Here is a 137,352-nt window from a genome sequence, read left to right on the forward strand (position 1 = left end):
GAAGCCCTCTTACTGTTTCATATTTCTGGAACATTTGGTATTTGGTTAGTAAAGGACTTGAACAGTCTCCTGCATCAGGACACAGCCATCCTCTAACACACTCCATGTGTTGGCGTGATGACAGAGGCCAGGTGGCGCACACTCCAGTCAGCGAGCCAATCCACTTGGCTGTGAATTGGAAAGGTCTGAGGTGGAATCACAGCACAGAGATAAAAATAAGGTTTTTGGATGTGAAGCTGTGTGATTACCCAGTATGGCGTGCCATGCCACATCATTCTGAGGGTTTCATTTGGGCTCATTGTGCCGTCGCTATTTTTTTTCCCTCTCTCCACTTCGTCTGTCTCTCCGTTGCCCAGTTTGTGTCTAATATTTCCACTCTGGAATGTGGAATCCATCTCCTCCTGATGACTTCTGCAGCTCACCTCATCTTCTCTTTTATTCCACACCGCCTCCCTTCCTTTAAATACTCCAAATACCAGACAGAGCGAGCCTGAGTAAAAACACATCAATGGTCTGGTGAAGTCAGACACCTCTTTATTTGTTATTTCGACTTCGGGACATAAAATATGTTTCAGATTGTTGCTAATGCCTCAGGCTGACATTGTATAGCTTGTATGTACATGCAGAAAAGGCAGTTAAAAACAAACATGTAAAATGTATGCCTCCATTTTATATAATCAAGTCAGCTTGCAATACAAAAACTGCACTTTTAATACATTTTACAGTTTGACATGGAGACACATATTGTACCATTAAGGTTTTAAAAGAGATTAGAAAAAACAAAAACAGAGATAACCTGTATCTTGTAGATTAAAGTAGAGAAAAATAAGGCGATAACTTTAGCACTTGCTCTCACTGTGTCAGGAATCTACATTGGTACGGGGGTAAAGGTGATACTCCAATGAGAGGTGCTGTAGCCCGGCCCTCCACGCAACACAGTACGCTCAGTGGAACCAGTGGTAGCGAGGATAGAGGCCATCGTAGTGATACTCCCGTAACTGCTCATTCGTCTCCCTTGATCTCTCATCTTGCTCTGTGGATAAAGAAAATCAAAAAAATAAACAAGGTGGCTATAATCAAGGTCGGAATTATCACCTTACCGCAGTTTCTCTCTGCACTGCGGTGCTTTAGCGTCTTTTAGCTAATTGTTTTGGTTATCCAGCTTAAAAATGTGCTTCTTTGGTTCACTGGCGTTGAAGGTAACCATCGCAGAATATTGCACGTGCTTTTACGATAGAATAAGAGGGGGTGTTTTTGTTCTTCTCCTCGTAATGACATTGGGTATATGTAGGATGAAGAGCCAACAATCTTGAGACTTATGAACAATAAGAGTTATGACATGTGGGACTTTCTACAAAACCATGGTGTGTTCTGTGATCTAATGGTGGAGATCTTTTTACCACCTTGTTGATCCAAACCATCCAAAACACTGTCACGTATAAAACCGAGTCGCATTTTTATGGTTAGCAGTTCTTAGTTTAGAAACTGTCATGACAACTATCACACTGGACAGACACCCGCAGGGATGATTGTCAGCTTGGGGTCGACCACAAATGGACACTGTGATTTGGTATGGAGTCCCAGGCACTCTGTCGCGGTCCAGAGGCTCGTGGGTGACGTGAAGTTCATTCAAGACCCAAACTGGAACTCCAACTCCAAGTAAACGTCAGGTTTTTCCACAAGGATCAATTACGGTTAGCCATCACAACATGACACAAAGTTAATTTAGCTGGATTTGTTGCATCCAGGTCTTACCATCACGCACTTCCTCGGCGTAGTTCTCATGCTCATTCCTTTGCTCCTCATTGTATTCCCTCCAATGCTCGTTCGCAGCAATCTTTATCCTCTGCTCAGCTGGGAGAGAAGAAGGGAAAGTTGAGAAGTCATCCAAACATTTGCTCTTCACGTGCTGGCATGATACTGATAGATGAAGCAGGTACAGACTGTTCCCTCCATAGACAACCTGATGTTTTTTACTTTTAGCTATGCAAGTGGCATGGCGTTTGAAGTTAACTTTGTAGACATTCATGGTCCCAGAGGATAAATCTTAATGATTAATGACTCCCTGACTTGCCCTCCAGCCTCAGCAGCTTTAAAAAGTTTTCACCTGTCTTGTATTTCAACATCTATTGGCACCAAATCTTGTAAAGACATTCCTGGTCCCCAGAGGATGAAACCTACTGACTATGATCATCCCCTAATTCCTTTAGTGCCACCATGAGGTTGACATTTTTGGTTTTTAGTTACATATTTCAGCAACTATTGAATAGCTTGGTGTAAAATTTAGTACACAGATTCATGGTCCCCTCATGATGAATTGTAAAAACTACGGTGATCTCTTGGTGATCTCTTGGCTTTACATCGCGCACTATCACCAGGTCCAAGATGATGAATCCTAATGACTTTGGTGATTCCCTTACCTGCCCTGTACCCTCACCAGCAGGTCAAAGTTTTCACATGTCCTGTATTTCAACATCTTTGGGCACCAAATCTTGTTCAGACATTCCTGTTCCCCAGAGGATGAACCCTACTGACCCTTGATAATTCCCTGTCTCCTCTAGTGCCCCCATGAGGTTGACATTTTTGGTTCTTAGTGAAATAGCAGGAACTATTATACAGATTGGTGTGAAATTCAGTGCACCGATTCATAGTCCCTGCATGATGAATTCAAAAACTTTGGTGATCTCCTGGCTTTACATCCAGCACCATCAACAGCTCTGATTTTCATTTTGCCCAATGTTTTTTTTTTTTTTTTTTACAAATTAGCAAACGTTAGCATGCTTACAAATTAAAATTACAATGGTTAACATGGTAAGCATAATATTTGATTAACATCACCATGTTAGTATTGTCATTGTGAGCATGTTAGGACGCTGACAATAGCATTTAGCTCAAAGCAATGCTACTGTACGCCTAAGTACAGCCTCACAAACTTATTTTCCTTACAAATAGGCCAATGATTTAGGGCTTAGTTGTACTGTAGGAAATACGGCTCACACCCACCTTCACACCTGTAAAACTACTTGCCTGTCAACAGGTGTTTGTGCTGCCTCTCTTTTTGCCATTCTGTCTTATTTGTTACCCTGCAAATTGATTCTATTTTCCTCTTCAGCATACTGTTGTTGAATATGGAGTATGCTAAAGTGATGGCATGTCCTAACCACTTCTTCTACCCCTTTTCCACCAATGTGGAAAGGGTTCCGTTCAGGTTCCGGTACTTTATTTTGACCTGTTTGGAGCATTTCGACCCAAACTAAACTGGTCCCGAATCTGAAAATTTGGTTCCAAGTAGGAGCCAAAGAATAGCAGGTTTTCCTTGATCTAAAGTGCAAGACATGATGAAATGTCACACTCTTTGTCAAACTATCTTCTTTAATAGTTGGCTCATTCTTGTTTTTGGATTAAAACCCTCCCTGTTGATAAAGCATCCTTGATTACAATGATTCTGCTCAAAACTGGTGGAACTGGGCTGGTTTGCTGGATAGCACCGAGGTTCCAAAAACCCTGAATGGAACCGATCAAAAGACAGAGCTAATTTGGTGGAAAATTGCTGTCCTTGACCTCAGAATAACAGATCATAAGGTAAAGGGGAAAATCATGAGACATTTGGAAACACAACCATACAGGGATGCACTGAAGTGACAGTTGGTTATTCAATCATCAAACATCTGTTGGAAATATTGGATATTACAGATCTGTGCGTCGTGTTTTGAATAACTCTTTTCTGTAAGTACATGTTGATCTTTTGTATCTTACAGTCAGGTAATAAAGACTATATGAAAAAAAATGATATTGGCTGACAAACCACAACAAGCTACTGAAGCAGAACCTCAAAAACAACTCAAATTCAGCCATGTTGTGATCATTTGTTGGCATGCAAGTGCAGAGATGCTTAAGGCCTGGCCAAAAGAAAAGTCCTTACAAACAGTCACACAACTGCCCCCTCATGAACCGAGCTGGCATGAACATAATCAGCCTTTTTCTACACTAAGTGTTTTATTTTTTTCCAAGAATGCAAGCCTGTTTGTCCAGCGACGAGGTCCCGTTTGGTGCTCTGATGGGCGGGCAAGGTGAAATGACCTGTCTCTGGAGGCCTGCTCAGGGGCACACTGCTCTGATGGGTTTTTCACCAGTAAAAGAGACGAATTGACAAGAAAATAATTCACCGAAAGGAGGAAAATCACTGTTGGCAACAATTTTGGTAAGTCTGGCCATTTATCTCAGTTAAAGGAATAAAGGAATCCTGTTTCTAGTTTTTGAAAAGTTATTTTGGTCATATAGTATGACGAAGTTCCAGCGTGATTGCAGGAATGTCCTGGAACACCTTTAATTTGTGTGTTAGTTGATTTGGGTTGATGTGTGTCGGTGTTGTGCATCGTACAGGATGCTGGCAGTGAAAGAATGAGCTTATTGTACCAAGAGACTGACAGAGTAAGAGCCTGCTCCATGCTACCCTGTGACTCCTTCTGCAGCCTCCAGCTGCTGTGTGTGTGAGAGAGAGTGTGTGTGTGTGTATGTTGGATTTAAGAGCTGCTACTGTATAGAACAACACCTGCCTGAGTTTCCATTACTCTCTTTCTATTTCTCTCTTGAGCTTGAGTCCCCTTGAGTCCAGCTACAAAACAATAAACCGACACTCACACTTACACACATTTCTCTGTGGGAGGCCAAACTTAAAATGTGGCCACATAAACCACTCAGGCAGTGCTGTGACAAGTCAACCACACATAACACCAAATATGAATAAATATAACACTAACTTAAAACCACAGACCAAACACTTTACTCATGAACCTGCTGGTTTCCTGACAGTGAGATGTAATCAACTCAAAACTATTTCCTCCTGGCAGATGACAGCAGTCCAGCTATTGTTATCTAAAGAGAAACCGATTTTAAAGCAGTTACCTTGGAGCTCAGCATAGTTTCGGGGTGAGCGGCGACTGCGACGTTTAAAGAAGTTGGATGCTTCCGACTCGGGCACGAACACCGGCCGTGCTGGCCCTAAAAGTCAGAGGTCAGAAGGTGAAGGTGACATGAGTAGGATGTGTGGAGCACAGTTATTTGAATTAGTGAAAAAGGGTTGATCAGGGTTATAACCTTTAGGATGGCCTTTAGCATGGCCTGCTTTTGAGTCGTCCCGGACTGCTGCACTATCCACCACACTGGAAACTTCAGTTCGAGGGAAAAGAAAAATTATGATTTCCTGTCTTTAATTCTAAAAAACATGTGAATTGTGCCAGTATTGTGACAATATTATTAACAAATAGTAGTCAGTGTTGTAAAAAGTACCCAAAAGTCATACTTGAGTATTATTATAGATATCATGTCAAAACTTTGGTAAAAGTGAAAGTCAACCATATACCTAAGTATTCAAATGGATTTTCTGGAGTAGTGTCAAAAGTAAAGTAAAAGTAAAGGTAAATTATAAAGATGTAATCAGATCAGCACCTGATTATTTAAGGAAACACCTGTTGGCAGTTAAGCACAGAGCGAATCTGACAGATCTGCATGCAAAATGAGATATAGATATATGTACATGTATGTCTATACTGTATTCTATGGGCCAACCTATCATCAGCCTGGCCAATTATCAGATGTAGTATTCAGCATTTCTCTGATTATCTGAATCAGTGTCATTTTTTTTATTCAATTGTCGATAAACAAAATCAATTTAACAATGCACTACTTTGGCTCTGATGCAGTATGCGATCTTCAAAGTAACTAGATACAAATGTTATCAAATAAATGTAGTGGAGTACAGTACAGAACTTAAAAAAATATACTTAATTACATTACATTGCTTCCCATCGTATACAGTAAATACATACAGTACATCTAAATATATGTATAATTTACTTTAAAGTACATTTAATGTCAGATACTTTTACCAAAGTAATATTTTGATAAGATATTTTTAACTCAGTTTTTGGGTACTTTTTACATTACTGATTACTGGACATCTCCAGGTGAAATTACAGCTTTTGCTTCTCTATTTAAATGAAAGAAAAGATATTTCCTCGGCTCCTATAGCCAAACATGTAATGCTTGCTGCCTGTACTCATTACTGAAAACATAACTCAAAACTAATTTAATGCAAATATGAGTCTATTTAATCTTATACAAAATGTACAAAATGATCACTACATTTTGGAATAAATATTGAATTTACATATTAACTCAGGCACATTTCAGTGCATTACACCCTCAAAACTATTCTTTTAATCTCCTCTGAGGATGTATAATCAAAAACACCCCTCTCCACGCCCACCCAGACAAGGTACTTACAGGTGAGGAAGAGGAGGGTGGTGAGCAAAGAGAGCACAACAACTTGAGTCCAGGACATCTTGATAGAGAGAGACGCAAGAACCTTACTGGACCTGACAGCACACCTAACTGAACTGAACTGAGAGAGGAGAGGAAGATGAAGGAGGAATGGGAGGAAGGTGGGGGAGGCAGGGAGAGTGGGAGGAGAAAGAGGAAGAGAAAGGCTCAGGGAGGGGAGGGAAGCTGCTGGAATTTTGATTGCCCAAGGGAGAAGAAGAAGAAGAAGAAGAAGAAAACATGGAGGGAAAGGATGAGTGATGGGTGAGGTGAATTAAAGAAGGAAAAGAGTAAATGTGTGTTTATATATAGGTAAGAGGTACAATATGTTGAGATGTATGAGATGTAGTGGAGTACGTGAGTAGATGTACTAGTTACATTCCACCACTGTGTACTACATAGTAGTGACATAGATGTGCTGTATCACAGAGACTTTTTTGCAATTACTGCTAGCTTATGGTATCTGCATATGCTGCATTGTTTCAAATGTTGAAAGGTTGAATACTAGAACTACTTAAACCTGCATTAAAAGATTTTTGGCCACTTGGGGGCAGCACAGCATTGACCTTTTATCACCTGATCAAGTTGATTAACTAACAATTGCCTTAACACATCCAACAGACATGGAGCAACATTAGCATTGGTCTGAAATGAAAACTAATGTACACAAACATAACATCCACCTGATGAATATAAATCTAAGAGTTGCTCCAATTTTAGCTCTGTTTTGGTCTCCACCAACTCCTGAACTGTTCCTTTAATTAAAACTTCTATATTTACAATGACACGGGTCATTTCACTATGCAGCTTTAAACATGTAGAAACTGAGGTGAATTATATCCTAATATGGTTTTCTGTGTCTCTGAACGATTTTTCTGAGTTATGGAGAGATCTGCAACAGGAAAGTATTGTCAGCTGTGAGACTTTCTGCCTCTGTTTTGAATTCTGAGAGAGAAAAGTGGATCAGCAAACAGAGGCAGGTCTGCTGCTTTGGCGACTCCTGCAAGAAATCAAAGACAGAGACAAAGAAATTTCCCCATTTGCGGGACAAATAAAGGCTTTCTGATTCTGAAACTGGACACAGAGGACAAGGACGAATAATGTAAAATTTCATTAGAACGTTAGCTTTGAGATTTATTTCTTTTTGCCAAGTATATTTATTTCCTGGCTCATATGCTGTTTTGTGTGGCTGGGTGAGCTGACACAAACGAGGACACGTCTCTCACCACCAGCCTATCAGTTATCAAAGACTCATCCAGTAGTTCAAGGGCCCCTTTGTGTCTGTACGTAGATGATGTTCATACAGACTTCCATGTGATGTTTTTGTGTATTTTCTTTGCACCATGGGTTAAACTTGAGTTTGCTGACCAAAGATCATTGAGCTTGAGCTCTGAATAAATAGGTAAATGGGTCAGTTTGCAGTTTGAAGACTGTTTGACAAAGTTTAAAGCTGAAATAAACCCTCCATCCCCAAAAGAAGATACAATATTCGATGTATAGGCATGATATTACACCTATAGATAATGTGTAGCTATTGCAAAATAATAAGACTTTATAACATGGAATTTAACAGACCTGCTGTGCTCACAGATTATTATGGCGTGCTCTATTGTGCATTGTTACCTACTATATGAATGGGGTATATTTCCCCTCAGGCAAAGTGTATGCAAGTGGTAACATCTCAATGCTGTAGTGGACCCTGTCATTATCTTTCCAGGTATGACTGATCTCAGGGTTGAGCATACCTTATTGTACTAACCTGTGGTTAATGCTTCATCGTGCTTTGGGCTATTGAAATGCATGTGTGGAGATTCGAGGTGCAGAATTTATACATTGCTATGGATTTTTCCTTTGACTGTGTGTGAAATCTGAAATGTGGGTCAGTTTCCTCCAAGGGAAACTGGGCAGAGACGACGGGCCACTTTGCCCAGAAAAATGACAACAGATCTGCAGTCAGGGGAACTTTTAGCAGTACATGAGCCTGCAGTTAGACCTGTGTGTGTGAGAAACTATTTGCTGTGTGTGCATTTATCTGTATTCGCTTGTACAAATGTGTTTTTATACCTATGTATTTATTGGTGTATATATGTAAATGTGCCTGATTGTCCCTCTGCAATGTCTCTGGTGTTTGTTCATATCAGACTGTAGAGTTCATTTGGTTGTTTACCTCCTTCTCTAATGCCCACCTCGACAAAGCCTCCACATTACAGCTCTCCTGTGTGTGAATGAATTTCCTGCATTTCTGAATAAAACACAGAACTGAGAGCTTCCCTTTGGATTTGGACAAAGGCGCTGTTTGAGTACACACAGGCACACACTCTCTAACCTGTGCAGGATCAGATGTTTTTCGGGGGGCTCCAAGGTGGGGAGCCAGGAAATAAGCAGGCCCCCATCTGAAAACAGTGAAACCTTCCGAGACCATCATGTGACTGTCGGAAAGTCATTCAGTGTTGAGCAACTTTCTCTGATGCACCGACAACAGTATGTGTGATTGTAATCTGTCCATAATCCCACAACAGTTTTCTCGTTAAAAGGTGCAATGTGTAGGGATTCGCCACCTGTTAAATTTATACTCTTAACATTATCTGTTATTCATACTTTTAGTGGCAGGTTCTCAGTGTGTAGTTACTGGCTATGATATATAGCAATACTTAGGATCTGATACAGTGTGCCTATCTAATATTGCAACACATCCTCATACACAACAACTGAATAGGTCCATTGCAGCGACTCTCAAAACATGATTTAACATAATCGATGTTACTTATGTTATGGATTAGATTATTGTATGTGTAAATATCATGTCTTTAGGATTTACATATTTGGCACTTAATTATGCTCTAGACTTTAACATTTATCAACTTCAAGTCTTTTCATGGTTGCACTCATTTATTATTATTAATGTTATCAAAACATTTCATTTATCACAGCATGAAAAACAAATGTACATTCACTCATCATCAAAAAAAATCACATCAACAGACACAAGAGCATTAACACACAGTGTTACATTAGTATAAGGTAAAGGCCTCTGTTAGTGTTAAGAGCTACAGTCAACACTGATCATTCGCACATTTTTGCTTGAGAAGAGCTTTCAATATTCTCTCACTTACACAGCTTAGTCTCATTCTCAACCTTGCTCCACCTCTCTCTCTCTCTCACACACATTACGATCCTTACTTTCTTAATCAACACGGGAACTAATCTTTTCCAAGCATGTGAAACTAACGTCCCTTTGCTCGTCCAATTATTAATAAACAGTTTGATAGACATTTGAGACTGTGTTCACACGATCCACTGCTTTTAAGTGCCATTTTAACTGTATTAGCGCTGTAAAATGTTGTAAAGCAAGTAGCAGTTCTACTGACTGTCAGGTGCTTTAGTCTACAACTGATATTATCTATTTAAATAGTACTTCATGTCTTTATGTTTTCAGTTAGAACAACATGCTCTCAAGTACATTTCCAAATTTTTCAAATCAGCCAAAACTCTAAAGTATCAAGTAACAAAAAGTCAGAACTGAGTTACCTAAAAAATTTATTCCTCCATTAAAATTTCATAATATGATAAGAAAAATGAATAATTTCACTAAATAAAACACTTTCTGTGCCAGTGTGAACATGCCCTGTTACTTCTTATCCAATCACCACAGCAATCTTTTCTACTTTGAGCTCAGCCATTAACCAGCCTGCAGTGATTTCTTTCATCGCAGGCCTGTGGTGTCTTTATAGGGAAATCCTCTCTCCCTGAACCAGGCGGCCTCGGAAAGCCCAGGTGTCCTGTAGGAGAAACAGAGTTAAAGGTTACTTCAACAAAAACAAACCACAAGTATCTACATTTCTTTCAACATGTTATCTATTGAAGTACTTAATGTCCCTTTGCCTAATGATACATACACATGTTTTGAGTAAGATGCAATGCACTGAGCATCTTTAAACCCAATAAATGGGAGCTTTACCCCTAGCCTCTGATCTGACTTGGTTTTCTTGTTTGCAGTAACAGCCTGTCTCCCTGTATGTTTACTGTTAACATTTGCTCTTAGCCAAATTACATTTAACTTTGACATGCTTTCTGAGTTAAATTTCAGTTATATGTCTGATAATGACAAGTAACAACACTGACAAGCAACTGTGTTCAGAATGCAGATACTTGACTTTACTAAGCTGACTGTAAATTAAATGTAGCTCATGACAGAGACATACAGTGTAATTTATTGGGCTCCTCATATCTTGTTGATATCAGCTACTTATGTTGTTATTGCTACCAAACTTGAGTTATAACATGCTGTGTTAGTGTCCAATGCAGCTTTAAGGTTGAAGTTTGTTATTACTGCACTAAGCTTCAAAGGTTATACTCACACAATCCTACCAAATATCAACATTTAACATCAATATTTTTTTCAATTCGTGTGAACTGTATGAAAAACAGATAAAACTCCAAAGTTCAGGACTTTTTGATCAATCACTGCCCGATCCCACTGAACGAAGTCTTCCGTTTTATCAGCCCCATTTTTAAAGTGTGTGCTTGCGAGGACAGTCAAATTTAGAAATTACAAGCCAAATATGAACAATGCCCTTCATTCTCGCATATCTGTTCACATTTTTGTCTGACTGAAATTGCGTTGGTCACGTTGGATTGTGTGTATAATATATAAAAGTTGAGTATAAAGTCTCAAGAAATTCAGAGGTAATGGAACTGTATCAAACACCCTAAAGTGATTTGTATCTCATACTATGTTGCTGCGACAGGCAGTGTTTTATTATTATAAATGTAATGTGAATGCAAATGTCTGACCGTGAAGGTAATTTCGTTGCCCAGAGCGTACTTCCTGGCTGCGATCTCCTGCACCTCTTTCTCTATGTTCTCCTGTGTGGTTCCCTTCACGTCAATGTAATAGCAGTCAGCACCAGCATAGTGGCAGGAGATGGCCTGGAAACAAAAGTAAGAACACAAAAGATCCTGTGAGCTGATGAGGTGTGGCGCCTGTTTGTTGAAAGACATACTGGGACAACAGGTGGATTATGGGTACCTTGCGGAAGCCCTGCGTCTGGTTCATGCCGGAGCCATGGATCAGCAGTGGATGGAAAAAGACGGTATCACCCTTCTCCATCTCCAGGTGCACCCTGGGGTGCTGTGGGTCATAGCCACGCACTCCATGGTACATCTTGTTTACACCACCCTGAGGACCCACAAACAGTGTATATGTGTTTGTACTTCCTATCAAGTGTAATTCCTGTCGAATTTAGTGTGTGTGTGTGTGTGTGCGTGTTGGTGTGTACCTCCCACTCAGGGTAGTCGTGCTCCTGCAGGGTGCCGGTGTGTGTTCCCGGCAGGACGACCAGGCATCCGTTCTGCCTGTTTACTTTCTCCATTGCAGTCCAAGCACAGACGATCTTGTCTGCGGGGCGGAACGGGAAGTAATGCAGATCCTGATGCATCGGGTGACGAGACGTCTTCTTACCTGAAACAACAGGACAGACAGGTCATAACACCTGAACCTGGTGTTAGAAAACTAAAGAGAATAGAGTGACCCTTCTTATACAGCAGTTAAAATGAGTTCAAGGGATCCCTGAAGTGGTTCCAGTAGTTCTCCAGACAAACAAAAAACAGTAAATTGCAAGTATTACTTAATTGCTCCATACCTGTATCAGGAGGTTTGTTGATCAGCATTGTGTGCATGGCCATGATGTTGGGTCCAGTGAAACACTCCACATACTTCAGAATCTGATATATAAAAGCATACGTTTTTGTCCAAAACAGTTCACCTTTGCATTATTTCAAGCTAATTTTGCTTAAAAAGAATAAAATAAAGAAAAAAAGGATAGGATTGTTTATTCAGTTGGCATACATTTTAACAAAAATAGGTGAATCCAAGTAATGTTTTCTGCCGAACATCTCAGTGTCATATAGTCACATCAGTGTGGTTTTTGATCCTAGTCTGTCCAGGCTGTGACAAAATGCATCTTCAAGTATTCACTGAAACAGGTTGAAAGCCAACAGATACAAACAAGGACCTGTTGTGACCTTGTTGTGTGTGTGTTGTACCTCTGGTAAGGTGCAGTACCGGAACAGTTCAGGATCTTCCTGGTAGTCCTGCAGTTTGGAGACCGCTTTTTGATCCGGAACGAACTCTGACTTAAGGATTGCCAAGTCCCTCATCACCACCAGACCGGGAACCTTCACTTCCTGTCGACAGATCCGTTCAAACTCCTTCCTGGAGTCCACACAGATAAAATTCAGCATCTCACAATATAAATGTTGTGTAAATATAAATGTATAAGTGATATGTTAATGATCATACTCCGGGTCACCTGAACTTGTCGATGTCCTCTTCAGACACCAGATTCTTAATGAGAATAAAGCCATTTTCCTCGTAGAAGAGGCGCTGTTCTGGGGTCAGCAGGTCGTTATCAAAAGAATATCTACAAACAAAAAATGAAAACAGACAACAACATGTTGATTACTTTTATATTTAGTTGGAATCAAATCAATGATTAGTCCACTTGTTATTGTTGCATTCAGGTTATATTGGATACACAGTACATTTTAGTTTCTAAAAGGGAAAAAAGCACTACAAATAAAGCTGCAGTGACACTAAACCAGCTTAAAATAGGGCTTGTTTTCTTATTAAATTCTGAATGCATGACAATGATTGCACCACCAGCTGTTACTGCTTTCACACAGGAGTAGAGAAGTGGGGCATTAAACGTGGTCAAAGGGAGCGCTTGAGAAACTGTGTCAAAGGTGAGTGATAAATATAGATTGTATAATAGTGGACATGTAAACCTTTAGACAGAGACAACTGTTCTGGCTGCCAAATGCTGTGTTGGAACTGAGGCAAACTTAAACTCAAAGTGTCCTTACCTCAGTCTGTGTGGGTGGGTGGAGGTGGAGGTGGAGGTTGGAGCAGAGGTTGGAGCAGCTGTCTGAAGAAGTAAGTGAAGGAGAACAACAAGAAGCAGTGACACCTGGAAATAGACACAAAGCCTTCTGAGTTAGGCTGTGTTAAGCTCACTGTTTAGAGCCTCCATGTAACTGTTAGAAATTAATTTTCCTTTGGTAAAACTCTTTAAGTGCTCGACTTTTGACCAAAACAAGTTACCTACAACCGCTACAAAAACAATGGCGGCAGCCTCAATGCAAAGTAAGGGTGTTACTGTGAACACGAGTGAAAGAACCCAATTAAATAACGATAATAATGCATTCAAAAATAATAATATCGATAAAGTACACCTGTGTCTCCTCATTTCTCCAGAGGCCTGTGGTCCACAGCGGAACCCCGGTCTAACCCACCAGAGTTGCCCGCCGCTAGATGCGCAGCTGTCGGCTGACGGATCAGCCTCTTCCGCTCTGTGCAGCCTGGGTGATACGACAGCAGCAAAGCAGAATATAAGGATACGATCGCAGAAGAGGGTCGATCAAGATGATTGATCAGTAGTCTGAGTCTTTCCGCAGCCCGAGACATTTTGTCAGTCAGGTTGTAAGCCGGTGTGATCCCGGTATGGACGGATAACAACTTATGAGTAGTGTGTGACTGGGGCAAAGTGCAGTGATGATGACAACACACACCCACAGGCACTGTCAGTACAGTGCAGGCTGTTTTTACATGCAGGTCTGTACCACCTGGTTATTCTGAGGAAAAGATAAAATCATGTTTCACATAAGCATGTCATTTTGTTATGAGAAATACCTGGGGTAATGCATGATTAAATATATATGATCCTTACAAAGAATTATTGGACAGATGTGTACGAGACAGCAATATTTCTGTTTTTAAAATAACTTTTAAATATTAATCTATATTTCAACGTACTTATAATACTATTTTATATTTATAATCTGTATGAACAATTTTCAGCAATATGATAAAACTATAGTCGCTGCAGCTTTCATCCAACAGGTGGCGCCACACACCAGATATTAAACTTAATGGCAGTTTTTAGTTGTCTGCCCAGTTTATGGCCAATGTCCCATTTTTCTGTTTCTGCACAGATTATGGCTATTGATATCCATGGGCATAGTTTTAAAATCAATCAAATTGTTATCGAAGAACAAATCAAATATTCATAACTGTCTGATGACAAACAATCCCCTCAACTTGAGATTAATTTGAAAAATGATTTAATTGATAATATTTATTTTATACAGAATGTATGGTTATACTTAGAACGTTATTACAGTGAAAAAAATAACAAGTAAACCATCATCTTCTAATTTCAAGGAATATTTTTAAATGAATTATTTGAAAATATATGTGATACAACTTCACTATAAGATATAACATGACATTTTTTAACCTTTAACATATCACATGGACTGTTATTTTTGTTATTTGTGATACATTCAGTATCGGCTTTTTTTGTTGTTGTTGCATTTTTATTTATTTATTTATTTATTTATTTATTTTAGATGAACGTCTTTTTATTGTTTACTTGTCTTATTTAAACGTCGTATGTTCAATATTTCATTAAAGATTGACTTGGACAAATTAAAAAATGCATTTCAATACATTAATACAATTGTTTCACTGTTAGATCGCTTTAAAGGCACATTTTTGCAATGCTATGAGCGAATGACTTACAAGAAATAGCGGAAAGGAAAGCTATTGAATTAAAGATGCAAATGTTTCCCAGCCCTCCTCTCAGCTTCGTCAAGCTAACAGCACTTTGCTAGCACTAAGGCGGAACCAAGCTGACTTTCCTGTTAAATATGTTTTATTAACATGCTAAAACACAACATTGAGAAGTTATGTATGTATGTGCGTATATAGGATAACTACCTATATGCATGATCTATATGTATAATAATGAAATTAAATATTTTTGGCAATGAACACTGTGAAATACATCTTTGGCACTTTTATTTTGAAAGTTGTATAAGAAAACGTCCGACAGTTGCTGAGAATGGTTTTATTTTGAAATCACACAGGAAGTCCTCTTATGGTTCACTGTGTGGTACTTGACGGCAGCTAGCTCGCACCCCTCCCGTCCGTCTCCTGTGTCGACAGCAGATCCTCCTCCAGCCTCTTCAAACTGCTTTCACCGCCACACAAACGACATTTTGGGGGTTCGGTCTGTAGCCCTCCGTCCTCACACCCCTCGTATCTCTGTGTGTGTTTCGGAGGATATTTCTTCTCTGTCGGAGCGTTTGGAACCGAAGCCGAGCACAGACGGAGCTGTGTTTTAGGCTACTTCAGTGGGCGGATAAAGCGGAGGAGGGCATCCGGGCCTGGCTGCTCCGGAGAGTCGGCTCCAAACGACGGAATTCACCATTTTCAGGTAAATTTGGCCATATGTCATTTTTAGATAACGCACAGTCTTGTCCGATAATGGACTCCGTGACGTTACATTTCGTCCGGCTGCTTAGGACGAGGACTGAACAGTGTTGTGTGGAAATGACAACAGAGGAAACGGCAGCTGAAGAATTATTTTGCCAGACTCCAGCTATATTTCATATTTACCAGCTAGCTTCTGTTTTACCCTTTACAACCATGCCTGTTATGTTACAGCCTCGCACATATTTGAAACAAAAAACTCTTATTTCGCTATTTTGGGTGTAAATATTTTGGTTAACATAACTTAGGTTTTGGCAGCCAGGCTGCCCCCCCAACGACAGGAACCCTATTGTAAATTTCAGAAGGATATTACAGAAAAATAACAGGAAATTACAGGAATATAGTTTTACGGCCTACGTATAATGTCATATTGATATATTGAAATTAAGCAGAAGAGCATTCCTGCATTCTGATGTGATTTCTGGGCAACCAATTAACATCAATAATGCAGGAATGTGTTTGACAGATCTTCAAGAAATACCATAAACCTACTGTAAAATCAATATGTAACACCACTGTGGCCTACAACCACAGATTCTTGATGCCCAAACCAGACTGCACTTATTCATGTACTGTATAAATACAGTGACAGATTCCTTTCACTTTGAAAAATAGCACAGTCGGATTTTCAACTGTAAAAATGTGGATATTTGACTTCCTCACACATTTGCTTATTTATTCGAAAACATGGTTTTTGCAGCCACCTAAATCTGACACAACAGGAATGCACCATCCTGTTATCACCCTGGAAACGGCGAGGCATAAAGTTTTGCCACACGAACTGGCGTCTAATCTCCTAAAAAATACTAGTTGTCAATCATGATGTCAAACAGTAAAAGCATCAAATCATTATTGTCTGAATCAACCGCAGACGATCACTGTTTATATTGATCACTTATGATCCACTTCTGCAGTGAAGCATCCATGATGCATTTAGGCTCTTTCCCACTTCCTGTTTGACCTGGATTTACTTCCATCGTCCTACATCCGAACAACTTGCCTCTCATTTGTGTGTGTGTATGAGTGTGTGTATTGACCCACATTAAGATCTAGGCTGTTGGCTGTGAGAGTGATACACCCCCAGAGGACAAACTAATTACCCTGATAGCCCCCCCTGCCAGTGTCTGAGGGCCATATAGCAGCGCCTGTATTGATCTGTCTCTGCATTATGTCGCATACAGCAGGAACATGAGACAGTGCACTGTGGATATGTGTACACATTCACACACACCACTCTTTCTCACTTTTTCTCCTGACAGTACATACAGTAATATTAGTTGTCAGATGTGTGACTGGTTTCAGTTTGAGAAATTAAAGTGCCATGTGACCGGACTGGTGTGAGTGTCAGTGATTGGTTCGAAAGTGGTTCCAAACTTCCTGTTGGAACAAAAGAGTGCGAGCAGAAGTCAGAGTGAAACAGAGCAAGCAGTCCTGATAGCAAAACTAGAAAATTAAAAGCAATCTGAGTTGTTGATTAAGTACCATTCCACCAATATTACACATCAAGTTTACTAGTCATGTATTACAAAGCGCCTAAGAATAGTCGGATGGCTTTGGAAGAAGTTTCCATAGTCACATAAAGTAACCCTGAATATGTCACTGGGGTTTTACAGAATTATGGCAGAAAGCCTCAGCCTCTGCTGCTTCGATTTTGACCCTGTAGCGTCCCCTAATTGTATGGAAGTCCAGTGCTAAATCACTGCAGTGCCACCTTGACTTGTGCAAAATCCAAAATGACACGAGCTGAGATCATTCTCGTTAGAAAAATCAGTGAAATGTGGTCGATAACATTACAGTATTGTGAGGCAATCAGCTGCTGCAAGTTTCAATGTAGCATGCTGCAGCTGTAAGCCAGACTGCCTGACAGAATCAAGTGGGAATGTGGGAGAATCAGAACATTTAAAGTGCTGATCGCCACATCACAACAATGATATGTATCGAACTAACTATTATGAAATGTATCTGTACATAGGCTGAGAGAAAAATCATTATCTGTGGTGCAAAGCATGGTGATATCCCATCATGCTTTGCAGAAGAGCTAACTGCACTTGCTGATGATCAGCCTCCAAAACACTGTTGCTATTGGCAACCAGGCCAGCAGCTTGCTAGCTCTGTCTTTCTCTCTCCCGTTTATATAACTTCAACTTGTGCAATGTATTATTGATCAGAGGTGTGTGTGTGTGTGTGTGTGTGTGTGTGTGTGTGTGTGAGAGAGAGAGAATATGTATTTCTACATGTGCGCATCTCTTGGCGTTTGTCTTTTTTTGCTTTTTTCTGTTTGTGTGTGTGTGTGCTCTCATCTTTTTCAGTGTTGTCATCATTTTGTATGTTTCTGTCTGTGTGTGTCATTTTTGTGTCTCTGTGTGCATGTATGTTTCTTCGTGTGTGAGCTAATGTGTGCACGAGTGTGTGTTGGAATGTGTTTCAGTGAATGCAGCACAGTATGTATGAATGTCTTGCCTGTGTAACTCAGGTTGTGTTTGTCTCTGTGTTTATGTTCCTTTTTGTAGGACCTTTCTTGGCACAATAAGCTCTTTCTCACTGTCTCTTCTTTGTTTTGAATCATTTATCGTTTACCTGAAGTACAAAATATATAAAAGGCAGTAGAATGAACTGAATTGGAGAGGCGGACTTGCTAACAGCCCCTTGAGCTGATGGGAAATGTCTCCCTGCCACTGTGCTGCCACAGGGTGGGCATCATGTAGGTGAAGTAGTAATTATTGGGTTTTTTTGGGGTCTGGCTAATTGTAAGGCTTCAGAATGAATACAATTAGAGTGGGCTGGGTGCAGCAAGAACACACACTTGCAGACACTTTGCAGCCTTATGAACAGACACACACACACGCACACAGACACACACACACATTGATGAAGAAAGTTATGTGAGCCATGCGAAGAATGTGGAGTGTGTTTTAGTGTTAGTTCATTGTCTCACTCTCTCTCTCTCTCTCTCTCTCTCTCTCTCTCTCTCTCTCTCTCTCTCTCTCTCTCACACACACACTCACTCACTCACTCACTCACTCACTCACACACACAGATTTTTTCTAGCTCTTAAAAGAGAAAAATTAGGTCATGCTGCATCAAACACCTCTGTCAGCCAGCTATGTTGTGTGTGTTTCTTTTTACAGTGAAACAAAACCATCTTAAAATATTTGTGTGTGTTGAGTCATCTTTTATGAATGTGTTTGGGTGTCAGAGGGGATGTTTCATCCTGTAGGAAAGTTATGTGTTTTTGTTTGTGTGTGTGTGTGTGTGTGTGTGTGTGTGTGTGTGTGTTAGACTTTTCTCAGCTCTTTCTCACTCACTCACACACACAAACACACACACTCTGCTATAATATTCAGTTTTGTCTGTCTGTACACTGTGCATACACACACAGACACACTATCATTATTCCTGTATGTTTTGGCATCATGCCCTGTCCAATTGCCCCGAGGATAAAAAATCCCATCATGCTTTGTTACATGTGTGTGTGTGCGTGTGTGTTTGGAGGGTTGAATTGGGTGACTGGGATTGGCTCATAATCCGGAGATTAACCGGTGGCATTGTTAGAGCAGCAGCAGACAAGGATTACACACACACTCACACAGACACATACACACAGAGGTCACACATAAAAATAAACAGACCTGCAGCTCATTCATGAAGTCACTTTCCCTTATGTGGTGAGCACTCACAAGTGGTGTCGCTTGACAGTGAAGATGCTGAAATATTCATCACTCACACAGACACACAAACACACACAGACACACACTGGTGAGGATATGAACACAGTGATGATGTTTCACTCTGTTTTCTCTATTTTCTGTTAACAGAATGCATATTTGTTAGTTTTTTTGATATGTGACTGATCCCCTATTAATCCTGTTGACACCTGTGCACTTAAGCCTTTTCAGATAGCACTTGCTTCACAAGTCTTCAGTGCTCTCAAGGTGACTTAACAGTGATAAGAGGTGCTTAGTGGTTTTAAGTGGGAGATTCCAACCACTTTTCACTATCTGGCATCTGTCTGTCCAGTCGTAGGCTTGATTAAAATCACAAGTGTCTAAAAATGAAGTAGCTTTACAGAAACGCACAAATAAGTGGTACAGTGTGCCAAGTACTGTCAGCTGTAGTTCAGTACATTCCCTCCTACACAACTCTCACCACCTGCTTGCTCCTCTTAAACATTTTTTCTACCATCTCACATAATCACAACAATCACATTACTCTACCTGCAGTTGAATTTGATTTATTTCACTCAATTCACAGTCAGGTTTTGAATTCAGAGGATGTTGTCTGGCTCTTCTTGGATTTGAACCTGTGAGTTCTGGGACAGACCTCGTTCTGATCACCCTCTCTTACCCTTCTGCCTCCTCTTACTTTAAATTCCAGCGAGTTTCCTTTTTAATCTCGAGTAGGAATCTCTAATTATCCCGCTTTCTTCCCGACGGGTTAATCATTGCCTCAGAGACAGGCGTTATCTGCAATTGGTGCCAAAAAAGTGCATCGAAAGTTCACAAGAAACAGTCACGAAAAGGGGACCTCTCATGAAGCAAAGACAAGAAATAGTAGGCAATAGAAGGCCTTGATGCTTCTTAACTGAGCCATTTTTAATTAATTAAGTGTTGCTGTGATGGATGTAGCTTCCCAACAGTCCTCTGGGGTTTTATGTTTCTCAAGCTCCTCTGTATATTAGCACCAGTAAGCATCTCATTTATCATTATCTGAAAGGTCAGATCAATTCGAGGTCAGTATTGCTTGGTACGTTTGCACACACACCAATACGCTGGTCTAATCAGATTAAAGCAGCACTCCTACATGAGCAGTGATAGCGGCCATGACTGAACAGGCTAAGAAACTACGGAAACTTTGATGTTATCAACAGAAAACCCAAGGATGGCCAGAGTACAAGGAAGGTTGTAGTGAGGCAAGAAAAATAAAAGCTGCTTTATCCTGTTTTTTTGATTGTCAGCTTTAGGCAAAGAGAAAATGACTATTCTGAATCTGATAAATGGCATCCAAAGAGCTAGATACAGATCCTTGAACTCCTTGAAATCCTACAGGAGACATTTGGGAAAAACACTTATACATCTGTCTGTACAGTAAATATGAAGGTACCACTACCACTAGCAGGTGGTTAACTTTGCTTAACTTGAAAACTAGAATCGGAGAGAAACAGCTCTGGGGGGTAATGTGCCAGGCTATTTCTTGGCCGGGCACAGTAACTTCCTGGCGTCTTGTCGTCACCATGAGGTTAGCAGCAGAGACTCCAGGAAGTCTTTGTACCCTGCCAAGAAATAGTCTGACCGCGCTGTAAAACCACAATGTGTCATTTAACTCTTAAGTTTTTCTTACAGATTAAACAGAAAGGATATGATGTGTTTATGTATTATCTATTGTCTTTGAGATGTTTGCAGATAAATTTCTGTGCCTCGTGTCTTTTTTGCTAAGCTAAGCTAACTGGCTGCTGAATGTAGCTGTATATCTAGCGTACCATCACGTTAATGGTTTTAATTTTTTCATCGAACTCCTGGCAAGAAAGTGAATAAGCATGTTTCCCAACATGTCAAGGTTTCCCTTGAATGTGAAGGCAGTGCATAAAGTCCATTTCTTCCTTTGTTTTGTGTAGATGTATAGAACTTCAGTACCTTTCTGTAATGACTGAAATGTGTCTGTAGCGTTACATAAACACACAAATGTCAGAAAATGGTGAAAAATGGCTGTGTTACCCAAAATACAAGATGACGTCCTCAAATATCTTGTTTTGCCCACAACCCAAAGATATTCAGTTTACTGTCATTGAAGAAGAAACCAGAAAATATTCATATTTAAGAAGCTGGAATCAGAACATTTTTTTCAACAATTGGACTACTTAAACTGAGCAATCAATTATAAAAATAGTTGGTGATTAATTCAACAGTCAACAACTGATTGATTAATTGATTAGCTGTTGCAGCTCTGCCTAGAATGTCTGGTCAAGTCTGTAATCTTGTTAAATCTTTAATCAGTTAGTTTCTAATTTCTAATAAAAACAATTTTAGACTGTTTTATTCAGGTCAAGGTCTTGCATGGCAGCTTTGGCTTAGAAAATATGTAACATCTGAGAACATTAGCTTCAATGAAATTGAAGAAATTCAGAAGATTCAGAAATTCAATGATCATATTGGTTAGCATAGAAAAATACTCAATATACCCAGCTGTAGACATTTGATATTGTGTGCAATAGACTCCGGCAATCAGAATCGCCAGATTTAATCAAGCTTTGTACATTGCGACACCTCACCTAGGCCAGTATAAGACTGATATAATGAATTTATGGGAAATGTTGCATCTTTGTCTCTGGCTAGGATGTACCACCTGGCTTGGCACAAAGAAAGGAAAGAGCCAATGCCAGTGTGATGGTGTGAGCGGCACACACATACAAAACACACACACATACAGTACACACACAAACACACACTAAATAGGGCACCTTGGGGAGTGAACACCTGTTCCCAAAGGCCTCGGGGTGAATGGAGATGGATTTGGACACTGTGTTCAGGGGAGTGGTGGGGCGTGAGAAAGAGGGTGCACGATGGAAAGCCATAAAACAGACAGAAGAGGAGGAGAAGGAGGAGGAGAGGTGATAATAGAGGGAGGGAGGTTAACGTCCTGTCTCGTTGTGTAACACGATCTGCAATCCTTTGAAATCTCTGTGTTTGAGTGTGGCTTTTGTTTTTGTGTTGTTGGGTGTGGACAACTGTAGCTGTTGTTGCTTTGATCAGACTGAGTACGTTTTTAAGGCTGCAGTCGGCAACTTGTGGATGACCGCAACTGGCAGTGTGAGGTAACTGATTCAGACTTTTTTGACGGGAAAAAAAAACCTTGATGCTGCCAGTATTTGGATGAAAGTGATCCATTTATAGGCTTTTGTAAATCAGACAAGTCTCTAAAAACTTTGCAGAAAATTCTTTAAACATTTTAATGATCTAAATGAAAAGATGTCTAAGTGTCAGACAGAATATATTTTTTGTGCAAAAAATTCAGAGTTCCTCTTTGAGTGAGCTTAGAGGTTCTTTCAGATTTTCTATTTCAGTCCAATATAATTTGCATAATACACTCTCATTGGTAACACAGCATGAGTGTTTAGCATGTGTCATCTTATGCTCGTACAGTTTCCCATCTCTCTCCACTGGAATGTGGCATCTCCAGCTGTGTGTTTGGATTCACCAGCCAAACATCCAGACAGGAAAACACACATTCTTGTACGTTGTATTCATTTAGCTCTGTGCATTTGTGTGTGTGTGTTTGTGTTTGCGTTGGTCAGACCGGAAGCTTATCGTTAACCCTCGTTAGTCTGTTGTGGATGTAATGAGACAGACGAGTGTTATGTAACAGACAGACCAGGGAGGGTGTTCATTTCACAAACACAATGGGTGGGGGGGGGGTGATCATTGTAACTGGAGGAGCAAAACGAGGGTTAACAGCAGGTGGTTAATTCCCACCACATCCCAGCATTAAATGCATGCACGTGCTTCAGTGAGCTTAAAAAGTAGTTTGTATTCATACTTTAGTATTTAATTTTAAAGCTGTAGATGGTAATTTTATATGCCAACAAGATGCAGCAAACTTGGACTCAGTACCTCAGTATGCAACTAAAGTATGCACACAGTTAGTGAAGGCAAGTCACTTGTTTATACAGTCAGAGCCTACTATGAGGGAAACAGAACCAGATGAAAATCCTTCATGCGCAATTAAACTGTCTCATATGTAGCAGCCAGGGCTAGATGACAACCACTTTTCACTCCACAAACAGCACAGTGACTGTATTTAAATACAAGGGGGACCAGCAGTGCTGACAGAACAAAACACTGAACTGTGCTAGATGTCTAAAATAGCACTATCTGCCTTCTTAGCTTATTTTTACCCCTGATCAACATGGAAACTGATCACACATTACACAGAAATAAAGTTAAATATCATGATATTATTGACCAAATACCTCAATATCAATATTTCAACAATATTGTAGAGTGGTTACTTTTACTTTCACAAATGATTAAAACAGTTAGATTTTTGAATATTAATCATCAGTAATGTGGATATAATGACTGTGACATCAAAGTTGCACTATCTGATCACAGTTGGATGTGATTGTTCCACTGTGACATTAAAAGTTGTTTGATAATGATATGATATTAATATATTGCCCAGCCTTAGTATTGGCTAATGCTAAGTTCCTGCTCCAGTCATGTTATGTCCTCAATAATTGTCGCTTTGTCTGTCTGTTGTTTGGTGTTGGGCTGGTTTTTTGGAAAAAACAGTGACAATGACGTTAATGAGAGCGGAGAGACTGAACCAAACTTGTACCTGTACCTGTACCAAAACAGTGAGCTAAAAGACACTCCATTCCACACTATTTTACTCATTGTTTTTCACTATGGTGGACCCATTTCACATACAACAATTTCATTCATTTGTCAAAATGAAAATATTGCTAGTGCAGCTTAAAAAACAAAAATGGGCCTAATCTGGAGAGCTGTTACTGTTGGCCTCGATTGCATTAGAGCAGTTCACCTGCTGCTGAAAGGTCCCCCTCCTACGAAGTGTGTGTGTGGGTGTGTGTTTATGGATTGATTACAATGCCAGCGTGAACTGATAAGAGGATCATCTATCCTGCACATGATCTCTGTTTTGTAATTGGAAGACGGATGAAGTGTATTGACTTTGGTGTGACCTCAAGTTAACCCCCTCACGCAAACACCAATGCACACACACACACACACTCATACACACACATACATACATACATAAACAGTTTATACAGTATATACATGGTGTGTTTGTTTCTTTCGAACCTCTCCCTCCTCCCGCTGCAAACAGATGACACTGGAGTGTCTGGGCATGCAGTCAGACCTTGGTGTGTGTGTGTATGTGTGTGTGTCAGCTGAGTTCCCTGTATGTTTTGTGGTCTGTGGGCTCAGTGTTTGTGTTTGTCATGAGGCAAGAGAGCGACAGGCTAATGGTGCACCACGTGTTGTGTTTACATTTGTTTGTATGTGTGTCTATTCAGCTGGGAGATACTGCAGCCTTCATACCTAAAAATAACATCTTCCCTCGAGCTCGCCCTTCCTCTCTTCAATCTTTATCTTCATTTTTTCCATCTCTCCCATTAAACCCCAAGATTTGTTTTCTTCTTCGTCCTCTTCTCTGTGATGTTTTTGCCTGTCTTCTCTGCGTCATGTTTTTGTTGTCTGTTCTTGGTTGATGGTAGTGCTCCATGGCCAATTTAGCATGGACTGTTATGATACGTTGAGTGATATAAAGGTAGGAGCCACCAGCATAAACAAATGTCTGACAATTTGTCAGAAATATGATTAATTCTATGTAACTAATATAGTCAGATTTAACATTTTTATGTGAGAATGCATGTATTCATTACTCCGGTGAAAAAAGGAAATTGTTTCTGCTACTTAAAATGTTTGTTTCTAGCACTGCACTGGATGTAATTTCTTTTACATGTGAAGCTGTGAATATCTGTTGTCATTTTTTATGATGTCATCAGCCCCAAAAAATCTTCAAACAAAATTCTCAATTTGAATAAAGTGATTTATCATCAGCAATTTTAGAATGCTCCCAAACTGGTGATTTCTGCCATGTCTTTCTACAGTAGTTGTATGAAAGTGATAATGTGTAGGTGAAGCGACAAGTGAATGCAGATAAATAATTTGTAGAGCCAGACCTATACTTGATTTTTCTTGGGCTGATTCTGATTTTAGTAAAAAACAAACAAACAAACAAAAAACGCAATTGATAGATATATGTATTTCATGATTATCAAACACTTTTGACAAAATATAGAATTATAAATTACCCCTATTCAGAACAGCCATTTTTGTTTGTAAACCATTCATTTTCTGAGGCTCATCTAAATGTGGGTCTGGGTTGCGGTGGCAGCAGGCCCTTCCAACTCTTAATGGAGGATCTAAGGCATCCCAGATAGGATGTCTAATCCCTTCTCCTGTTCTGGGTCAACCCTGACACCTTCTCACAGTTGGACATGCTTAGAAAACCTCCAGAGGGAGGCGACTTTGGGGGCATCCAAATCAGATTATCAAACCATCTCAACTGGATTCTTTGAATGCGATGGAGCAGTGGTTCTGCCCCAAGTGCCAGAGGTGTCATGATATTCCAAATCCACAATTCGATTCAGTTTTCGATTTTAAAAATGTTTTCAGCACTGATGGCTATGCTATTGTTAGACCAAGGTGCCCTTGAACGCACCATAATGCCCCTGTCGGCGAGTTTAGGACGTGCACCTGAATGCACCATGAAGTCCCTCTGAGTGTGGCAAACTCCGGCACAAACGGACAGCACAGGAGAGGAGTTTAAATAAATCTACAGAGATAAAAGACACCATAATGCGGCAGAGACACTCAGCATAGTTTTTATTAGTTAAATGACTTTCAGTACAAATTGCTAGTGTGGCGGAGAGTCTTATGAGATTTACCCGCCAAACAGAAACTATGCTCACATTTGTGTATCTGTGACATAGCAACTGACGGCAAATTTTTCGATGTAATGTACATGAACTCAGCAGTACCAACACACAACACTCTCTCCACTCTCACCAGCAGTTAACGTCGCCACAATGTCACATTAAAGCCACATTCATCTGTGGACAGGATGTAAATGATCTTGAGCTATACTGTGTATTCAATGTCTCTAACAATTAATTGATCAATAGAAATGACTTGCAGTTCGGTTAATACTACATTTGATTTCAGTTGTCAAGACTCGTTTCCATCAGTTTTTGATTTAAAATTGAAATCGTGACACCACTACGAAGCGCCTTAAAATGTTCAGGCTTGTCACTCTTTCCCTAAGGCTGAGCATAGCTTGTACCTGTGATCTAATTTGTTAAGTCATTACCCAAGCCCAGATCAAGTTGTAAATTGAGAGCTTTCCCTTGAGGCTCAGATCACCTGCATTACTGCTGATCAACCTGCCTGTCACGCTCTATCTTACACCGCCTCCCACACAAGACTTTAGTATACCTAACCTCTTTCATTTGGGGCTTCACAAATCAATCCCCTTTTTTACAGAAAAGTACCATGGCCTGAGTTTTTTGAGCCATGCATGTGACGTGGCTGTAGTAAAGGCTGTGTTGGACCCTTGAATGGTCAGTTGGTCAAGTACCTTGATCTGAACCGAAATATCTCAACAAAAATTGGATGGATTGCCATGAAATGTAGTGGAAACATTCATGGTGCCCAGAGGATGAATCCTAATAATTGTGATGATCTCTTCACTTTCCATTTTGGCTCCATCATCATGTCAGACTTTTAATTTGACCAAATACCTGCAAAACTAATGACATTCCAATCAGTCGCAACTGTATTTTGGGTTTGCTGCTAATCAGCATATACTGGCATGCCAAACAGACGGTAAACAGTATGTATTATACACTACCTGTAGACATCAACATGTTAGGATTTTCACAGACTTTTCAAACCAAATGTTCAAGGAGTTATGCAACCAGAGGAACAAATCTCAGGAACTAAAAGTCTCTTTTGGCAGTCCTGTTTGTGTTTCCACCAGATCTGAAGAAGCGTGACGATTGGACAAATAAGACTCATGATGGCTTCAAAATAATGGCAGCATTTTGGAAAGCAGCTTTCACACATGAGAAAACAACAACACAGAGTCATCCTGTTCCTCCTTGTATTTACTGTTGCGTAACTGATGTTTATTGATGTAGATTAGTTGCATGGCAGACCATTTAGATTTGCAGCTACTACAGTGGAGGTTTTTTTTTTTCACCTCTGATTTGCTAGCAGCTTACAGTCACTCAACATACTGAAGTGTTAGATGGAGAATCAAAGTAAACAAAGCTCTGGACACGTGGATGAATCTGGTGTCTATTGTTGACTTGAACTTTCTCATTTCACTCTCACTTCCCTTAAAATCTCTCCTGTAAAACCTTGTGAAACTGTTCTTACTTGTTCCTCTTCTCTTCATGCATCTCTTTATCACCCAAAGGCATGTTTCCATTCATGACCATTGGTAATTTCCTAGTAATATTAACATTGTAGCCTTTTGTGCGCTTGCAGAAAAACGCAGGGTTATTTCTGCTTGCCCCTCTGGATCAGTCATGCTGAAGCTTCTTTTTAGCTTCTCTGAAACAAAACAAAGGGTCTTTCAGTAGAAAGCGCCCACTGCACCGGGCAGCAGCACTGATGCTCTGTTTGTGTGTGTCCTCATAGCTGCACAAACACATGCTTGTGACTGTACTCGGCAGGGTTCAGCTGAAATGGGCGCTTGGAGGCTGATGGCGGTGCTAGCTGTTTGACATGAGGCTAAAGATATTCTGGGGTGATACTCAAAACTATTGGGCTTTAACTTTTGACTTAAAAAACACAGTCTAGACAGTTATACAACACAAGCTGATCCAAACATCCGTTGGGTTCGGTGCTGGAAAACACTCAGCAGAAAGTACAGTCATTGTGAAATTGTCCAGAATCGTTTATTTAAGCAGGCTTCACACTTGTGGTAGTCAAAGATATCAGATGGAGGGATTCATCCACCCTACAGGCTTCAGAGAGGTGACACCCTTTGGTGCTCCTGGTCTTTGAAGTCTTTGTAGTGGTGTACATCATGTAGGACAGACAGTGGTGCTTTCATTGTAATGTACACTGACAATTTGAGGGAAACTCCCTGGTGACTGTGTGTGTGTGTGTGTGTGTGTGTGTGTGTGTGTGTGTGTGTGTGTGTGTGTGTGTGTGTGTGTGTGTGTGTGTGTGTGTGTGTGTGTGTGTGTGTGTGTGTGTGTGTGTGTCTATATGATCGCAGTGATGTAAGTGGGCCTGAGGCAGTGCAGACATTATATTCACCTGTGATCCTAAAACCAGACATTTGTTAATGAGCAAAAATTAAAAGTGAGTACCTGTGCGAGTTCAGATTTCGCCTTCTGGCTTTTTCTGCCGAGCTGTAGTTTTTCATCTAATCTGCTTTGATTTGCATGTTTGTCACTGTTTTAAATAAAACTGTGATTTCCAGTCTGTGGTGTGTGTGTGTGTGTGGGAGATGAGCAGGCTGTGAATGTGGGCGAAATCGGTCAGCGAGAGACATTTACAGATAATGGACACGTGACAATTGAATTATTACACAATTTTCAAAGGAAACAAATGCTGTGAAACAAATTTGTTATTAGATAATAGAGAAGATGGGTAAACAAGGTTTAAAACAGGTATAAAGCTAACGTTAGCTGCTGCCCAAGGTTGAAGGGTGATTCTAGATATTTTTGTTACTATCGCGAAATTAAAACAAAAGGCTGTTACTCTTTTTGTTCTTTTTGTCAACGTATCCCATAGAATATCAAAACTAACCATGCATGGGTTCACTTTTCGGCCACGGATGAATACACATTTGCTGCCCTGGTCAGTATTTCAAGCAGCAGGATGTTGTGGGATTGACTCAAAATAACTTATGGTGCCCATGTTAGTTGTAATGAAGAAACTTGTCAGTGTAATGGTATGGCTCATTTATTGATTGTTTTTAATATTTTGTAGACAACAATGGAGCTCTGTAGCAAACCAAAACTTACTAATCAGGCTTTGGGAGAGATAGTCTTTATTGTCTCACGGATTACTGTTTCTCTACATAAGCTACTTGTTTGTAGGATCAGCTGGTTATTGGTTTTGTTTTTTTCATGGGATTTGTTAAGATAACTGCAGGATATCACCAGAGAATTCAGTCATTTACGCTGCTATACCATAGAGGATTATATTTCAACTTTGCTGGGAGTGTTAATCTCCAACATACAGTATACATACAGAGCCAACTCCAACAATGTGATTGAAACAAATAAACATAGCAACATAGTCAGGCCTGTCTATAAATAGCCGTTTTGGCATTGTTCACATTCACTCTTGATTACATGCTGCCTATATCGTATTGAACAAAACAGAAGCAGAAGAGTGACACAGCATTTTCATATGGTTTGTGTTTGTGTCTACATGTGCAAAGTCATTTTTATGAACAACTTCTAACTTTCATTGGGTATAAATGACAGCTTATATACAATATGTGTATAAAACTGATTGACTGTTGCTGATGCCTCAGACTGCAGACATTAGTGGGTGTGTTCATGAATGCGTTCATGTGTTCATGAATTTGTGACTTACAGGATGTTGTCAAAAGTTCTCGCATATCCTACTTAATAATGACTTCAAGGAGGTTGATGTCGATGATATTTGTTTTCAAGCAAACACACAGTACATTTCATACGATACATACAATATTAATTTCAGCCTTCAAGTAGATAAGAAGTAAATTCTACAGTATTACCAAGTTTTCAGGAAGTAGCAAAGTTCAACAAACAATCACCAACTTGTAATCATCTTCCGACGAGGAGAACTCACACCAGGGCTAAAAAAAGAAATGCACCTGATCAGACATAAAACCTATAAGGCAATATGATCCAATAAGCACGAAGAAATAACCCACAAATAAAAACAAACAAGCATTGATCAATAGATATATTTAACATGTGAGCTCATTTTCCCTTCAGGCCATGTTCTGTCCTGGCGTCCTCATGTCCGCTCCCCAAAAAGGAAAGTGATGATACCATCTATTTTAAAGTGGTTGTGATTCTCATATGAGTGGGTCTATTTTGAGCATCGGTTTTCAACGGCATGATGTGTTTTTAATTTTTAATTTTTTTTTTTTTTTGAGAAGACAGCGACGCTGGCGACGGTTCAGCCTTCCCGTCAACTCTGTCTCTGTTCTTTGTTTTGCTTGTTTCCGTTGTCAGTTTTAGAAACTTTTATAGAACCATTGGAAGTATGAGAAGGAAAGTTAATTGGTCTTTAGATAAAGTGGTATGAGTTACTTTTGATTGTGGTATCAGTGTTTATGCATCAGTTCCATCTTTGAATCTTCTGGTCAGAGATGTATCTTATCTATATATCAAAAATATTGTATTGCCTGTTTATATAGTAGTTATCAAGATCATCACTTTGTGTTTAAAAAATGGTGGGGACATGAGGGCTCAGATGAAAAGACATTTTTCAAACAGTCTTCAACATATGCAATATTAGGCAATGTAATGCAGGGGTTCAGTCTGAGGTTACAGTAGATAAATAAGGTAGGGAAAAAATTGCATGACAGTGCATCAAAAGGGCATGGCGTAGGTTACTACAGAGTCAACAATACGAAAATATGCAACATAAAATGCACAATAATGTTGTCCGACCAAAAAACAATCATCCATATGCACCAAATCCACAATTTCAACACCACGTCAATTGAACAGTCCCAATAATACATCTATGTAGAAAGCACCAGTGCATGTCAGTTAGCTGTTAGGGAAGCAATGTATGACATGCTGTGGACTGCCTTCTTCTTTCTTCGTCATGATGGGGAAAGTTTGACATTTTTGTAAATAATATTTATTTATTTTCCTGGCCAAAATTATATCTGTCTGTTAAATATACAGTTATAGCCAGCAGCCGGTTAGCTTAGTTAGCTTAACTTAGCAATCAAAGTGTAAAGACTCAAAACAGCTGTAAACAGCTAGCCTGCCTCCGTCCAAAAGTATCAAAATCTGCCAACTAGCACATATAAAAGATTTTTCATCACCATAAGGCAGTTACTGTAGGCAGCAATCTGAGGTGTACAAGTTATTATATTTGCTGATGTTTGTAGCATTACAAAACAGCTTCAGGCGCATTACCAACTAAACAGAAATGGCTGGCAAAAGGCCTCTAAATTGTATCGATATTTAATATGAGTGTCAATGGAACCTAAGAATCTGACCAAGTATTTGATACCAGTTTTAGATACTTATCAGTTTATACACGATAGATTTTGGTCAATACTCAGTTAGAATTGAGGTTTGATACCGAGGCCTTCATATGACAACTAGGCTTATTTAGATTTCGGCCCCATAGTTTGATGAGGAGTTTTAGGAAGTTTGGCTTTGGGAGCACTTTCTTGACAACTATTTAAAATTTGATGAGTAAATTAAAAAGGGATCATGCATTTTATGACCTACTGGATTAGGAGAACTCGACTGGTCAAAAAAGTGCTTTTTAATCCCCAAATCGGCCATAAACAGGAGAAACTAGCCACTGAAACAGAACCTGATGTTGAACCAGCGACCTCCCTCTCTCTCTCTCAGCGGTACTGTACATGCCTGCAGTCACTCTGGTGATTTCATGGCTCTTAACCAAACACAAAGACTCCATTATGGCGCCGTTCGCCGAAATAAACTCACTTTCTCTCTCTCCCATTCCTTCTCTCCCTCGTCTTCTTCCTCTTCCTCCTCCTCTTTACATTCACATTCACACTTTCACCCACATCTCGGAGAAAAAAGCCACATTTTCCGTTTCATTACCTCATTCTGATGTTGGAGTTGGAAAAGAAGAGAGGGAAGAAAAATGAAAAGGGGGAATGAGAAAGGAAGGAAGAGGTATGAAGGTGTGTGTGTGTGTGTGTGTGTGTGTGTGTGTGTGCGTAGGCGTGGGTGTGTGTGTGTAATTATTAGCCCAGTAATTAGGCCTTGTCGCCTGTTGTCTCCCCCCTCGTTTGCCCTTTGAAGTCTTCTCCTCTGGACTACCCACAATGCACTTGGGAGGCTTCCAGGAGGGAGCAGAAGAGTGATGTAGTGGGGGATGTCGGGAATGTGGGTCAAAATCTGTGTGTGTAAGAGAATTTCTGGAGATGCTGATGGTGAAAAAGAGAGTTGGGGTTGTCGCCGTTCTCCCTCTGTGTCTCTCTATCGTTGGCAGATTGCTTGTGCTGCTTTTTATGTTGGATTCCCCACACACACCCCCGAACACACATCATTCATATGTGCCAGATGCTGCACTCAACACACACACACACACAGATACATCCACACACTCACACACACGTCACATGAGTCTCTTTGTTTTGGTTTGCTGCAGAGATAAAACCCGGCTCTGTTACACTCCTCTACAAGAGAGACAAAGAGCGCTTATCTCACATACAGTGTGTGTGTGTGTTTGAGGGAGAGAATTTGTGTGTGTGCGTGTGTTTGTGTGAGAGTGTTTCTCCGATGCAGTCATTTTATTTTTTGCATCTTTTACAAGCTGGATTTTCAGCGTCATTAGCTGGAATATTAGTTCCTTTTTTTCCCACAACCAGACTGTCTGATAGCTTTTTATGTGTTTGTGTGTATGAGTGTGTGTGTGTCTAGCAGCATCAGATCTGCGTGCCGATAGGGCCACCAGGGCCAGCATGACACACTACGCTTCAAAAGTGGGCTAATGACACACAGGTTGCTGGACGGCACACTTTGAAGAGTAGTTGGAAAATGATTGGAAAAATGCTCATTTTTTAAAATTAGATTAGTAATTTAAGGTAACGAGCATATCAGAAATCCCTTCTATTGAATGTAGATTTAGTCATATTTTCTGTTTTTTCTTGTGGGTCTCAGAGGTGCTAGTGTTTTTTGTGTGTGTTTGTTCTCATTATTGTAGTGTATCCTTCACCTGCTACATTACCAGCAGTAGAAAGAGTATAAGAATGTTTTCAACTCAAGTAGAAGTACTTTTACCTGACTTAATGTAAAATATCAAATGTCAACACAATCAGACGTTGTGTTGATGCAGTCTTTTTTATTTCAAGCCTGGCAACTATGTTACCCACAATGCAAATAGACCACAGAGAGTTCAGTCAAGAGATTCAGTTATGTTATGCTAGTATAGCCTAGTGCCACTGGCATCATGCGTCATGAGGAACGTGCTTCAGAGGTCTGCTACGCTCACTTCTGTCTAACTTCTCACCTTCAGATCTTTTCAAATTTCTAGCCTCAGTCCCAACCAATCAGATTTTGCGCAGCTTCCTCTGGTGCCACAAAAGCTGTTTTAACCTTTTTAAACCGTCTTGTTAGAAGTGACAGTGTGAATAAAACTAAATAATAGCCCTTTTGAGGACTACATAAAGGTGACAGAACAATCTCAGCTAGAAGTCGACTTACTTTCTTCTTCCTGAGCTTTTGATTTTATTAAACATCAATGTCATTGGCAGATGGAATTCTGTCATTTTTCAGACTTTCCATTATTCAGAGTTCTTCTAGTACTTCTCATGTTGTCACCTCGACAGTTGATTCATGATCTTGGAAACAGCAGCGAGTGACAGTTTGAAATTTACATTTAAATAACATTAAATAACCAAACTTAATTCGACTCACTTCTGTAGTTAAATAGTCCTTAACAGACAATCTAAAGGACCCTTAAATACTATATTCCTGCAGTGCAATAAATATTTATGAAATTAATTATTTTAATTAATAAATTCCTCTTCCGGTAGCCTGCTGGGCTTTTAATTAGACCAACTGCAGCCAGCTGAGAGGAAATTCAGGTCATGTCCCCACACATGCACGCACACAAACCTACAAGCGTTTGTATATTCCTAATATGTTTGTGTGTGTGTGTGTGTTGTGGTACACATAATCGAATGACCAGTTAGTGGTTGCGTGTTGGTGTGAGGTTGCGGTCACATGCCCCGAGTCACTGATTGATGAAGTGATTCTCGCCACGCAGTGTCATCAATGACAAATTGCTGAAGGGGTGTGTGTGTGTGTGTGTGTGTGTGTGTGTGTGTGTGTGTGTGTCTGTGTGTGTGCGCAGACAGGCAGATGGTGTCTCATGAGTATGAGGGGAGCTAACGACCTTGAGAGAAAGAGAGGAAGAGCGAAAGAAAGAGAGAGAGAGAGAAAAATGGTGTCTGCAGGGGTCAGTTTGTTTTGCGCTGAGGGTCGGGCGGGATGGGCGGGGCATTTCTGCTGCTGCTTCCTCCCTGCATTTCCTCCGCTCACCCAGCTTGCCCGTTCGTTACACACACACACACACACACACACACACACACACACACACACACACACACACACACACACACACACACACACACACACACACACGGGGCGTTAACATAGCAAGACAATGAGCAGGGACTGGCTTGAGGCAGACTGAGCAAGGTGTTTCCTGTGACCCGGACGACTGCTGCGTCAACACAAACACACTTGTGTGGAACAACACCAGCATGAGTTTGCAGACCTGATTTGACTCTCCCCTCCTTCAATTAGAGTTAATTAATTTCTCCTTGTTCAAATGTGTGAAGGTGTGTGTAAGTGAAAACAGCTGTATTCAAGTCTGTGATGTTCATCCGTTATTCATGCTTTGTTCATGCTTTATTCATGCGCTGTTCAAGCATTTGCAGACTGGATGAATATTGGATTAAAAGCAGCTTTACGTTATTCATGAGCTGAGATATTTTGGATTGTACGGAGGCCTCATGAAATCCCCAAGCTGTACACAACAACAACAACAACAAAAAACTCTTCTAAATGTTGTGTGCTTGTGTATCAGTCCTCTTCTGCTTAATGGATGTTGACTGTGTGTTTTTTTGTGTGTCCCACAGGCCGTGCACTGCCCTGCTATGGAGAAGATGAAGAGGATTAAGAAGCGTCTGTCGTTAACACTTCGCTCCAGTCAGACCATAGACGAGTCCCTGTCTGAACTGGCCGAGCAGATGACCATTGAGGAGAGCGGCACCAAGGACAATGGTACAGATTTTATATATTGTTTTTTTTTTGTTTGTTTTCAAATCAAACTGGACAATTAAAGGAGCAATATGGACAACTTTTAATGAAAAACATTAAAACTATCAACAGAATGTGAAGAAACAACAATGTTGATGTTATGTCAAAGACGTTTTTGTACTGTGTTGAAGTCAGCATGCTAATCAGCTAGCCCCAGGCCTGAAAACCTCTTTCACAAACACCAACACTCCCCTCATAGTCAAGCTAGCTGCACAGCTAACTGAGCTACAGTAACAGTGGTTACAGTCATGAAAACAGAATATAGTTGGCAGCAGTTAGCAGTTACTCTAGTGATATGTTGCCCTTATTTGTTGGGAGTCTGAATTCAATGGCCAATTCTTCTGAAGCGATATATTATCAAAATCGCAATGTGGCTACAAAGGGACACATGGTGTAAAACCAGCATTTACCTCTCCATTTCTATGTTCATTTTGTGTAACTGGAAGATTTATCTGAGTTGTTTATTATGCAAGAGGACATCATTTAAACTATTGCAACAGTAAACAAAACAACATCTAAGCGTACAGGTAGGGGGACATTAAATGTGATTGACAAATCAGTTTAAACTTTAAGAAATCTGGGTATAATCTGTCAAAAATACCTTAGAAAAGAGCTACAGGTTATAAAAAATAATCGGGTTACAATCTGTCAATAATGCAGTATAATTAATCGACAGTTGGTTAAAAAAAATATTGAGTAAAATCTGTCTGAATAATTAAGCTGCAGTTCTTGCTGGAAAAAAACATTGAAGTGGTTGGAGAGAATCACTGCCCCCATCCAACCAGGGGAGGAAATTCCACTACTCTGATTTTTACAATATCTTCCTGTACATGTTCGTCACCAGGCATGTCACACACACACACACACACACACACACACACACACACACACACACACACACACACAGAGAGAGAAAGAGAGAAAGCTTTCAATAGCTTGGTAGCTCTCAGGGGTATTTAAATTATGAAGCAGTGAAGTTGATGAAGAGAGAGTACAGCATGTGTCAGTAGCAGCTGTAATGGACTTCCAGTGAGTCCTTCTCTATCGAGTTATGTAACGTGAGTAAGAGCAAGGGAGAGCTACTTTAACACACACGCACACACTCAGCTCATGACAAGGTGGTTTGTAAGGAAGAAGCATTCACACACACTTAAACACACTTTTCTTGACATCTCTTTTTGTTACATAACATTCTGCCCATTCTGACATCACAGTACAGTTTGACTTCAATAAGCTGCTCTTGTGAGCCACACATGAAAGTGATTGGCTGTCACTTGTGTTTGACAGCTGCCAGAATAAATCGTTGCACACATCCATCTTTCAGGGAACATTTCCCATTTGAGTCATTTGGCTGTCACTCTCACATTCTGTCACAAGACACAGGAGCAGAAGAAGCTTCAGTTCATGGATCAACAAAAACTAATGATAGTCAGCAGTAATAGAGGTGAAAAGGTCAGACCCAATCTTGTCCCATAAATAATTAAATTTAAAGGAATAGTTCGACATTTTGGGAAATCATTTCTGTCCTAAGATATGAATCTACAGCCCGCAGCTGGTTAGCTAGCTAGCTGTTTCCCCCTGCTTTCAAACTTTTTGCTAAGATAAGCTAATCAGATGCTTGCTGTAGCTACACATTTAGCATACAGACATCAAAGTGGATAGATAGATTTTCTCATCTAAATTTTGACAAGAAAGCAAACAAGCATTTTTCCTATAACATGAAACAATTTTTCTAAATACTAAATCTTATAATCCTTTCTTGGGAAATAGTGCAGACCATAAAAGTGGCTACATGTCTGAGCCTGACTGGCTGAACCTGTTTTATATGACTTGTTAAATTAATGAATGTCTGGTTTTATATATTTCATTTAAATTCAAATTGCTGAAAAAGGTTTCCTATCTCTGCTCATTAAATCCATGAAGATCCCGTGAAGCCCTGACATCTTTACCTCCTTTGTTAATACCATTCATACATGCTCAACTTATAATTCTGATATGTCTGACAAGCACCTAAGGGCAGTATATGTTAATGTTGGAGCTTGACATGTGGGAATGCAGCACAGACTGTCAGCTCAGGGTTTAAAAGGTCAGACGAGCTGAAGAAAGTTGGCAGCGGCAGACAGATAAACCCACAAGATGTGACACACTTACAGCCCGTCTAACACAGATCAGAATGGGATGATATATGACGTTTTTGAACGGGTGTAGCTAAAACTCTGCCCACTGAGCGAACACTGATGGTTGAAATATTTACTTACATGTTTTCCTTGCCGAATAGGATTAGAGATTTGAATGCTAATTGAGGCCCGAGAGTGAGGTTCATGCCTTGCTTATTGGTAGTGGTCAAATTTATTTACACAATATTATCATATATCTATTATTAACATGATATCAATATTTCATTGTTTGAATATCACAGTTATTGTCAATACCTGTTATCGCCGATACCCCTAACACCACTCTCATGCTCTGTCAAAAGGTAGTACAATCCACCTATCAGCAAAGCTTTTTACATGTGTGTTCAGATAGAAAGTGAAGCTCATTTTTCCTTTCCATGATTCACACGAATTTGACCCCGGAAAGTTTGAGATTAGGGTCAAAGTAAGGGACAAGATTTTGGTACTGGAAGCATTCTGGTTTCCATGTGTGTTCTTTTTGTAGTTTTGACCAGTTATGTTTGAGCGGGCTTTGGTTGTTGCTTGTAAAACCATGCAGACCAATGCAATCTCAGAACCCATTGGCGAATGTCTGATAACGACTTGGCTTGTACCTTTTTAATTAAACCTGGCTACTCTTGAAACAATCGGTCATAAATGATCTCTCAACTCCAACCCCATTCTTGTGCCTCAAATTGCTAAATTTAAACAATGACTTGCGCTCAGTTAGGAAGTCTTGTCCCAGATATTCTTAATCCGAATATCCACCGGATACACTGGAAGCCTCAAAACATTGGCCCAGAGGCTAAATCATTGTCAGCTGACAGCCAATAGGTTTCATGATTGAAACGTTAGCTTAGCTAGTTAGCAACGGACATTTGGATCGGATCCGACCTGTATGTTAGTGAAGAAGATCCATAAAGACCCAGAATAGTCACAAATTCTTCAGTCCTGTTGAGACATTTTCAACTTTCAACTTAATTAATACGTCACATCTCATCTCATGGTATAGATCTTCTTATCTAACTCTCAGCAAGAGAGTGGATCGGTGTATTTCCAAAAATCTTTTGAAATTGCTTGTTTGTTTTTTTCAAATAACAGAAAAATCAGAGTAACACGGCATCCGGCTCATATTGAGTTAGTTATTCAAATCTAAGTGACTGCAACATTGCATAACTGGAGTAGATTTGATGTCCTGTTACATTTATTTACACACATTTCAACATAATTTATCCTGATGTTTGGTATTTTTGGAAATGTTGGGACCTTGACTTAAATGTCAAATAAAGTTCTGTTGGTTTGCACAGAGCTTGGCTGCACAGCATGCATTTCAAATAAAGAACGCACTGCATGGGGTTGAAGAAGATGGGAGCTGATTTTTCTTGTCACCATGTCGTGTTTTTGGAGACTTGTGATGCAAGTGCAGAGCCTCTGTTGATTTTCAGAAAACCAGAAATGATGACAGTCATTGTGTTGTTGTGTTTCAGAGCCCTTCATGAGGAATGGCCGCCCCCCCACCTCCCATAGCATGCACTCCTTCCTGCACCAGTACACCGGCTCCTTCAAGAAGCCCCCACTCCGCAGGCCCCACAGCGTCATCGGTGGCACCCTGGGCTCCTTCATGGCAATGCCACGCAACGGCAGTCGCCTGGGTGAGACACACACGCTTGTTTACACACTTACACATACACACACATGGAAGGAAGTGAGTAGTGGGAGAGCAGATGGCATCCAGGAACAAACAGGAAACATGTCACGGTCCTGATACTTCCATCCTGCACTCACAAACCCTTGAGGCAGCTTCTCCCTTCGCCCTCAGCCAGGCTGTTTTTGCCAGAGTGACAGCTGGATGGGGGATTCAGTCAAACATGACGATGTTTCCTGTGTGAACTGATTCATCACACTGGATCTGTAGCAGTGAGTCTGATCCTGAGGCTTGGAAGGGTAGACGATGTTGTGATGATTCAGAGCAGCAGCAGATTTCCAGCTGGCGGTCAGGGAACAGCTAAGAGGGTGATGAGATGATTCAGGGGACAGTATGAAACAGAGGAACAAAGTGTTGTGGGTATCAAAATCTAGCAGCCTCAAGGCTTTTTGAATAGAGTCTAAGTCTGAAGAGATGAGCACACAGTTATATTTAAAGCTTGTAATATGTTATAGTGCGGCAACTGATACTTAGAAAAGAAGCATGTCTGCATTATCTTTCTCAGATGACAACATGTCGTACGCAAAACGTTAGTGACTGTAAATATTAAAAACCTATGGATCCTGTCTCATTACCCGATCTGTGGAGGCATCTGTTAGAGCCCTCTAAGCTTGTTGCAGAGGTTCCCCACGTCGTGATTTGGCATCAGAGCTTCTTTACACACATTGCTAGATCATGGTGGGTTTAAGATAGATAGACTGATGCATGTTTTTTGGGGCAGATGCACATATTTTTTGCAATGATATTTTTAAACACAAAGATATATAATAGAGGCAGTTAACAGTAAAGTTTATTGTCCAAAAAGACATCAATGCACTGAAACAGTAAACTTCACTGGGAATTCAATAATTACAGATCACTCCAAGCATCCTTTTCTTCATTCTCTGCATCTCGGACAACATTGATACCCATACCAATATATCTGTGATAGGAGCCACTGTGGTTTTGAGTGAATATTCTACTAACTATTTGATAAACTGCCATGAAAATTGGTCAGACATTTATGTCCCTCTTTAATATTATTTTGTTATTTAAAAGTGTTTAATCCATTGCTGCAAAGGGCGGAGGAGTAAAGATGTGAATGGTGTATCAACCTGTCAGTCCTTTATTCATTCTAATAATTCTGTAATTATATATTGTAAGATAAAAACTGACCCCCCCCCCCACCCGAACGTGTATCGCTATATTTGGGTGAGATGACATTATGATACAAGATTTTGGATATTGCCCAAGCCTAGGTAACACACTAAACTAAGATGGAGAACATGGTAAATATTGCACCTGCTGAACATCAGCATGTTAGCATTGTCATTGTGAGCATGTTAGCATGAGGCTACAAATGCAAGCACTGCTGCACAGCTTGGCTGTAGATAGTGGCTGTTGACTCTTCCTCAATTATTTTCAAGCCGTAGTATTCAGATCATTAGGTTACTGTATTAATGTAACAGTGCTGACAAGCATTCATTTCAGATTCATCATTGTTCTCATAGCCTGTGTGATCACTTACACATCACTGTACCTAACAGGTGTTGCCTTAAACCTTAAACAAACATTGTTAAACGTTGTTTGACTGATTTTCTTTTCCACATGGCCAGGCAGGAATAATCAGCATCTGTGCAAACAGTCTGTCATACTGAATGTTACCCTTTAGAGTAACTCTGAGTTGTAAGTGATTATACTGTTCATCATTTCAGTAAATATGTGAGACCTCATTGGTGCATCTCTAAGCTAATTTTTAAAGATGGGGGATACACTAAAGGACTTTTGAGCCTCGCACTGGACCCTGGCCTAGATAGAGGGACTTGGATCTAAAAACAGGACAGTTAAGTAGGACATTGATGTGCCACATAGTGCTGCTACACTCTGTGTGCTTATTAGCAAAGCTGCTAAAGGTGGAAAGGAGAGACGGAGAAGTAGGGAGAGAGAAGGATTGTTAAATCTAAAAAACTCAAGGAAGGGAGGAAGGTGCAGGGTTGATGTGTGGAGATGATTAGGAAAGAAAAAGAGAAGATAAGAGACGTGAGACTGAAAGCAAAAGACAAAAAAAATACGAAGTTCAGAAAACAGCTCTAGGGGTTTTTTGAAGAGAAGGAATCAGGTTTGGCTGTTGAGAGGTGAAGAAATTATGGGAAAATAGCGAAAGTGAAAATATTATTGTGAGAGAAGGAATTTGGGGAGTTTTTGGAGCAGGTGAGGATAGATATGAAATAGCAGGAGGTAATTGAGAAGTATGTGAAAGTTAAAGGAGGTTGAAGGCAACAGAAAGTAGGACAGATGAGATCATTTGGAGGCTTTGGTGAAGAGGCAAACAAGTTAGAAAAGCGCAGGTAGTGAAGGAATGTGTTGAAGCAATAGAGCGAGTCAGGTCGGCTGATGCCTGTGAAAACCTCGCAAAAGAAAAAGCAGGATAAGAGAAAAGTATGCAGAGTGAAAGGCATAGAAAGGCAGAAGTGGGAAGTGAAAAAGATTGGTGGGGTTTTTAAAGTGGGGCAAGAAACAGAGAGAAGAGACAGAAAAAGGGAAGAGAGATCATTTGGAAGGAGACAATTTGAAGAAGGAAAGTGGGAAGAGAATGTGTTTGCAAGGAGTTTATAGAGAGAAAGTAACCGGCTTCGGAGGAGGAATGTGCGACAGTTGTAGGGGAAAAAAGGGAGAAGAGGAAGCACTTTCAAGAATCCTGAGTCCTCAGTTACCAAAACATGTGTTGAACAAGTTCTAACTGTGTGCCCAATCAAGAATGTTTTGTCAGCACTTTTACTCAATATATAAAGATAAATCTCACTTGTTTTACATCCCTGTGCTTGTAAACAGCAGAGCAGCTGACTGAACCTGTTTACAGTGCAACCAAATAAACTCATTTAGATTTAATTAAGTAGTCCATCAATAATTGGCCTTTTTCCATCCGGCATTTTGATTTCATGCTGCTCCTGGCACAAGCACTCTTCCACCTAATAGCACAGTACTTTAAAAGCTTGTTGGTTATCTCGCTGAGGAGTTGGAGGTGTGCAGCTGTTCATCGCACAGCACACTGTGGCTGCTCCTTCTTGTTCCATTACTCGCTTGCAAAAACTCAAAATATTGATGAACGATGACAGTTACCGCTGACAAATACATTGCCTTTTCTTGTGATTGGTTCACACAATAAAAGTCAGCCCATATTTGCCACTTGAATGCTTTCAATGTGAAGCGACGGGAGGAAAATGTAGGGTTTGCCTGAGCGGTACCATATTACAGCTCTCGTGTGGCAATAGGAAATGGAACAATATCTTTTCATGTGAATCTCTTGCACGTAGGTAGGCAATTTGAACCCAGTGTGGGAATGGCGGACTCTGCCACTAACAATGGCCAGTACTGTATTGAATAGTAATGACAGAATGAAGGGACATTAAATGGCTATTGATGAAACAAAAATCAAAAACAGGATTTGATTTCATGAAAAAACTGAATGATTGTGATTTTAATGGTATAATCGAAATCTGAAAGAAAAATTGGACACTATCAGTTACGCTCATATGGTTGACAGTAGAGTTGGGGTTTATGAAGTTTATGGTTTACCTGCAATTAAACCTGTGTATGACTATGGATCTGTTGGCATGCAAGGTTAGAAGTGGTTCTGAATGTGCACACATTTTTAAACCCAGGAAGAAATTGATCGAGGTGATTCTATGTGTAGAAGGGGGCAAAACTGTGTATATGCATGGGTGATAAATGATGCCCTTGGGGAAGACAGGGGAGATGAATGAAGGTGAATGGTTGTAGAAGCAGAAGCAAAAAGATGGACAAAAGTCATCCATCTCCTCCTCCAGATGAAAACTTTGCAACAATTTCCTGTTCCTCCCACTTTTCTTCTTCGTCTCTTACAGTATGTCCTTTCTTGTACTTTTGTGAGTAAGTCAGAAGGGCATGTTTTGTTGCCTGCCCTATTATGGTGAATTACACTGAAACACTGAAGTGTTACATTTTCTCTTCCACTTAAAGACCTGCTGTAGTATATCAAGTCCTGCCACTGTAACCAAAACCAAAGTTCAGACGGAGAAGCAGCAGAAAAACCTCACGTTAACCATCTGTGGAAAAACAAAGTGACATGGGTGGAATAGCATGGGTCAGCCCTCGAGGAAAATCCTGAAAACAGTTCAGGTTCTAAAAGTGGAAGAACATTTCCTTTAATCTGAGCAGACTTTGGCTTTGAACCAGATGACCACAGACAGGTTCATATTCTGGGACAAAACTTCATTTAGGTCGTGGTCGCACTGTGGAGTAATGAAGCAGGACTTAATGAAGTTTGGAAATAACGTTCATGCATGAATAGAGCGAAAGAGCTTTGTTAGGGGGCAAATCTACACTCATTGTTTCCTAAAATCTAGAACAACAATTTTAATGAATAATCTTTCGTGCGATATTTAGAGAAACAATCAGGATTATCATGTTTGAAATAATTGCTAACAGTTAATCTCCATCAACAGAACAGAGATTTCTTTCTCCTCTCGTTCCCCTGCACTCTGCTTTCACATCTGATGACAGACTGCGTGGTTGGAGGCGCTGACACACTGATGACAGAGAGCTGTTCAACCATAGCTACTCATTAACTCTGTGTGTGTGTGTGTGTGTGTGTGTGTGTGTGTGTGTGTGTGTGTGTGTGTGTGTGGAGTAGGGGGTGCATGTGGTTTGTATATCAGTGTGTTTGCTCCTGCTGTGCTATGGTAGCAGTGGTAGCTTTACTGCCCTGGAGGAAGTGGTGCAGGTTGGAGTGTTTAATCTTTGGCCTCGGGGGTTACAAGGGTGTGAGAGGAGGTGAGAGAGAGAGGTAGAGAGACATAGAGAGTTAGGAAGAAGGTGGTTTGAGGGCCAATACAAAATATTCAATTTAGATACAACTACTACTTTTAGTACTGCAAATACATATCCTCCACTCTCACCACTACTAGAGCTTCTATAAATACTAAAACCAATAGTTCCCAAAGTTTTTGGCTTTTCGGAAGCTGAAAATATTTCTGAGTTGGACTTTATTGAGGTAACATGAACATCAAGACAATGAACTGCATGTTTCCTTTCACAAATGTTTCTAATTTCTGTTGTGCAGATAAAAAAATGCTGTCAAATGTAGGCAAAACACACACTTCACCTGCGATAGAATATTGACAGTAAACCTAAGAGCAAAACCACCACTTCATACTTAACATTTCTTTTTGAATTCTGAGTAAATTCTGCTTTTAATTCTTTATCGTTTCCAAATGAATCACATTTTTTACAGCAGACATTTTGACTTTGACTTCACAGATGGAGCTAATGACATTAATGATGTCTCTGCTCCAGCAGTTAATGCAGTTCATCAAAAATATCCAGAAACATGTATTTCTGTATCTTGCTGTGTCTTTTAATGTATTTTATAATTCTCATTGTCTCAGATATCGTGCATGAGAACCTGAAGATGGGCTCAGACGGGGAGAGCGACCAGGCATCAGGAACATCTTCAGACGAGGTGCAGTCTCCAACTGGCGTCTGTCTGAGAAACCGCGTCCACCGACGGATCTCCATGGAGGTGAGACAGGCTTGCACGTGCACACACTGGTGCAATAATTACTAAAAATGGCTTACACTGCGTGTCTACATTCCACCCTTCACCCCCTCTCCTCTCCTTCTGCTCTGCTCTTCACCTCCTCCTTTCCCCGCTTCGCCTCTGCCTCGTGGGAGATCTGACTCGGGTGGGGGCTTGAGGCGGGGGTCGTTCATCTCTTAATGGGCTCTCAGTGTCTAGGCTTCATGATACTGATAGTAGTCGTGCTCCCTGAGGACCACAGCAGCGGCTGGTAAAGAGATGCAGTGTGATAATCTGTGCTGTAACCACAGTGATTTTCTATAGGTCAGACATGTCGTTGAGCCCAGAGAGCATGCTGGGATAGTAGAACTCCTTTGTTCCTCTTGTAAGGATGCCATTCAAAAACATTAATTAAATTAGAAATCATCTTTGATTTTCCAGTGACTTTTATGCCCTCTTTATAGGAAATACGAGTTACATTTGCATATAAGCAAACCATGTTGTTCCAGAAGACTCCATCCCCTCCAGTTTTCAGGTTTTGTTTTGGCGCACATCTTTTCAAAACCAAGAGCTGTTCAGCGACCAGAACAAGCTTTTTAAATACTAACCAGAGATGAAGATGATGCATTTTTATTCAGTGGCCCGCTGGGTACACCAGCCACTTACTCAAGCTCAGCAATAAAATATGAACAAGATGAATGGACAAAAAATCTTAGCATCAGGGGAAATTTCTTTCCTTGCTACTTTCTCATTTCACCGTGGTTTTTCTCTGCATTTTCAGACATTTTTGGCCGTGAGCCACCATTAATTTCTCGGACTTGTGTTATATTGTTTCACACTAACCATTACATAAGCTAGAAAAGGCTGTAAACCTCTATTCCATAAATAAAATAAAGCTAAATGTTGGCTTTATGTAGGCTTATACGACGGTACTTGCAGACATTCCCAAGAAATCATCATCTTTATAAATATTTAGGAAGTTTTATTCTGAAAAGAGCGAGCATCTCAGCCTGGAGGCCTCCTGCCCCCTGCTGGCAGAGGAGCATATGTGACAATAACCAAACCTTGACATCCTTGATGTTTTGTCTCACACACACACACACACACACACCCACACACCCACACACACACACGCGGTGACCTAATTTTCAGTCGTTTGGAGTGTTTATCTCATTTGCAGGTGCACAAAAAAAGGCAAGGTGAAGGATGTGGTGATAATCACTTGACCTGGTGGAACACACAAAAGCTCTGTTACATGAGCTTCAGTGTGCTGCTCTTCCTGTGGTTTGATACCGCTAGAGGTTGAAATGAAGCTGTATTGTGTCAGTAAAGAGGTTAAGGATGGTGTACGCGCTCACTTACTGACGCTTGTTACCAGACAGTCAGATTTTTTTCAGTTTTGCAGTTACGTAGCGGCTCTACACTCACAGCCTGTCACCTAAACACATCACATCTTTCATAATCTAAGGAGACACTGTTTATCAAGTCAACAAAGCAGTACATGAATCCATTTGTTCAATATGCACGGTGTAATGTTAAGTTTTAGTGTTATATATAACTGTATAACTTTATATTTAAATCTCAACATCACATTATTACCAATATCAGTAATAATAACCAATAATATTAATATGCAACACCACTGTGGTAAATACAAATCCCAGGTCTGTAACAGTTTGTCAGACGTAATGTAGGTGCTAATAAATTTGAGGTAGTGGATCCAAAGTGAAAATAACAGATTAAGTCTACAATTACAGCTACAACTAACAAATATTTTAATTTTCAATTCAACTTTCTATTAACTTTTCAATTAGTTGATTAGTGATTTAGTCAGAAAGTAAGGTGCAATGCTTATCACAAGTACACAGAGCCCAAAATCTTCAAACAGCTTGCTTAGGATACAAAATTTTAAATGATGTAAAATTGGAGACAAGCGGCAGATCTTCAAATTTTAGCTGGCTCCAGAGGATGTACGGAAGTTTTTCTTGATGTATAACTGAACAGTGAAATGATTACCAATTTGTTGCTGTTAAATTTTCTGTTGATTCACTAATTGATTCATTCTATCAACACTTAATAATTTTTCAAGCCAGGATGACAAAGTGCTTCGCAAAAACTGAAGGAACAACATGAGTCTGAAGGAAATGTAATAAAAATAGATGAGATGCTGAGAGGCCGGACTAAATCTGTTGTTGACTGATGATTTTTCAGACACCATCTTACATCAGAGGACAAGCAGTACAGAACATATTATATAATACTTCACCTCTTCATGACACCGATATGCTCCACATAGTCAGAGCTTTTATTTGAACTCTCAGTTGTCATAATGCTGGCATCTTCTCTGAGCAGCACTGTCAGAGAGGACAAAGGACTACAGTTATGAAATGAGAGAGGATGAGTCGATGGTATTTGTGGAGAGGCCAAACTTAAAACGTGCGTATGATAACCAAACAGATGCAACGTCTTCTCTCACTGTATTTTTACTCCACTCTGCCTTGTTTTTCTCCACATCAGTCAGCATTATTTCAGTTCTTGATTTTGATCCCAGAATAGATACGATCACTCGTCCACAACAATAAAATATGAGCCCGGTAATATTGACAGCGACAGCCTGCAGTGTGAATGCAGACTGTGAATATGAGCTATAAACATTAATAAACACATGTATTATTTGTTTTTATTCTCGCCTGGTTTTCTCGCTGTTTTGTTTTCACAATCTGATTTGTGCTCACAAAGGTTGTACCGTGCAGCCACAGTCACGCCTCGACCAGCTGCCTCTTATTTTTACCCTCCATAAGATGGTGATCGACCTGATCTCTGTCTTCTCTCTCAGGGAATAGGAGGAGATGAGAGCGAGCTATTTTCGACGTGTGTGTGTGTGTGTGTGTGTGTGTGTGTGTGTGGGTGTGTGTGTGTGTGTGTGGGTGTGTGTGTGGGTGGGTGGGTGTGTCGGTGGTGGTAGTGGGTGGGTGGTAGTGGGTGGGTGGACTAGCCTATATTGTCTTGTGCTGCTTGCTGCTGAAACATGCCCCGAACCACATATAGATGATAGGCATGCAGCAAAGTATTTTCTCATGTACAAGAGTGTGCAGAAAAGCAACAGTGTGGCTCATAACCATCAACTCATGTGGTTAACTTAGTGTGTGTTTTGGAATTTAATAAGTATGAGTAGCAGAGTAGGGGTTTCTTGCGCAACTTCGTCTACCTCCAAGGTGCATGGAGAAGGGAAAAAGGTCAAAGAGGTCAAGAAGCCCCAGCTACACTTGTAGTACATAAAACAAATTTATTAGACGGCGCACTGGCCTGATGAAGGCCACAAGCCAAGCCACAAGTCATAACGGGTCGATCTAATAAAGTTCTATACTATATTACTACAAGTGTTACTGTATCTTTTTGACCTAATAATTTACATGCACCTGCAAAAAACACATCAGTTCTCTTATACTGTCCAGTGCTGCAGCACTGTATTCCCCCTCTGTCTGAACCTCCTGAATACCCAGTCTGCTCTGATTGGTCATTTCACACATGGCTGACCCAGCACAACAGAAGAACAGCTGTGCTAAATCAATTCTTATGTGCCAAACTAGGAGCTAGGCATGAAATATGCAAATGTCGGACACGGTGAGGTGTGATGTCACAAAGTTACAGAATTAAAGGCGGGACTACTAACGAGGTGTTTCAGGAGCAGTGTTTTCTGTGGGAGAGAGGAGCTTCTGTTGGTGCAGACTTTGACCTTTTTAACTTTCAAGATCTTTAACATGCTATAGTATATAAAACACTGAAGGAAAGGAAACAAAAACAAAAAAATCATAATGGGTCTTGTTTAAACATTTCTTTACCTGTGTGTGTTTCAGGACCTCAACAAGCGCTTGTCTCTGCCTGCTGACATCCGAATTCCCGACGGTTACCTGGAGAAGCTGCAGTTGAGCAGCCCGCCCTTCGACCAGCCGCTCAGCCGACGCTCCCGCCGAGCCTCACTGGTCAGTGCCTGTGTGTTTTTGTGTCTGTGTGTGTGCTACCATTTATTGCTTTGCAGCGCTGTTACCAGATTTCCCTTGTGCAAGTTACCATGGAAACTGGCCCGATGTGAGACTAGGATGGATTAATCTAGAGTCATGAGCGCTCACCTCCTGCCTTTTGCCCATCAAATTAGATCATGATACTCAGCAGTTGTGTGATCATGCAGCTTTGTTGCAGATGAGGTTTATGCATATTACAAGTTTGCCAACAGCGACACCTGAGTTTATAAAAGTAATCACTAGTGCAAAACGTTTTTGATCCTTTCTAAAAGATCAGGTAAAAAAAACACTGCACAAAATCAAAAGAGCGACATTTTGGCAAATTAGCACCATTGAAAGAATGCCGAATTAACCAATAGTGGTTCCCGTAACCCTAACCCAAAGACAAAGAGAGCTGCTTTCCTGCACGATCGTTCAACACCAATACACAGTGAAATCGATCACAGAAGAGTCAGAGAGAGCAATTTCTACAAGAACAGTAACAGAAAAAATGACCAGAATACAACACACCTGCATTCTGTTTTGAGTTTATATCAGGGGTATCTTAAAGATTTTGTACAACTTCAGTTCCTTAATGAAAAAATACTGCGCAATATACCATTCAACTTTAACCTTGTCTTATACATGGCCCCATAACTTAATCTGTGCTAAATCCTGACTTTGTCCTCTGTCTTTTCCTCAGTCGGAGATTGGTTTTGGGAAGTTGGAAACGTACATTAAGCTGGACAAACTGGGAGAGGTAAGGAAGTCCTGAAATCCCATCTGACACTAGGGAAGGAAACATATTGCACAAATCACCTAAATTCAGTAATGTTGATCCATTATCTGTGTTGCTTCCAGGGAACCTACGCCACAGTATTTAAAGGACGCAGTAAACTGACGGACAACCTGGTGGCGCTGAAGGAGATCCGGCTGGAGCACGAGGAGGGAGCGCCGTGCACCGCCATCAGAGAAGGTATTCAGCATTTGTCTATTCAATGCTACATGAAGCATCTTAACTAATTTTATCACTAGTAAAGTGATACATTCAACCAAATAACATAAGTAACATGATGTGTTGCTTGTTAAAATAATTTAATTTGTGGTGCTCAAAGCATAAAACTAAAAAATAAATAATAACATTTGTCCAATAAATTTCAGTCACCGGCTGTTGTCATTAAAAAAGTGTTACATGTTTTTCTCTTTGTGTAAACATCTGTTTGTCATTGTCTCTGTAGTGTCGTTACTGAAGGACCTCAAACACGCCAACATCGTGACGCTACACGACATCGTCCACACTGACAAAAGCCTCACGCTCGTCTTCGAGTACCTGGTAAGACCCTCTGCTTCTCCGTATGCTCAATGCATGATGGTCTTTGTGGCAAGCTTTACAGACAAAATACCAGATATAAAAACACATTAGTGTTTATACTGCTTATATTAGACATTTCTTAAAGGACCATTCCAGAATTAGTCACAATTAAAGATTTTGTTCCCTTTTGCCAACCCTCTCAGTTTAATTTATTCCTATTGAGTTCCAAACAGCAGAGAAAACACTCCAGTCTATAATCCCAAATCATCGCAGTTGATAATGTTGATCATAATGTTTTGAAAATCTGTATTAGAGCAATATAAGTTTGTCATTATTTTATATATTCTGAAACAAGAACATGAAAGCAGTTAGACATTATGCACAGTGATGTAAAACAGGAAGGAAATGAGCAGAAAAATAAACAAACATAATAACTGCTTTATGAGTATATGTATATGTGTGAAACAGCAGATTGATGAGTCAGAATGACGAGGTGAAATTCATGTGATAAAGTCACATTGTGATTTGCAAAACAAGATTTCTTGGTGTCATTGTACCTACTTCCTGTCTGATGGCGTCATCTCTCCCGGTAGGATAAGGACCTGAAGCAGTACATGGATGACTGTGGAAACATAATGAGCATGCACAATGTGAAGGTCAGTACGACTCTTACTATTACTGATGATTACACTTTATATGCTTCTTCTTTTTTCTTCTTTTTTTCCCCTCTGCAGTGGAAAAATCATTCTCTCAACTCTGAGAGCTTTTATTTCCTCTTTTCTGTGTGTGTTCAGTAGAGATGAGGCTGCATAGTGTTTTGCCAGGAGCACATTTTAAAATGTTGCATCAGTTAATGACCCTTTGACAAAAATAGTTCCAGCAACTTAACTCACGTGTTTACGTATGTTTGCAGGTTTTCCTGTTCCAGATTTTACGAGGGCTGTCATATTGTCATAAGAGGAAAGTTCTCCACAGGGACCTGAAGCCTCAAAACCTCCTCATCAATGAGAAAGGGGAACTCAAACTGGCTGATTTCGGTAAGATGTTGTTTTAGGCGCAGTGGAGAATGCAGGAGCCTGAGTGTTTCTGCTGTTCTTGATGTAAATTTGGGAAGAAAAGTTTGAAAATCGTTTGATTATTTCTAGTAGTGCTCTTTACAGATATAATGCTTCTTCTTTGTGTAAAAATCCTAATGTCTGCTCATGTTTTTGATGGGTTGACAGGTCTGGCGAGGGCCAAGTCTGTCCCGACTAAAACATACTCCAATGAAGTGGTGACTCTTTGGTACCGGCCTCCTGATGTTTTACTGGGATCCTCTGAGTATTCAACACAGATTGACATGTGGTATGTGTGTATATGTATTTCATAGACTAAAGATTCAGCCTGATAATAAAAATAGGCAAAGATAATCATAAAGGTTAGTGAGTACTGCTTGCTACTTTTGCAGATGCTGCTCCTATTGCTCCTGACATCACTGTGTCATTTGTCATGTCCAGCAGTTGGAGCTTCAGCTCATGGAGGTCCTTAGTGCCCAATTGCCACAGTTTGCGTTGAAAGTCATACTCCGTTGAGTCAGATCAATTAAATCTGAATGCACAGACATGATACACCTGTTTTGAGATTCAGTATGACCTATACTTCCCGAGAGATGTCAGTATCTCAAATGAACATAAATAAAATGACGCTCCAGTGATTGCTGATTATAAACCTATGGGCATAATACAGAAAGGAACTGCTAATAGCTAATTCCATGTATTTTAATGGTGGCAATTTGCCAAAATTTAGTTTAGCCCAAAGCTGACTGACTCTGTGGCAACATTATACTTCCAAATTACATCCTCCAAAGCATCATGGGAACTGTACTTACTAAGAGCATGATTACCTCCCATAGAAGTAATACAAAGAATAATAAGTATTGACAAAATCCATATTTACTTATTTTCTAAATGGGCATTTTCCCCTATATTCTGACATTGTATCCACCAAACAGTGAATCAGTTTATCAAGAAAGTAATTACCAGATGAATATAATATAAAAATAGTTATTATTTACATCCCTTGAATGAATTTGCTGTTCTGTGTGTGTGTGTGTGTGTGTGTGTGTCTGCAGGGGTGTTGGTTGTATATTCTATGAGATGGCTGCAGGTCGGCCGCTGTTCCCCGGCTCCACCGTGGAGGACGAGCTCCACCTCATCTTCAGGTTACTTGGTGAGTAACTCCTGCCAGGCCAGATCACCATAGTAGCATGAATGCCTCATCACATGTTATAATGTACCCGTTTACCTGGACAAGGTGAAACACTGTATATGTGATAGGCTGTAATTCTGTGACTTCAGGCACTCCCACAGAGGAGAACTGGCCGGGAATCACCTCCATCGAAGAGTTTAAATCCTACAACTTCCCCAAATATAAACCACAGCCGATAATCAACCATGCTCCCAGGTACTGTGTGTGTGTTTGTGTTTGTGTGTGTGTGTGGTCGTGCATGTTCCTGTCTCTGCGTCTGTTTCTTTTTTATGCTCCAATGACCCCGCACATACATGCAGTAATGGTGTGTGTTCATGTGTGTGAGCGCCATGGGCAGGAATTCCTGTGGAACATTTCACAGACAGTCTTTCACTTCCTTCCTCCCATGAGCCCTCACATTCCCATCAGGCCGAGCTGCAGGCAGACAGTTAAATGTTGCTCTTCCTTTTGTCTCCTGCAGGCTGGACAGTGAAGGCATCGAGCTGCTGCTGTCTTTCCTCAAAGTGAGTGTTTACCTCCTTCATAATACCCAGAATGCCGTTCACGACAATGTATTTCACACCTGATGTTTTTTGATTTTAATGTTCTTATATTGAAGCACTGTTTCACATTAAACTAACATACTGTAGATAAAATGCCTAATAATCGAACATCCCTTCAGTACCAGTTGTAGACAGCAGGAGGCGTAACTCTATCAGTGTTTCCCTTACACAGTGTTTTCACTGAACATATTGGGCGCCTGTTTCTAATGTGTTTTAGTTCGTCACAGTTTATCTGACAAAATCGATGATTGCAGATACAACAGCCACAGAATTGTCAGAATTGTTTCCTGCTTCTGTCTCCACAGTACGAATCCAAGAAGAGGATTTCAGCTGAAGAGGCCATGAAACATTCCTACTTCAGGCAGCTGGGGATGAGTGTTCACACACTGCCTGAGAGTGAGCACACACACACACACACGGCTGAATAAAGCTGCAGTCTGTCTTCTTTAGGCTAATTTACTGCATTTTTCCTGATGTTTTCTGTAGACTGAATCTCTCCTCTGTGTGTTGCAGTTATATCAATATTCACATTAAAAGAAGTGCAGCTGCAGAGAGATCCGGGCTACAGGAACTCCTCGTACCCAGAGTCAGGTGAGTGGGGATCACATCCAGATGCTTCAGGATTTAATCTGGTTCGATCATCAGACAAAGAAATAAAACTTCTCTTACTCGATCGTACTCGAGGAACTTTCAACTGGTAATGAAACAGTATCAGGCAATGTCAGGCTTATTATTGTGAAGACGTAATACTACAAGGGAATGTTGATAACTTCAGCTTTAGCTCCACAAAATTACTGTTACCGAGCAACTGTTGGGAACTGTAATGATTACATATAACCGAGGTGCATGAATGTTAAAGGGTTACTGTAGTTATTAAATATTACGCTCACATAACACACAAGACACAGATTAAAAAAAGGGTCTGTCCTTTTCTTTTCTTCCAGGTAACGGCAAGATCAACAGGAGGCAGAGCATGCTCTTCTAATGTCTGATGAAGAGGATGGTCGACTTCCCAGCTTCTTCATGACTTTCCACCAACCTCTCGCATGAGCCCACCTCCCCTCGGATTAACCCCACCCCTTACCTGCACACACACACACATAAACACGCACACACACCCCTCTGAGCGAGTGACTCTGGGTTGAATCTATTTGAGACTGTGTTTATTTATTGGGGGGCGGGGTGAGGTTGAATTATTTGCTGCTAAACTACTACTGTCTGTATTTAACACACCGTGTGTGTGCATGTGTGTGTGTGTGTGTGTGTGCGTGTGTGTACATGATGTGAACTCGAGACGCCATGCACAGTTGAGCAGTCAGTAAGGTTAATGTTGTTTTTCTTCTGACTACGATTCTCCGGCTTCCGTTGAGTTAGAATTCCACTGATGTTGATGTTGACGCTGTGATCCAAGTTGTTGTTCTTGTTGTCGTACTTGGAGACCGAACGCTTCAGTTTCTTCAGATTTTTTCTTTTTTTTATAAATATGTATATCTATATATATTTGGAGTTTATGTTTTGTTTTTCTTCGAGCTTCCGTGACTAAACATTTCCAGGTTTTTAAAAGACTGGGACGGCTTGTTGGTCTTGGTTGGGGGAGAAACGGTTTCTCTGGATTCCTCATTGTCATTTTTCTGAAACATTTCAGTCGGACTCTGCTTCTGGAGGCCCTGCTGCCCTCTGGAGGTTTACATTGAGGGTCAGAAAGCAAGACTGTGAATGGATTGTGGTATCAATTTTGGTCTGCGGGTTAAAGAAGCACACACAGAGTCCAATCAAACTGGGAGAACATGAAACCAACGTTTGGTTCTTTTGTTCTTTTGCCCATTCTGGCTCAGCACCAGGACCAAAACTGAGGAGGAAGGGGGAGGCAGGCAGTTCTGAAGACGAGTGAAAAGCACAGATGAAAGAGAGGGATACTGAAGCTGAACAGGAAGTCATGTGACATCCCACAGGAAGCCAGCAAGCCTTCCCTTCAACCCCTCACAAAACTGCCAGGACTTCAGTGCTTTTTTTTAAAAAAAATACATGCAAGCTACACGTTCTCGCTCTCTCACCGCAGTAACTCTTTGTTTTTAACCTGCACTTAAGTGTGTTTTCTTTTTGGAATCAGGGACCCGGGCCTCGACACGGCCGAGTTTACCCAACAGTATTAAGATGTGTTCTCTGTGTCTGTGACCTTTGACCTCTCCATGTGAAACAACAGCATCAATGTGGCATGTTTCTCGGAGGGAGGGGCTGGCGGGGATCGGGATGAGATGTTCAGAAGTAAAATGGTTGTTTTCCAGTTGGCGGCGGACCACTGCGCTCTCCAGCATTTGTACACAAGGAAAAAAAAAGATTTCAAATTGAAATTTTAGAATTAACTGCCCGCTGTGTTGTTTGCAACTGACAGTGATGCTACAGATGAAGCCATTTGAGAAATCTCACTTTTGACTGCATGTTTACTGAAGAAAGTCACTTCAACACCTTCACTTAAATGCCCACTGGTGTGCTTTTCATTCCTGGCTCAGTTTAGTTGCAGTATTTGTCTTATTCTTGAGGACCAACAAAGGTGTCGTCCAGATATTTCCAGCAGCCGTGTGATAGCACAAAGTGATTCATCATTTTAAAGGTACAACTTGACATTTTGGGAAATATTTGTATTTGCATTCTTGCAAGATTTAGATGAGAAAATTGATGCCACTCTTGTGTTTGTACAGTATATTTGAAGCTAGCACGAGGAGCATGTTAGCTTAGCTCAGCTTAGCTTAGCTTAGCTTAGCTTAGCTTAGCGCAAAGAAGAAAGTTGGGGGAAAGCTAGCCTGGCTCTGAGGTAACACATCTGCCTCCTTATGTCTCAGAGGCTTCAGAGGTTGCTGGTAGGAAGGTCTTTTAACCTTTAGACAGAACCAGGCGTGCTGTGTCCTTCTGTTTCTTGTTTTTATGTTAAGCTAAGCTAAGCTACATGTTTATTTTACAGACATGAGAGCAGAATCGATCTTACCATCTATTTCCCAAAATGCAGTTTATTTGTGGTAAACTGGAACAAATTTGTGTTTTTTTGTGTCGGACTTTCTGAATCAAAAAGCAAGACCACCAGAGTGGCCATTTTGCTCCAAAATTCAGCAGTCACACAGGGAGAAGTCCATCGTGGAAAAGGTAGAGAGAGCACTTTGTACACTCACAGTAGCATTTAAAAGAACTGAGTGCAGTGCAGAGGCTTCTGCACTAAAACAGCAGGAATGCATTGAACATCACAGGTTGAACATTGAATACCTGAGGGAGATGTTCCTGTCACAGCAGCTTTTTTGCTCAACAGCTACTGGAAAATTTCACAATTATTGTCTGTTGAGATTTAAAGGATTTGAGCAACAATGGAGTTCTCTGTTTCAGCGAAAAGTGCTGGAAGCTCTACTAATGCTTGATAAAGTTAAATTAATGGCTGAGAGAATCAATGTAACAAACATTAACTTTAACAGTTTGCAACTAATAATGTGATAATCCTGTAAACATACTGTATTTCTCATTATTTCAGTAATTGAAAACTCTTTTCAACGTGGATCAATAAATGAGCTCATAGTTTGATAAATTAAAGCTCACAACAGAACAAATACAGATGGAAGATGCTGTTAATGGTTTACATTTAAAGTAATGTCACAATTATTATGTTCACAGGAAAAGAAAGTCATTATATTAATGGTTTATATCCTGTATTACATTGACCCATTGCCCCATCATTTCTCCCCAGGTAGCTTTAAAATGAGCAAACCTTCTTTCCCTCATTGTATTTCCCAAAAACTGTATCTAAGTGTTTGGATGCTGAGTTTTTTTCCCAATTTTGTAAACATGCCCGTGCAGGATTATTCCACTGTTAGCTGCAAATGGTGTTTCTGCTAATAGCAGTTTTTCTTGACATGAACAGCAGTGACATGCATTAAAGGAGATTTCTACAACGGCTTAATATTTATCATTGTAAAACTGTAAAACTTTTTCAAATGTATGAATGACCTGACTTTATGTGAACATGTCTGAACGTGTGTATGTGTGTGTATGCGTGTGCGTGCCTGATGCATGGAAGGCCTGCTGTGTTGTGAATTCGACCTCTCTGAAACACTGAGCTGCCGGTCAACAGTTGGTGTGTGACTCTTTTTACTGGAACTATTTATTTCTCATAACCATCGAAAGTAAATTTAATCTGTTTCATAAACCGTCTGTGCTGCAGTCATTCTTTCAGTGGTGTGTATGGCAGCTATAATGAATCTACGGAAGCCACGTGATTCTGAAAAGTAATTCTTTTTATTAACAAAAAACAGTAACAATTCTCTCAACAAAACGGCAAACAAAAGTCAATCACTGAGAATACATTTCCATTCATTTTTTTCTATAAAAATAACCAGGAGTCATTTTACAAAAAAACAGCCTTTGTGCAATTTTGACCTGGAATGTCTATTAAAACCTGGTTTAAAGCTTAATACATTTACACAAGTCTTATAGTATTGAAGGCACAGCCGGTACAAGGCTTAAAAGTACAGTGCATTTAAAAAAATAAAAATAAAAAAAAAAGCAAGAAACTATACAGAAAAAAAAACAAAACAAAGTTCACAGCGTCAAGTCGAAGCAATACAGAGGACAAAATGAAGACTACTGCAGTGTTTTAGCGCTGGCTAGCAGGTGCTCTGCTAGGAGTCAGTGAGGGATGCAACTCATGTGACCATACAAATGTATATGTAACTGAAAAAAATGAAGATTGAAGGTTGATAAATGAGACCCAGCCCCCCCCCCCCCCCAAAAGTGTTCACATTCGAAGATTTGTCCTGTTTGAACGAAGGCTCAGCACAGGAAAAACAAAAAACAATCACCCACTACTATCCTTTAGCAATTATTCATCTAGGCACTATCCTGATTTTTGATCAAATTTAAATAAATGGTTTGAAGATTTAGGGAAATATGCTAACTTGCAGAGAATAAGATCAGGAGATTTATACCAGTCTGGTTTTTGTCTGTAAATATGTAGGCCTACAGCTAGCAGCTGGTTAGCTTTGCGTAAAGACCGAAAACAGCCAGTATGGCTTGTCCAAAGTTAAAAAAGTCAGCCAACAACTGTAAAGCGAACTATAAACATTGTATCATCGGTATTTGTTCATTGTGTACAAAAAACCAAGGTGTAAAAATGGCACATATTGGTTTTACGGTAGTTACGTGCTAACTATTTCTTGGTCAAATGCAGTAAGCTAACTTCTCCCTGGAATCTTGTACGAACTTTCCAGGCAACCATAAAACTACAAATTGTTATTTTTACACTTTAGTTTTCATACTGTCATGTGTTGTTTAGCTGCTACTAGTTAGCTTTTGTCACCTTGGGTCAGAGTAAGGTAAGCCGTTTCCCTGCTTCCAGTTTTTATGCTAAGATAAGCTAACTGTCTTTTGGCTGTAGCTTCATAATAACCTACAGACATGTACGACATATTGATTTTCATATCTAATGCTCGGTAGGAAGGCAAATAAATGTATTTTCTTTAACTGTATCGTAGCGAGATTAACTTATTTTTTGAGAAACTACTTGAGTACTTAAGTGAAGTAACTATTATTCTAGATGACGCATGTAAAGCCTTCTGCCTCACTGAGGTCCTGTTATACCATAATTCCTGACAAGCACTTCCTCAGATATCCATCGGTTGAGTCATTGGGGTGGATATTGACATAAGTCAGGGCAGGGGGGAAATAACATTCATGAAATTGCAACCAGTCTGAGATGAGATTTAAAATGAGATGAGAAGTGTGACCTCCAGTCAACTTCTTTGCATGAAAAGAAATTCAGAGGCTGAGAGACATCCTTTAAAATGGGAAAACACCAAGCACAATTGGAAAGAACACGAGCAGATAAACTGAAGTAAACAAAGAAATGTCTAATGCAATACTCTTCTCAGAGAGCAAAGCTTCAGAGTGAAGCTCCTGTTTCTTCATTTAATAAATGCAAAGGAACAGGCATCAGGTCAGAAGTGTGACCGGACTCAGAGGAAGTCAGACCCCTGTGTGGTTCATCATCAGAGTTTATGGCTGATTTGGTTTGGTCCTTGTCTGGCCTAGCTCGGCCTGGTTTGGCCCAGTTCACTCTCGGAGCTCGGGATGTTATCAGGACTTATGGGAGCTGGAGCAGAGCAGCAGAGGAGAGGGAGCGTCCATGTTGGGTAAAGGCATAGGGATGTGTCCATTCAGCAGTGAGGGGAACTGCAGCGGAAGAATCAGAATTAGAGGTGGAAAACACTGGCAATAAACAGTACAAACCTCTACAGACTGTTTCATGAGATTTTTAGCCTGATGTGGCATTTGAAAAGAACACCAAAGGCAAAAACTGAAGAGGATATTTGGTTGACAAAATTGAATAAATAATAAAAAATCATGGGATTTTAAGAAACCTGCCACTTTTTATTACTCAAGCTTGTATGTGAACAATTGGGTTATGGGATTATATCAACTTTCAAATCATTCTGGTGGCAGATGGTGATGTTTGTCAGATATTTTTAAATCTTACAGAAAGGTTCTATAAAGAAAATTGAGTTGGTTAAATAACTTGCATTATTGTGACTTTACACTGATTTAAACTATAGGGTTGTTTAAAACAGAGTATATTGACTTCATGATCATTAATAGAGGATTAATATATAGTAGTCCCACTACTAATATTACGGTAATGATAAGGGTAAGGTTAGTCCATGCTTTCACAGCATTACTTGCTCAAAAATACAAGTCAATTCATGTTCCGTCTAAGCCATGGATGTATTATTAATGAGAGAGAATTGCTCATCCAGCGCGTACACCCAAAAAAAAAAAAAAAAGTTTCTAGTTTCTGTGTTTATTCCATCGCACTCGGAAAATGACAAATAATAAAAAAAAGAAGATGACTCTTTACCTCCTCATCAATTTTTACTTCATACAGGTCACAGTTTTTTTTAATAGCTTTTCTTTGCTTGAGAAAAGTTTTACATGAAACATAAAAACCTCCATTCAACCTCTACTGATAAAATATGTGTAATAGAAAAAGTCAAAATTGACATTGTTTGCCGTCTCTTTCATAATGGTGAGCTATGGGTAAAAACGCTTTGAAGGCCACAGGGGAAATTTTCACTACAATACGGCCTGAGGCCACTAGGGCGAAGCCATATTCAGGTCTATATAATACATTCCTGGTCCTAGCTGTTTGAATTTTCTTTCAAACCTGTGCCACACATGATTTATCTATTTTCTGCAGTCTCCTAGTCTGCCTGCTGCTGCAACACTGGAGAAGTGCTTTTGCTTAAATTACACCGTGGGGACTTAAAACCTGGTAGCACACCACGTTATAGGGACCGAGCCGCATTGTGGGGACATAAATGCTGGTCATTAGACGCTGAACAATTTATTTTGGGGTTGTGTGTGTGTGTTTGTGTCAGAGAGTTGTAATGGGCGGGAGGGGATCCTGACCAACCGGCCCTCTCCCTTTCCCCCTAGCCAACAGGAAGTTGCCCCCTCTTCTTGTCCGCACCAGAACGGAAACATCTGTAGCTTATTTTGAAACCCTGGCACACTGTGAATCACACATCCACTAAAACACACACACAACAGCTATGGAGGTAAATCTGCGGTGTGAAATGAAAGATCCTGTAGTTATGACAGAGGGATTTGCTGCAAGTAGAGTATTATAGGCAGACAGAGATTCTGTATCTATCACCACCAGAGTAAGCCGGTGTTTTCTCTGAAAGGCTGGTACAGAAAATAAAAGTCTGTTTGTCCTATTTACACAGAACTGGTAGAACGGAAAGCATTAGAGCTTATTTGAGAACAGATTGTGTGTAATTTCCACAAAACCCTGTTCCAGCACCACAGGAGGACCGAGGTAGTTCACAAATATACAGTAGAAAGATAAGGAAAATCCACCAACGTGAGGACATTCTAGTCTATTCTGTCTTTATTTGGTTGGAACAACCCAAACCTTACCTGAAAGAGGGGGGCATGGCTCTGCAGTTGGGCAGGGCTGAGTGGTCCCACTGGACTGAGGCTGGACCAGAAATGGATATTGGAGAGTAGAGGACTGGGAGTGAGCAGCAGACCAGACGGAGTCTACATTGACAAAACCCAAAATGAAATGTCAGAGGATAAACACACGAAGATGGAAACGATGGTGTTTACTCTGGCAATAAGTCCACAGAGCAGTACACAGTCTGTGGTGAAGTTGTCATATCATTCAGTCTCACCCAGAGCTCAAGGCCAAGTCTGCCCTCTAGTGAACTCACGTCTTCCAGACAGACTGACTTGGCAGACTGACTCCACGCAGGTCAGGAAGCTTCACTCATACAGAATTCATGAGATCTATTTTCTTCTGTCTCGTCTTCCTTCCGTCTCTTCATATTTAACCAAGGCCAGTTTGGTTTTCTTTATGGTTCTGGCATGAGAACAGAAGACTCTGCTCTATTACAACAGTCAGTAAAACGTTTAGGAACAAGAGGTTCTTGACTGCATTGATTTGTGTTTATATTCTTACTGCAAAGATAAATACAACCACTTCATTTAACTTTTTTAAAATCCTGTTTCAAATGCTGGGGTTGAGAGAGTACTGAAACATGCACAGTTTAGGATCATCAAGTAAAATGTCCGTACTTGAGTTGAAGGAAAATCCTCTTTTGGTAGCTGAAAGATTATTCTTTCAAGTTTATAAAAAACTATGTACTACAAAACTACATAGTTTTCATTCTTTTGTGATCAAAAACATTGTTCTGAAGCTGTTCTGTCGAAATTTTGAATGAATAATAAATATATAATAACAATTTTGAGCAATCTGTGTCAATTTCAGGCTTAAAAACAACTTCTGGTTGGTCCCACCCACCTCCGATTTAAGCAACACCCATTTTTTGGCCCATTCTATGTAAACAAACAGATAACAGATAATTAAGTTGGTTGAACAGATAGAGAAACAGATCATGAACCAGCTTATCCCTACTATATGGCTTATTCTGCTACAAATCAAGGAAATCTTGGCCGGTTTAAGGCACCGACCATGACCTTTGCTCCGGGTCAAAGTTTGTAACCTCTTCATGCTACACAAAGATGGAACATATATGCAGTTATTTATATACATAAATATAGAAACATGTAAACACCCAAGAAATCATTCTGGAGTGCCTTTTTTTCAAATTTGTGTTGAGGTGAAAGTAAACAGCAGCAACAAGATGGTGATAATAATATGGTCTTCATCAGGTAAACACTGTACACTAACTTTGAGCACCAAGCATCAATGATGTAAACACAGAGTCCACCTCTCCTCACCCTGTGCATCTGTCTCCTATGATCACCCTTCTAATAAAGTGTAGGCAGGAAGCTACACTCCTTCCTATCAAAAGATACAGAGCTGTGCTTCAGCTAGATTGATCTTTACTTTGTTTGAACTTTCACTTACACTTCTGCTTTTGCTGATTTACCAGCCAGATCGAGCTCACAGCTTGACTAGCATGAAACCAGTTTAGGCCACTTAAGACAGGCAAGAAGCAGCCACTCTGAATGGGTTTCTGGTGGACAACAGAATTAACTGCAGGCACTGTTTTTTAACACTGGAACTAAAATCAGAACCAGATCTGTCTTGAGAAAAGTTTGTCTGGTTTGAAAATTCTGAAGACTCTTGCGGTGGTTAAAGCTCAGGTGCTCCTTAAAACCCCCTCATACAAATCGTTCAGTGATGAGTGAAAAGTTTAGCAAACACTTTTTCCATTAATTATGTATGGTACACTCAGCAGCCTATCATTTCTCAGTCAGAATAAAAGCGTCAGCTGAATGCCTGAATGTAGTCAGACTGTCCTGGTTTGGTCAGTGAGTTCTTGCCAGTGAATCAGGAGCTTCAGGAGCATATGGCTTCACTTATGAACCTCCTCCCTCCCTCCCTCGCCTCCTCCCGTCTTTCCGCTCACCTCTTTCCATCTCCTCCCTGTCTACAAGCTTAACTTTCTTCATCCCCCAAATGCATGCAACGTCCTTCTCAGTCTTTTTCTCCCCCTGAATCTTTCTCCACCTAGAACCACCTGTATTTACAGAAGAACTGTGAGTGCAGTGGTGTGAATAAATATGTTATGTCATGTTGTACCTGTGCGGTGAGGAAGGCAGGGGTCAGGGACCCTGAAGGCAGTGCCGGGCTGTTAAGAGCAATGGAGACGAGGTCACTTCCTGTCAGGAGGAGGGAGGAGGCGGAGATTTCCAAGCCTTTGGGTTTTCTGCTTTTAAAAGGCCCGTTATTGGCCAATCCCCTCCTCTCTGGTGTTGTCGTGCTCTGTGACCTCACCCTCTCCCTCTGACCAGATGACAGGTTCAGAGGTTGAGCGCTCTGATCTGAATCGCCAGTCTCTGTGCTCTGGCCCCGCCCCCTCCACAGTGTGTGGGTGGGGCTTTGTGGCGGGGAGGAGGAGCAGGAGGAAGAGCGTGCTGGCTGAGGAGACGGCCTGGAGGAATGGGAGGTCTCAGTCGAGGACGGCGGTGGGGTGGATGGTAGGGAGGAGTGGCCACGGTTGGTTATGAATCGGATGACAGAGGAGCTGTCGTCATGGCGATCAGATCTGGGCTCCATCTTGATCGGCTGGTGTGGTTCTAAGGAGTGTTGCAGGGAGCTGACGGTGAAGGAGGAGTACAGGCCGGAGTGGAGGTACTGGTTTCTCCCGCCTCCATCCTCGTCTTCAAGTTCAGGCTCTGACATCACACCACCACTTTCCTCACTGATGCGGCCGGACTCCACCATGGCGGGGTCCATCTTCAGAATCTCAGGAAACGACACGAACTTGTAGACAAACTTCTGGCCGATCACCTTCTTGATGATGTTCTGCAGAGGAGACAAGACATCTTTATTCTAAACACTTTTATTAATATAACATCATCGAACCAGTCAGACTGTTTCATATCATATTTTAATAGTTTTGAAATGTACATGTTGCGTACTTTGTCGTAGTAGTAGCGCAGGGCTCTGCTCAGCTTGTCATAGTTCATGTTGGTCTTGTTCTTGCGCAGCCCCCAGAGCTTGGCCACCTCCTCGGACTTAAGGAGCTTGAACTCGCCGTCGTTGGACGTCCAGCAGATGAGATGTTTGTGGCTTTGGTCGAGAAGCAGCTGCAGCAGGAACTGCCAGAGTGTGATGGAACTCTCCATGACGGGATGACACCAGAGAGCGATCTGCAGAGGAGAATCAAGACCTAATAAAATTACCGCATATTGCTTTGTACTCTCAAGAAGTCATTAGGACATTTTTATTACAAACAAGATGGATTGCCTTGAGTGGAGTAAAAGAAAAATCAATTCCAACATCTTTATCCTCAAGAAAGGGGATCAGAAGGGGCTGATTGGGAAAGTGGTCCACATTTATGGAAGGGTTCACATTAAAGCAGCATTAACAGATTTCTTTGGCCACTTGGGGGCAGCAGAACATATTTTTACCTTATTTTATATCACCTGTTATCGTAAATGTGTTAGCAAACAATTGCCCTTGTTAAGCAAACATGGACTTTCAAACATTTACATTCATTTGGAGTCATGGTCCTGGCCAAATAGTGTAAAAAAGTTGCACATTCACCCCTTCTTTAGCCAAATTCAAAACCCAACCAGGAACCACGAAATTACCTGGCTCTTTAGCTACTACTGTATATGCTCCGCTATTTTCACAAGCTAGTCACTAACTTTGTCTGTCTTTTGTTTAGTGTTGAACAGGTAGTGTACAGAGGGTTTATCAGAGCCTCTTTTTTTGCAAACAGCTGCTGGGAACTGGTTTGATGAGAGTGGTGAGACTCTCCAAAACTTGTCCAAAAAACAATCAAAGAAATGATATAATAATTGGATGGTGAAAATAAAGCAGAAACTACACAGGTCATTCGACGCCCTTAAGATTTAAACTTAAGTTGAAATAACGTCACACATTCTCAGACTGTTTGGGGAATCAGACGCCACAGAAGACATAAAAAGAAGGAAGGAAAGAAAGAAAAGGAGGGTAGGTGGGCAGGGAGGAGCAGGAACTGTCAACGTCAACACAAATGCAAACCACGATGCTTCCTCTGATGCAAAGTCCACTAAAAACCACAAGCATTACAGTGCTGCCCATGCCCACTGCCTCCACTTCTCTGACTGGGACTTTCCTGCACTAAACACCGAAACTCACAAACGGACAACAACACAAACATATAAACAACACCAAAGCCTCAAGTCCATTTTGCTGTGTCTCTCTGACCACTAACAAAACAAGCAGTCTCTATCCCACACGTATGAACTCAGCTCACGCTCGTCCGTCTGGTGGACTCACACACTTTGGCTGCCTTCCAAAGCAGGATGGCGGCAGTAGTAAATACAGTAGTGAGTGAAGCTGCCATTAATGCTCAGGGTTGCCCTTACTTCACCTCCTTAGCCCATTTAAATCTCGGATAGAGAGGGTTTTATATACATATTCTTCCATTCAGGGCATGGGGTCACTGAGTGGTTTGATTAAAGGTGCAACTCGTGTGAGTTGAGAATGTACACTTGTTCAACATAAGCTCCCGGTATCTGGAGTCAGCTTAAGGCCACTAGCTGCACGGCTAACTGAGCTAACTTGCTAATGGTAGCTAGCTACAGCCATAAATAGCTACAGGAAAGAGTATAGTGAGCAGCAGTTAGTGGTTCCTCAGGTGATATGCTGCTCTATTTGTTTGCAGTGACCTTCAACAGGTGGCCAATTCCTACATATCGCACCTTTACAAGACAACACCCACCCCAGCCACAGTCTGCTCACTCTGCTGCCGTCTGGCAAAAGATACAGAAGTATCCGCTGCCGTAGCACCAGACTACAGAGCAGCTTCACTCTTCAGGCTGTGAGACTCCTCAATCCATCCTCAACACCCAGTCATATTTTTTTTTGTTATGTAGCATAAAGGGACTTCAACTGACTTTTCTTTCAAAAACCCTGGTGTTGTAAAATGGCTTTTAAATGAACATTTGAATCTTTTTAGAACCTCTGAATTTAGTTTTTTCCTGTAATAAAGGACATATTATACATAAATATATATGGTTCAAATGATTTTATGCTCAGGGATGTTGTGAAGAATGAATATGCTGTAACTCACTTTTTACTTACAAAATTTGGTTTCTTCACAGCTTACCTGCTAACAATCAAGAAACTGTTGTTACACTTTTAAAAATGTGATTGAATTTGCTGTATTTCTTGTTATTTCGCCGTTATGTTGTCACATACTGGCTCTCTCCTGTGTGTTTGTGTATGACAGAGAGAGAGAGGGCCAGACATCGGTTGGCCTTCGGATGTTTCCATGGTGATAAAGCAGGATGTGGTCAGTGACCTTCTGCCAAGACAAGCACGGGTCTAACCGTCGTGTTTACCTGGAAACCACTGACTGTCTGCGAGCGTCTGCCTGTCTGTTTCTCTGTCTCTTTTGCCTTTCCTCTCTTGTCTCTCTAATTCATTTACAAGGTGCCTCATTAGCAGGAAATACAAAAGTACTTACTGCTGAAAGAAAAACAACAAATTACTCACTATAACCAGATTTGATTAGCAACCATGACGATATGACAGCAGAGACCACATCTGCCTCAATTGTGGAGAAACACCGGAGCCAAGGACCTCAAAGATTGCTACCAGAAGTGATGGTTACACTACTTTCCTTCATAAAAACATATGGTTCAGCAATGCAGGAATAATCAACCACTAATTCAATATAAAAATACAGTGTGCATCTCTCATTTTTTTACTTTCTTTCTAAAAAGGAAACCATCCAACAGAAAGGGGAAAGTGTATGTGGTGCAAACAATGACCCATCACCACGAACACACACAAATGCATATCCTCGCTTCCCTTTTCCTGCACGGGTGTGTGTGTTAAGTGATGGACGAACTGTAGCACTGTCTCTGTCTAAAGGAGGACTTCCTGTCATTCAGCTTCAGGGGCGTCTTCCCGGAGAAAGGCCTTCCCTCTCTGGGAGGTAGGACGTCCTGTGACTGGGAACCGCCAGGAACACACACACACACACACACACACACACACACACACATGCACACATCCACAACACCATATGGAGAATGCATCTATGTCCTGATGTCAGGCTCTGTTTGATCTATGTTCACCCTGTGGCTTTTCACTCCTAACAAGTCTGGATCGGAGAGAAACAAAAGAGGAGGAAATGCTGATTTATGGAATTTCAGAATAAAAGCAGTCCGAGACTCAGTGTTACAGCTTAGAGGTGACATCCTGTGCACTTTATGAGAGTGAGTGTAAATCAACAGGTTGTACGTGACCCCCTCGAATGTGAAGCTATCAGACATCCAGTCCTGAGTACATTGGACACTTAAGATCTCACAGAAACAAACCAAACTGAAAAAGCCACATAATTCATCCATTTTCTCTGGGTTAGTTATTTCTTATTTTTTGGAAGTGTGTGTGTGTGTGTGTGTGTGTGTGTGTGTGTGTGTATGTATGTATGTATGTATGTATGTATGTATATTTATATATATATATATATATATATATATATATATATATATATATATATATATATATATATATATGTACATACATGTTTATGTGTGTGTATGTTCGTGTGGATAGAGAGGGAGGTTCTGCTGGAACTCAAACGGTTCTTTGTTTTGCACCAGTGACTCATTTTTAAGATGTTGTCTGCTGCCAGCTTCAATCCGGAAGCGCATGGCAATTAGTCTGCGAGGTCCAGACAAACCAGAAAGTCTACTACTATATTTTTAAAGGAGCCACGGCTAATTTTTCCACTGCAGCTGGTCCACTAACCCTGTTTTCTGTCTGTTTTTTCAAATGTAGCCAAACAGAACGAAAACGCACCCAGTCTAAATACCTTTTACGCACAGCTTTAACGCTTTTTACGCACAAGTTTAACACTTTACGCGCGGCTTCAATGTGGTTTTCGAGCTGACACAGAATATCGGAACCTGATCAGGTTTCAGCAAATACAACAACAGTTAATGTAAGTCCGCTTTTGTGTCACTGTTACGCACGAACCCCTCTAGAAAGTTGTAAGAAGAAGGAAACTTGCACCTACCCAGCTGTGTACGGCCGCTGCTCCTCTGTCCGTCTGCCCTGCGGGATGTGTGTGTTTGCGTCTTAAAGCGGTGTGTGTGTGTTGCGTCGGGGCTCCATGCTGTTGCTGCTGCTGCCGTCTGAAAGCGGATCCGCAGCTTTTCTCTCTCCTGCCTCGGAGCAGGAAGTCGGGACGCGCAGACGGAGAACCGGCGCACTTCCTTTGGCGCTGTATTCCCGTCTGTGTAAACACACATACACAGAGACACACACACACACACGCGCACACACACACACACACACACACACACACACACACACTGAATCTCTATTTCCCATAAACACACCCTCTCCTTGAAACCACTCTCTCTCACGCACAAACACACACACACAGGCCCAAGCCACGTGCAACACGCACACACACACACCCACCCTCTTTCAGACCTGCACACACACCTTAACGTGCGCATTGAAATAGCCTACGGGCGCGCATTCTCTCTCTCTCTCTCTCTCTCACACACACACACACACACACAAATATTGTAATTCCGACTTCACTCAGCGCTGAGCCAACTGACAACTGACGTCACCCTCTTCCTGCTCACCGGGAGGGGTTCCTGTTCCTACACACACACACACACACACACACACACACACACACACACACACACACACACACACACACACACACTTTTGTAAAAAAAAAAAAAACTTAGTAAAAGAAACCTCTCCCCTCTCTTGCTTCACAGTCAATGCATTCTTCATACTGGATTTAACTACTTATTTTCTTATAAATGTAAAACATATGATTGGCTGCAAGATAAAAAAAACAAAACAAACACGAACATGCACCAGCTAAAAATACCTCGTGTAGGTGATTAAATATTCTGATTTTAATGAGTGCAGGAGCTCCATCCCGCAGACAGCTTACAAGGACAGTGGCTTCCAAAGATTGTCTGTGTTTGAGGCGATGAGCCAAACAACAATTTAAATGTGGCCCTGTCTATGTTCTGCCTAAAATTACAATCTTCAAGCTCATGTGGGAGGACAAAATCAGCTGTTCAGTGAAGCCTGATCTGACCTCAGCTTTCAAACATTACTACAGTGTAACAAAACATGGAATTATTGGTTACCAGTCAAATCAAGCATAGACCTTAATTAGGTCATTAGGTCTAGTACATGCCCTTAGAGAGCCATTTTCACAATGGGATAACACAGAAGTGTCTTCACAGTTTGAGATTATGGACTTCACACAAGTCAGACAGATCTGTTTTCAACCAACTGTGCATTATGGACGATATATCCCGTCAATATGGGCTCAAAGGCCATGTCAACATCTGATATGTCCTTGATATTTTGCCGTTGACAGGAAAATGTTGCATCTCTAAATGGGTACTCAAGCGATTTAGTCAGGGGTCTCACGATAGGAAGATTACAAATGGAATGGCTAAAGTCTATGCAGCAGATAGCAAGATGTCCTGACCTTTAGTCTAGCTTTTATCATTTAAACTCCAAAAATGCTGGATTCACATTTCCCATAATAAAACTCAATAGCATCTGTTGTAAGACTCTGCTTGGTGAATGTCTTTGTGTTCCAGTTTGGAACACAGGCTTTCTAAATTTGTATTTCCTGAGACAAATTCAAGATTCGAGATAACCCTGATTATATCATCAGAGTAACTTTTTTATATGATAGGAAGCTCACTCCAGAATTACATTTTGTGTAATGTCTCCTTTAAAGGGTAACTCCACCAATTTTACACATTAAAGTGTGTTTGCAGGTCTTGGGAAGTACTGCTGCATATGTTTAAAAAAGTGGTATAAAGCCTTTGTGGCTGCCTGCTATCTGATAAGTTGCCTCCAGTGATAGCACTCAGTGGCTAAGTTGCATTGTGGGTAATGTAGGTGCTAGGGTTTGAAATGGAAGAAGAATAAAAATGGTGATATCTCTGGTTCTTCTGTATTGATTTTGATCATTGTCGCCTACATTACCCGAAATGCAATTTAGCCATTGAGTGATGTCACTGGAGGCTTCCTCTGGAGCCACAAAAGGCTTTTTACGACTTATTTCACTCCCCAAGACATGTAAATACACTTTAATGTGCAAAATTGGTGGAGTACCCCTTTAAAGGAGACATTAAACAACTGTCTGAATAGTAATCCAGTAAAATACATTTTGTAAAACCTAATGTGCCCTTTCAGCTGTCCTCTCTGCTTCCACATATTTTTTTCTGTTCCTGTTGTTTATTTATTCCCTCACGTTCCCTTAAATTTGATTCCCGATAAACGAAGCAGAGTGATACGTTCTGTTTTATTTCCACCTCTCTGATTGTGTTTCCTGGTGCCTCCTTGGCCCCGCCCACGTCTTTGAAACGTCAACAGCGCCAAACTTCAGGCTCTAACGGGTAAAATGACCACGGGCGTCGAGGAGCCGCAATGGAGAAAAGTCCACACAGTTACAGGAGTGACACCGCGGTCCAGACACGGACACCGAGCAGCTGCAATACGGGAGCTGATCATCGTGTTCGGCGGTGGAAACGAAGGGATAGCGGAGCACCTCCATGTTTACAACACTGGTGAGCTAACATTAGCTCGGCGCTAACTAGCAGGTTAGCGGCTAATGTTTTTAGCATGCGCATGAGTCAAGAAGAAGGCCGACGAGCCCTTTGTCAGGAGCGTTTATGTTTATTTTAAAGGTCCTCGACAAATTTGGCACCGTTTTGTTTGCTGTTTTACGGGGTTGTTGTTGCAAACTAGCCTCTAACTCGAGTTTGACAGCTTACTTCAGCTGGCTAGTTAGCTTCACTAACTATTTTTCCCCTATATGTGACGTTAATGTTACTTAACTCGACACCGACTCTGGGTTTGAATGGATTGTTGTACAAGATGTTGTGTAAATGATTGCGCAATGCGGGTCCTTAACGTTTATTGTTGTGGTGAGGGGGTTGTTTGACGTAGCTTATGGTCAAAGTTTGACACTGTAATCGTATGAAAGCATTCATCATGCTGACGATTTTAACCATATATAATGGTGAGACGAGAAATCAACGCTTTATTATTTGACAGAACTTTTAATGTAGTTGAGAAAATGGCAGCAAACAAATGAATTAATTATTAATTCAGGTCTGGAGCTGTTGTGCCTCCTGTGGAGATTGACACCTGCACAGAACTGACTCCAGCTTTACCAAGGAGAAGTCTTTGTATATGAAGTCATGCCCCTTAAACTTTTCGGTGTAGCAAAGTAGATTTAGCTGTTTTTCAAGAAAAGTGGCAGCAGTGATGAAGCTATTGTAGAAGTGAGCAGATAAGTGAATGTCATTTTCAATACCATAACAGGTACAATTGAAATAATTTCCCCAGAGTCTTTGACCCTCCAGGATTTGTTTTGCATGAAGCCCCTGTGTCGTGCTACTGCAAAACAGTTTTCACAAGTTGTTTTCCTATAGTATAAATGAAATGTCTAAAAGGCAGCATTCACCAGGATGTTCTGCATCTACTCATTCTTCCAGTCTCAAAGCAGTGGTTCCTGCCCGCGGTGAGGGGTGATATCCCACCTGGCTGCGCTGCCCATGGCTTCGTCTGTGAAGGCACTCGAATACTGGTCTTCGGCGGCATGGTTGAGTTTGGGAAATACACCAACAGCCTCTATGAACTTCAGGTAATCCCGTCACATTTCTTCAGTGGGGACTTCTAACCCTGGTGTTGTCATGAAGATGATTTTCAAGTCTTGACTTTGGTTTCGTGTGGCTCAGGCTAGTCGCTGGCTGTGGAAGAAGCTGAAGCCCAGAGCACCCAGGAACGGCTTGCCTCCCTGTCCTCGGATTGGACACAGCTTCACTCTGGTTGGTAACAAGTGTTACCTGTTTGGAGGGCTGGCCAACGATAGTGAAGACCCCAACGGCAATGTACCAAGGTGCTGTGCAGATACACACCAGAACCATAATGTTTGCAGTTTTTTTTCACTGGGCTTTTCAGAGATGCAAAAGAAAAAGGCTGACTTGTGGTTACTGTTTGATTGGTTTGTGAGTAGGGAGTAGCGAGGACTTACATGCCCTGCATTCTTCTAGTGTTGCATCAAAAGTCGGAATGCAACTAACCACTATTGTCATTACCCATTGATCTCTCAGATATTTCTTTGGTTTATTGATCACTTATTTAGTCAAAAAATAGTGAAAACTGCTCACCACAACATTTCAGAACCCAAGATAACATTTTTAAGTGCCTTATTTTCTTTGACCAACAATCCAAAACCCAAAGATATTCAGTCCACAGTGACATGACAAACAAAAACAGCAAATTGTCTCCTGTGAGAAGCTGAATTCAGACAATGTTCAGCATTTCTGCATGATTCTTTATTGCAAAATGGGGCTGCAAATAGACTAATTTAATATATTATCCAAATAGTTGGCGATGAATCTAATAGTTGACAACTAGATGATTAATCAATAATTATTGCAGCTCGTTTGCAAAATGACTGAAACGATTATCGATTATAGAAACTACTGCTGACTATTTTTCTGTTGATTGTAGTGTAACTTTTTAACCTTTGAATGGCTCTAATTAATCTCGAGCCAATCACAGTGGCTGATAATTGGAGGGACCAATCAAGAGTCGTCAGTGTTGAATCCAGAGCAGGCTTCTAGTGACTTGGTGATCATGCTCCTTTAAGTCAAAATCTACAATTATATTTAATCAGATCTTACTGATAAACCAGTATGGAGACTGTACATATTGATAAATAACCTCCTTTATCTAAGAGACAGTACCATAAGTGAGTTTTTATCATCTTAGGTACATGAGTGATTTCTATGAGCTGGAGCTGCAGTCGGTATCGGGGGCAAGAGGCTGGAACATCCCAGAGACGAAGGGCAATGGTCCCTCTGCTCGGGAGTCGCACGCCTCGGTCGCCTACGCTGGCCTCGGCTCTCCAAAGCTCTACATCTTCGGAGGGATGCGAGGATGCCGATTAAATGATCTCTGGCAGCTTGACCTCGGTAGGACATCTTTTTTATTTTTTAAACAGATTATATTCTCTATCCACAACGTTGCATCTTCTGGTTGCATCTTTGCCTTGAATTTGATACGAACCTGCGGTGGGCTTATTTGCATGTTTCCATTGAGTGAGATCTTACTGATCATTTTGCTTTTCTTGTCTTCAGACACAATGGTTTGGTCAACTCCTCAAACCAGGGGCTCCATGCCACTTCCCAGAAGCCTTCACTCTGCCACTGTCATTGGAAACAAGTAAGGCATCCTCCATTTTCAGTGTCATATCTCTGTTCAAGTGGATTGTCAAACTACAGTGTGTCCCTCTGTGTGCAGGATGTATGTTTTTGGTGGCTGGATTCCTGTTCCAGAGTCGGAAAGAGACAACACTTTAGGAACTGAATGGATCTGCAGTGACTCCTTAAGTGTGCTCAACTTAGGTCAGTACATTTCACTACAAGTATCCCACACTCTTATCTGAGTTTTCACACAGGGTGAAGCCCCAGATTGTTTTTATTGGTTGTAAAAAATGTGGCCATAAAAATGTTTTTTAACATCAGATTTAGTTTTAAACTTAAAGGTACGATGCATCTTGTTGGGATTTCTTCATCGAGTTCTCAGCTGTCCTGTTTCCTCGCCACAGACACTATGAGCTGGCAGAACCTTGGCCCGGAGCAGCAGGACGACATTGAGTCCCAGCTGCAGAGCCAGGGACCCCAGACTGACGACCCGTATGCCTGCAGCCCCAGAGCCAGGGCCGGCCACTGTGCCGCCGCTGTAGGATCAAGGCTGTACATTTGGAGTGGCCGTGACGGATACCGCAAGTGCTGGAACTATCAGGTGTGCTGCAAGGACCTCTGGTACCTGGAGACAGGTGAGAGCTGAGATGGCTTGAAGTGTTTAGTCACTGAAGTCTTGCTTGTTGTGATACAGAGTGACAGAGCAACAAAAAGCACCTCATTCTTTGTTCTGTCCTCAGATCGACCAGCCACCCCAGAGGCAGTGTTACTCGTCAAATCCACAGTCAGCATGCTTCATGTGGCGTGGCGCCCCCTGGCGGCAGCAGACTACTACATCCTTCAGGTCCAGCCCGTGTGTCCTCGCAGCACTGCAGCCAGTGATCCACCGGTCACACCAGTTCATCCAGGTGGGACAGAAGGACTGGAGGGGGAACACAAAAACTCTGCAGGTCAGGAGAGTGCACATTTTATCTGTAGTATGTTTATCAGGGTGGGGATTATTCAAGACATTTCTGACGCTAGTGACATTTTGCGTAACTCTGCTCTCTCAGGTGTGCAGTCCCATCAGCCTGAAAGTGAAGGAACCACTAATAGAGAAGCGAAAGCAACCGCTCAGGTAGATCTGACTTACTTAAAAGGGAAATTTTTGTATTTTTAAACCTACGTTTTACATTTACACTGAAATAGTTTTTCTTAACAGTGCATTCACGCTAAGCTTGTTTAGAACACTGTTATCAGACACTCTTGCATTTTTTTCTGTGTGTTGGTTTGTTTTTTAGCCTTCGTATAAAGTCTTGAAAGTTTGGAAAATCCTTAATTTTTCCTGTTACCTGTTAATCTGTCATATAAACCAAAAATCTTTTAATATTTGAAATGAAACTATTCCATCGTCATATTTGTTTGTTGTCCTTTAGAATTGAAATTAGCCAGTGTTAAAAACCCTTATCAAAACATACACTCAGAGTTTGAACAGCTGATGTAATAAACAAAGTGACAGTTTACATTCATTGCTGTGGGTTTAAAGATATTTTCTAAACTTGATTTGTTGCAATTGCATTCATAGTGGCTATTTAAGGCTTCAAGAGTCTCAAAGTTTTTGGTTCAGGTACCTTGAAGTTGCCTGTAAAGTACCTGAGTTTTGCTCTTTTAAAACTGTACGCCATGAATACACATCAGTCTCTGTTGTGAAACCTCACCTCTTATATGAACATTTCAGTTACACACAGTTTAGGGTTTTAGCAGATACTCTTAACTAGAATGATATAAGAAATAAATAAAACTGCAGCAGTAAACAAGAGAAGCAGTTTTTAATTACTGAAGGAGCCTTGCCAGTTAGCATAGTTAAATATTCACTTTACATTGGTGTCAAGTCTTTCGTTTTCTCCTTGAATTTCAGGATGCTTCAGCAAAGCAAGAAACTACAGTAAAATCCTCTAATGGCTCAGCAGAGAGCCGAGCACAAGGAGGGAGGAGTGCTGGGAGAGGGACAGTGGAGACTACAGAACACTGCTGTAAGTGATTAAATGCTGGATAACCCGGGCTGATTTTTGTGCTTCCACAAATGTAATTGTTAAGGCAGTAGAAGACGCAGAAGGTTTGTTTGAAGTGCCATCAATAAATGAATTTCTATTCTTAGTTTCAGCAGTCCCAGTCCAGCTTTAGTGTCACTGCAGTTTCTCACCTTTGATCCACTGATCTTTCGGTTGTAGGTGCTAAGCAGGAGATGTCAGCAACAGAGGTCAGCAGCTCAACACAGCAGCAGCCAGGTATGGATGGCGCTCGAGCTCGAATATCAGTGATAAACCAGGCAGCAGCAGGTTGAAGGTTTTAAAAAGTGAAGTTTACTGTGGGTGTTCCTTTGCTTTTACAGGAGAGAAGCCTGTTTCAACTGACAAGACAACAGATCAGGTCAGATACACTCATCAACACTGGTTGTTAGCTCTTTAATTCGGGTTGGTCTAAATTCAAACTATTAACTCTCACCTCTGCGTCCAGCAGAATCCAGATGGAGCAGTTTGGTTCGATGTCGGTGTGTTCAAAACACTCTTCACAGAGGTCAACCACTACTTTCTACCTGCTGACAGCGACCAGGTTACTTCAGCCATCAGCAGCCGGCTCCAAAATACTAAAGAGGTGAAAAAACAAACAAAGAAAACTTCGCACTGTTACTTAGTGCATAGTAGATATTAACTGGGACTCTGTGGAGATGCCATTCAACCTTGTCTTATGCTAACTGTTCTTGCTTGTGCAGACATATAATGAATTCTCTCACCCACACGTCCTTTGTCAATGCTTTGCTCTCCTCCAGAGGAAACTGCCCGGGCCTCAGGACTACCAGGGCAGAGAGAAGCGGGAGCTGGCTCCAGGTCAGACCTACAGGTTCAGAGTTGCAGGCATTAACTGCTTTGGCCAGGGAGACTACAGCCCAGTTAACGAGTTCAAGACCTGCCAGCCTGGTTTCCCTGGAGCGCCCTCTGCTGTCAAAATTGCCAAGGTGACAAATAAAGGATTTTCAGATACTGTTTCAAGCTTCTGTATTCTGCCCCCCCAAGTTTCATTACTACCCTTATACTTTTTTTTGTTTTTCACAGGCAAACGATTCGGTCCACATCACGTGGGAGGCCCCCGTCTCTCCATCGGGCCGCATACTGGAGTATTCTATGTACATGGCGGTGAGGAAGAGCCGCTCCACCAGCTCGGAGCGTCCGGGTCAGATGGCTTTCATCAGGATCTACCGCGGCACAAAGACGTCCTGCTCCGTCAGCTCCACCCACCTGGACAACGCCCACATCGACTACTCCGCCTCAAACCGTCCAGCCGTCGTCTTCCGCATAGCTGCGAAGAACGAGCAGGGCTATGGCCCGGCGACGCAGATCCGCTGGATCCAAGGTGGAGGAGCTCGAGCTTTAGTTTCTGCTCATTTGATTTTTACAGACGGATGCCAACTTGATTCAACTCCTGATTCTCCTGTTTTGTTTTGTTTTTTAGATCCCAGTATTTTGAGAACGTCTGCATCCAAAGGAGACAACAGCGCTGAGGTTGACCAGGATGCTGCTGACAGGTAACCAGAGTGACCTCTCGTGATTTCTCCATTTACACCTTGTATATGTGGATTTTAATTCTTCTGTCTCTTCCACTTCTTTGTTTTTTTTCTTGCAGCTCCAGCTGAACACGTTCGGACCAATGACATGGTGTTTTGGAAACTCAGGAAGCTGGCAATGATTGCCTCTCAGATGTTGTATATTTCCCTAGATAATTGCTAATTTATTTTTTTAAGTATTTAATTATTCCCTTGTAAATAGACACATTTTCATTTTAGGCTTGACCACTTGTCTTTTTTTTTAGTTAAAGAAGGAGTTTAAGTAATAAAATGTTATATGATGTAGACCAAACTACATGTATGATTTCAGAGTTAAAGCTCCTCGAGAGTTGGAGGTGCTTCTGATTCTTCATATAGTATGTCATGTGTATGAATGTAACATTTTTTAAAGCCACATTTTAACCACTTTTAAAATATTATGTTTATATTATGTTCTTGTTCTTGTTTCACATTGTTTACTTTGTGCACAGCCATATGTTACTACACATCTGTATCCGTTACATTTCTACATCACATTTATTCATTTGTGATTTTGTTGTTAATATTTTATTATCATTATTATCACCAGATTGTTTACAAGTTTACAAGTCAGTCCTAAATCACAAAAATGACACACTACTGACATTTCAGATGTTAAAGACAGTAAATATTCCACAGATATTACATTAAGAGATTTGAGTGTCAGCACTATTTTTGTCTCTTGTTTGACCAGCTCACCATTTAGTGGGCAGTGTTATCATCGACTCCCTCTGCTCAGATTATTATATGCCAGTGTGGTGAAGAAACGCATGGAGGGATTATTATCCTGAGACCAGAACTGCATCCCTTCATTTCCGTGCTAAATAAAGGACTCTATTCTTGTGCTTTCTTCTATCGCTTCATCAGTCTGTGGTGAGGGTTTGCACATGCAGTATTGTTTAGCTTTACCTTTTGTATTTGAAGGAGTACAATCAGTGTCATAGATGTAAAGAAAGTGATCTCAAGAGACATGTAACATTTTCTTTGGCCACCTCATAATTACTGAGGTGGGTGCAGGTTGGTCCCTGGAGCCTTGACTGATGTTCTGTGCACCTGTGAAATAAAAACATTATAAAACACAAGGATGTGCTCACTTGGCTACATATTAGTCATCATTGGTTACTCATGAATAAACAAATATGAAGTAAAAAAAGTACCTGCTTAACATAATTCAGTCAATATTATTGAATTGTGGGTTTAGGCTTACATTGGTGGTTAGCTTAGTAGTTACTGTAGCAGTTGTTTATAAACTGCGGGGTAATACTAATATGTACACAGCAAAACATTTGTGAGCAGCATTTTGATATTGCAGATAAGATACACTACATTATACTGTTGAGCAGTTTAATTTCCCCTTGCAGAGGTTTGGTGAGAGTTGTCTTTTCCAAAGAGAGAAATGCACCTTGGGAAAAAAAGTCCCATGATCCCACAGTTTGTAGTTTACAGATTAGCCAGCTAGCGCTTGCTAGCAATTCAAATTGAAAGCAGGGAAGAAAGCAGCCAAAGTTCAACAAAGGGTAAGTTGCTGAAGTGCGTACAGTAGTAAACAATGTAGTTTGTTTTATGGGGTCATAATTCACTGCTTGTAACCCAAATGTGCGCCGGGTTGTACATAACGTTAGCCTTGTTAGCAAGCTAAATTCAGTTATGCTATGAACAAACTAACGCTACTACTAACTTAAGCAGCATCTGGGGTTAGCTTGCACATAGCCGTTGGGCTATCTTGCAGCGTTAAGTCTCAGAATGTAGTCAGTTCTTAGCATTTTATTTGAGAAACCCCGTCATAGTCATGCTAATGACTGCTTGTATGAAGTCTGTCGCCCTGAGTTGTAAAGGGAAACGGTCAAGCAAGTAGTGTCCGATAACGGACGCATTGAAATAGCTAGCTGGCTAGTTAGCTTATTAAGTCTCCCGACAGAGCGCGACATTTAAAAGCTACTGAGTGCTTTTGACACATTTCAGACAGCCGTCTGCATTGTTATGTCCTGAGTCATGACCAGTCTGCCGCCAGTATAAGGACATTATGTATTTAAATCACAGGGTATTTTATATGAAGGGAGCCGAATGTAAACAAACCTCATCTAGTGCTCATTAGCACAGTAAACTTTTGTTTTGAGACACGTAGCTACATGGCTTGCTATATTTCAGGACTTTTGAGTCGCCATATGAAACTACAATGTGTGTTGTGATTAAAGCATGGGAAAGTAAAACATTATTGTGTTAATTCATTCTGCCCGAGTGACACTGGACTGAGAGATATAGTAGTCCCAGAGATAGACAGGATGCTTGAAGCTAAGTGGCTAAAGTGGTTCATTAGTTGTAATCAGGCTGTGTATCCACAGCAGAGCCAGGAGCCAGGGACTGGCGCTAACTAATCACTTGAGATTGATTCAGGGCCTTGCCTTGACTGCTGAGAGGTTGTGATTTTAGCTGGGGGACTCTCCTCAAAGCCACCATGGTAACTAACCGACAACAAAGCCTGGCCTGATTTTTACCCTGTCAAACCTCACCACACTTGAGAGAGAGTGTAGGCAGTTGTTCTCTCTGTTAGAGGACTGAGGGCTTACTAACAACACCTATTCAGTTTTCAGATACAGACACAACACTTCCTTTGCCTGGTTTCCCCAGCGTTTCTTTACTTCGTCTCCTCCTGTCTCCGGCTTTTTCCTGCAGAGGTGAGATGACCTCCTCCACCCTCGGCCAGTCGGCCCACCTCGTTCCACACCTGGAGCCTGGCATGGGGAAGTCTGCGGCGATGTTGGGGTTGTCTGCTGGGCTGGGGGGAGCAGAGATGGAGCTGCAGAAGATGCTAATCGATGAGAGGATGAAGTGCGAAAACCACAGGACCAACTACCAGACGCTCAAGGCTGAACACTCCAGGTACAGCGAAATCTGATTTAACATAAACTTCTTTTCATGAGCTAACACACTGGAAAAGATAAATGTTTCTGTTTTTCTTCTTGCATCATGCTTCACTGTTTCCCATGTGGTTCATGTATCTGTTGATTCACTGAGTCTTTTTTTTTTGCAGCTTGCAGGATGAGTTCACCCGAGCTCAGGGTGAACTGAAGCGTCTGCTGAGCGACAGACAGGCTCAGCAGGAGAAACTGCAGCTGCTGTTGGCTGAACTCCGAGGAGAGCTGCTGGACAAAACCAGAGAGCTGGAGGAGCTCCGACTGCAGGTGGGACGGATAAACTCTTCTGATCATTTCGTTAAACAAGGGACACCCCTGTTTCTGGTGTGGCTGAGATTTTCTGTGTTATTTTTTGTAAATTGCCTCCCTGCAACTGAACTTCCCATGATTGTGGATACAAATGTGTGCCTTTGTTTGTGTGTGTTGACCAGGTGATGACCCCCCAGAGGCTGGAGTTGCTCAGAGCTCAGGTGCAGCAGGAGATGGAGGCTCCGGTCAGAGAGAGGTTCAACAAACTGGAGGAGGTCAGTCAGATTGTCTGTTTCTGTATCACAGGTCAGTAATGTGGGACATCAGTGGCATCCATTTTTAAAAAAAATCTTTTAGAATCTGAACTTAGTAGTGTTAAACCTAGCTTGCCATGAAGGTTTGTCCTGCCTAAATGTTATAATGAAATTAAGTTGATGTACTAGTTGATTTTTAAGGGATTAGTGAAGGGACATAACACCCCAGAATCAAAAATGCATATTTTTCCTCTTACCTGAAGTATTATTTATCCATAGATTGTTTTGGTTTGAGTTAGTGAGTTTTAAAGATATGACAACACACAAACATTAATGGCTGTAACAATAGCTTGCTTAGTTATCTTAGTTAGCTAGCCTCTCCTGTATGAGTCAATGCACACTTCCTTCTGAGCAGTGATATGGTTTTTGGATGTAGTTCGATTGAACGAAAATAGTTCCTACATGAAACTGAATTTTGAGCAGCCAGGTGGATTTCTGGAAAGAGACATTGCTTTTTTTTTTTTTTTAGTGCTTTGAGTGTCATCTAGTTCCATTATATTCAAGAGAAGGCGTCTCCACAGCTGATATCCCCGGAGCAGTCTGGATTGGTAAATAGTGCTACATGTGAGAGGATAAATATGTATTTCAGATTTTGGGTTAAACTGTCCTTTTAAATAACTTCCTGTAGGGGTCAGTATGATGACAGGAAGTCATGCAATGTAATGCAGCACGGATATGAAAACACTACACGTGAATAACGCTAAAAGAGAATGTTCATTTACGTCTATGTTTACGGATTACGTGACTATAGAATTTGTTGTACATGAACAAACGACTCCAAACAGCTTCCACTGACGAAGGAAGTGTTCTCCTTTAATACCTGCTGTAAATAAGTGTTAGCTGTCCATAGTAATGGTCAAGAGATAAGCATTGATTAATGTTTGAAGATCTGTGCTTTCAAGGGGATAGCGGCTCATTTCCATTTAATCTGCTTGATTGCTCCCTCTCCCCTTCTCACTGATTCTGAGCTAATGATGGTACTCTTGTGCACTCCTGGTTCTTTTAGGAGACAGAGAAGTACAGGTCAGAGTACAACAAGCTGCGGTACGACTGCACCTTTCTTAAATCCCAGTTGGACCATCAGAGAGAAGAACATGCTCGTATCCTGGAGGAGAAGAGCATCCTCTATGAAGCAGAGGTGGGTTTGCTGTTGGGTTGTGCAGCATTTTATTTGTTGTTGCTTGTCAATTGAATGTGGTGTCTCATGATAAAATTAGATACTAATTTAGTCAGCCCACTTCCTGTTGCCAGATCTCCCGTCTGGAGAAGGACAGGGAGGACCTGGTGGCTCAGTACCAGGGTTCAGACCTGCTGCGTGATGGGAAACGAGTGGAGGCTCTGCTGAGGGAGAAGGCGCAGCTCCACCTGCGGCTGAAGGGCCTGGAGGGGGAGGTGGCCGAGCTTCGCGCCCAGAAAGAGAACTCGGGCCAGCAGGCGGAGAACGTCCAACGTATCCAGATCAGACAGCTGACAGAGTCTCAGGCTACCCTGAAGTCTCTGGAGGTGAGACAGCAGCAGTCATCTTACTGGATTTAAATTTCCCCTAACCTTACCCACAGGATGATCAGATTTTAAAAAGTGTTTATCTCTGGTGATTGTTGTATCTGATTGGTTGTTGGTGTGACAGGCGGAGCGTCAGTCGTTGCGTCTGCAGCTGGAGCGGACGGAGAGCGAGCTTAATCTGAGTCACGAGCAGAACAGCCAGCTCACCGGACGCCTGCACAAAGCTGAGAGAGAGGTCAACTCCCTCACCTGCCAGGTACGCCGCCCTATGACCCCTGATCTCTGAGATGTTTTATTGACTATGATATCACCACACGGGTCATTACAGAGCTTTGTCTGGGCTTCCATAACTGGTTAAGAGAAAAGGTTCAGATCCAGGTTTTGATCAAGATCAGTCGATAACGTAAGCCAACCAATATAACGGACGAGCTCGAGTAATTTCTGGGTTTTTCCCGTTTTTCAGATGGAAAGCCTGAAGCATTCACACAAGCTGGAGGTGGCTAGTGTCAAACTGGAGTGTACCCGCTCTAAAGGGGAGCTGGAGAGGGAGAGAGACACACTGCAGGGCCAGATTGACAGTATGCAACACACACACTTTCCAATGATCATAAAGAGTTTGTTTTATTTAACAAAAAATTCATCAGCTGATCTAGACCATCACATCTCAAAGCCAAGACACCGCTAACTCTTACAGTGTGTATCAACCTGTCTCGCCCTCGTGTCCGTCAGGTCTGCAGGCTGACGTGGAGGTGTTGAATGCTTCGGTGGAGCGACACAAGGAAGTTCTGGTGGAGAAAGAGCGGGAGATGGTCAGGAAGGTGCAATCAGCCCGGGAGGAGGAGTTCCGTAAAACTGCAGCATTACACGAGGAAAAGTGAGAATCATGTTTGTTTTCTTTGAGTCACTGATATCAGTCATCTCGTGTTTGTCCTGTGGTTAGAAAAGAGGTTTGAATCCCTGGAAGATACGGTGAGATGTCGTCTATCACAAGGGTTGATCGTTATAGCAAAGTGGACATCAGTACAAAATCAAAAAGATGATTTCTGTGTTAGCACTGTGTGCAGCTCATGTCTTCTTCTTTTATTTAAGAGTATTTAGAGGATATTCAATTCTTTTCTGCTGTTAGGTTGGACTTGGAGAACCGTCTTGCTGCCCTGGAACAGCAGAGGGCGCTGCAGGACGCTGCTGACAACAGCCAGAAGGAGGAATGGGAGGAGCGTCTTCGCAGCGCACAACATGTAGAGGAGTCAGCCCGCAGGGAGCTGCAGAGCCTGAGGTCAGACTTTTACTGGGCTCCTAAATGTACACAGCTTGAAATGAGAAAATAACCCGTGGATGTAGATACCACATTGTACTCGCTTAAACAAATAAAGATGACAGGAAACTGTGAGATGATACATTGTATATAGAGGTCGGCTGTGTTACACTGCCTCGCAGTTTGTTTCAGCCACTTTGCCTCACTTTCTGTTCCCATATAAACATCTTCTACCAAACTGCTGAAAGTAAATGGGGTCAAGGGAGTTTTCTGCCATTTTATACCTTTTTAATTTGTGATTTATATCTAGCTGAAATTACATAATTGATCTTTACATGAGGTGTATGATCCCAATCTGTGCAAGAGAAAAGGTAGAAATACTAAAATGAACAAAAATATTTTTTTGAATACTGTTTTGTATCTTACAGAACCAAACTCCAGCAGCAAAGCTCCCAGCTTGAGGAGCTTGAGAGGCAAAAAGGTGAAATTGCTGATTTGCTGCAGGTAAGTCCACATCAACCACCTCAGAGGATTATTTATTTGTTAAAAGCAACAAACCCAGGGGAGTTTGTATACCTGAAATAAATGTGATTTATGAGATCAGCAGAACCAGGAACTGGGCGTCCAGCTGGGGACACTGTCTCACTCTGAAAGTGACCTGATGGAGACAAACCAGCGGCTGAGAGAAACATTGGACAGAGTCAGGGAGGACCTGAGGACGGCCCGGGCCCAGGCCGAGAGGAGCCAGCACGAAGCCGAGAGGTTTCTAAACTTACGCAGCACTAAGCTGTACTCTCAATTAAAACGCACTCTTGTCTTCTTACTGTGGATTTTTCCTCCTCTAGGCAGGTGGAGGACCGGCGGGTGGAGTGGCTGGAGGAGAAGCACAAGCTGCAGGAGCGAGAGGCTGAGCTGCAGCAGAAATACTCTCAGGTCAAAGAGAAACTGCAGAGGGCAGCAGTGGCCCAGAAGAAGGTACTGTTGCTCCCTGCAGTTTGTGAAAATGCATCATAATACTGTCTGAGAGCTTAAATGTAGATTTGTAAAGAGGTTTGTTGGTGCTTCGTTAACTGATAATGTTTTGTCCTTCCATGTGTTACATTACAATGGTCATAAGAGATGCTTAATTTTTTGTGTGCAGAGGAAAACGCTGACAGAGAACAAAGAGAAGAGACTGCAGGATAAGATCCAGCTGCTGGAGGCCAAGGTCGAGGAGCTGGAACTGGAAGCTTCTGCAGCCAAGAAGTAAACTTCAAATCTCTCATTTTATGAATGAAATATTATGGTTTACCTGCCAGGTGCTGCTGTCACAGGTATCTGTTTACCCTAGAAACATTACACCTCAACTGTTTTTGTGAAATACTCGACAAATCTTCAATTCCTCATTTCCTGCCCTTGTTATTTTAGACATTAATCATCCATGCAAGATAAGTCAGGGGAGTAGAATGGAGTTCTAACCCACTAAATTATAACTTTTTTTCCTTCCTGTCCAGACGTTCCTCTTTCTCAGAGGAGCAAGCTCAGCTCAGCAGACGGTTGAAGGAGCTGCAGCGCCGACACAATGAGTTTCGACGCCTCCTGTTAGGTGGCCAGGCTCCCTTCAGTGCCGGCCACGCCTTCCTGACCTCCTCACCCACGCCCTTTCTCCTCCTCGGGTCTGAGGGACCCATGTCCAACATACCAGTGAGCAGAAAATTTTGCATCAGCCTGTACTGTAGATGAATGATAATGCATCATAGATGGGGCACAGAGACAGGAAATAGACCGGCCTGCCATGCAGCTACAAGACAGCTTGTGTTACGGGGAAATAAAATCGCCTACTTTCTCTCTTCACACATGCAAACACAGCTGCATGTAGAAAACTCACACCTCCTCTCTGCTGGTTGTTGATGGGCATTCCTTTAAATGTCACACTGAAGCAACAGCATACAGGTTCTGTTACTAATGAACAAATATCTGTCATGCAAATGAAATTAAATCAGTTAAAATACCACACAACAAACACGTATGGTAGCGATTAAAATCAGGTGAAGTCTCCACAGTCACACCGTGGCTTGAATAATCTAGAGAAACAGAGCAGCTTCACCACAGTAACACCAACAAATAATCAAAGGGCGAAGTGTGAATGACACACAGGAAGCAGGGTGCAGGGAAGTGTAAAAATGCAAATTGATTGAACAAGAGGTGTGTGTGTGAGAGAGGGGAAGACAGCGGTACAGATCTTAAAATTGTAACATCTGCTTGTTTCTCTCCATAATGTAGGAGGAGCAGCACCAGAGGGAGCTGTCTCTGCTCCGTCGGAGGCTGGAGGACCTGGAGAGCGCCCAGCAGCAGCAACTGGAGGAACTGGGATCTCTGGTGCAAAAGGACCGGGACACCACACCCCAGCCTGACCTCTGACCTCACCTCCCTCCTCCCTAGCCACTTTGAACTTAGACTTGAAATACAGAGTGAGGTGGCAGTGTTGTGAATGTCTGTAAGACATGGATGTGGACATGGAGTTCGTCAGCGTTTGCACGTCTTTCTAATATTGTGACGTCGGGTATTTTTAAATACTGCAGCACCTTTTTTTAAAATTGACCATGACATCCTCAGGGTTTGATTTTGTATTGAGATGTTTGTTGTTTACACACATTTGCTCTTAAGCCACTCTGAAAAAAAGTTTTTATACAGATGAGTTTAATGCTTAAACATTACAGGCTGTGAATTGCACAATGTTTCTACAGACTGGATGTGATTTCCAAGTGTTGAAACAATAATGATTTAAAGATTTTTTTCACTGATATATCTGTGTGTGTGTGTGTATATATATATTTTGGTTCTTTATAAGAAGTTAATGAAGTAGTTGTTTTTCACTGTGAAACCGCAGTATAGATTAGAACTATAAGTCCATCAGACACAACACTGGTCAGCAGATAGAGCAGAACTGCATTCAGTAAAATGTCCTTTCATAGAAGCTACTGACAGCTGACAATGCCTTTCTTCAGTATCTTCAAAAGTTTTATCACAAGACACTAAACTCCTCACAGACTCATTCAATTACTGCCATGGATAGCAGCTCCTTTCAGCTGTTTCTTAACTCCTCGTCTCATCTCAGTAGCTGGACAAACATGTCAAACGGTCCTCTCAGCTCAGCTTCGGAGTTTTCCTCCACCAAAGTTCATTCAAAATACATTGTTATGAGTGAAATGATGGCAGCTCAGTTCCAGGAGCAGCTTTTTAGTCCATCAAATGAGTTTTTAACATGATGTAGTTGCTCCTTCAGTTCAGTGGGGGCTCCGTTTTGGTCCAGCTTGTCTGTAATCTGTAGAAAAGGCAAAAGAACCCAGAAGAGCAATTTAGGATAGTCTTTCATATTTTTAGACAATGCAAATTGTTTCTAAAGTTGTTTTATCTTGTTAGGAATAAGGACTCAGTTTTCATCTTATTAATCATCTTGTGAAAGTTACACTTGATGTTAGAATGATGGTATCTACATTTGAACACTTCCTATATTGCTCATAAAAAGTGTTTTGAAAAAGGTGCGGCTCTGCAGATAGGAACAGGAAACGACAGCCTGATAAACGGAGCAAAGGAAAATCAGAGGGTTCTAAAATCTCATTTCCTCTATACACAGGTCTCATGTGACTGACGGTTTCACAAGCGAAATCACTCTTCACTGTTGATGTCAACATCTCAGATGTATCTAAGCAAGATCAGCAAGGAAATGTGGGTAGGCTAGGCCTAGTTATGGTGCTCATAATGAGGAAACCACCAGACTATTTTATTTAATCTTACCTACCTATTGCCTATAATACATTTTTAAAGATTCACATGTCAAGCTAACACAGTTGCTCTAATAATAAGTTTGTACTTCTCTGCATGTCTATATTAGGCTGTGAAGCTGAAACTTTTACTGGTTCAGATCTGTTGAGATAAGTCGACACATTTAACAGACCTGATGATTTGTCGGTGTGAAAAGAAAAACATTCAATGTTTATTTACGAATTCCATTCTGGGTTGTGGATTTTTTTAGAGATAAGATCAGACCCAAAGTGATGCAACTTTGATGTGGTTTATGTAGACAGTTAGCAGTTTGTCACCCACAGCAGTTTTCTTGAGAGGTGGCAACATGGACGACAGCAGAACGCAGTGATTAAAAGAAAGAATGGTCAAATTGGGCTGTCATTAACATTGGCTTAAAATTAGCGGTTGTGGAAAAGGATTATGGTCAGCTCAAATTATCACAATCAGGGGATAATGTAATAATTACAACCAAGTAAGGCCAAGTTCAAACTGTCACTAAAATGTAATTATAACAAAACCAGACGAGGCATCTCATGGCAACATCACGATCAGTACATATCGGCATCATTTGGTTTCAGGCTCCATTTAAATCATCTGCATGCCACCAGAGTGATTGGAACTAAATGTGAACTCTTAACACATCAGCACTGTGATATTAAAAAATAAAATATGTGGGTGTTAGTGTGGACATGGAGAGAACTGACCTCCGTGAAGTATCGCTGGATGAATTTGTAGATTTCTTTGAGAGCTACGGCGTCGTTGAACTCATTTTCATGTTTCTGAAATTAAAACAAACGAATCAAATCACTGCTGCCCTTCACAGTGCCACGATTTTAAGATTTTGTAGTGAAATCGACATTACCTTCGACTCCTCCTGCAGGAAGCCTTTGAATTCTGACACTGTGATTGGTGGCTGCTCTCTGATCTGCTTGTAGTAGGCCTTCACTTCCTGTTTGAACTTGGGAATGTCTTTGGCGTAGAGGAGCTTGTTGGTTGGTGCATACTGGAACACAATAACATTCAAGGTATAGAATGAATCAAACGTCCTGCAGATAGATGCATAATTTTACTTTCATATTTGGGTTGATCCAGAGCTGATTCCATCTCTGCCTTCTGTCTCAACAAAGAAAGGAAAACTGGACTTCCTGCACTTCTTCCTGTAATAAGACATTTTGAGACACTTGTCCTTGACTTTACCTTCCCCAGTTGAATCTCACTGAGAGAAAAGGAGTCCATGAAGGCCTGAGCGATGACATTCAGGCAGCCGTCCAAATTTGGAGACTTCTCCATGTCGAATACAAACTGAGGGTTTTTCATGATGTTGACCCAGAAGCGCAGGGGCAAACTGTGACAGGAAGACAATGACCAGGGAGGAAAAACAGGTTTTTTAGATTTATACATCATACACATATTTGTAGAGACTATTTTTAATGAAGGCTTTCCCTCCTGTCCACAAAGCTCTTGATGACCCAGCCGTACCTGTTGGTCTTCCAGATGTGCAGCACATCTGGGTCGGTGATCTTCATGTTGTCAGCCTGAGTGTCTAGGAAGTCGAAGAAGTATTTGACAGCATGCGGGGCTCTGCAGTTTGGCATCGCCCAGATAGATCTGAACAGGTTCTCCACAAATGAATGCACAGCCACCTTGAAGACAAAAAACAAGGTTGTGTCTTTTCTGCTGTCCCTTCTACAGATTTCCAGATAAACTGTATGTTGGATTACTTATGTTAAAGCAGTTGAAAGAAGACAGTAGAAAAAAAAGCTACAGCTGCAGTATTTGCATGCTGCCAAAACTCGGGTGACCTACAATCAGCAGTTGCTGCTGCTCTGCTGCTAAAGTTATGCCTCATGTTCAGCCGCAGACGAAGCGTGCCATTTTAGTAACTTTTACCAGAACATTACTGCCGCTGGTGGTAAAAATAACCATGTAAGAGACACCTTCTGGTATCGGTTCTGTTAGTGGTGGCGCATATTTTATCAAAATGAGGCACTGTGAGTGTTGCTTCCTCTTGCCTTGGTGGAGAGCAGCTTGGTGAGGTGCACTTCCTTCAGCTTTAACTTCTTCCTCTCTGGGTTCTTTCTCTGGTCCTTGTCTACATCAGGATCAATCTGCAGAAAAGGACCATAAAGTTTTGTGTATGTATTGATTAAAATGTTTGTGCCTTATAAAATTCACCTTTGCAAACATGAAACACAAACTGCCTCTTACCAAGTGGAAGTATTTTCCAGAGAAGTTCTCGTCATCTAAAGGAAACAAACAGAATCAACAGTGATCATTAGCAGAATTAAGTAGCTTCCTCTTTTGCTATATAGCATTTGGTTTGGTGGTTACTTCGATATTTTTTGTTATTTTTTTATATGTTTCTGTGTCTAAGTGACTAATGAGGACAGCATTTTTTTTTTAAAAACTGGTCCAGTATTGAGCAAGACTGCTGCAGTGTAATCCTTTTGGGCAACTGTGCTCTGTCAAAGTAGGAAATCCACTTAGAGAATATTTTCAAATCTAACACTGTAGATTAAAGGTTTATTCAAGCAAACCAGAGGTTATCTGAATTCACTCTCTAAAACTGTAAGAAGTGGTTGAAAGCTCAGAAAAACCTAGTAAGATGACCTTGAGTTGAGATCAATTACCTACAAGAACTGAATGAAATTCCTACCTTTAACATGTCAACAGTTGTCATGGCTGGTACAAAATGCACCAGAGGACCCATAATGATGCTTATGTGTTAATAGATGATTATCTCTGACCTCCGTTTCTCCATTAATTTCCAATTAATACTATTTAATTTTAAATTGATAACTTAAGACTACTGATATATATTCTCCTCACTTCCAGTCTTTATACTGAGCTAAGTTAAGCTAATCCCTCCTGGCTCACACTCAATACTTGGTGCACAGGCATGAGAGTTGCACTGACCTCTTCATCCTATACATATATATTTCACAGAACTATTCCTTTAACTTTAAAGTAAGCTGTGTTTTCCCTCCCAGCTCTTACCCTTCACACTTCCCTGCGGGCTCAGAGGAGGATGAGTTTTCTTAGAAAGCACTTTGATTGTGGCTCCATCAGGAACCTGCAGGAGTACAAAAAAGGACACACAGAACAGTCAGTAAACACAACTTTCTTTGATTTTTAAACCGTTGTTCCAGAACATTAATGCATCATCCTGTAAAAACGAGTCAACTCTAAAAAAAACCTGCCATTTTCGGTTTCATTTGTATTGTTTGTGTTTGTGTTTTGTCAAAGGAAACCACAGTAGCCCACAGAAATCCCCCAGAGATACTTGTCTATGTCTATATAGGTGTTGCTGCCGTTAGGAAATGCTCAAAAACATCAGCTTTCCAGGAACTTCAGAAAACTTCTTTAGTTGACATCTGCTCAATTCTACTTTATATTAAAAGATACATCTCATCATGTTAAAAGGATTTCCTGAGACAGCACTTTTGTCTTGTTTCTTTCTTGACTACTTGTGTAGTGAAGATTTTTTTAGTTGTGGCATGACTCTGTAATATGATTAACACAGTCCAGGCCACCAGGCTATCAGCAGTCCATCTTTCTCTGGCTCTGATGGTACTCAGATGGATGAACACATAACCATGATCCCATTATAAAGCCCATAAATTCACTTCCTCCTTTTTTTATAGAAAAACTCTCTTCTTGTCAGCTGTAATGACAAAGTGAGATGGAGAAGAGCTTTTCATCCCCTCTCACTGAGAGGACTGACGCGGTCCAAATTCAATTATGTTGTTGCCTACAAATGATTGAGCCTAAACAGAACGGCAAATTTCAAAGTTAAGAGAGTTTTTTTTATTCAAGTCCGCAGACAACAATGTGAAGTGTTCAGCACTATGAAAGCTGAACTGAGCTGTCAGATTGTCTGAGCTCTTCCTCTTTATGTAAAATACCTCATATTTCATCTGGGTCTATGTGGGGTTTTGTCTGTGTGGATGTGCTGTCATCTTTTTTTAGGGCCCGAGCAGGAAACCTGCGAGGTCCCTATTGTTTTTGTTTTTGTAAGGATTATTATTATTTTTTTCCTGCCAATATGATCGCATTTTTCACTACCTGAACATGGATGAAAACGCGATTTTATTTGGCAAAGTCATTAGGCTTGGCGAAAAATTTTATAATCTGTTGACGTTGTGATTTTCCACCACTAGGTGCGCTATAATCAAGGAAAGTGCATTTTGGCTAATAACTCCCATATACTTTGTCGCACATTCAAAAACCTTATATCCACGCGTTCAGTGAATTGTGCTGAATCTCCTGATATAGGCCACGCCCATTTCTGCCTACCGTTTTTTTCACAATTTCGCAAAATGTCGCAAACCTACTTTTTCGAACTCCTCCCAGGCCATTTCACCGATTTGCACCAAACTTTGCACACAGCATCTGTGGACGCTCCTGACAAAAAGTTATTAAAAGAATTTTGATATTCCAAGGAATACTCAACTTATTAAATAACAACTTCCTGTAGATTACAATCAAAACAGGAAGTGTTGCATATCTCCACATTGGTGTGTCCAAATGACATGAAACTCAGGACACTACTTCCACATGAGACTCTAAGGCTCTGTGCTCAATTTTGGCCGATGACCACTAGGTGGCGCTCTTTAAATTGAAATAATTTATATCTCCACATCGGTTGGTCAGATTAATGCCAAACTTAGTACACTCATTGACACTGCCCTCCTGAGGATAGCTGACGAAGGTGTTACCAATCTGACACTAGGTGGCGCTCTGGTGGCATTTTCATTTTATATTTGGCACTGTGCCCACACCTTAACACTTATGGACATGACACTGATAGGGGTGGTATAGATTGGCCCCTATAACTCACACACCAAAAATGACCAGCAGGTGGCGCTATTATCAACACAAAACCGTTTTTGCCTCATATCTCCCACATAACATGGTGCTCATTGTTAAACCTTATATCTGCATGTTCCCTGAATTCAGCTGAATTGTATGATGTAGGCCACGCCCACTTTCACGCTGAATTTCCATTTACAAATTCACGGAATGTCCCAAACCTACTTTTTCGAACTCCTCCAAGGCAATTTCTCCCATTTGCACCAAACTTTGCACACAGCATCTCTGGACCCTCCCGACAAAAAGTTATTAAAAGAACTGTCATAGTCCAAACAATGGCTTAAATATACAACAACAATTTCCTGCACTTTGTGGTCAAACAGACAGTCTTGCATATCTTTGCCAAATACAGTCCCATCACCACAAAACTTTCGTTAATTGTGTTCCATGGCCTGATGACGGTTTCTGCAAAATTCTGTGCAAATCGGCCAATAGGTGGCGCTTTTATTGCTAAATGACTAAAGAACACCTTGACTGCCTTCCCTTTTCATTCCTCAACAGAAGTTATTGCATGAACAAGCCACGACAGCAGCATGCCACAATACCAGCATGTAGCGACAGCAGCATGTCCTGACAGCAGCATGCCCCGACAGCAGCGTGCCGTGACAGCAGCACGCCCCAACACGCGTGGACTGCGAGGGCCCGTTCATCGCTGCTTGCAGCTTTAATCTTACATTTGAAACAGCTACTCCCTGCTGTTATTTGGGAGTTCCAGCTTATTTGCAATGATGGGTTTGATATGTACTTTATACATCCATTTTTTCCAAGCTGTCATGTGAATTTTATATAACTACCAGAGAATATAAAAACACTCAGTAGTGAGAGGAGGGGGAGCTCTTCCAACTGACACTGGCTCAGCTCTTTCCCCCTGCTCTCATGTTGACTGTGGTTGTTTTGAGGTTCAAACGTTTAATGGGTGTGTTTCTGTTTCTGTTTTGTGACACCTCAGCAGCATCCGCTACACTTCTGTTACAACACAACTGAAACTCTCTCGCTGACTGTTTTTAATACTTCCATTTCTCACCTTGTAGTGCTTGAGTGTGTTGAGCATGGTCACTTCCCCGATAACCACCGAGCTCGCGTCCACTTCCTCGAGAGGAACGAACGCTCCATTCTGCTCATACTCTGGAGGAAAAAGAGAGCAAATATTCTACCTCAGTATAATATTTATATACTATCCTGTATTTCAATCCCCTTCTCACTCTTCTCTACTTGTGTGATTTTCTTTTAACATATTGTATGAGCATTGCTGTTCATTGCCAACGACTGCTTCACTGTAGTTGCTGTGCATATAACGAATTAAGAACTTAACTTGTTAGTCAGATCAGATCATTGTGAGTTTTGATCTTTAGAAGAGACACGGGACTTAAGAGCGTGCTCTGTTACATACCGATACGGACATCCCTCAGGGTGGTATTGTATGAAAAACCAAACTTGGCCTTGAAAGTGGACAGGATTTTCTCTTTGACCTGCTCGACTGTGTCACAGCTGAGAGCATTGACCTCCAGAGGTTCGCTGACTTCTCCGTCACTGCCCACTGCAAACAGCACCTTCAGCTTCTGTACACAACAATGAAACATGGACAAAATTTGCTGTTATGTGACACGAACAACTATCTCTAAATATGTGGCCTCAACCTCATCATTTATTCATGAACGTACTTGATATTTCTGAGGTACACAGTACACCCAGATGCACAGACTGTATACTAGAGTGCACAGCTGCTTGAATGCACATGAACAGCTATTAGTCATAAACCACTTAAGTAACCACTAACCTCAGTTTTCCCATCAGGCAAACAGCAGCATCGAAAACGACAGCTGTTTCATACTGTGGTACATTAGTGATTTTTGAGGGGAGGTGTGGTTAATGAAAGGCTTTCACAGCAGTGCTGTAAGAGTTAATGTATCATCAGTTGCCGTCTTATTTCCTTTTTGCAGTTTTGCGGCACCGTCTAATGGATGGAAATGAGCGGTAAAGTGAGATGGAGGTTTGTTAGATTAGATAAAAACTGTGGGTCTGGTCACTGCAGCAGCAGAGAGAGGAAAGCGCTAAAGAAGAGGGAACACAGAGGACTGAAGGAACACGCAGTCAAGTGTTGCATTGGAGTAGCCTACTGGGGATAATTTAACAAATAAACTGCTGTTGCGGACTCGTAGACAATTGCAGTTTGTGTGCATAGTGTTGATGGGTCGACTACTGCAAATGTAAGAGTATTTGCATGCAGCACATGTACAGAAATGTCCCATAAAGGCCTGGTTGTCTCATCTACGAATGCATATAGCCAGATGACTGAAATCTCAAGTATTTCTCTGTAACTTTTGTAAACATTTGCGGCTAAATAAGCAACAATCAAAGTTAAAATATGTTAAAAAAAGCACCCTGAAGTCCTTGTCCACAGGTATATGGATACTTTGCAAAATAAACATTTTCCTCTATGCTTTGGCCCCTTGTTCACATGCAAACGTCTAGGTCACTTAAACTGAGATTCTGTAAAACGGCTTCTAAAGTGCAGATGTTTTGAAACTTCGAAACGATGACCTCAATCAACGCATGCCCATTGTGGTTTTGTGTGATGACCATGCACCCGAAACAACAACATCAGTTGACTCCCAGTTTGTTTACTTATGGTTCGCACCAATTGAGTTTTTTGTAAGCACTGGTAGGTCTTATTACAAGTTTACTTAGCTTGGCAGGTTTCTACATTTTTGGATCATGTTATTTAAATAGAATAAGCTGACTATTCATGCTCCGAATGTTCTTCTCTGGCAGAGATGGGGACTCGAGTTTGTGACTTGGACTCGCACACTCTATGACCTGAGACTTGACTACAAACAACAACAACACTATGTCGACGAGCACCTGAAAACATACCCAGATAGGTCAGTCACTTGGTAGTGTGAAAGTTAACCTCAGCGCCTATGGACGGTTAGGAAACATGTTTAGCTCAGCATCAACAGCATGCAAGGGGTCAGTTCACTTTCAGTTGAGACTTTTTCTTCACTAATTTAAACACTGAAAAATGTTAAGCATGAGATGGTTGTACTATCCAGCCAATAAGTAAATCACTGATAATTGATGCTCTATCATAAGTAAACTGCAGTGTCTTTTTACATTTCAAATTGGTTTACTTGTAAGTGACTTGAACCAATGCTGCTACAAACATTTAGTACAGTGTGCTACTAACATGTAAACCTAGAACTGATGGCAAGCAAAAAATCTTGGAGAAAAGCATGGTTTTGATGGGTTTCATTCCAAAACATAAAACATTTCTTTCAGGAATAAAAGTCAGCTGATGTTTACTGTTAAACAACTGTATCCACAAAAATGTTCTGTCCTGTAAGAAAAGGACTTAAGATAGCCAAAAACTCCAGTGATATTTCATCGTGAGTTTTAAATTCATGCAAGAAATCATTTTTGTCACATGAAAGGTGCAAATTTTCACAAATGTTTAGACATGGTCATGTTCTAATATCACAAGTGTATGGACTTATACGTATATTTCAGATAATTTGGCTGCAATAGTGTTTTGAATTTAGCTGCTGTAGCTGTGTATTTATGTTGCAAAGCAAAATACAGTTATTAATTTTAAAGGAAAGCCTTCATTGTATTTTTTTTTTTTTTCATACTGCATTGCAATAGCCTGTTTAAATGGGAGCAATGTCGAAATAGCTCTGTTTGCCAGAATGGGGAACTCCTTGGCAGCAATCAACCAAAAACTGTACAAAGGTAGGTCAGCAAAGCTTAGCCTTAAACCACGGTCTTGTCTCAGTTCAATTAGTTCCTCCTCCTCCTGCAAAGTCATGTCCTTTCCAAAAACTGCTGCTGAGCTATATGGGTCCCTAACCCAGTCAAGGCATTCAGTGAAGGTTGAGGGGAAATAAAATGACAACTTCTCCTCAAGAGTTTTCAAATGTTTACCTATTATCTCACACAGTGCAGCAGCATTGACATCTCCTTGCCATTTCTGAGTGAGGGGCAATATGTCAAGGTTGCCACTTTCCAGATGTTTTTGCCAGAGGTGCACCTTTGAATTGAATCCATTTATTTTGTCTGTGCATGTGAGCAGGTTTTCATTTCGGCCTTGCATTCGTGTGTTCAGTTCATTCAGATGCTGAAATATATCTGTCAAGTATGCCAGCCTTGCACACCACTCATCACTTGCAAGCAGCTCTGTATTATCGTACTCTCATCAGTCAAAACCACTTTTTAGTTCCTCTCGCAGCTCATACACACGGGCCAGCACTTTACGGCGCAACAACCATCAGACCTCCGTATGGAGCAATAAGGCGTTGTGCTCCGCACCCATTTCCTCACATAAAGATGCAAATATGTGGCTTTTCAGAGGTCTTGTCTTTAAAAAGTTTACTATGCGCACAACATCATCTACCACAGGAGCTAGGTCTGCTGTTAAAGTCTTGGCAACGAGCGCCTTGCGGTGCAAAAAACAGTGCGTAACAATAACAACTGGGTGTCTCTTTTTCACTCAGCTAATGAAGCCTTTGGTGCGCCCGACCATGGCTGCTGCTCCATCAGTACAGACTCTGGTGCAGTTTTCCCACTGGAGTCCTCCTTGTTCAAGATATTTTGATGTGAGCCGAAAAATCTCCTCTCCTGTTGTTTTTTCTGGCAATGCTTTGCAAAATAGGACGTTTTCTCTGATGGCATCTCCATCCACAAAATGCACATTGGCCAGGAGTTGAGCATGTCCACTAATGTCCGTGGACTCATCAAGTTGCAATGCAGATTTCCCACTGATGCGTATCTTTCCAAAACAGCGCTTTTGATGTCTGCAGACATGTCATCAATACGTCTGACAATTGTGTTATCTGAGAGATAATTGGACAATTTCCCACGGCACACCTGATGATCTCTCACGGCACACTGGTGTGCTGTGGAAGAGTGGCTGAAAATCACGGTTCTAAGCAGACCGGATGACATGCAGCAGATGATAGAACGCTCATTACAACCAGAAGAGACTTGAGACTTGACTTGGACTCTAGCTCGAAGACTTGAGACTTGACTTGGACTTGCAAAAAATGACTTGTGAGCATCTCTGTTTTCTGGTGTTTGACGCATTGTTGACGTAGACTTTATCACCACCACTGTCTTTGAGTTCTCATGTGTACAGTGATTATTTTGTTAAACAATGATTGTGTAGATAAAATGTATTTTAAACGGAGGGGAAAAATATCAGTTTAGAAATATCAGTACATGTCTGGACAAGATTGAACAACCCAAAACTCATCTTCATCAGGACTGTGTGGGTGTGGTTTATTCAGATTTGATTGACAGTTGTCTGGCAACATAAGCTAACAACTCCAACTGTCATCAGATACTCAGTCAGAACTCTGATTGGTGCACAGAAATATGTGACATCTTTTTTCAGTCCTGCCAACTTCAAACTACAAACACAAATACAGCAATCTGTCATGAGAATAAAACAAAACTGGTCAAACTGTAAGATCAAAATCAACATACGTATATATCATCCCACGTGTATCATGAGATGTGATGTGTGTGAATCAGGTCTACTAAATGCACCATCAACCCACATTTGAACATTTGTGAACATTTTTAGCAGCTCTATCTACTTTTGCATTGCATTTACATATAATATTTCTATATTAAGACTTAAACACGTATGTCTGCATTTAGTGACATGACCTTCTTTAGCTCTGAGGCAGAGCGTGTGGTCAAAGAAAGAAAAGAAAGACGTACAACTTCCTTGAATTACTGCATTATGCAATATCTTCCCGCTTCTTGTAAAAAACAGGCTCTTGGCTTCATCATCTCTAATAACATTTTATTATTCAAATTTGTTGAAATCTGTTTTTTTCCACTGAAGCCAATACTTTCACAATGTGGACATCTTCATATACTAAAGATAGCGTATTGATTCTGTCGTTTTCCGGTCAGCAAACTGAACACATCCCTCACTGCTGTAGCCAAACAACTTTCAATCTCATTTTCAGTCTTAATGTTTGACAGAAAATAGGTCAGATATTTCCTGTAGGATGAGATTGTACCTTTTTTCAGTTTCACTTGCGTTAACAAGGCCCTTGAAACTATGTTCTAAACAGCAACTGTATTACTGTACTGTAGGATATTTTTTAACCTCTCTTTTTGTCAGGTTGTGTCAGGAACTATTTCATAACTTCTCTGCTGTTCAAATCCAGGAAATTAGTTTTTCAACATGCAATAAAAGTACAGCCATGCCAAGCTTTTTAAAGCTGCACTGCTTTGCATGTTCAAAAGGGTCTTAAAATACATGGAAGAGGAAGTGGTTCAGCATAACTGCTGTGTACTGAGAAGCTGTCTCTATATCCTCAATGTGGCAAACAACCCTTATACACAAAGGAACCCACAATTTAGTATAATAGCATCATTTCTTATATGAAAGGGTGTGTATTGGAAGATCGGGACTACTGTGAATAAATATTAGACAGAGCATAAACTTTTTTGTACTTATCAAACTAACAGACCATAAACAGAACTAAGAAATGGGAAGTGTTAATGATTGCTTCCACATGTACGAGCACAACTGACTAAACTTGTGACGTGCTGAATGTAACACTTTCTTCCATTTGTGTGAAGTAAAGCACTACACACAAAAAAACCTCTTGCTTGGACTCAAGTAATCAACCCATGTATGTATGTATGTATGTATGTATGTATGTATGTATGTATGTATGTATGTATGTGTGTATATGTATGTATGTGTGTATATGTGTATATGTGTGTGTGTGTGTGTGTGTGTGTGTGTGTGTGTGTGTGTGTGTGTGTGTGTGTGTGTGTGTGTGTGTGTGTGTGTGTGTGTGTGTGTGTGTGTGTGTGTGTGTGTGTGCGCGTGCGCGTACCAGGGAGCTGAAGTCTTGAGCCTGCCACAGCAGCCAGTCCTCACTGAGCGTGTACAGAGCTTTCTCAGTCACGCAGTCCACGGGTCCTTTTGCAGTTTGCTGCGTGAGAGCGCTCACCATCAGGAACAGGTGCTGGCCGACACTTTCCTGCACAAAACCAGAAACAGGAACTCAGTTGGTCAAACTAGGCATGCTAACTTTGTGCACAACTTTCTGAGATTTCAAGTGAAAGAGTTCAGTTTGTGGAATGTTTTAGTATTGTGTTCCTTCTGGTTTACACCACTCACAAATAAATAAGCCACGGCCTGTAAACCAATACTAGGTGATAGAGGGTCCCAATTAAGTACTGAATGACAAAGACATTTATGAACAAAAACAATATGTATGCATGATGCACATTGTAACAGAGCTGAGTAGAAATACTTAAAGAGAAACTTTGCAAATGTTCAAGCAGCTTTGTGTAATTTCAGTGTGGGTAGTATACACAAATGAACAATGTTTAACTTCCCTCATGTATAGAGCTCTAGAGCTGTTCTGGGCACTACAAATTTTACTTCAACATTTTCTGTATGCTTGCCTCCACAGACGGTCAGTTTGAAATAGTGAGAGAGCATAAAGTGCAAAAGCGACAGTGTTTTGTGTGTAACACAGCAACATCACAGTCTGAGCATTGGGGCCTGGTGCATTCTGGTTGTTCTATGTTTAACAACTTCCGAGAAAAACAGAATATTCCAGCACTTTACCTCTGTTTTTTCTGGTCATGTAGCAACAACCTCAAAAATATTTGTGTTTTTGTACTTATGAAAAAACAGCGGTGAAATACCCCTTTAACTGTAACATGAAAAACTCTTGCATGATAGCTGTACAGAACTAACGTGCGTAACCATGGTAATGTTTCCTTTATATTAAGCTGTTATTAGGTGTTCGGGCAGAGGAGGTTTATAAAGGACAGGATGTGGTAACACTGCTAGTTTCAGGGGTGAATGTGAGGTCACCAACACAATACTTACCAACTTTTTACAGAGAAATATCCTCAAGATCTGAACAATCAAATGTCAATCATTGGACATGGCATAGATGAAGGACGACAAGCCTATTCCTTGCTTGTGCTTGGTATAAAAGTTTTATGCAGACACACCTGGAGGTTTTTATTGTGCAAACTGGGCAAGACAGCGCGAGTAAAAGGGATTGCACCAGCCACATGTGTATTGTACAAATTTTACAACCATTTGGTTTCAACAATTGGATTCTAGCGCAATGATCTGTTTGGTGTAATCTATGGTCTTTTTTTAGCTTCACAGAACAAGTTCCTGTTTATTTCACATATTTCACATATCGTCCTTCAACTAATACAAAGATGATTTGGCAATAAACCAAAATTGTGGTAAAAACAAATTGGACCTGATTTCTGTGCTAAAGTTATTACAATTCATCCTGAGTAAAACATGAATGTCTGTGCCAACAATACATCTAAAAGTTACTGGACTATTTCAATATGGACCAAAGTGGTGGACAATCATTCCCACCCATACAGCTACACAGCTAGCATGGCTAAAATAGCTGTCTGCAGTGTCCCTTAAAGTTTCCTAGACCAGCATAGACTAAAAGAGACATAAGAGCAACTGACCCGTAGGAAGCCGTAGAGGCAGATGGACATCCAGTTGGTCAGCAGCTTCTCCACGATGGACTCGGTTCGTCGTAGCAGCAGTTTGGGCTGAGTGTTGCTATTCTGCTGCATCAGATCCCTCAGCAAAGCCTCCATTACTTCTGTCAGGTATGTCAAGTTGTTGTGGAGCGCTACGGTGAGTAATGATGCCAAAGCACACCTGGTGGAGGGCAGTTAAAGTTGAGGAGATAGAAAGTAGGCAGAAACAGGACACAAGTTCAAACACAGTTCAATGCAGAGGAAGCAGAGAAAAGAAATGATAAACAGCAGTTTTAAAATTTTAGTTTTTTTTAAATAAGTCATAATGAAAGACCCAAAGATGAAATCAAATGGGAAGAAAACAGTAATAGAATGGACAAGTGCAGACAAAAATAAAGTAATCATAGACCACAAAGGACAGAATAAAGGACAGTAAAAATGTTGACGAGCATAAACCTGAAAGACCAGATACTAGACCACAGAATAGAACAAACTAACAGACTTTTACCATCACTTCAGACATCTGTTGTATCAAACTATATTTAAGAGACAGATGCACACAGTAAGATGCCACAAACTGACTTGTCTTTGATGGTGAAGCTCTTCTGCTCCTCCAGAGCGTGCACCATAGATGTGAGGAAGAGCTGGTCCTGGATCAGCCTGGACAAGCCCTGGCAACACTCGTCAAGCTGAACCTGCACCGCATCCTGATTTCAGGTCAGATACAACACCAAATCACTCACAGAGATACAGAGATACAGTGATACGTTTAACCAATATCAACAGCTGGTGTTAAACCCTACCTGACCAATATCTTTGATGCAAGATGTCATCAAAGTTTCACTCTGAAAAACATGAACAAAAAATTTGATTTGTTATATCTGATATTTCACTGCATCAGTTTGTCAGGTATAAACATTTGTATCTCTATCTACCTCAGGAAAAAAGATTCTGGAGGCAAAGTGCTTGAAGTCCAGGAAAGGAATCGCTCCAACATTTTCCATCAGGTCAGCTTTCTCTGTCTGCAGATCCACAAAACCTGCAGAGGACAGTTGACAGTTTATTTTCAAAGCAGATTATACACTGCCTGGCTTAATTAAGCAAATAGGTAAGAGCCTTCGATTGGATAATTATTGCAGTGATTAATATGTTTCAGCTGGCAACAAGTTATTTAACCCTAACTGATGCAGTGAGTAGCTTCTCATATCTTAAACAACCATGGCAGAAGACATATCCTGTGGTCGTGGAAAAGATGTTACTCTGTTTCTGAAGGGTCAAAATATTGGCCTGCATCAAGCAAAAAAACAACAACAAAGACGATTGCTAAAAACTACTAATATTGGGTTAAGAACTGTCCAACACATTATTAAAACCTGGAAGGATAGTGGTGAACCATCATCTTGGAGAAAGAGATGTGGTCGGAAAAAAATCTTGAATGATTGTGATCGGAGATCACTTAAACGTTTGATGAAATCAAATCGTAAAAAATCAACTGTAGAGCTCACAGCTATGTTTAATAGTGATAGTAAGAGCATTTCCACATGCACAATATGAAGAGAAGTCAAGGGATTGGGACTATGTAGCCTTAAGAAAATGACTCATCACTGAGGCTAATTGGAAAAAAGTCTTCAATTTGCTAGGAAGCATAAAGGAGCAATGGAAAAAGGTCATGTGGTCTGATGAGTCCAGATTTATCCTGCTCCAGAGTGATGGGCGCATCAGGGTAAGAAGAGAGGCGGATGAAGTGATGCAACCATCATGCCAAGTGCCTACCGTACAAGCCTGTGGGGGGAGTGCTAAGATCTGGGGTTGCTTCAGTTGGTCAAGTCTAAGTTCTGCAATGTTATGTGCCCAAAAAATGAGGTCAGCTGACTACCTGAATATATTGAATGACCAGGTTTTTCCATCGATGGATTTTTTCTTCCCTGATGGCACGGGCATATTCCAAGATGACAATGCCATGATTCATTAGGCTCAAATTGTGAAAGAGTGGTTCAGGGAGCATGAGACATTATTTTCACACATGGATTGTCCACCACAGAGTCCAGACCTTAACACCATTGAGAATCTTTGGGATGTGCATGCAGAAGACTCACGCAGTGGCTCGACTCTCCCATCATCAAAACAAGATCTGGGCCAAAAATGTATGCTCTGGACGGAAATAAATGTTGTGACATTGCATAAGCTTATCAAAATGATGCCACAGCGAATGTGTGGCATAATCAAAGCTAAATGCTGTCCAACGAAATATTACAGTGTGTGACTTTTTTGGGCTGGGCAGTGTATTTATTTCTCTTGATTGACAAGTGACAACAATTGTGAAGTGAGCATCCGTTTGCAGGTCACAAATAAAAAGAGGTAGTGAAAATGGGTGACTACGTGTCATCTTGTGCTGCAACTCACTGCTGTTCTTACAGGGGCAAATCCTCTTACTACTAAAGCAGCCTTGTGTGTGCGTGTGTGTATAAAGTTTTTTTTTTTGTTCACACAAACTGTATGTGTGTGTCAAATATGGCACCAAAAAAAGAGAACACGTTCAGGGAATTTCACACCCTCAAAAGGATCTGCATGAGGCTCAGTTATCTGTAGAAGAGAAAGAGGTTCTGAGTAATTTATCAAGTATGATCAGATGCAGTTATCACAATTTGTGATTGCTGTGCTAACTGCTCTTTGAAGTTGTGCTTGACACAGTGGTGCATGCTGATACTCAGCGGGTGTCATGTTTATCACCATCTTAGTTTAGTGTGATAGTATGCTAACAATCAGCAATAAAAACAATATATAGTAGAGCCTGGAGGTAATGTCATTAGTGTTGCAAGTCATAAACCAAAGTTCTGGAAAAGATGCAATTTTAAGTTAGTTAAGTGAACAGAGTGCTCCACTGATTTAGCATTGCACTTCTATAACATTGTCAGACTCATGATGGACGGATAGGAGAACCAGAGATATTGTCTCTTTTATTCCACAGATTCTTTCTTGTCAACCCTACATTACCCACAAGTAACAGTTCAGTCAGAGATTTGGATGTATTATGCTAGTTGTGGCTAATGTAGCATCAACAGGAAGGGAAGTGGGCTGAGGAAGTTCACTTCTTTCTAACTCCACACCTCCAGATTTCTTTCATTTTCAAACTTGTAGTCTTCAGCCTTAACGACGCTGACTTAAGGGACATCAATTGATGCCTTAATTATTAGACTTCACACAGCTCCCTCTCAAACCACAAAAAGGCTTTATACAACTCTTTTCACATATGCAGTAATACTACTGACAACCTGACTTTGATGTGCAAGACTTCTACTTTAAGCGGCATCAAAGTTATTGAATGCCATCATGAAGGGAACCTGAACATCTGTACCAGATTTCATGGCAATCCATCCAACAGCTGTTGAGACATTTCATTAAAAAACAAAAATATCAACTATGAATGTGTGTACAAAATGTAATGACAATCTAAAAGTCTAATTGAATAGTTGTTGGGATATTTAAGTCTGAATGGAAGATGTCATTGACTGACAGACTGTTTTTGCTTTTCAAAGGCCGATGATGCAAGTGTGGCTTAAGACCAATGCAACTCTGTTTTCACTACTCTTTGATGGGTATTAGAATGGCCCTGATTAGGGCTGAGTAGTTTTGTTTCATATACCAAAATGATTACCAAGCCCGTACTTATTCACATAACCGGATGAACAGGTATCATCATATAAAAATCTTTTACAATTACAGATCTTTTTTTATCATTTAACCAAGAAAACAAATTTAACACCTTAACGCCTTAACACCAGCACCATTAAAAGAGCATTGCCTAAAGCAGAGCATGGCAGCTCTATGGTGTCCTACATGCACCACATCCACCACAACCCTCATACAAATATTTTCACAAGCAGGCGCCTGCTGAAGATCTGCCCTCTTTTAGAGGCAGCCATATTTTGAGCGTTTGCAGAGTATACAGATGTACAGCAGAGAAATGGATCATGCTGCAAGGGTGGCTTGAAAAGTGTCTCTGGAAGTCCAAATGTGATACTTTTTTTCTAGTGTTTAAACTGGTCAGTATTCGAACTCATTGTAATCTACATGAATTTGAGCTGACCACACTGTTCTCCAGGAAAAACAAAACAAAAAAATCACACATTTTTTATGGCTTTTACCTAACCATCATACTACGGATGCATTGATAAAATTTGTGACTGACCTTGTCTAATATCATTCCTGATGTCGAGCTCCATGTCTTCCACATACTTGTTCATCGTAGCAGTGAGCTTCTTCTGTTTGCGCCGATAGACTATTATCACCACTGAAAGACAAAACCAAGCAGACAAATGGAATTTCACAAATTAAAACAGGGAAATGGTCTGCCGGTTATGATTTGACCTGTGTGTGTTTTTGAGGCTGATGGTTGACCAAAATGGGTCAAATTACTCAACCCTCCTTTGTCTACTTACAAACAATAATGAAGGGTATCAGCAGAAGGACAAGCAGCATCAGAAAGAGCAGAACATATGAAGGACTGAGGGTCAGTGTTACTGTCTTGCCTCCATACACTATCTGTGAAAAAGCAGTGGACACATTATATTTAACAGGAATATTTGAATGAGTTTTACAGAGCAAAAATACATGTTTATCAGTTTGAAAATGTTAACTTTAAGTAACTATTGCATGCTAAATAATATATTTTTTAGAACTTTGAATTTTGGACATACTTGGGACTAAATCATACCGTTGTAACTATCATGACAACAACATATGCATTTTATTGCTCAACTGTCGAGCTTGGTGTAAAGTGACAGATATTTACCAATAACTTCTGAAATTTAGCATCAGGTGGCTTGCGAATCTCACAGGTGAAAGAGTCGGTCTTATTACTGGTTTCTAATCTTTCCATGAAGCAGTCGTATTTTTTTTCATCCCGAACACCCTGTACTTTTATCTCTGTCATTTTCATGTTCAGTTTGTCTGCCTTTTTCTGAAATGAAAACAGAAATAAAATGGCTGACCATTGAAGTATTCATGCCTGATATATGTGTGTGCGTCCTAAAAGAAATATGTATTACCTGTATCGTGATGCGAACATCATCCCCTGTCCTTGCAGCTGTAAAGCTAATGAACTCAGGGTCTGGATAGTAGGTTATTGTTGGGGAGCAGGCCAAAGTTTCATTGGCTACTTTCAATGACACGTGGCTTATAAAAATCCCATTAGTTTGAGCTGCAGGTGTGTCGTAGATTAGATTCTGAAGAGAAGTTTAGAAACATTCTGTGTTATATGCACAATATAATATCATCTGTGTATGGCATAGCATGACATGGTGATGATGGTGACATAGTAAACTTTTGCATGTAAAGTCACGTGATGATATACAGAATAATACAAGGAAACAAAGTGACACTGGCTGATGTAAAATAACAACATACGCTAATATAACATCAGACATAAATGTGATGCCAAAGAAGATAAAAAGACACTAAATGATTTAATATGACAAACTGCAACATAACAAAACTGATCATTTCAGTATGACATGAAATTTAAGAGAACAAAGTGTGACTTAGTATATGACATGCTTCTCTCTGCATGCGTTTATGTACTTAATGTAATAATGTATGACATAATACTTGAAAATAACATGGTTTACATTATACAGTGGTGGAAAAAAGTTTTCTGACACCCTTAAAATTTTACACAATCTCAAATATTATCATGAAATATTTGTGGAAAAATCTTTTTTGTGTTTCAAAAGGTGTGGCTGCATTAGACCAACAAAAAACAAATATAAATGATATTTTTTTTGTTTATTGTTTACAAGAAAAACTAACAAAACTAAATTCTTGACAGTTTCAATATGTCGGTTCTCAAAATTGTCGGTATCAAAGTCAACAAATAACAGAGAATGTGTTCAAAACTGAACAAAAAATAAATAAACCATCACATCATCAAATTAATATTTAGTAGTCCTGCCATTAGCACGCAGTAGAGCTCTGATCCTGGCCGGCCTGTTCCCCACGAGCCTTTCACACTGTTGAGGGGTAATCTTGTCCCATTCTTCTTGAATTACTGCTTTTAATTCTTCTAATTTCTTTGGTTTACGCTTTGAAACAGACATATTGATAATCCACCACAGATTTTCAATGGGGCTCATGTCCGGGGATTGAGCTGGCCACTCTAAGACCTGGATACTGTGCTCCTGCAGCCAAGTTCTACTGGCCCTGGATGTGTGGCAAGGGGCATTATCCTGTTGAAACATCCAGTTTTGACCTCGACGGAACAGTGCACGTGCAGAAGGGAGCATGTGGGTTTCGAGAATGGCACAATACTTGGCAGAGTTCAATGTGCCATCACAGACAGTGAGATGACCAACACCAGCAGCACTCACGCATCCCCAAACCATGATACTGCCTCCACCATGCTTGACAGTAGTACATGCTGGAGATAATGCTTCGCCTGGCCTTCTGCGTACCCTCACATTAGCAGGAGGAAGATAAAGCTGAAAACTGGACTCATCTGACCAGAGAATCTTCTTCCAATTCCTGACTGTCCAGTTCTTGTGTGCTTGGGCCCAACCTCTGTCTCTCATTGATCAGGGGCTTCTTGACAGCCTTGTAGGACCTTAAGCCATGATCTAAAAGTCAGCCTCGTACAGTGCGGGTGGAACACTGGACACCAGTTTGGTTTGACCACTGCTGCTGATGCTCCTGCGATGTCATTCGGCGGTTTTCCCTGCACATGCGGATCAGGATGCGGTCATTTCTTGCTGAAGAAACCCTTGGACGCCCAGATCTTGGTTTGTCTTCCAAGCTGTTGGTTCATCTGTATTTCTGCAGAGTGTATCCAACTGCTGAAGGACTGCATCTGCACTTCCTGGCTATCTGGCAGCAGCTGTACCCTTCCTGGCTGAGAATCTGTATCTTCAGGCGTGTTTCCTGCGTTAGGTTCCTTGTTTTAGCCATTTTTGTCTCTGAAGAACTTTCAAATGTGCTGGCTTTATATAGACACTAAGGTCGGCAACAAAAATTGTGTCTTTTAATAAAAAGCACCACCTTCATTAGTGGATCACTGGTACCAAAATGACCCAATACTCAAAATTTCTTAAGTATTTTTATGGAACCAATCAATTTTAAGTTTTTAATGGCTTTTTTAGGATTTGTTTAGTATTTTGGCTGTGACTATACTAAAAGAAATTGCACTTGAAGACCTAAGAGTGATTCTTAATGCAATATTTCACAAATGCATGGGGTGTCCGAAAACTTTATTCCACCACTGTATATACACTATACACGTTATGATACAATGTGACGTACTGTTATGCAGCATGATGTGACATGACATAATTAATGTAAGACAACAATACAGGGGGACATTGTACAAGTCTACAGACCCACCTGAGAGTTGTTGGATTTGGCAGGTCTGACCGTCTGCGGGGCGTGGTCGTGTACGACCCCTTCTACAAAGTCCAGGTGGGATCCGGTGATTGTGATCTCCCTCTTCCCACTACAGGACACAGAGTAGCAGCCAAGCAGTGAAGAGGAAATTAAATAAAGATTTGTATTTCCTTACCATAAAAGGCTAATATAATGGTAGAAACACATATGTGGGTAACACTTGTGGTATCATATAAAGGTTACCAACATATTTGTGGAAGCTTTAATGCTACACCCTACATTGTGATTGGACAAAACAAAAACCATACTGAAAATTTGGCTAGTCATTGCACATCAAAAGATGTGTAGCTAACACGGAGGAAAGGTTGAAAAGTGCTCAACATTTTTTAAAGTAGTTTAAAAATTCAAGTTGACATTTTAGCCCGGCCTAGAGGAAAGTCTGGGTAATAAAGGTGAAGGGGTAGGGTGACCAGATGAGAATGGGTGAAATTCGGCACAGGGAGTTCTGGGTGGACGTGGGACGTGGTACGGTGACAATGAACAGTAAAACACATGAAAGTCAAAACTCAAAATAAATTACTAATAAGCTAAAATAGTTTGTATTCAACAATGTCACAATGCTGCCTTCGCAGTTGCTATTCATTTATTCGCAGCACTACTGTACACACCTAAAAAAAAACAACAGCCATGTTTCATGTAGAATATGAAATGCTATAGCTAATGCACAGCTGGCTGCAGGGTGACCAAAATTTTTTTTCTCAACAATCATTACTTAATGTCTTATTAGATTATACTTAAATCAAACTCTAGTTTAGTCCAATTTTGGTCAGGATTCTGGATTTGGGACATCTGCTTGCAACTGGGATGGTCCTTAATTTTTCAGGATGTCTGGTCAACCCATAAGGGATCATGAAAACCATAATAATGGTCCTCTGAGAATCATGAATATCTATAACAAATGTCGTGATGACCTAAGTGTTGAGCTATTCTGTTCTGGACCAAAGTGTTTTATTGAACAACCAAATGAAATCACCATTCTTAGGCCCTGCAGCTAGCAGGGTAAAAACAAGACATATTGCCGCTGACTAGCACCCTAGTTCATTTAAGAACTTGCATCACAGCCACGAGCAAAATGAAGGGAACCCGTAGAAAGCTGTGTATGCTTACTGGTGGATATGAGTGACAAACCACTGTGCTGGAAACTCTAATATGTTATATCTAATATCTAATATCTAATACTAATGTTATCAATTTGCTGAAGGGTTGAGAATCTTTGCAATGGCAGGGTGCTGCAGTGATAAAATGGAGGAACAAGCTGTTCTTCTTGCATTTTATTGTGACTCTTTTAACATGGTGCAACCAGTGATAACGCCTCCCAAAATGTAGCGTGACAACCCACAGTACATGTTAATGTTCAGGATAAAAACTGGCAATACTTAATCGCCTCTTTGTTATACATAATAGTGACAACTTAATGCCTGTGGCCTTGGGATTATTCATTTTTTATGTGTATGTTCTGGCTATATAGACATAAATTGTTATAAAAGTATCATGACTATGATTTCTTTTTAAGGAGCAAAAACAAAGGCAGAAGTAGCGCTTTCAGTTGCAACTAAAACGGGAAGTGGTCCACTGGTGAAAGACATTGCTTTTGGGAAGTGGCCATCTTGCTCCGTAAGATAACCTTCAGCCTGTAAATGTTTCTCAGTTAGTAACATTGTTTCCTAGAATAAATTCATTTTTTTGCTTTGTCATTAACTTCATTGACGTTAATGACAAAGCACTGGGGGTGTATCCCTAAATAGATATGTTCTCACTACCCTTTAGATAGCGTTTAGTGGTGACAGTGCTGTCTTGACCATTTGTTCAAAGTTTGCAAAGTATCAAATAATCAGTTAAAATAAAAGAATCATAAATATAATCAGTATAATCAGTTATACTAACTTATATAACATCCATGATGTAGACTATTATGTTATAATTTTTATTATCTTTATTCAGCTACTCTATTTGACACTTGACTGCTTGAGCACTAAAGCTGCTAACCTTTTTACATTTTAAAAGAATGTGAGAAGTCACAGTGATAAACAGAAGTTTGTGTTACACCCATTGCAAAAATGCTAAATTTATAGAAAGGTCTCTTCCTCATTTCTTCTATCACTGATATAAACTATAGATCAGCTGTGTGTGATGTTCAGAAAATGAAGCCCTTTAACGTGTTGTTTTTTTGTTAACCAAAACATTATCTGCTGCCAGAAATGCGTAATGAGATCTTGAGAAACCATAATCCATTCAATTATTCTCGGAAAGAAGTTGATCCAGTTATGTCTTGTCCTCAGAAACCCTTTATCCATGAAAGTCTGTATATTTGTGTTGGGAATATAAAAATGGCTATAAATTCTGTCATACCTGATCCATGAGGTGTTTGGTACAAAGTCAGTGCAGGATGGTGATGACCGGTAGGTGACTATAGCGTTGCCATGGCAACTACCATCTGGGAGGACAACACACACTTTGACCACGCCTTTATTATCGGCACTGGGAATATGGAACGTCAGCCTCTGACCAGTGTTGCTCCACACAGGAGATCTGACCAGAGCACATTGCACAACAGCAAGAGAGAAAACCAGTCTAATCAGTCTCCAGTTATAAAGACTTTTTTACGTTGGTAACTTGTCAAGAACATCATTATATAACCAATATAATCAACAATAATATGTAGAAAACCTGAAAGCTGCCCGAAGCAAAGGAGCAAAATATGCCTCAACATAAACATCAGTTTCACCATCTAACCTAATTGGTGTTTCATAAGCTTAACACATCTTAACACTGTAGAAATACACGGAAATGGGGAAGGCCTTTAAGATGTCAAACATCAAAACATTTGTGCAAAAAACTCTGCAAAATTCTTAATGACTCTAAAGCAAACCTAGGAGGTCGAATCATTCAAACATTACTGAGAAGATCATGAATCAGCTTAAATTGCTTAATCGCTAAAGCAGAAGAACACTCAACTTTAGTTTCATGCTGACAGGTCTGTTTAAGAAACACTGCAGACGAGCAATAGGTGTTTTCCAAAGCTAATTCTTGTGATACCAGTTCAGTGGAAAGTACTTCTAAAATAAAAATCTTCCTGGTGAACTGAGTGAACTGAATTACAGAATATGTAAATTTGTAATATGGGTGGCATTTCCCTATAATAATTGCCATCCTTGAAATGTTATTTATAGTGTAAGCATAATCTTAGATATCCATAAATCTGACTCACTCTTGTGGAGTGCAGTCCATGTCTGCCTGGATCCTCACTCTGGTCACATCATGAAGGTTAAGACCTGACAACACTGCGTGGTTTTTGCCGTAGAAAGATATGACATTGGGAGTGATGGAGGAGATCTCTGGTCTCTGACAGTAAAACACACACAGAGATGATCATTTTCAATGTATTATCTTTAACTGATGATTTAATCTCTAATGAATGTGAATGAGGTGAGCATCAGAGGAAGAATGTGTGAGAATTGAAGTTCAGACTCACAGAGATGTTCATTCCTGAATCCATCTTTTGGCAAAGACTGTCCTGCAAGCAGAGATGAAGGGAAGAAATGTATCAGGTTTACATGCCAGTCACTATAAAGGTACCACATAATGGCTGTAACTTAAGTTTTTTTCACTGTGCTGCAGGAAGTGAGGGAAAGACGTGTCATGTTTATGTCACACTCAGTGTCACAACTAAGAGTTGATTCAGGAGCTGTTTCAGCTAATGTTAGCTTAGCTAAACAACTGGAGGTATATTCCAACAACTACAATGCAGTCTTAATAACATGTTGTATGTGTTTGATTAACACATGCAGTTTAGAAAGTAAGAAATTTGATTTTTTAACAAGCAGCTAAATTTAGGCCTGTTTAGGCCAGAGAAGTGCACTGAAACACTGAATATCTCTGAGCCACAGCAGTGTGGTGAGTCAGTTGGTCACTATCTTGCTATCATTAGCTATCAAGACAAAACATGTTAAGAGACTGTTGTGGTGTTGCTGGAGGCCATTTCTTTTAGTAACGTTTGATGGGAACTAGTTATTTCATCTTGTTTCGCCTGTGTTCTGAGCTAGGCTAAATCCAGGCTGGGTTAGGCTAGCCTGAGTAATAAGTGGATTTCCCAAAATGTATGACTATTTCTTTAACAAATAGATTAAAACATTTTAATTTAATTATATAAAGAGCTAGGTATAATAAATGTATTTATAATGAAATTAACAGATACAGTAAATCCTTGTTTGGTATTATTGAGAAGGTAATAAATTCTACAATGAAAACTGTAGCAGAATCAACACAAAGCAGGCTTCACTGTATTTGTTTCCAGCTGCTAACATAAATTACACATGTCCTGGTAAAATAACTTGTTGATCAGTCTTATAAATATCTCAAAATTAATACATTACTGATGCAATGTTGGGAAAAATGGGGGAAAAAAGTTAGATAAATACATAAAAGCATGCATAATTACATTCCTCTCTCCTTGATTTGCCCAAGAACAGTGGTTTACGCTCCAGCCACATCCAGCCTCAATACACTGTCGACACCTGATGGGAAAACAAATGTAATCACCTACTGGATTGTTGTTGATTTTGCTCAAAAACAGAGACCACAAGATAGTAATAGTGTATGTACATTCAGATGATAAAACACGACCACCCCCAACTGTTTCAAATGTATGAGGCTAAGTGGTGCGATGAGGGAGGGAAGGGGAGGGGTAAGCTGACCTGAGGTTCTGTTATAGTGTTTTCTCTCTCTTTCTTTGCCTTTTAGTCCTTATAGTTTTTCCATACTGTATCTGATTTTCTCCATCCTTTTTTCATCAGAGCAACTAGTTTAATTTCCTGTTAGTACCGCAATAAGGTGTTGCTACATTTTTTACCCTACCCTTTACCTACTTCCTATTCTACTATTGTGCAACAAACATCCATTTGCAGCCAACAATTTCTCTGTTCATTCCAGTTTTTATAAATAAATAAATGTTTTGAAAAACTTCTTTTTATCATTAATTGTTTTGCATCATTCTCCCAACTGAAAGATAAATTTGCTGTATCCAGGACCCAATCTTTCAAATACTTACAAGGCAGACATTTTGAGCAATGCCTTATACCCCATTTCCAGGGAAAAAAACCCAAACCCTATTAACACATTTCTGTTTTTAACAGCCTGTAAGGCTCGATTTCAGTTCTGTATCGTTTCATTTCTAAGATAAGCTGCTACCCCATGTCAGCTATTAAAACATGCATGGGAACAGGACCTAGATTTTAATTTTTGATGACATTTGGGATTTGGCCCTTAGCAAGATACACTCCTCTCCTATATTACATGTGCAGGCCATGCGCTATACAGTTCAGTGTACTACACTGAACTCGGATTTCCAAAACAAAACTAGCTAGAATTTACCCTGAAGTGGTTTCTTTCTGTTACCTGATAATGTTGTAAGTTATACATTTGACTGATTATGTATATTAGCATTTTTCAACTTTTTCAGCTCTATCTTCTATAATTTATGTTAGGAATTATCTGTCTACTTGGGTATGGACTTACAGGACAGAGGTTGGCAGTCCAATGATGTCAGCACAGTTGGACATCTTCAGTTGTTCAGTCAAATATGTCTTTCCAAGTCTAATCCTAACTGTGACATGCATACCTGTTAAGGGGAAATAATACAGTGAATGTTGGAGTCTTGGTCATAATTTTCAGCAATACACATAATTTTATGCATATCTCAACTGGTAGAGATTTGTGTGACAGTCTGAGGGTCAGTTATTTAATTCACTGAATTATTATGTTTACCAAAAGTCACTGACCTTCAGCAGGAAGTGTGCTGTTTGTAAGGATGCAGTTGCATTGTGGGAACTGTGGAGGAGGGCTCTGCCTGCTACAAAGCTGACTGGAACTCGCAGAGAACTGACAAGCGAAGTTAGCCAGCGCCTCAGAGCTCACGGTCACATGTGTCTGGATGTTAAGTGTGATCTGAGAAAGAAGGGATGTGAGTGTTTAAAGGAGAAATAGGTGACAGTCACAACTGAGTGAAGTTTAAAGCTTGGACATGCTCTACTGGTTACCTGTCCAGTGTCGTCCTTTACAACTCTGTGGGAAACCATTTTCTGTTGAGAGTCATCAGGAATGGACAACCAGTCTGAGTCTTGGCAGTCATCTTCAAATGTGCAACTAGGAAGAGAAAATGATGTTTTAAGTTTAGGTTTGTACTTGTTGTTTATACTTGCTGGACGGTGTCACCTGCACATGTTGTTTCCCTGACCTGCTTTTAGAGCTGCACCAGACACAGTATGGATCCTGTGCAGACCAACAGTCCTGCACATTTGTGTATGTGTTGCAGTTTGACACAGCTACACGCTTAATCTGGAACAAAACACAAACAATCAACAACACTTTAAAATATGGCTTCCATACAGATGACATTCAGGTAATAAACTTTAAATCTGAAAATGTTAAGTATTTACAATCTCCCTGTGTTCACCACAGCCTTACATGTCATACATGTACAGTGTACCTACCTGGTTTTGAAATGGCACGTACACATGTTTAAGATCCACTGGATCCAGATGCATTTTGGGAAGCACTTTGCGGTCATCATCGGCCCTGTAGAGCACCCTGGGACAGGCGGTGTGATAGTTCTTGTCCACAACAAGCTGACAACAAAAATGTAGCTTTGTTATGATTCTGAGAGACTGAGCTCTGCTGGTAGATACCAAAGGTTATGGATTAGCTAACAGGAAAACTAGAGTTGGAAAAAGGGAACTACTTAAAATAGAAGAGTAAGCGCAAACTGCCACTTTAGTCTGTGGCCCAACAGATAAATTAGGTCTCCGACTTAAAATTACTGAAAGTGTTGTAAAATCTAACCACGAACGTGTATTTTTAAATGAATAGCACACACTAATACACTTTGAAATAAAATCACTAAAATCAAGCAATCAGTGGCTGTGGTCATTCTGTAGAGGTAGAGTTACATTTCCGGGTATGTCTGTGGTTCAGGCAGAACCACAAGCTAATGACCACCATCATTATGGTTGTTGAGGAAAACCTTAATACACGGATGCCTCTCAGTCCTGATGAGGACACTGTGTTGTCTAACACCACTAAGAGCTCACACCACCACAAAGAAAAAGGTGTGCTGAAAACTTCTTTCCCTTTTCTGTTGATTTTTGTCACTGTGTTCACATCATGAGACTTAAACTGTGTTGCCTCTCTCTGCTGCCAGTACACAGAAAAGCTGCAACTGTATTTTGTGCTGCTCAGGGCTAATGTTTCAGAAGAGTTGATATGGTGGTGCCCATTGTGTCTCCTTCTTCAGCTGCAGACTCACCAGTGTATCATCTGGAGTTTTACAGGTTTCATCATGCTTCACTTTTCTCCTTAAGTGAGTCACCCTATTTTACCATACTGCTGTTGAACTGCAGCTGTTTTTGCCTGCTTAAGCTTGTTGCCCACTGACTGTGTTTGACTTGCATCTTACCTCAGCGCCTGCCCTCCTGCCTCAGACTCCCTTGATCGTTTTGCCTATTCAGATTGCCCATCTGCTGATTGACTAATGTGTTAAGTTGTGTACCTACATTATCCTAAATGTTTCCAATAATCAAATCCAGAGAAATCTGTAATAATATTCAAGGTAATGGTGCATTTCGGTTTGGTTTCATTCGGTCACCTTGTGCTACAACAGATGAAAGAAAAAGAAAGTCAGCAAACGTGACTAAATCCAATGTGAATAAAATATTGATACCTTTCCTGATCCCTGAACACTTCTACCTGAGTCATGTAGATAGACTTTTATAGACAATGGTTGTTGCTTTACAATGAAGTCACAAACTTCAATGATCCGATGTTATTTCATGATATCAGCAAGCTACGTCTTTTGTTTTGATCATGAGAACCCTCATGGCAGAAACTACATACAGTGTGTTTAAGTAAAAGTGCATTTAACTCTGTCTTCTCTCTCAGTGTCTGCATTTGGGTCCTGCTTCTGGTGAACTGTGACAGGAAAGGAATCTTAGATGTTAAGAAGGAGCGAGCTGAAAGTGGGTATGTTACTGAAATCATGTGTTTGGTTAGTGTGGTTGGACCTGCTCCACTCAACCCTGTAAACACCCATACTGCACTGACGGTGAACCTTCTCTCTCATAATGGGATGTTTCACATTATGTTTCACATTTGATTTAATGAGAATGGGCAAGTGTTGAAGAGTTGTATAATAACTGTGATGATGATGATGGTTAGCTCTTATTTTCATAAATTTGTGTTTCTTGTGAAAGGTTATACTAAATATAATAACAGTAATGTAAGAAAATGAAAGTAAAATAACTCCATATAAAAATTATGTAAAAAAATGAATTTAATATGTCTAATACTTGACCACAACCATTTAAATGCTCAAAACCGATCCAGTTAATTATAGGTTTATTCTGAGTATTACAGCTACAGCGTCTCACTATCATCTTACGAGTAGTTGCCCCTTTTGCCACATATTTTCTGAGCTATCAGCTGTTTTCCCTTATTTGTTACATTTGTCAGCGTGTCAGTAGAAAAGCAATCATTCTCTGTTCTCTTTTTCTACATAGCTGTAAGAAATACAAATACATGGAGCATGAAAGAGCCTATTGTGTTGACCAGAGGGTTACTGTGGAGTGTTCCCAGACTTATGTTCAATTCTTTCATCATGTGAGCGAGCATGTACAGTATAATGAGTCTGTGCAGAATATCAATTTTTCTAACAATGAGATTAAAAGAAGACAGAGGATGATTTGATGGAGAAGAGGCAGAGGACATAACAAAGGGGGTGACAGGAAGCCAGTCAGTTTGAACCAAAAGTAAAGCAAGATATTGGATATTATTTTTTAGGCCCCACTATGAAGAGTTCCAGAGTGAAATGTCAATTTGCCATCGCCTTAGGCACTTCAGAAAGAATCAGATTATGGCTCAAATCTGAAGTTGTAATGGAATCATTTCAGATCATCTTCCTTTCTATCATTAAATAAACACTGTTCAGGAAGGAAATACCACAGGTTTCTGTCATTCAGTGTTATAAGGTATACAGTATGACTCTGCCAAATGGTTAGTGAAACATCAACTCGATGCATGTTTGATGCATGCTGTCACCTGTGTTGTGGAACTACTGATTCTGATCAAATAATAGATGCATTATTTTCTATACACACCTTTATGAGCTGCCCATCTCCCGTTCCAATGAAGAAAACTATCCAGGCCTTCTGTCTCACTGCCAGTACAGAGGTCATGTAGTTCTGCCTGAAGAGCACCTTCTTCGGCTTCAGAGTCTTCGGCTGAGGAATCAAAACACACTGATCAGCAGATCTGTATACGACAGGTATTTGTGGATTCCTGAAGAGTAGAGCTTTGAAGCATTGAGGGTACTTCAAATAACCTATCATTACTAAAAACTGAATGAATGGCATCAAGAGACTCATTAAGTGTACTCAGTGAGTCATGTTCATTCATGGCTAACTATTTATATCTATGTAGGTGTATGTGATGTGACATTTGAATTATTTTGTCACTACTTTTGCAGAAGCTACCTACGTATATGAGAGCCTAATAAAGTAGCCTCTCACCCTTTAAAGACTCTTTTGGACTCCAGTTTTACTTTGATTGCGTAATAAGCCAAGTGTCAGTCAGCAAAACCCAGTTCCTTCCTCAGATATGCTGTCACCAGCAGACCAGATTGCACTTGGAAATAACTTTAACTTTATGGTAATTTAGCTTGTGAAAATGTTTGAGATTAGGTTGAAACTTTCCTGGGGAAAAAACGTTATTCAAGTAATTTAATGGTAATTTATTTAGTTTCAAAATCTTATTTTAAGATACGTTTTCTTTTCATGATGTATAACTCTGCCTGTGTATTTCACTTTCAAAGCACTTTATAACCTGTTATTAGAATACAGATTAATCCAGATTTATCTGGAATGAAATATTTTGTTACTGCAGTGCAATCAGCCCACTGGATATGGTTCTAGATTTGTGACTTTGTTTACACCAGAATGAGGAACTGTTCTGCCTTTCTGTAGATGTAAATGACCAGAGATCAACTCTAATGTGGAAAAAAACAACAACATCCCATCACTCAATAACCTTGAACTTAAAATACATCAACCCACCTGTGTACACTCTTGCTTGGTGCAGAACGGATCTTTATCTGTGTCTCCGGTGAGATCAGGACTGATGTCAAACAGCACCAGCTCTGTGTTGGTTCGTCCTCCGTCCACACTGAACACGCCGCTCCAGAGAACCGGCGGACCACCCGGGATCACCGAGGAGGCCTCGAGTCTGCTGCTTTCACCGCCCTCAGAGATGCTGAGAGTCGCGCCCCACCGTGACTTGACAGTCTGCCCTTTGCTGATTTTTCCCTCGAGCCAAATGAGACGGACTTTGTTGCTTTTGTCGCTTGAGGGCAGGTTGGAGAAAAGATAAATGATAAAACCAAGCTGAAATCCATCCACAAACTCCACATTATCTTTAACATCGATCGAGCCTTGTCCATCACCAGAATAGGAAAATATACCTCCCTTCTGATTGTTATTCGTATTATGAAGGTTCACAGTTTCTGACAAAGGACAGTTGACCTTATCGGGTTTCTCTTTGTATGCCTGTATGGCAGTCAGGATGTAAGTCTCGGTCTCGGTCGGTGTCTTTTCCACATTCACCAGGAAGCCGACGGATGCGCTGCTGTTGCGCCGTTGGGGCCCCACCGGGAAGGGCTCCCTGTACAACACCTTGGAGATGTCCTCCAGGTCCAGTAGCTCGCAGAAACCGCACCCTCTGTCGAGCACACCACAGCTGATCAGAGTGTCAATTTCAACAAACGGTAATAACACATTGACTCTGAAAGTTGTGTTCCACTTATCCGTCTCAGAAACCCGCTGAAACTGCGCTTCGTCCAACCGTTCCCCAATCTTTATGGTTCCTCTCTGGGTCACACTGCGGACCAGAGTCAGGTCGTGGTTCAGCTGGTACAGCGTCTCCTCTGTAGCGATGTAAACCGTGTTGGTGGCCACGGCGTATTGACGGATGTCTCCGTTAAAGTCAAAGCCTCCACCCTCCGCCAGGCACCGAGCCGGTTCTCCCCAGAGGATGAACAGCAGACCAGGCAGCAGGATCATCTTCTTGCAGCGGCGGCAGTAACACGCTCACACATTGACGGTGTTGTGGCTCTGCATGGCTTTGTGCTCTCCTCCACAGTGTCACTGGAGTCGTGCGTAAAAGCGCAGTGCGCCTCTGTTGAAAAGAGAAGTGCTGATGGTGGGAGGGGGCGCGCTCAGCGAAACTGAAATCAAAAAGACGTTTTGATTACTTCTGAGATTAATCTGTTTTGCGCTTTTTAACTTCTTTTCAATCTCATACAGTTTTGGTGTGATAACAGATGTGTGCATGTAGTGACATGTGTGCACTCCTAGACAAACTCCAGAAGATGACAGCTGACACGTAAACGACTAGAAGACCAGTTCTTCTTCAACTTCTTTTTGTCTTGCCTCTCACTCACAGGCACGACCTGGTGGAGACAACCGTGCAGCGCGTCCCTAAACACTGCTGAAACTAACACTGCAGCCTAAAATCTTATTAACATCAATACATTTAGGATATAAACATTGTCCGCATAAACAGAAATAACGCTGGAAATTCACAACTGAATATACAGAATTATACTGCATATTGTATATAACATATGTTGTGGGGTCCTTTTGTATACATTAGTATATATATAAACAAAAAGGTCTCAAACATGTTCACCTGTCCAGTGTTAGTATGAGGTGGCTTCGTGTAAGTTATTGGCCCATATAGACAGATTTAAAAAAAATAATCGAGTCTACCAGAACACGGAAACGATAAAAAGGTGTGTCAGAGATTTTCGTCTCGGTGGAAGTTAGTGATTGGATTGACTTCTTCCTCACCATAAATGCAATTGCATGTAATATTTCAGACTCAAAGAACCACTGCATCAATGTTATCACGTCCCCACAACACCTTTACATGGATTAAACCAGTGTGCATGAACCACCACTAGATGGCGCTTTAATACAGCCTTTCCTTATAGACCCTGAGGTTGACACACAACTGTAACAGTGTACATCCTTCCTAATCAATAAATGATTCTCCAAGTAATAAGAGGATTTATAATTTCATTCATTGTTTATGAAAGAAAGAAAGAAAGAGAAGGGATGAAAAGCAGAATTGCATATTAAGAAACCCAACAGAGGAAACACAAAATGAGTTTAAAAAAAATACAAACAATAAATGAAGATAAATTAAATGGAATAAAGAAAACAACAACAATCTCAATTAAGGACTCAGCCCACATATTCACCAAGAGAGAAAGTGTCCACTATTATCATAAAACTCTTTATTATATATATATATATATATATATATATATATATATATATATATATATATATATATATATATATATATATATATATATATAAATAAAACCCTTATATTATTAGCAGCCATACACTGAACACACATCATAAGGTCAGTCTGATCCTTTTTAGTGTTACAAATGACTTCTAGGTGTTTTTTCCTTTTGTAAACCTGGAACATATGACGTAGTGGAGACAAACTGTCCAACTAAATGTGAAAACAAAGTCCTGAATTATTACAGAGAACAGAGAAAAGGCACAAAGAGTAAATTAAACAAGTCATGTGGCGGCGTTAGCATTATTTTCACAACATAGGCTAACTATTGCATGTAGGCTAGGCTAACACTTGTAATTTAGCTTATAGCCTCCTTTCTCATAACCACTAGTTAAGCCGTTACCTTAAAACACTCAAATAACTTTGACAACAACTAGTAACATTGTGTAGACAATACATATATATACATACATATTTACTTCGTTTTAGAAAGCTAACATAGGCTACCCTCTGGTGGTTCAACTGAATCACTCTAAATCCTTAGCTTAAGCTAATTGGTAGCAGCTAGCAGCTAAACTTGGTTTTGTTGTACTCACTCCAGTTTGAGCATTCCTGTGGACACAGTGTGTCTGAGAATTTGCCTGCTGCCGTCCTGTAGCATGTAGGTCTAGTTGTTTTCTTCTTGTAGTTTGACAGTCCATTTTCCATTAATAGCCTGTTTAGTCTAAATAATTTATTGCTAGCTACTTAGAGGCTGATGTTTGCTCGACCTGTTGACATTCTCACAACTGTGATGATGTGACGCAGTTTTTTTTCACCTGCGCTTTGTTTGTTCACCTTTGTGTCTGTAGCCTAGTTGGTTTTTAATCCTTCTTAGATTTCGCCTTTTAGCTACATTGCAGAATTGAAAATTATTTATGAACCAGATTTCTTTCAGTTGTGGCAATAATTTTCACATTTGTTTATATGGGTTCTCATTTTCTCCGTTTACATACAGAACATCTGCCTCTGTAAGGTGCAATAGATTTATTAAAGCCTTTCAGAACTTAATCTTCCTGTTCAATAGTCATTAAAAGGGTCTATTTTATCCTATCTGGACTCATTTGACTCCAGCTGGATTCACATAGCCAAGGCTTCAATCTACCATGTCAACCTGTAAGAGAATTTAATTCTCACTGGTTCTGATTTACTTAAATTCTGTCCTTGAAAGTTTCACATACTAAAACCAAACCTCTCCAAAACTTTTAAACTGATCATCAAGCAAAAAACTGAAAAATCAATTTAATTATTGCATTAAAATGATCCTATAAATATAAAACCTTCAAGGTAATCAGGCCTTATACTTTGTAGCGGCTTCTCGCTTCCTAGAGCCGCCGAGAGGCTGAAATTGGGAGGATTAACCTTTCCATTACGCGCCGTCCGATGATTAATGTCCACTCCTGGTTATTCCGTTTGAAAGGTTATATTGAATTCTTCAAGAACGAAACACTGGTAAAGACTTAAGCTTAAACGTGCTGTAAACGAAAATGTGCGCTCCCAGGTCACTCCCTCTCTCCAACACCGAAATCCGGATGACAGGTGAAATTAAATAGGTTAATCAAGGGGTCCCCTCCCACATCACGTCACCACACCAAAATAAGTGAGAATAAACGAACAACAAATCTAACGCAAATATATGGCTCCTACATACTTCAATGAGGAACTCGAGTCTCATTTGTTTTCATTAAAAACATTTATTTTGATTGATTGACAGAGATGTACAGTCATTCTACAATTCCTTGCAAAGTGATTCCTGACCCTCTGCTGGATGAAGCTGATGTGCTCACTTTGTCTGAGCCCACAAATTACAGCACAAATATTTTAACACTGAAAAAGGTCTACTGGGTGGTTATTGACAGGTACAAGCAAAATCTTACACAGAAACAGCAGGGAACACATTTGCATTTAGGGGCCCCAAAAATAATTAAGACTGGGACATAAAATAAATATTTACAGGGTACAGACAGGCGGCTAACATGCGCTCTATATGTCCTCTTATAAAAGATAGCTACTTATGAAGAATTCAAACTACTTATGTTACTTTCACTCAGTTGGTAAAAAACATTCAGTCTCATATATTGGCTTTTAATTGTGCTCACACCCAAATGGGTAGAACTTTATTAGCTAATGTTGTAATTGTTCTTCAGTAATACTCTTCCACCCAAAATACCATTCCTTGATATGTAGACTGGCTGTTTGTACAGGGTTGATGTCAATCCCCCCATGTGAGTTGGATTTGGATGAGAAGATTGATACTATTCTCAAGTCAATATGGTAAATAGGAAGCTACAGCCTTGAGTAGGTTAGCTTAGCTTAGCATATAGACTGGAAACAATGGGAAACAGCTAGTCTGGCTCTTTCTAATGGTAATAAAATCTGCAAAGTCTGAGACCTGGTTTTATGACAAAAATTTAAAATAATTTTCAAGTGCTCAACCTGATTTAAACAATATTGAGAGTGGTTGCAGGTACACAATTTTAAAAGTAGATTTTATTTTTAAAAAGTCAGGAAATGATTACCGCAGAATTACCAAGTAAAGTATATATTACATATTAATTAATTAATTAATTAATTAATTTATGTATGCATAAATTAGGATTAAATAAGGAAGCCTATGCTGAATTATTATTTGAGGAGTAATGGAGAGGGGGTGGGATTAATTGTTGCAAGATATGTTTAGCCCAAAACTAAACACTGCAGGAAGCCCCCTCACACTGTACATTTGAGATTGCTTCCCTTGACATAGGAGACAAAAGAGTGAACTTCACCCCAGTAACCCACAGGTGGAGAAATTCACCTAATGGTTCTTCATCTCAACAGTGAGCTTCTTCTGCCAAAGACAGATGAACACCAACACTGAAAGACAAACACAGTTAATGATTCAAACAAACAGACAATGGGATGCCTAGACTCTATTAAAAGCATTAGAAAACAAACACATAATCATACACAATGATATAGAATGTAAAAAGGAAATCATTCAGATTAAATTAACTTCTTGCATTGGTGCAATAGTACTGTTGCAATGAATTCAAACCTCTATCAGAGAGCGACTGGACCAAAATCCAGTCTACTTAGTGTACTTACCAAAAATAACACAGGGTATCAACAGGATACGCAGTGTCAGAAGGACCTGATGTACTGAAGATGGAGGCCCTAGTGTTACTGTCTTATCACCAAACGTTATCTGGAAAACAATAACAGTGCTGCTATTAGAAAAAGGAATCTTGCAGCAGTGGGTCCAAATACATTTAATGCATGTATGATAAGTGCTTCGAAGTAAACATCACAATTTGAAAGCCACTGCATAAAAACTAAATTACTCCTGAGGACTTTGCTATTCACTGTAATTCCTGCCTACAATCACACTAAACATCAGGTTGTATTTCTCTACAGTATTTTCATTTAAATGAAGGATTTACCACTAAATGCTGAACCTGAGCATCGGGTGTCCTTTGAATTTCACAGATAAAGAAGTCAGACATGTCACTGGTTTCTTTGTCTTGTACGATGCAGGGGTATTGTTTTCCATCCTGAACCCCCCACACTGACAACTCAGCCACTGTCATGTCCAGTTTGTCTGCCTTTTTCTAAAATGACAACAGAGGCAAATGATGACGCTTATGAGCAGATGTCATATGTGCGCATGAATGTGGGAAATACGTTGTACCTGTAGGGTGATGCGCACACTGTCCCCTGTTCTCCTGAGTGTGAAACTGATGAACTCAGGGTCTGGATAGTAGGTTATTGTTGTGGAGCAGGCCAAGGTTTCATTGGCTAGCTTCAGAATCACTCTGCTTGTAAAAATCCCACTATTTTTAGCTGCAGGTGTGTCATAGATTAGATTCTGCAATAGATAAAAAATGTAGGTAAAGGTAAATTTGTGCACAGCATCAGATGACCTGGGGCCTCATGTACTAAGACTTGCGTGGATTTCCTACTGAAACATGGCGTACGCTAGAATCCAGAAACTGTCGTACGCACAAAAAAAATCAGATGTATCAAAGTGTGCGTAAGCATGGATCCAAGCACTTTTCCTTTGTACATCCCAATCAACGTGGAATTGAGCGCACATGTAGAAGTGCTAAACCCCTCCCTGTCCACGCCCCCTTTTAAATATGCAAATTAATTTAAATAGGGCCTGCACCGGGGATTCCCCTCTCTGCACCATCAGATTTACACCATGAGTAAAGGGAAGAAGCGCAACTTCACCGAGTCTGAGCTCGAAACGCTATTAAATGAAGTCGAGACACGAAGATCTGTATCATTTGGTAGCCTCTCGTCAGGGATAAACACCAAAAAAAAGAAATGTGAGTGGGAGCTTGTGTGTGAGGCAGTGAACGCTGTGTTGTCGGAGGAGCGCACACTCACTGGAAAAAAAATAAATAATATAATAATAATAATAATAATAATAATAATAATAATAATAATAATAATAATAATATATGCTACCGTTAGTGGGAAACAAACAGAAGGACAAAACAACTTCATTACAAGGATTGACAAGACTGATCGCACTTATATTAATGACTGCAGAAGTGCGCCGTGGCTACTGCAGTGTGACATTTCCAACTTTACGCACGCGTTTATTGACACAAATACTGAACACAAGGAGACAATAAAGGGCTTGTTAGACAGCTCTGCCGCTCTATTTTCACCAGGGAAAAACAAATGCATATATTTGAATGCACGTGCCCAAATGGGCATTGTGCTGGATTACATTCGGGGCGCAATTAAACGGATACATTATTTAATCACCGGGAAGCCACCCATCGCGCACCGTGCCAGCCTCCAGCCTGTTACCAACCATGCTATTGGTAAGAATGAACAGTCAAGCATTGAACCAGGCCACCTTGCCACGATGTTGGTGAGCTGCATTTGCGCATCACATATTATTTGAACATTAATTGAATGAAAATGTTTCCTGTTGACAAAAACAAATTCATCCTGTGATGGCGCTTTTATAGCAACATGTGTGCAGTCAATAGCTCCGACTACATTACGGACACCGGCTCTTGCTGCAAATTGCACTTTTATGTTGGCCTGTTCAACAGCATTGTATGGGAATTTGATGTACCTGGATGACATTCTTACGATCCCAGATCAGCTCCAGTAACACTGGCCTCGGCAACCTAAAACGACTCATGAGCCAGTTGTCGTCATTTGCCAACAGATCTTCCCGTTCTCTAAACACCCTCTCACGTCTGACATTACCATTTGCGATGTCTTCTAACAAGGCCAAGGCCATTGTTAAGCCATTTTTTCATCACTTTGCGCATGCTTTTATATCCATCCATATGATTGCAAACACGTGTGTGTTAATTGTCCATTAATGTGTCTCTGATGTGCACATTACTCTGAGGACTAATTGTTTTCACATAATCAACAGTTTCCCAGCATCACCTCAACGTGTCGCCAAAGGAACAATAGCTGTAGAAACGTGCGTACGCCAGCCATGAAGCTGGCGTGGGGCACCGCACATTTCCACGGTCATTTCACTTTTGATACATCTGACCGTTGGCGTGGAAAATGACGTACGCCACGTTTTTGTGCGTACGCAACACTGATACATGAGGCCCCTGGTGATGTGGTTTATAGACTAAAATGTCAATAAAATTATTTCATGAAATCACAAACATCCTGTTTTTAAAACCATTCAAGGGCATGTTTGCAACAAAAGCCTTTCGATATATTTACATTATACTAATTAATTGTCTCTCTTTGTTAGTGGTGAAGTCTGCACAAGCAAATAACAGGAAACAATGCATGTGCTCCTAATTAATAACCTTACGTTTTACTGTCTTTACACTGTATCAGAGCTGTATTAAGTTTATATGCAGCTGCTATGAATAGAAATTAATGTGTGAAACAAGGGGGTGGAGAGGTGTTGCACAGAGCAAGTGCTGTGCATTTGTTTCAATCAGCAACATTATTTTTACATACAGTGGTCTGAGCTAAAGGGCCAACTTCCTGCTGTTGCTGCTTGTCATGGCCTAATGGTAAAAGGCTAATTATTGAGTGATTTCTCCGTTCAACTGTGATATTAGCTGGCTGCACTCTAAACAGATAGACCTGCCGCTCTTTTGTTTATTGTACAAATAATTACCCACAATTGCAGTTACTTTCAGTATCCATGGGTGTTGCCAAGGAAATTAACCATGACATTATGATTTTACTCCAATGTCATGTGAAAAATTGGGAAATGGCATAAAATAGATGAATGTAACAGAAACTTACATGACGTGACAGTTCTGACATGTTGTGATATAATGTTACATGACACAATTAATGTAAAACATACTGGGGTATGACCTAACTCACTGTTTGTGTGTGTGTGTGTGTGTGTGTGTGTGTGTGTGTGTGTGTGTGTGTGTGTGTGTGTGTGTGTGTGTGTGTGTGTGTGTGTGTCCAGACAGATCCACCTGAAAGTCACTGTGTCTTGGAGGTCTGACTTCCTGCAGGCCGTGACTGTGCACGACCCCTTCCACAAACTCCAGGTGGGATCCCATCAGGGTGATCTTTCTCTTTCCACTACAGGACACAGAACAGCAGAGGAATTTTCATACTGACACACACCTGTTTACACATACTTTTAGTTTGAAAAAGTCAAACAGCCCAGCAGCTGCTGGAAATATCTCAATGAGATCAGATTCAGATTTTTATCAGATTTATCTAGACTTTTTTGTTTCAGTTTCTGGCTGTGTATGAGTGGTTAAATGACATCATACCTGAACCAAGAGCTGCATGGTACAATGTTAGTGCAGGAAGGTAAGGACCGATAGTTGATTGTAGCATTGCCATGGCAACTACCATCTGGGAGGACAACACACACTTTGACCACGCCTTTGATATCAGCGCTGGGAATGTGGAACGTCAGATTTACACCATTGTTGTTCAATACTTGAGATCTGAACAAAGCACACAGGATGACAGTTAGTCTCACTGAGACCAAAAATAATATACAAATAATATTTTTGGAGAAAACTGGTCTATAAAGCAACAACAACAAAGTATCAAGCAGAAGAGCAATATGAAAGTTATATAGTTAAAAATGTAATTAAATTCACCAAGATGAAAGTTAATAACATACCCTACTGAGAGTTCTTCCACCAGTACAAGATATTATATTTGAAAGATACAATAGAAAATATCCTTAATATACCAAAACATTAAAAAATGAATCATTATTAATTAATATTAAAATAATACATTTTATAAGTTAGCAAAAATGTAAACATGACAACAAAAATATAAGTATTGTAATGCATTGGTATACGTGATGTAAATCTAAACTGAATCACTCTTGTTGGGTGCAGTCTTGAGCCTTGATCCTCACTCTGGTCACATCATTGAGGTCATAACCTGACAACACCGCATGGTTTCTGCCGTAGAAAGACACGACACTGGGGGTGATGGAGGAGATCTCCGGCTTCTGACAGTATAACACACACACACACACACACACACACACACACACACACACACACACACACACCTTTAACATTAAGTAATTGTGAACAAATGTAGCGTGAAGTTCAGAAGTATAATGTGTGAGAGAAGATGTTCAGACTCACAGAAAAGTTCATCCCTGACTCCATGATTTGGCAAACACTGTCCTGCAAAGAGAAAATTTAGCAGGTTTACATGACAGTCATTGTAAAGGTACCACATGATGGCTACAGCTTATGTTTTTAATGATGTCTATTAAGGATTAGCCTGACACTTTGGGAGATTTGCATATTTGAATATAGTTAGATAAGAATATAAACACAAGTTTCATCTCTCAACATTTTAGACTAAGATAAAGTACAAATTAAAGACTCCTTTTAGCTCTATTTTGGTCTCCACAAACCCTCAAGGGTATTATCTGACTCTTTAGTTGCTACATGCTCTACTTTTTTAAGCTAGTTGCTAACTGTATGTGTCTGCTATGTGCTGCTAGTCCACAGTGAGTTCATCAGAACCGTTTCACTGTAATCAGCTGCTTGTTGCTATACATGTAGCTAACATGAGTTAGGCATGTCTGTGTGGTTGTCTTGCTGATTTTACCGTCTCTACATTAATACGGGGATGTGCCATTGAGGTTTAAATGTAGAATGCGTAAATTTAGCATAAATGTAGCTCTTGTATAAATCTTGGAGAAGCCTACTGTGGATAATGAATAGATAATTACTGTCATAACTCCTGCAGACCCCCAGGAGCAGCTGTTGGTGCTCCAGCTACATCCAGCTTCAATACACTGCCAACACCTGAAGAGAAAACAAATATTATCATCTTAGTTGAGATCAACACAACACATTTGGTGCTGAGGTTTAATGAGCAAGACCCTGATACTTTTTTCACTTTCTTTGAATGTGTTGCAGGTGCAAAAAATTGGACAGATGCAGAGAGAGTACTCTTGATTGAGTGTGTCCTCGCTGAGAGAACTCAGGAAGCTTTTTCAGCTATATGTTCATAAGAGTTGCTGAAGCATATACAGTAGCTGAGAGGTATAGCCAAGAATTCAGGCATTGAGTAAAGGGCTATAATACAACGAATGTAGAGTTGTAGAGTCTCCATGATTAGGCTTCCCATTTTCACAGTTGGTGCTCAGCTGTTTATTCATTTTAACGTCTTAGTGAGATGATTGTGTTGTTGCAATTTAAAAAATCGTATCCCTCAACACATTGCTACGTATGTAAATGAGCAGAAACCCTCTACTACTCTAAAAGCAGATGATTTTGTGTTGATGCAGAAATATAGCTGTCTGGAGACATGCTCTGGAGGAAGGTAAGCCTCCATTTATGCCACATGGCATCCACATGAATGCCAGGACACAAGGTTCCTCAGCAGCACATTGCATTGTAACAAGATGATCAATGTTTTTCTCTTCATCTGTCAGTGGTTTTAATGTTTTGGCTGATCATTGATCCACTAGTGTCATCTTTGGGTTGGATCTGGTAGTAACATGCATTTTTGCTTGCTCTGCAGATGACTAATGAGGGAGATCTGCAACACCTGTGGTGGCCAATGTGTTCTTTGTTGTGTAAGTCCTGACCATCTAACCACTGTATCTCTCTCTCCTACACAGACACACCACACTATTGGTTTGCTTATGTTTTCTAAGTCTATGTATGTTGTCTATTTATGCTTTGTACCTTACCACAGCCGCACCCGGTACCTGCACTCACACACCACTGACCTCACTGACTTTCACACACTATGTTATAAGATAATTATATAATTGGGGATTCTGATTTGGTTCAGTTAATTGTTACTCATTGTGTCTCTGTCTATCTTACAGTTATTGAGTATTATTTGTCTTAGAGTCTTGAACATGGTAGAAAACTTACAGGACAGGGGTGGGCGGTCCCCTGATGCTGGTGCAGTTGGTTAGCTTCAGTTGCTCAAAGAAATGTGTCGTCCCGAGTCTAATTCTTACGGTGAATGCCAGGCCTGATATACAAATAACACAATGAAAAGTACAGTAGAAGAGCTCTTGGTCGTAGTTTTAGCAGTATACATGTTGAAATACCTAGAGGCATCACACATTTGAACAGCTGGTAGAAATCTTTCCACCTCTAACATACCTAGAGCCCTTCCATTAATATTCCTGGTTGTATTTTGCTATTGCTGTAGGCAGTATTGCAAATCACTCAGCTTGACTGCTTTGTGGAAACATGCTCTGTGATAATGACAGTTTTGTCTGCTCATATGGCAATAAGGCAATCTTTAATATTTCTTGCCTTTAAAAGTAAGTCAGTCTACTTGCTGGTAAGCATTAGCTTACTAACCCAATTGTTTTTAGCAGAAGTTATCTAGAAATGTCAGGCTACTGATCCTTCTCCTTTTGTGGACAAACACCTGTTTCTCTTCTATTCCACACTAAAAAGATAAAAGATAAAACCTCATTTTAAAGGTCTGCAAATTTCATAGTTAGTAGTTTGTAAGTACTGGTAACATATTTGAAATTTCTTTGAAATAAGCCCCCCAGATACCACAGTAATGACCTCAAGATTAATTGAAAATGACACCAACATGATTTAATAATAATAATCTGCTGCTATTTTCCAATAAGCAGTTAATAAATAGACGTTAATTGGTTTAATATATTTCCAGGAAACTTCCAACTAGTTTCTAACTAACATCTGAAGCTTATGTCAGCTTAACTTTCAGCCAGTTTCCTTCACCTCAGCAGGCCACTTGCAATGAGTTGTTTCAGCTTAATTTCTAACTAGTTTCTTGTAAACTTCTGCAGGTCAGTAAATTGAAGTACATTTTACTTCAGAACAAGTTTCCTAAATGTCTTTTTTTTATTGTTTGCCACCATATATTGCTAATTACCGACAAAAACAACTTCATAGTCAAGAAATCAAGTGACTGATTTTCCATTTTTAGAGTTTCATTCCTTAATTACCCATTGAGGCCTAATAATAATGTCTTCACATCCCTCAAGTTAAATTGAACTCTTTCTGTATTTTGAAACAACAATACATCATTAAATTCTGTAAATTAATAACAGGAAAAAAGTTAATGTTCACAATACTTTAAGTAACTGCATATATGTGTGTGTGTGTGTGTGTGTGTATGAGTGTGACAGAGAGAGAGAGAGAGAGAGAGAGAGAGAGAGAGAGAGAGAGAGAGAGAGAGAGAGAGAGAGACTGATTGGTGAGTGTTGAATTGATGAGAATGTAAATGGTTAACAAAAGTAACTCACTCCACTGACTTGCAGTAGTTTTTGTGGTACTTGGGGAGTAATTTCAAAGAATTTTCAAATATGTTACTTCGTAAATACCACCTACTTACAATGAAATTTGCAGACCTTTAAAATGAAGTGTCACCAGATAAAACAAATGAAGACGAACAACTGCAGCAAATGCTGGGTGTGCCTCAAAAGTCAATGAGTTTGCCCTGAAGTTAGTGGGATTTGTATCCCTTGTTACACCATCCCTTCTCTGCCTACAGTTCATCACTTGCATGTCACTTTTACTGAAAATCTTATCAGGATAAGAGTTAATGAGACGATTTGACATATTGGAGTGAAACTTTGAGTGAAATATTCTTTGGGAATTCAAAAGTCACTGACCTTCAGCAGGAAGTGTGCTGTTTGTAAGGATGCAGTTGCATTGTGGGAACTGTGGAGGAGGGCTCTGCCTGCTACAAAGCTCACTGGAACTTGCAGAGAACTGACAAGTGAAGTTAGCCAGCGCCTCAGAGCCCACGGTCACGTGTGTCTGGATTGTTAGTGTGATCTGAGAAAGAAGGGATGTGAGTGTTTAAAGGAGAAATAGGTGACAGTCACAACTGAGTGAAGTTTAAAGCTTGGACATGCTCTACTGGTTACCTTTCCAGTGTCGTTCATTACAACTTTGTGGGAAACCATTTTCTGTTGAGAGTCATCAGGAATGGACAACCAGTCTGAGTCTTGGCAGTCATCTTCAAATGTGCAACTAGGAAGAGAAAATGATGTTGTAAGTTTAGGTTTGTACTTGTTGTTTATACTTGCTGGACGGTGTCACCTGCACAAGTTGTTTCCCTGACCTGCTTTTAGAGCTGCACCAGACACAGTATGGATCCTGTGCCGACCAACAGTCCTGCACATTTGTGTATGTGCTGCAGTTTGACACAGCTACACGCTTAATCTGGAACAAAACACAAACAACCAACAACACTTTAAAATATGGCTTACATAAAACCTTGTAAATCTTCATGTGTGTTTATACAGGTGTAATGCACCTACCTGGTTTTGAAATGGCACGTACACATGTTTAAGATCCACTGGATCCAGATGCATTTTGGGAAGCACTTTGTGATCGTCATCAGCCCTGTAGAGCACCCTGGGACAGGCGGTGTGATAGTTCCTGTCTACAGCAAGCTGACAACAAGAATGTAGCTTTGTTATGATTCTGAGAGACTGAGCTGCTCTGTTGTGTTTTTAGATGCAAGACAAAGCTGAACTGGAAAGAATGGACTATCAGAATATGAGCACAAATGCCCCACTGAGGGTATTTTTACAAAAACTTTTACAAACAGGATGTAAACTTTACAACATCAGTTCTAGGAAACAGTTAAGTTTTCTGCCTCTGGTCGAATCATGTGGTGTCTCTGTAAGACTGTGTATTTCTGTGGTTTGCCCTCTTTTAAAACACCAACTAGCCCCAACCAGCATTAAAGTCATGTGAAAAGTACTGCTAAAATCTTTTGACTATATAAGATTTATGTATATATACACACACATATATATATTAAAATATTTTGTCTATATAAGATATATATATATATATATATATAAATTCGACCAGAGAAAGAAAACTTAACTGTTTTCTAGAACTGACGTTGTAAAGTTTGTATATATATATATACATAGAGAGAGAGAGAGAGAGAGAGAGAAAAATATAGACATATATAAAATAATTTATTAAGATGTAAAAGTTGAAATTTTAATCTAATTGATGGAAGTAGGAATAGTGATGATGTGATGGAGGGTAGTAAATTAGGAAATAAATAGTCGAAGTCAGTCAACTTTTGCCTGTTGGACATTTTTCTGCAGACTCTGAGGAGCTTTAATGACTTTCAGACTGAAATAATCAGCTCTTACAAATTAGTTCATTTCAGTAGCATTTTCTCCAGGAATAGATATTTTGCATATCACTTTCTACACACACCTTTATGAGCTGCCCGTCTCCCGTCCCAATGAAGAAAATCATCCAGGCCTTCTGTCTCACTGCCAGCACAGAGGTCATGTAGTTCTGCCTGAAGAGCACCTTCTTCAGCTTCAGTGTCTTCGGCTGAGGAACACAAACACAGTAATCATGACAGTTCGATCCAAATTCAAATCTATGGAAATTCTGCAGAACCTTCAGGTTGGAAACAAGCAGCGTTTAAACCATTTTTGACAGCTCTTCATATTAAAGGTCACATATCTGGTATTCCAAAAGCTTAACTGGATGTGTGTTACTGTATTATGTTATTAAGTACACACCTAGTCATGACTAATTATAATGAATATCTTGTGCTTTGGATACAAATATTCTGATTTAGGCTACAAAACCTGTTCGTGCATCTGTTAGTGCGCAATTGACTTTTCTGAATCCCAAATCAACTTGGAAATGTGCGCACTTGGATCAGCCTCATATCTCGCCTCTCTACTTCCACATTCATCCATAAATGGTCAATGCAAAGGGTCTTATGAATGTTAATGCATAGAAATGTGTTTTTTACAGTGAAACATGGCCACAAACGAGAGGAAGACAAACAAAATGTTAGTTTGTTGTTTTTGTTCTGGCCCAGAAAACTAAAGGCAGGTGCTTCACACCGGCAGAAATGATCGCGTTAATCAGTGGTGTACACTGGGATATCATTTAAAAATGGAAGTTTGATGTATGAGTATTATTTATTTATTGAAGTTGAGTTCTGGTGAACTTGGCCTGCATTGTGATAAGTGCTCATAATGAGGATAGAGTGTGATGATTGTGCGAGAGCTGTCACTGACTTTATTTCCAAGCTTGGATCATTTATTTAATCCACAGGTGCAGGTGGTGAAGATTTTAAAATGCATGTTGCTGTGAGGAGGAAAGAATCAGGAGGAGCAGACTCTGGAGGAGGACTGATTCTCATTGATCAGCCCAGCGCAGCTACTGGCAGGCTTTCTTTCTACATGGAGTTCGCCTTTAATAGAGATCAGTAATCAATAAAAATGATGGCAACAACTCTGTTTGACTGCACATGAGCAAAATGCTCTCTGTGTGCGTCATGTGATGCGAGGAACTCAGTCCGCTGATCGGGCAGGACAGGTCACAAAACTATCATAATGGTAATAATTCCACCTCTCACTTTAGTGATTTGCTTTTTATTTTGTAAAGAAGTCAACAAAATGAAGTTTTTTCATTAACTTGGACACTTTCTAAATGTTTTGAACAAACCTTTGTTAACAAATGTCACTTGATCTAATAGTATAATACTTACACTTTTCTTTTCTTTACCAGAAATACGTTAATCAAGCTTTCTCTATTTTTTATTGTTCTAGTCCTATTATACAGACTGTTACATCCTTGATCACTTGCTAAAACTTCAAGATTAAAACTACATCAGGACCCACCTGTGTACACTCTTGCTTGGTGCAGAACGGATCTTTATCTGTGCCTCCGGTGAGATCAGGACTGATGTCAAACAGCACCAGCTCTGTGTTGGTTCGTCCTCCGTCCACACTGAACACGCCGCTCCAGAGAACCGGCGGACCACCCGGGATCACCGAGGAGGCCTCGAGTCTGCTGCCTTCACCGCCCTCAGAGATGCTGAGAGTCGCGCCCCGCAGTGACTTGACAGTCTGCCTTTTGCTGATTTTTCCCTCGAGCCAAATGAGACGGACTTTGTTGCTTTTGTCGCTTGAGGGCAGGTTGGAGAAAAGATAAATGATAAAACCAAGCTGAAATCCATCCACAAACTCCACATTATCTTTAACATCGATCGAGCCATATCCATCACCAGAAAGGGAAAATATTTCTCCCATCTGATTGTTATTCGTATTATGAAGGTTCACAATGTGTGAAAAAAGACAGTTGACCTTATCGGGTTTCTCTTTGTCTGTCTGTATGGCAGTCAGGATGTAAGTCTCGGTCTCGGTCGGTGTCTTTTCCACATTCACCAGGAAGCCGACGGATGCGCTGCTGTTGCGCCGTTGGGGCCCCACCGGGAAGGGCTCCCTGTACAACACCTTGGAGATGTCCTCCAGGTCCAGCAGCTCGCAGAAACCGCACCCTCCGTCGATCACACCACAGCTGATCAGAGTGTCATTTTCAACAAACGGTAATAACACATTGACTCTGAAAGTTGTGTTCCACTTATCCGTCTCAGAAACCCGCTGAAACTGCGCTTCGTCCAACCGTTCCCCAATCTTTATGGTTCCTCTCTGGGTCACACTGCGGACCAGAGTCAGGTCGTGGTTCAGCTGGTACAGCGTCTCCTCTGTAGCGATGTAAACCGTGTTGGTGGCCACGGCGTATTGACGGATGTCTCCGTTAAAGTCAAAGCCTCCACCCTCCGCCAGGCACCGAGCCGGTTCTCCCCAGAGGATGAACAGCAGACCAGGCAGCAGGATCATCTTCTTGCAGCGGCGGCAGTAACACGCTCACACATTGACGGTGTTGTGGCTCTGCATGGCTTTGTGCTCTCCTCCACAGTGTCACTGGAGTCGTGCGTAAAAGCGCAATGCGCCTCTATTACAACGTGTGAAGTGCATGCATTCGCGGAAGCGCGCACAAAGGACAACTGTCTACAATGAAGTGGGGAATTGAATAGTAGAAAAATGAGTAACAATGACTATTATATTCGTAGTACGTTAATGAAAGTCTGTGATCTTGACGTTCGCTCGCCACAGGGAAGGGAAAAAAATAGTTTCAACTTCATAAAATGCAATAATTTCCACAAGTGAAAATGATGGACAGCAAAAGGTCCATCTTTTACTTTTAAATTTTGTTTTGGGAGTCGCTTCCATTTAATCTATCAAATCAATACAGTGAAAAAGTGCTCATCACAAATGGTCAGAGTCAAAGGTGACGTTTAAATTCTGTTTATGTCCGACAAAACCCCATAAGTATTCAGTTTACATATATGACAGAAAATCAGCACTTTTTCACTGCAATAGCCTATAATCAGTGTGGTCAAAGTTCCCAACAGTCATACTTGAGTATGGGTAAAGATAGGCTATAGTTATAATAGGCTAATAGACCTAAACCCATGGGCTACCAATAGTTATTTTCCGTAAAATCAAAATCAAGTAGGCTAAAAGTAAATTAAACACATATTTACATGTAGACTATGTATACTGTATGATCCGACTACAGGTCAACACATCATCTGACTGACCTATTATCAGATCAGATATTCAGCATTTTTCTTGTTAATCAGTGTTTTATCCAATTGCCGATAAAATAAGTTAATTGAAAAATGCGCTGCTTTAGTTCTGATGCAACATGCAGTCTGCAAAGTAACGAGTAACTAAAGCTATCATATAGGCTAAATGTAGTGGACTAAAAATATTTGCCTCCACAATGTAGTGGAGGGGAAAGGTAACAGCCTAATTCAAAACTGTACTTAGGTAGGATGCAATAGGCCAACACGTGATTTAACACTTAATATAATCCGGCTTTCAAACAAGTAAAGTAAAGTAGTAAAGTAAGTAAAGTAAAATCATAAAAGATAACAAACTCTAAATGACCAAATGTTCGCATTAAATCAGAAATGGTAAAATAAAATGCAATGATTAATTAGTTTATGGAAGCAGGCCGACATATTTTCTCACTGGAGGTCACGGTGATGACGTGTTGAGCTGCCCCTATAAAAGCCAGAGGCCACATTTTCTGATGTCATTCTGCACCTGAAACGCTGTCACAAGTTGAACTTCCGAAAAGTGAAACTCTTCACCTGTGAGACAAAGTGCTGAACTGTTGACCAAAACAGAGTTGAGCTGTGAACATCTTCAGGAACCAGCTGCTGAAGTGTCTGAAAAATGGCCTCCTCTGGGTGTCGCCGTGAGAAATACCTGCAGAGCTTATACATCTACCATGTAACGGATGAACGCTATGGTAAAACATCATAGAGCACACAAGTCCTCTATAAAGTGATTTATGTTAAGTAAAGAACAAGATAGTTTGATATAATAGTTTGGTACTTGAGGTATCAAAAAAAAAAGTGTGATTAATAATGTAGTGATTGATAACATCATCAGTTTTGAGGGGGGCACCAGGGTCGTTAAGCTAACATTGAAAGTATAGGACAAAGATGGCGACCGGGCCATTTTTTACAAAATGCTAAAAGTTGTTCATTTGGCACGCGCCATGGAGACGACGTCAGATATTAGAACTGTCCAGAGGCTGACGTCTGACGTCATGTGGTCAACCTTCACTCAGTCCACAGTACAGACACAAGTCTCTGAATATTAATGTGGCTCATTTCAATAAATAACGGACTCATACTGTCACGTTGTGCCCAGAAGTCAGAGACAGATATAAAAAAAAATTTAATTTTAAATATTGTAACTTAATTTCACACATCCTGCAGTTACAGCCTGCTTCAAACATGGAGCTGAGCCCTGAATCACTCTGAAGTCTCAGTCAACATGTAGAGATATACATTTTACTTCAAGCTACTTAGGTTTTTAATTCATATGCAGCTGATAAATAACTTTGGAAACACCTGTGATATTTTTATTGTAAAAGAAGTAAACAGTCAATCTGAAGGATATTTAAACAGTGTTTCATTTGTACCAAGAGCCAAAATCAAACAGCAGAACTTGTTTAGTGTCTACAAAATGATAATTAACAAACTGTCTGGTTAAAGTCATGTTGTGTTTTATGTACTGCAGCATTTACAATACAAAGAAGAGTTCACATTATTTTTGAACCACATGATGATCTTACATGTAAATTAGGCTTTTGCACAATAACTCCTGCTTTGAAGTGAACTACGTTATATAGTCATAAATACACAGCTATTGACATTTCAAAGTTTGAATTAGTTCACTCATATGTGACTGTGTCTCGTTTTTCTCTCC

The 137,352-nt window shown here is 40.5% G+C and overlaps 8 protein-coding genes across 8 annotated transcripts; 3 read left to right on the forward strand and 5 right to left on the reverse strand.

The window, feature by feature from the left end:
- Window positions 1–668: 668 nt before the first annotated feature.
- Window positions 669–6,343, reverse strand: ucmaa (upper zone of growth plate and cartilage matrix associated a). The gene is made up of 5 exons (XM_073481096.1): window positions 6,286–6,343; window positions 5,110–5,169; window positions 4,906–5,001; window positions 1,756–1,854; window positions 669–1,033 (listed from the first exon to the last, which is right to left on the reverse strand). The coding sequence occupies exons 1-5, from the start codon at window positions 6,341–6,343 to the stop codon at window positions 945–947; spliced, it is 402 nt and encodes a 133-aa protein (XP_073337197.1). The 3' UTR covers window positions 669–944.
- A 2,848-nt stretch (window positions 6,344–9,191) lies between these two features.
- Window positions 9,192–13,830, reverse strand: phyh (phytanoyl-CoA 2-hydroxylase). Its single transcript, XM_073480541.1, has 9 exons — window positions 13,721–13,830; window positions 13,186–13,247; window positions 12,633–12,743; window positions 12,367–12,535; window positions 11,964–12,045; window positions 11,601–11,782; window positions 11,351–11,500; window positions 11,116–11,250; window positions 9,192–10,100 (listed from the first exon to the last, which is right to left on the reverse strand). The coding sequence occupies exons 1-9, from the start codon at window positions 13,784–13,786 to the stop codon at window positions 10,047–10,049; spliced, it is 1,011 nt and encodes a 336-aa protein (XP_073336642.1). The 5' UTR covers window positions 13,787–13,830; the 3' UTR covers window positions 9,192–10,046.
- A 1,474-nt stretch (window positions 13,831–15,304) lies between these two features.
- cdk17 (cyclin dependent kinase 17) lies at window positions 15,305–56,913 on the forward strand. Its single transcript, XM_073480913.1, has 17 exons — window positions 15,305–15,599; window positions 35,066–35,210; window positions 38,890–39,054; window positions 44,513–44,646; window positions 48,501–48,626; window positions 49,348–49,404; window positions 49,506–49,620; window positions 49,883–49,977; window positions 50,550–50,612; window positions 50,870–50,993; window positions 51,180–51,300; window positions 52,067–52,164; window positions 52,293–52,398; window positions 52,664–52,706; window positions 53,051–53,141; window positions 53,259–53,336; window positions 53,690–56,913. The coding sequence occupies exons 2-17, from the start codon at window positions 35,084–35,086 to the stop codon at window positions 53,728–53,730; spliced, it is 1,584 nt and encodes a 527-aa protein (XP_073337014.1). The 5' UTR covers window positions 15,305–15,599; window positions 35,066–35,083; the 3' UTR covers window positions 53,731–56,913.
- Window positions 56,914–57,280: 367 nt separating this feature from the next.
- elk3 (ETS transcription factor ELK3) lies at window positions 57,281–68,267 on the reverse strand. The gene is made up of 5 exons (XM_073481015.1): window positions 67,775–68,267; window positions 63,675–63,905; window positions 62,833–63,558; window positions 60,699–60,821; window positions 57,281–58,952 (listed from the first exon to the last, which is right to left on the reverse strand). The coding sequence occupies exons 2-5, from the start codon at window positions 63,879–63,881 to the stop codon at window positions 58,857–58,859; spliced, it is 1,152 nt and encodes a 383-aa protein (XP_073337116.1). The 5' UTR covers window positions 63,882–63,905; window positions 67,775–68,267; the 3' UTR covers window positions 57,281–58,856.
- Window positions 68,268–70,123: 1,856 nt separating this feature from the next.
- On the forward strand, window positions 70,124–77,678 carry hcfc2 (host cell factor C2). Its single transcript, XM_073481101.1, has 17 exons — window positions 70,124–70,328; window positions 71,262–71,410; window positions 71,505–71,665; window positions 72,544–72,746; window positions 72,912–72,996; window positions 73,075–73,178; window positions 73,382–73,612; window positions 73,718–73,927; window positions 74,030–74,094; window positions 74,875–74,989; window positions 75,188–75,244; window positions 75,349–75,386; window positions 75,477–75,611; window positions 75,787–75,972; window positions 76,070–76,367; window positions 76,467–76,539; window positions 76,638–77,678. The coding sequence occupies exons 1-17, from the start codon at window positions 70,163–70,165 to the stop codon at window positions 76,645–76,647; spliced, it is 2,286 nt and encodes a 761-aa protein (XP_073337202.1). The 5' UTR covers window positions 70,124–70,162; the 3' UTR covers window positions 76,648–77,678.
- A 356-nt stretch (window positions 77,679–78,034) lies between these two features.
- On the forward strand, window positions 78,035–85,617 carry cep83 (centrosomal protein 83). The gene is made up of 16 exons (XM_073480462.1): window positions 78,035–78,113; window positions 79,270–79,476; window positions 79,628–79,778; window positions 79,943–80,035; window positions 81,081–81,212; window positions 81,326–81,577; window positions 81,702–81,833; window positions 82,041–82,155; window positions 82,307–82,451; window positions 82,704–82,853; window positions 83,261–83,336; window positions 83,437–83,594; window positions 83,678–83,807; window positions 83,974–84,077; window positions 84,326–84,515; window positions 85,095–85,617. The coding sequence occupies exons 2-16, from the start codon at window positions 79,277–79,279 to the stop codon at window positions 85,230–85,232; spliced, it is 2,166 nt and encodes a 721-aa protein (XP_073336563.1). The 5' UTR covers window positions 78,035–78,113; window positions 79,270–79,276; the 3' UTR covers window positions 85,233–85,617.
- plxnc1 (plexin C1) lies at window positions 85,483–118,717 on the reverse strand. Its single transcript, XM_073480461.1, has 31 exons — window positions 117,527–118,717; window positions 116,573–116,695; window positions 113,915–114,049; window positions 113,659–113,759; window positions 113,462–113,567; window positions 113,204–113,369; window positions 112,941–113,043; window positions 111,865–111,940; window positions 110,899–110,940; window positions 110,635–110,768; window positions 109,776–109,955; window positions 107,367–107,475; window positions 105,044–105,220; window positions 104,788–104,955; window positions 104,435–104,537; window positions 104,185–104,286; window positions 100,931–101,034; window positions 100,799–100,840; window positions 100,578–100,702; window positions 99,978–100,176; window positions 98,351–98,497; window positions 92,881–93,049; window positions 92,515–92,615; window positions 89,616–89,691; window positions 88,827–88,861; window positions 88,631–88,726; window positions 88,098–88,261; window positions 87,816–87,963; window positions 87,481–87,621; window positions 87,323–87,397; window positions 85,483–86,136 (listed from the first exon to the last, which is right to left on the reverse strand). Exons 1-31 carry the CDS (start codon window positions 118,526–118,528, stop codon window positions 86,032–86,034), a joined length of 4,554 nt encoding a protein of 1,517 aa, XP_073336562.1. The 5' UTR covers window positions 118,529–118,717; the 3' UTR covers window positions 85,483–86,031.
- Window positions 118,718–122,619: 3,902 nt separating this feature from the next.
- On the reverse strand, window positions 122,620–134,961 carry LOC141008691 (plexin-C1-like). The gene is made up of 16 exons (XM_073481141.1): window positions 133,928–134,961; window positions 132,467–132,638; window positions 131,542–131,676; window positions 131,343–131,443; window positions 131,146–131,251; window positions 130,888–131,053; window positions 129,155–129,257; window positions 127,996–128,071; window positions 127,397–127,438; window positions 127,124–127,254; window positions 126,551–126,730; window positions 126,245–126,353; window positions 123,493–123,669; window positions 123,245–123,412; window positions 122,910–123,009; window positions 122,620–122,678 (listed from the first exon to the last, which is right to left on the reverse strand). Exons 1-16 carry the CDS (start codon window positions 134,899–134,901, stop codon window positions 122,620–122,622), a joined length of 2,799 nt encoding a protein of 932 aa, XP_073337242.1. The 5' UTR covers window positions 134,902–134,961.
- Window positions 134,962–137,352: the final 2,391 nt, after the last annotated feature.

This window comes from Pagrus major, chromosome 14 (genome assembly GCF_040436345.1).
Source record: "Pagrus major chromosome 14, Pma_NU_1.0".
NCBI lineage: Eukaryota > Metazoa > Chordata > Actinopteri > Spariformes > Sparidae > Pagrus > Pagrus major.

What these genes read in the sequence shown, in the direction of transcription:
- plxnc1 (XM_073480461.1), bottom strand. Translation starts at nt 118,528, where the DNA reads ATGATCCTGCTGCCTGGTCTGCTGTTCATCCTCTGGGGAGAACCGGCT. An exon ending in GAGATGGGCAGCTCATAAAG is followed by an intron (nt 114,050 to 116,572) that starts GTGTGTATAGAA and finishes TTTTGTTGTCAG; the next exon opens with CTTGTTGTGGACAAGAACTA. An exon ending in TAAAGGACGACACTGGACAG is followed by an intron (nt 113,370 to 113,461) that starts GTAACCAGTAGA and finishes CTTCTTTCTCAG; the next exon opens with ATCACACTTAACATCCAGAC.
- cdk17 (XM_073480913.1), top strand. Translation starts at nt 35,084, where the DNA reads ATGGAGAAGATGAAGAGGATTAAGAAGCGTCTGTCGTTAACACTTCGC. An exon ending in CCTCATCTTCAGGTTACTTG is followed by an intron (nt 52,165 to 52,292) that starts GTGAGTAACTCC and finishes CTGTGACTTCAG; the next exon opens with GCACTCCCACAGAGGAGAAC. An exon ending in TGCTGCTGTCTTTCCTCAAA is followed by an intron (nt 52,707 to 53,050) that starts GTGAGTGTTTAC and finishes CTGTCTCCACAG; the next exon opens with TACGAATCCAAGAAGAGGAT.
- elk3 (XM_073481015.1), bottom strand. Translation starts at nt 63,881, where the DNA reads ATGGAGAGTTCCATCACACTCTGGCAGTTCCTGCTGCAGCTGCTTCTC. An exon ending in TGCGCTACTACTACGACAAA is followed by an intron (nt 63,559 to 63,674) that starts GTACGCAACATG and finishes TCTCCTCTGCAG; the next exon opens with AACATCATCAAGAAGGTGAT. An exon ending in CTGCCTTCCTCACCGCACAG is followed by an intron (nt 60,822 to 62,832) that starts GTACAACATGAC and finishes TTGTCAATGTAG; the next exon opens with ACTCCGTCTGGTCTGCTGCT.
- cep83 (XM_073480462.1), top strand. Translation starts at nt 79,277, where the DNA reads ATGACCTCCTCCACCCTCGGCCAGTCGGCCCACCTCGTTCCACACCTG. An exon ending in ACTGCAGGGCCAGATTGACA is followed by an intron (nt 82,156 to 82,306) that starts GTATGCAACACA and finishes CGTGTCCGTCAG; the next exon opens with GTCTGCAGGCTGACGTGGAG. An exon ending in AAATTGCTGATTTGCTGCAG is followed by an intron (nt 83,337 to 83,436) that starts GTAAGTCCACAT and finishes TTATGAGATCAG; the next exon opens with CAGAACCAGGAACTGGGCGT.
- hcfc2 (XM_073481101.1), top strand. Translation starts at nt 70,163, where the DNA reads ATGACCACGGGCGTCGAGGAGCCGCAATGGAGAAAAGTCCACACAGTT. An exon ending in GCCACTGTCATTGGAAACAA is followed by an intron (nt 72,997 to 73,074) that starts GTAAGGCATCCT and finishes CTCTGTGTGCAG; the next exon opens with GATGTATGTTTTTGGTGGCT. An exon ending in GGCTCCAAAATACTAAAGAG is followed by an intron (nt 75,612 to 75,786) that starts GTGAAAAAACAA and finishes GCTCTCCTCCAG; the next exon opens with AGGAAACTGCCCGGGCCTCA.
- phyh (XM_073480541.1), bottom strand. Translation starts at nt 13,786, where the DNA reads ATGTCTCGGGCTGCGGAAAGACTCAGACTACTGATCAATCATCTTGAT. An exon ending in CAACAAACCTCCTGATACAG is followed by an intron (nt 11,783 to 11,963) that starts GTATGGAGCAAT and finishes CTGTTGTTTCAG; the next exon opens with GTAAGAAGACGTCTCGTCAC. An exon ending in ACGACTACCCTGAGTGGGAG is followed by an intron (nt 11,501 to 11,600) that starts GTACACACCAAC and finishes GTGGGTCCTCAG; the next exon opens with GGTGGTGTAAACAAGATGTA.
- LOC141008691 (XM_073481141.1), bottom strand. Translation starts at nt 134,901, where the DNA reads ATGATCCTGCTGCCTGGTCTGCTGTTCATCCTCTGGGGAGAACCGGCT. An exon ending in GAGACGGGCAGCTCATAAAG is followed by an intron (nt 131,677 to 132,466) that starts GTGTGTGTAGAA and finishes TCTTGTTGTCAG; the next exon opens with CTTGCTGTAGACAGGAACTA. An exon ending in TAATGAACGACACTGGAAAG is followed by an intron (nt 131,054 to 131,145) that starts GTAACCAGTAGA and finishes CTTCTTTCTCAG; the next exon opens with ATCACACTAACAATCCAGAC.
- ucmaa (XM_073481096.1), bottom strand. Translation starts at nt 6,343, where the DNA reads ATGTCCTGGACTCAAGTTGTTGTGCTCTCTTTGCTCACCACCCTCCTC. An exon ending in CACCCTCCTCTTCCTCACCT is followed by an intron (nt 5,170 to 6,285) that starts GTAAGTACCTTG and finishes CTCGAACTGAAG; the next exon opens with TTTCCAGTGTGGTGGATAGT. An exon ending in AAAAGCAGGCCATGCTAAAG is followed by an intron (nt 5,002 to 5,109) that starts GCCATCCTAAAG and finishes TCTGACTTTTAG; the next exon opens with GGCCAGCACGGCCGGTGTTC.